The 144,179-nt window shown below is 47.2% G+C and overlaps 3 protein-coding genes across 4 annotated transcripts; 2 read left to right on the top strand and 1 right to left on the bottom strand.

Annotated features, from left to right (window-relative positions):
• Positions 1-58,276: 58,276 nt before the first annotated feature.
• Ptpn5 (protein tyrosine phosphatase non-receptor type 5) lies at positions 58,277-101,105 on the top strand. 2 transcript variants are annotated; one of them, XM_059253342.1, is made up of 14 exons: positions 58,277-58,296; positions 64,107-64,183; positions 87,256-87,449; positions 88,023-88,130; positions 88,366-88,449; positions 88,863-89,104; positions 90,171-90,360; positions 92,694-92,778; positions 95,652-95,731; positions 95,918-96,055; positions 96,887-96,997; positions 99,387-99,547; positions 99,641-99,754; positions 100,081-101,105. In XM_059253342.1, the coding sequence occupies exons 1-14, from the start codon at positions 58,277-58,279 to the stop codon at positions 100,172-100,174; spliced, it is 1,698 nt and encodes a 565-aa protein (XP_059109325.1). In that variant the 3' UTR covers positions 100,175-101,105. The 2 variants fall into 2 exon arrangements, with proteins under 2 accessions (XP_059109325.1, XP_059109326.1); XM_059253343.1 differs by lacking the exon at positions 88,023-88,130 and having other exon boundaries at positions 87,256-87,454; positions 88,359-88,449.
• A 1,623-nt stretch (positions 101,106-102,728) lies between these two features.
• Igsf22 (immunoglobulin superfamily member 22) lies at positions 102,729-117,759 on the top strand. Its single transcript, XM_059273529.1, is given in 18 exon segments — positions 102,729-102,750; positions 104,171-104,278; positions 106,484-106,515; positions 108,098-108,228; positions 108,487-108,574; positions 109,216-109,335; positions 110,574-110,719; positions 111,753-111,943; positions 112,475-112,529; positions 112,531-112,643; positions 113,859-113,932; positions 114,345-114,537; positions 115,458-115,563; positions 115,565-115,597; positions 115,599-115,648; positions 116,459-116,621; positions 116,623-116,678; positions 117,644-117,759. Coding segments are annotated over 18 exon segments (1,797 nt in total).
• Positions 117,760-119,973: 2,214 nt separating this feature from the next.
• On the bottom strand, positions 119,974-123,657 carry Tmem86a (transmembrane protein 86A). Its single transcript, XM_059273412.1, has 3 exons — positions 123,292-123,657; positions 120,976-121,240; positions 119,974-120,654 (listed from the first exon to the last, which is right to left on the bottom strand). Exons 1-3 carry the CDS (start codon positions 123,655-123,657, stop codon positions 120,218-120,220), a joined length of 1,068 nt encoding a protein of 355 aa, XP_059129395.1. The 3' UTR covers positions 119,974-120,217.
• Positions 123,658-144,179: the final 20,522 nt, after the last annotated feature.

Below are 144,179 nucleotides of genomic sequence, written 5' to 3'. Positions count from 1 at the left end.
GTTATTATAAGAAACTCAGAGCCAGATATTGGGGTGAAAGCTGAAAGATCAGAGAAGCAGAGCAAGCCACAGCCAACCTTACCTCACCAACTCCTCAGCCAATCCTGTTTCTGTGAATCCTCTGAGTACTGAAAGCCTCTGAGTCCTCACTCGAAAGGGTCTCAGCTGAACTGCTTTAATTTCTGTTTCTTCGAGCTTTATATACCTTTCTCCACTCTGCTGTCACTTCCTGGGATTAAAGGCAAGTGTGCCTCCCAGTACTGGGATTAAGAGTGTGTGCCAACACTGCCTGACCTCTATGTCTAATCTAGTGGATGGCTCTATCCTCTGGCAAGCTTTATTAGGGTACACAATATATCACCACACTGTGGTATGTGACTTTATTGTAATGTAATTGTGGCCTGATTATAAGAACCATACTGATTAAGAAAGACCCAGAAATGTTTCCTCACGTACACAAATGAGCACATATGCCTTGTACATGACTGACAGCTGACTGGAATTTGGAGAGACTGCTGTGACATGTTCTTTCTGAATGTAGAGATGGTACATGTCAGGCATCGATATTACCATGACTCCGTCGGCCATAAACATAGATGTGACTTTGTTCCTAGTCTCAGTTCCTGCTCCCAGCAGTGAAGAAGAGGTCTCCTTGCACAGATCTATCTTACAGATGCCACTGACTCTGAATCCATCCAGAATAAAATAGAGATGTGTCAACAGAGGAGAATATCTCATTTGTAACTATGCAATTGAAGTGGGTAAGCTGGAGATTTCCTGGGATGCTTGAAATCTAAACTGATGGTTCTACAATTTTAGCCACCACATAAAATTTTTGTGGCAGGGTGGGAAAATAAACAGTCTAGACACAATAAAATGGGAGAGGGAGAGAATTCATTGTGGCATTGTTAATAATAATAATTTAAAAACTTTAAGATTCTTCAAGGAGTGGTTATCAAGATCACACACACACACACACACACACACACACACACACACACACACACACACACACACATCTTTATTGTCCTGGGCTTCTGCCAGATAGTTGATCTTAGCTGCAACAAGGATCATAAGCTGGAGTGCCGTGAGCTCTGAGCAATGTCCATAATGGCCCTGAACAGACAGGTATTGGCATAGACTTGCAAAAGCAGCCAGAATCAACTCCAAAGTAATGTCACATCAGACAGAGCCATCAGCCCTGCGCTAGCCAAAAGGCAGCATCCTTTTGTCCCAACTCTCCTCCTGAGGACATCTCCTCCCCCTGCTGGTTCACAGGCTGCAGAATTAAAGAGAGAGATAAAAATAGAATGGGAGGAATTTAGGAAATATGGGGAACAAGCAGAATGTACCCACTTGCCCAGTACAGGCTTTTTTGAGAGTAAAGAGTTCTGGCCTCAGAGTAAATTTAGTGTTCCATTCCCTGACTAACCCTTAACTCTAAATGGATTATGGCTTGAAAGTTGATAATGACCTAACAGAAACCTCATATTTGAGAAAAAGTCACCTGAAGATCTTTGCAGGATATAGACTTTTTTCTTTGACAGTATAGTGAATGAGGACTCTGCAATGAGCTACCTCCCCAGCCTTCCACTACCTGGACATCCAGGCTAAACTCTTTGTAACCCCCTGCAACACTGTGACAGAACAGAGCAGATCGGCTTCAGAAGCTCTGAACCGAACAGTGGGAGAAAGGGGCGTGGTTTGGCAATGTTTATGCTCTCTCTATACATTTTCATTTATTTCCTTTCCAAAAGCGATTGGAAGAAAAAATATAAATTTACATGTTACTTAATTATCATAAATGCTTGAGACATCTTCCTGCCTAGGTGTCTAGGTTATAACATTTCTCCAGAAGACCAATGTCCTCATTAGTGGTGACTGATATTCAAATGGGTAGTCCAGCTACAAAGTACCCTGTCGGTTGTTTTATAACACTATATTCTAATGTACTTGTAGGTGTGTGTGGTATGTGTGCATGCATGTATGTGTGCATGCATATATGCATGTATGCATGTGTGCATGAGTGATATGTGCATGAGTGATGTGCGCTCATGAGTGTGTGTGTGCATGTATGCATGTGTGCACGAGTGGTGTGTGCATGCGTGTGTGTGTGTGTGTGTGTGTGTGTGTGTGTGTGTGTGTGTGTGTGGTGCTTTTTCACCTTTTGTTTGAGACACCATCACCCCCATTAGCTTGGTATTTCACCACACCGGCCAAGATGGTTAGCTACAAGTTTCCAGGGACCTTATCTCCCATACAGTCTCCTGTTTTGCAGCACAGATTACAGGCAGGCACCACCACACCCTGCCTTTTATATGGTGCATTAGTTACTTATCTTGTCATTGTGACAAGATATCTGATCAAAGCAGCTTGAGGAGGGAAGGGTCTGTATTGGCTCATAGTTCAAGGTGAGGGCTGTCATGACAAGGCAGTCACAGCAGCAGGAGCCTGAGCTGCTGTTTACATCACACCCACTGTCAGGAGGCAGAGAGCAATGAATGCTCCATGCTCATCTGGCTTTCTCCTTTTTATTCAGTCTTGGACCCCAGCCCGTGGAATGGCGACACCCACGTTCAGGGTGGGACTTCCTAGCTCACTTAACGTAATCTAGACAGTCCCTCACAGGCGTTCCCAGAGACTAACCTAACCCAGATAACCCTTGTCTTCTAGATGACTCTAGACCCTGTCAGACATGAATATTAACCATCACACATGGACGGGATTTGAACTAGGTCTTTAGGCTTGCAGACAATTGCCTTCCCGGCTGATCTATCTTCCCAGCACCACATGGATGGGATTTGAACTCAGGTCTTCAGGCTTGCAGACAAGTGCCTTCCCGGCTGAGCTATCTTCCCAGCACCATTTTAGCTCTCACTATTTCAGAAGTGTTGTGTGAATGGACTCACACACTAACTTTGAGTTTGTCCTTTTCCTCTCAGCACAATGTCCTTAGGAGTCCTCCAAGCTGTAGTGTGCACCAATAGGTCATTGCTGATTTTTTTTTCAGCGATAGAGCAAGATTCTACAACTGAGAAGGTATTTGGAGTGTTTCCTGACTAGCTGTCATAAATAAAGATGAGCTCAATGTGTTTGTACAGATTTTTAAGTGAACATCATTTTCCATTTCCTGGGATATGTGCCACAGTGGAATGTTGGGTAGAATAAGAAGTACATGTTTAATTTTCCAGGAAATGCAAAAGTACTTTCCATGGTGCTAAATTGCATTATGTTCCCATTGGCAGTGTGTGAAAACTCAGCTTTCTCCAGATCCTTGCCAGAGTAATTTAGACATTCTATGAGCTGTATGGTTTCTTAGGAGCCTTGTCTCCATAGTTTGTAAATGGGACCTTCTTCACATGGACCAACATCTGTCTCTCTGGCCTAATCACATCTTCTTTTTATTGTGCTTCTTATTTTATTCTTCCACAATTATTGTATAGCATTTTCCTAGAGATTCAAACATTCCGTCCTTCAGGGAAGCTCATTAAGAAAGAAAGTTGCCCAGCCTGGTGACAGAAACCTTTAATCCCAGCACTTTGGAGATAGAAGTAGATGGATTGCTGCGAGTTCAAGGCCAGCCTGGTCTATATAAAAAGTTCTTGGGCAGCCAGGGCTCCACAGAAAGGTCTGAAATCCCTGTCTCAAATCTTACCCCCAAAAGAAGAAAAGAAAGGAAGGAAGGAAGGAAGGAAGGAAGGAAGGAAGGAAGGAAGGAAGGAAGGGAAAATGATTTTTAAAAGAAGAAAGAAAGTAAACAATAGTTTCAAAATAGCTTTAGGAAGTCCTGGAAACTGATCAGATTCTCTAGGCCCCTCCTCCCCAAGAACATATAAAGAGTAAAGACTGTTGAGAAAGACTGTGAGACAAGTCAAGAGGCAAAGGAGCCTCTGAGACCAGACCAGCTGCCTGGAAGGGGCTCAGCCCACCTGGGGCACCTAGACACAACACTCTCCGGCCTGTGGAGATGCCTACAGATTGTGCAGTGAGTTCCAGGGTCCCAGGTTTTGTGAGCTGTGACCCATGCTGGGGTAGGTTTTGGAGATACAGCTGTCTTTGAGTCATTTCTGCTTCTGTAAGTGACCACTCATCTATATTCCTGTAGGTAACCCCAACAGAAGTCATTGGTTCACCGAGTTAGACTAGGTACTTTGGTGTTATCTGTACTTTGCTCTGCCATCTACTCCCTACCTGGAGGGAATAGATGTGTGTTTCATCTCCCCAGGAAAAACCTGTCACACAATTACAATTTCATGCATATATTGGACTTTAATTGTATCCACTTCTGTAGGCAGAGTTTTCCTGTCCAGTAGTCACTCTCAGATAAACACACTGAGGCTTATATTAATTACAAATGTCCGGCCAATAGCTCAGGCTTATTACTAACTAGCTCTTGCAACTTAAATTAACCCATTTCTATTCATCTGCGTGCTACCCCAAGGCTTGTGGCTTTTACCTCTATCCCATTTTGTGTGTCGGACTCATTCTCCGGGTGGCTGGCGACTCCTCTGACTCCGTCCTTCCTCATCCCAGCATTCTGTCTGTCTCAGGCTGTAATGCCCAATCTCTTCCTGCCCAGCTATCAGCCAATCAGCTTTTTGTTAACAATATTTTTATAAAACAATAGATATTTACAGTGTACAAAAGGATTATTCCACAGCACACTTCCCATCACCCTCTCTTATCCCCATCCCGCTCTGGATACAACTCTTACTGGATATGACCTCCCTAAATAGCCACAGTCTGAGATAAGGGGGACTGAGATTCCCGCAAACAACTACTGGAGGGACACGGTTAAGTCCATAACAAGGTCTTTATTGTGTATTTGCTGAATTCATCCCCTGAAGAAATGTTCTGAATGTGGTTTTTCATTTGTCAGATTTGTGTTGCTTGACACGGCCTCCTTAATGAAATAGAGATCTTCATTTAGATCATAATTCTGGAAACTAAAAGTTCAAACATCATTCAGGCTCTGGGGTGAGTCTTGCAGTGGATGTTTGCAGTGCACATGGAGGAGGGATCCCTTATGCAGCCAGAAATCCCTAAGACATGGGAAGGGATGGCCAGGCCTGCCTGCCCCTTCTACAACTGTGTCTCAAGAACTTCAGGGATTGCCTGAGAGTGGGACTCCCAGAGCACCTATGAATATCCCAGTAGGCTGCACTTCGTAAAGTTCCACAGAGCCTATCACCATGAGAACCAGGTGTGTAGCTGGAGTTTTCTCCAGTCCTGCCTGGCCCACGGTCAGGACAAATCTCTTTCACCCTCCAGTCCCACAGCCACTCAGACCCAACCAAGTAAAAACACAGAGACTTATATTGCTTACAAACTGTATGGCCGTGGCAGGCTTCTTGTTATCTAGTTCTTATATCTTAAATGAACCCAAATCTATTAGTCTATAAGTTGTCACGTGGCTCGTGGCTTACTGGTACCTTACATCTTGCTTTTCATGGTGGCTGCTGGCAGTGTCTCTCTGACCCAGCCTTCCTGTTCCCAGAAATCTCTTCTCTGCTTGTCCCGCCTACACTTCCTGCCTGGCTACTGGCAAATCAGCATTTTACTTATACAGAGTGATATCCACAACACCAAGTGCCAATCACATGAACTCTCAGAGGGGTAGGAGGATACAGTATCCAAAACTTAGCAATAATATTAGGCTACTTATAGCAGGAAGAACAAAAAGGTGAATCAAAGATTTAAAACTTTAAATATCTACATTACATGAAAATAAATATTACAAACTTTATCAAGTGAAAGAAGGAGAAAGAAGAATATGCTTTGTGTGCTTGAACCATTTATATTTCATAAGGGAATCAAACTGATCCTTTTATTCATAGTGATGAGTTAAAAACAAATAAAAGAGGCTAGTTAGATGTTTATTTCACACATGTGGGGTCCTGGGTTCAATTCCCAGAATCACAGGAATAAGTGAATAATAAAATAAATTTGGTCTTCAGAGCCAATAATAATAAGAGAAATAAGAATAGATGATGGTGCCGGGCGTGGTGGCGCACGCCTTTAATCCCAGCACTTGGGAGGCAGAGCCAGGCGGATTTCTGAGTTCGAGGTCAACCTGGTCTACATAACAAATTCCAGGCCAGCTAAGAATAAATAGTAAGACCCTGTACAAAAAAAAAAAAAAAGAATTACTGACAGTGGAAACAGTAGCAAGTAATGGTCTCTAGAGTGTGAGACTCGGGGAGTCTCCATCTGCATACATTTCTCTGTCATTAGGAACAAAAATGAATGCATTGCTGCCGAGACAAGATAAACCTTTACCTAGTAAACCTTCGATGGTTCAATTCTTTACTCATCACATAAAACTCCATAGTGCAAGCTCACCTCACTTGATGCTAAGGTGAGTTGGCAATTAAAGAGAAGAATCACAATAACTTTTGAGAAATAAAGCAAAATCAGGAGGCTTGTGTGTGAGTGGAATTAGGGCAGATGCCAAGAAACACCTCAGTGATGGATGGTGTCTTGGTTGACTCTGGTCTCTGATTTGCTCCCACATGGTGCACAAGAAATTGCATGAGCCATCCGGAGCACTGATAGGCTCCAGCTAGCCCCCATCTCTATTCCAGGCTTTCAAGGCATCTCACAATTTACAGAACCGGGCACTATCCTGTCACTCAAGCTGAGAATGGATCTTCCCTTCCAGAGAAGGTCAGCTCCCCACCCTTGACAGGAGAACGGAAAAGATAAGGGTGCATTCTAAAACTTTCAGGTGTCCTCTTGTGATGTTTCCTCTGGGTTCACGTCCCTGTGTCTCCACCACAGGGTGCGAGAAGCAGAAAGTCATGGAGCTTCCTCCAGGAGGAAGGCAGGACATAGACACTGCCTTCCAAGCACTGGGTGTTATCAGAACCTTTTGTGGTGTCCTAAATGGGCTTACCCAGACCCTCTCATGCAAGTCCCTCTGTCCTCTCCTCCATTCCTACCATTCAGATCTGTGGCCACAGAGATGGATGCCTCTTGCATTCTCTAAGAAGCAGAGTGATATGCAGCTATTGTTTTCCAGGATGTAAGGCTACAAAGAGGGTTTTATGGCCCTGCTGCCTTTTCAAACACTTTCTATTGTGTATTTCTCAAGGCTCCAGGATGAAACAGAAGAGGAATGCCTCAGAAGGGGACTATTTACAGGAACAGGCAGGCTGAAGAGAAATGTCAGTGCCCACAAAATCACCATAAGAAACAGTAGCCAGGCAGCACATGGACCATGGCTGTGAGGCATGGGGCAGAGCTGTCCCCAGTCAGTGGTCTACCTGTCTGTGGCTGCAGTAGCAAAAGAGAAAAACCAGGCCAATGGGGAAGCACCACCAGGACAATAGCCTGGTAGAAGAAAGGTAGAGAATAAGAAACCCAGATCCCTCTCCTCCTCCTCCTTTCCAGAGCCCTACAGTGTCACCAGTGGCTCAATCCAAACAGAAACAGTAGGGAAAGGATCTGAAGGCTGGGGTTCATAGTTCAAAGACAAACAACAAGAGAATCTCATGGCACATGAGATTATCCCTTAACATCTCCTGTCTTTGACTCTCTTGTTCCCTAGGGGTTTCATTGTCTTAAAAATGCACTTTTAAAGGTAAAGACATATTCATTATAATAATGACATTACTAGACCTGGATTAGAAACTCCAAAGCCTCAGACCCATGGACTTTCTCAAAACTGCTGCTCCTCAGTACTAGAGGAGCCAGCATCTTTGTGGTTCTCCGTGACTCTCAGCCCTGTCAACACATCATGGACTTAGGGGAAAGTAGAAAGGAATGGGGGAACTACATTTTCTTTGTTAGTCCCATGGCCCAGGACAACTCATCTCTTGTTGGTTATATCACTATACAGCTGCTCAGTGTTTCATTACATGGTAATGTCAACATCAAGGGAAAAAATGGGGACTAGGTATGGTGTTACATGCCTGTGATCCCAGCACTTAGGATGGAGGTAGGGGCAGGGACCAGTATCAGGGTTATCCATGGCCATGGGGGATCCACTTCTAACTTAAAACTCAAAAATATCACAATCAAAGAAGGCTAGAGTGCACCATTGAGATGGGGTAAAAGCAGTTTCTACCAAGCCTGACGACATAAGTTTGATCCCCAGAACCTCTGTGGCAGAAGGAAGAAACCAAATGACTCCCACAAGTTGCTCTATGGCCTCCACACAAGCACTATGGTATGTGGACACTCACAACAAAAGAAGGAGGAAATGGGGGATACAGAGATGCATTTGCAGTCTTCAGAGATGGTCTCTCCATTCTATGTTCACATAAAGTTTTTTTTTTTTTAAGTTCCCAAAACGGGGTAGGAGGAAATATGAGACAAGGCTCCAGCAGACAAGGAGCTGCAGTGGGATCGCTCTTGAAACCGATCCCAGGAAAGTCCTTTTGTCTCCTCGGGCCTCAAAGTCCTCCTGAGCAGGGTGAGGACATTGTAAGAGACATTCTCTAAGGAACATACTAAGCACTGGGATGCAGTAGTAGATAAAACAGGCGTGTCTTGGTCCTGAGAGGTCCGTGTTTGAGGAAAAGATTGTCTTCCTCAAATACATCACACCCTAAAAGCACATATTCCAGCTGGGAAGGGCTTTGAGCAGAGACAACACACAAATGATTTTCCTCCAGTTTCCCTGTCCCAGCCAACCAGAGCTGTGGGAGCTGGCCTCTGAGAGGACTCCTGGTGGGTGCATTCCCTGCGAGCTTCTTCTCTTCGCACTCCAAGGGAGATTTGCTCCCCTTTCACCTGAGGGCTTCCTGTCCTCAAGAGTCCTCTGCACTGAAAAGCTGTGAGTGCTTTGAGGGGCTATTGCTGTCTGTACCTGACTTCCACCTACCTCTTCTTCCCCATGTTATTGGTTTTGCTTCCCTCTGTTTCTGAACTCTGTCTACGCTATGTTTTATTTCATCCACAGTTTTTATCGTCCTCTTAGATACAATTTGGGAAATATCAGTCTGGTTTTCCCTCGACCACCTGTAATCAGCGCACAGTGGGAAGGAAGGACAAAGGACTGGCCAAAAGGATGGAACATGATGCTTTCAAATCCACACTGTGAGACCAGAAGCTAAACTCTCACCCCACACTCTGCAGGATGGAGACAGTATTAAACCTCACCCCCACCGGATCTTGAGGGGATTCAGGGAGAACAAGCCTGGCAAACAGCAGCCGCTGCAGTCACTTAGCTGTGCACTAATCCTCTTTCTTCTGTGGGAATGTGCATCAGTGAGCCTCTCTTTACCTTCCATTTTTCACATAGACCCTCCTCACAGAGACAGCTTCCATCAACGAAGAAAGCGCTGTGAGGGCTCCTCTGAGAGAGGGGGTGGAGTAGCCTTCTATTAGTCCACAACACAGAGCTTGGGACTCCTCTAGGGTGTTCCTAACCTTCAAATGTATCTTGTCGATGGCTCTCGGACCTCACCCTCCTTTATGCACAAAGTGCTTCACTCAGACGCAGGTCTTACTCACTGTGCACCTAAATGCTTCTAAGTGCGAACAACGCCGCCGTACTGAACCCTGACTTCGAAGCCATTTCCCTGATCAACATCAGTTACTTGAGTACTCATAAATAAGTCTAAATACCTGCAGAGCTATCTCACACAAAGAAAGAAAACTGACAAATTTATTCTCTTCCTCTCACTGTGTGTACTAATAATGTCTTTTATTCCATCTTCATTTTCCCTTTAACCTAAATTACCTAACACTGTGCTGTTCCTCACTCATGAATTTATTCACTAACAAAGATTGAGACCACCTGGGCCACACATCAAGCTAAGTGCTGCCAATATGAAGTTTTCTGTCTTCTCTCCCTGGTGTGTTAAACCATTTCTAGGCCAGCTCTTCTCTCCTTTGTCCTGGCAAGAGGTCACAATCTCCACACAGCCTTAAAACAAGGTCTTCTTTCTTGTTGGATGGAACCCTCTTAGCCAGGGCAATGCCATGATCACCTCCATATCTGCCTTGATACCAGTCCGTGGTCTGTCCCATCAAGTACAGGTGTTTGAATCTTAGTGTATTTCTGTGTCATTCAGAGGACCTGAAGTTTAGAACAGGAAGCTCAGGTTGTTGGGATAGGTACTTCGTTTTCACAAACTTTCCTAGAATTCTCAGTCTTGATAGGCTACATAGTCTCTACAGTCCCCTTTCCCTCCTCTTAAAAATGAAGACAGTTGTGTCCATCATGAAGGGTAATACTGAAAGTCAGGCATTCTACAGCAGATGCTCAGGTCTTATTTAGGATCTGGGGAAAATAAGTAGAGGATTACTGAGTACAGATCCAACCACTAAAGAGAAGAACGGAAGTCACATCAATGAATGAACGTTGCCTAGCCTTTCCTCTTTGATATAAAGATCAGGTCCTAGACATGCTGATCCTCATCACTGCCCGATGGCCTGGCAGGAACTGAGGTTATTCTCTGGCTCTTTGTCTTCTGCATGGACAGAATACCACCCTGGTTTATATCCTAAACCTGTTTGTAACCTCCTTCTTCCTCTGGTGCCACATCATTGGTTTCCTGCCAGGTGTCATCAGCTTTCTGTGACCCCCAAACCATATCTGCAAGAATGGGGCAGTTGTTCCTACATCATGACTCAGTGCCATTAACATTAAACATTGCCTACTTGTCCTGTGGCCCATCTGCTATCATTGCTACTGCCTGGGGTGCACATCAGCTGTCCTATGTGCCCTGCTCTGGGCCCTGTCAATGTTACTGACCCTCCTGGAATGATGCAACTGTTATATTCTAGCCAGGAATTTTGAAAATGATTGGCATTTTTTTAAATATTCAATTGTAATATAACTGTGTGGTTGATTGTTTTATTTGTGATTCTCTTGAGGACTAAAATAGAATAAGATAGAAAAGACTGATTATTAGATACTGACTTGTTGATTTATTTTTTAACTTCACTTGCTACCTAGAACAGAATGACTTGAAGAAATATCTAAAACAATGGGTCATTGCCTCTTAACAACCTGCTGACTGCCACACATGCCTCTATAAAATCTTGCTTGCTTGCCCACCCACCTTGTGGTTTTAGAGTATAAAATGAGAATACAGACTGGACGTGGCGTCAAAGCCTTTCAGGGGCTGTCCTGGCTTTAGTCCACCATGACATCCCTTCTCTTCCACTCTCATTGGTGTTGGAATATTCATAAGAGAAAGATTCCCACATTTCTGGATGCCTCCAAACAAGATCTCCTTCACCAGATTTCCAGTTAGTCCAGATAGGCTACCACTCCAGGGCCTCTCAACCCACTGAAGGTCTCTGAAATTTGGAAGCATGGGCCCCTGATGGGGTTCTGGAGTCCCTTCCAGTGGCCAGGGGGACTGTAAGACCCAGGACCAGAGTCTCAGAGTAGAAGAAAATGAGACTAGGCTGGACATTCAGTCCAGGTAAGGACCCATGAAGGATAAGCAGGAAGAGCAGGAACAGGCTTTACCACCCCACAGGAGATCAAGTCTGATGCCTTGATGGGATACTGATATGGTACTGGTCTCCAAGGAAAAAGTAGATTTGTCTCTGGAGAAACAGACAGACTGGGAATTTTAGATGGGAATGTATAATTTCCGAATGAATGGTGAATGAGTGTATGAGTCTACTCATCTCCCAGTACCAGGAGATGATCAAGCACAGGGATGTACATGTGGCTTTAAGGTAGGATCTCTTAAGTCACTGCAAGGTGGCTGGGCAGGCAGGCACTTGCTTGAGAGAGAAGCTGGTTTTTGCCCCCTGCACCCTATACACCACATGGGGCTAGGCACATACAAACTCCCCCAGCTCCTGGTTAGAGAACTCTTCTTGTCATGGTGGGTCCGCACAGTCCCAATGTGAGACCTGCACAGTCCTACAAACCATGCTTGACAACTTTAAAAGGACTTACCACTGACTACAGAATATAGATTAAGCCCTCCAAATTAAAGACTCTCTGTGAAATTGGCCAGACTTCCTTTGATGTCACTCTAGATTTGACTCTGATTAACAGGGTCTGAGAGGTCTGTATAGGACCACCTGGCCACCCAGACCAGTTCCCACGTGTTCATTCATGGTGTCTGTTGGCCCAAGACCCTCTGGGATGGCTTCACTACCAGAACTTTCTCAGCCCCAAGCCACATGAGCTGCAAAGACTGTTAAGCCTGAAGACACCAAGGAAGCATGCCCATTAGCTTCTCCAGAGGATGAAATTTTCCCATTATGCCTCCTCCATACCATCTCCAATTGCCAGTGCTACACAGCTCTGAGGAAGTGGCAAGACCTGCTGTGGGATGTTCTGTATGGCAAATGTGTTGCTAATTAGTCAATAAATAAAACACTGATTGGCCATTGGCTAGGCAGGAAGTGTAGGCGGGACAAGGAGGAGAATAAAGCTGGGAAGTGGAAGGCTGAGTCAGAGAGACACTGCCAGCCGCCACCGTGACAACCAGCATATGAAGATGCCAGTAAGCCACGAGCCATGTGGCAAGGTATAGATTTATAGAAATGGATTAATTTAAGCTGTAAGAACGGTTAGCAAGAAGCCTGCCATGGCCATACAGTTTGTAACCAATATAAGTCTCTGTGTTTACTTGGTCGGGTCTGAGGCTGTGGGACTGGCAGGTGATAGAGATTTGTCCTGACTGTGGGCCAGGCAGGAAAACTCTAGCTACAAAGACCTGATCCTGCCCCTCCAACCATACCCACCCTGACACCATGCTCATCAACCTCATTGGGTCGGCCAACTCTGCTAGACACTAGTTTGCTGTGCTCCAGTGATGAGCCTATTCCAATGGAATTCCACTGAGGGAAATGCCGGGCCCTCCCCTCACCCATAAAGATAGCAGCCACATACTTATCTAAAGAAGAGGTAGAGCCCCTCCATGATAGCAGAGAAATTTAAAAAGAGATTTTCTCCTCACAGCAGGACTTAAAGGGCAAGCCAGTCCCCAATCCAGATATGGAACCATTTATAGATGGGAACCAAAGCCTACAACAGGGGAAGTAGTCTCTTTCTTCAAGAGACTCAAAGCAACAATATATCAAGAAAGAAAATGGCTTACCTCAGGGGACAAAGAAATTAAAAACAAAGACCAAATCCTAAAGCTCCTAGAAGCTGTCTGGGAAGTCTGGCTGTAGCAGTGGCACACTGCCAGGCTCATACAAAGAGCCAAGGTCCATGAAGACACAGCCCAGCAGTCCTCTCCCATTACCCCCCTCCCCAAAGTATATCTTAATAACTGATGAAGAGGTCACTAAAAATCAGGAAGGCTGGCTGGTTACCATGGGTAGGAAAATTCCTGAGATGACAGCTCCCACCTAGTCCTCCAAAGCTCATGGAACAACACATCTGGAAAAACTGCCCTACAAGAATTGCTGCAAAGATGTATGGTGAACCTGAGGCTGCCAACACGGACCCACGTGAACAAACCCTAACTGCAGTGTGCTTGGAACAATCTCAAGCAGGGGCCCAAGGCCCCACGCTGACACAAAAACAGGGGTCCTATGCATTTGAACATCTGAGAGTGGACTTTACTAACATCAACCCAGGAGAAGGTGCCCGTGCATGCTGGTTGTGATGTGCGCTTTTCCAAACTGTGTAGAAGCTTTTCCTACACACAATTTACTTGGGACTTTCATACATATTACCTCCCCCAGTCATCAGACAGGTTGAGAGAATGAATAGGACTTTAAAACAGCACTGACCAAACATGGCCAAGAAACAGACCTCCCTTGGCAGAAATTCTACGACTCGTACTGTCTAGTGTGTATTGCTGCCCTTCAAATATGGTTACTCTCCATGTTTGACTATCCAGCTCTCCTTCTTCCCCGAGGACTCAAAGGACCTCCCAGAGTGTGGACACATCTACCTCCAATGACTCTTGAAAGATGCGGCTGACACTGCACAAAAACTGTTCACTCCCTCAGCTCTTACAGTTGCAAGTCTCAAGCAGTAGATAGATGCACCATACCCACACTAAGGCTGCTGTGGACCAAAGCCAGGAATGGACTATGACAGCTGACCCAGACCAGCCTCTGAAATTGAACAGCTCAAAACTACCTCAGAATGGAGACAGCCTATGGACAAGTGGTCAGAGGACAAAAGAATGATTATGGATTGTATGGTAACCTATTGGTCTTATCTTAAATACTAGTCATGTGTGGACTTCACCATGAATGGGGCCTGCAAGGGAGCTCTAAGAGAGGCAAGGAGTTAAGGCTGTAACAGACCTTTGGTAGGTGGGGTGGGGGAGACCAGAGAGGAATACTATGGGAACTGACCATTTTTAAAAGCCCTTCATCTGGAAAAGACATGTCTTAAAATGCTAGCTTTGGTAAATGCAGCCCTGAGCTCCATTACCCAGATCAGGATTTCTGGGTACATTTACATGCAAGCAGTTTACTTATATTGGAGTAGGAATAACTAACCAAAGCCTGACTAACAACACAAAAGGGGAGTGTTTTACTGGACCACCTGATCAGGTGTGGGAGATGAAAAGGGCTATCCCAGACTAGCAGTAGTTACTGGTAAAAAACAACAATAGCTCCTAACAGTACATGCATCTATCCCCCAAGGGTATTTATTTGTACATGCTACCCAGGACACAGCTGCAGAATTGCATTCTTGTCCCTGGACTTAGATGTGCTCCCAGAAAGTGAGGTCTAGCAATACTTACATCCGTTGGATTCAAAAAAAAAGAGAGAATGCCTGCATTTTTACCAGTCCTTCTCAGAATGGCCCTGACAGGGTCCATGACGGATGCCCCTTCAATAGGCATCCAACAAGTTCAACATAGTTGACTCTCTACTCAGACCAAGAAAAACTTAACTATAGTTTGGGAAAACATAGCCAACTTTCAGGGTGAAATAGATTCCTTGACAGCAATGGTCCTCCGAAATCCTAGAGGATTAGAATTGATGACTGCAGGAAAGGCTGACGCATCCATGGTTTTAAATGAGAAATGCTGGTTTCATGCTGATCAGTCAACAATAGTATGAGGAAAATGCCAGGAAGTTATTGAAAGGATTAAAGCTAAAAGTGCAAACAAGAGTCAGTGGGGTACAATGCAGATGTTACACCAGGAGCATCAACCCATTTCAAGACAGTTTCATGAGTGGTAATGGTGCATGCCTTTAGTCCCATCCCTAGGGGGACTGAGGGACAGAGGCAGGTGGATCTCTGTGAGTTTGAGACCAACCTGGTCCACAGAGTGAGTTCCAGGACAGCCAGGGCTACACAGTGAAACCCTCTCTGGAAGAAAAAAAAAAAAAAAAGGAAGAAGAAGGAGAAGGAGGTGGTGGTGGTGGTAGGTGGTGAAGAGGTGAAGAGGAGGGAGTGAAGTAAACTAAGTAGACCAATTATTAAATATGGATTTATTGATTTATTTAGCTCTTTACTTAATGCACTACTTGCACTGCCTACTTGCCAAACATGACTTCTCTTGCTCCCTGGAACAGAACGACCTGGAGAAATAGCTGAAACAATGGGTTGTTGCCCCTAACAACCTGCTGACCACCACTAACGCTGCGGTAAAATCTCGCTTGCTTGCCCAGCCCATATTGTGGTTTGAAGGTGTAAAATGAACCTAGCATCAAAGCCTTTCAGGAGCTGTTCTGGCTTCCAGCCACTGTAATGTCTCTCTTCCCCTCTCATTGGTGGTGGAGTGCTTATTGCAGGAAGGTTTTGGCAACAGACCAGCCTAGCCTGCTGGTCGGGATCCTCTGTGGCCCCCAGTGGATTCCATTCCCTGCAATGCTGGCCTCCCTCATCTGTGGCTTGCTTTTGACATTTGCTGGTTAGCACTGCACTAGCTTTAATGTCTTGCCAACAGCTCTATCCAATCACATTCTGTGCAATTAACAGCGGCATGAAGCCCAGAATTCACTTCCTTGTTGCTTCCTTTAGGAGTGGCAACAGGCAGACCTTCCAGGCAGTTCCCCAGAGGGCTCAACAGGACACTCCTGGGGTGGATGACCTTGGAGAGAGTCATCATTGGGGAACTAGGGAAACATCAAGAAGCAGACTGGAGCAGTGAAGAGCCTCTACCCTTCCCCGTTGGATATGTCCTTAACAGTCAACACCATGATATTTGTCTCTCTGTGTCTGGCTTATTTTGCTTAACTAATGACTTTCAGCTCCATCTCTTTTCCTGAAAATGTCATGATTTCGTTCTTCTTCACAAATGAATAAAATTCAGTGGTGTGTGTATGAAAGCAGAAGGGTTGTGGATTAGGAAGGAAGAGGGAACCCAGAACCACAGGAGAGGGTATATTCACAACCTTGCAGGGAAAGCTACAGCTTTAAATCATTAAGAAGCACAAAAGGACATAAAAGCAGTAATGTAAGGCAGATACAGCTGTGTATCCTAGCACTTAGAAGGCAGAGGCTGGAGAACATGAGTTCAAGTCCAGCCTGGGCTAGGTGGTGAACCTTCCTAAAGTGGGTAAGCAATGAAACAATGTTAACAGTAAGTAGTGAGCAAACTGAGACCGTTTTAAAGCAATTCTACCTGAAAGGAAAGAAATTATTCGCCGGGCGGTGGTGGCGCACGCCTTTAATCCCAGCACTCGGGAGGCAGAGCCAGGCGGATCTCTGTGAGTTCGAGGCCAGCCTGGGCTACCAAGTGAGTTCCAGGAGAGGCGCAAAGCTACACAGAGAAACCCTGTTTTGAAAAACCAAAAAAAAAAAAAAAAAAAGAAAAAGAAATTATTCAGGCAACAACACAAGTCTATGAACTAAGAACAGATACACAGAAAACCAAGCTAAACAATTTTAAGTGTCAATAAAACTGATAAACATGACTAAATAATGGAGGAATGGTAGAAAGAAGACCCACCTTATCACAGTAAGAATGAAATATGGATCACTGGGAATGATCAACCCCAGAAACACAAACAACAGTGGAAGATATGGTGAGCAGACCAAGGCCAATAAAAAGAAATTGGATTGAAAACTATCATAACTCCAATCCCAGAGGATCTGGAATGTTCTTCTACACAGGCACACACCAGGCATGCACAGACATACATGCACACAGAACATGTAATACATAAAATAAATACATAAATACTTTTTAAAAACAGCAAAACAAACAAATTTTTTAAACCCTAACAGTCATGAGGTTCTGCAGATGTACAGCTTGCCTGCCCTGGAATATTTTTCTTTTGGTTTTTTTCTTTGTTTTTGTTTTTAAGATGCAATTCCTTTTTTCTTTTCTTTTTTTTTTTTTTTTTTTTTTTTTGGTTTTTCGAGACAGGGTTTCTCTGTGTAGCTTTACGCCTTTCCTGGAACTTGCTTTGGAGACCAGGCTGGCCTCGAACTCAGAGATCCACCTGCCTCTGCCTCCCGAGTGCTGGGATTAAAGGCGTGCGCCGCCGCCGCCGCCGCCGCCGCCGCCGCCACCACCACCTGGCTTAAGATGCAATTTCTAAGGAGTTCTTGATGACACCTGTGACTTAATGAAGTTGCAAATGTCACCCATTAAGATGTCCTGAGCAGACACTCTCTCCTTTTTCTCCCTTCAAAGATCTTGATCAGCATAACTCTGATCTCCCAGTCTTAAAATAAAAGTCTACTTTTCTGAGGGCTGGAGAGACAACTCAGCAGATAAGAGCATTGGCTGCAGAGGACCAAGGCTCAATTCCTAGCACCCATATGGCAGCTCACAACCATCTTTAACTTCAGTCCCAGGGGATCTGCTGCCTCGTCTGGCCTCTTGGGGCACTGTACCTGTGAAGTACACAGACATACATCCAAGCAAAAACATCCACACACATAAGATTTGAAAAATAACCTGCTGAGATCATTTAGTGGTATTTGGGGCTGATCACTTCGGGAGCTCATCCCCAGAGAAGACTGACTCTTCCTCTCTCAGCAGCCATTGATTACGTACTTCTCATCTAGGAGTAGGGCCCGGTGAGGTGTCCCCTGTGTATGATGTCTTAAACCTAAGGTTGGCCTCCACATGTACACACACATATTCACAACACACACACACACACACACACACACACACACACACACACACACACAAATAAAAGGAAAAAGCAAATGAAAATGCTAGAAACAAAACAGAGACATCAAAAGTAAAGAATTCCTGTGACAGGCTCATCAGTAGATTTGACACACGGCAAGAATGAAGCAGTCCATTTTAAAAGAGATCAATAGAATTTACCCAAAAATACCATTAAGAGACTGAAGAGTAGGGGGGAGAAAAGACAGGCCACCTAAAAGGTGAGAGATATAATCTAGGTGTACCTGGAGTCCCATAAGACGTGAAGGAGAATAATTAAAATAAATAATGCTTGAGAATGTTCCAAAAATAGTTAGAGGTGTCAAAGGAAACATCTAAGAACATCCAAACCTCCCAACACTCAAATTAGGATAAATGTATTTTAAAACATCTATGATTTCTTCTGGTCTTAGTCAACAAGTCTGCCAAACAAAATATCACAGATTTAGCAGCTTTGACAAGAGAGATTTCCTTCTCATACTTCTGGGGGCCGGGAAGTCCACTGTCAATGTGCCAGCTTGTGGACAGCAAGGCCTTTCTTTGTACACAAGTCAGAAAAAGAGCTAGCTCCTTCATATTCTCCCGTGATGACACCAATCCTACCCTTAGGACACCATTCAGCCTGAAGAGTGACCTAAAAGCTTTATTTCCAAAAACATTCCCATTGAGGATTAAGGTTTCCATGTGTACATTTGGGGAACATAAGAGTCACTTCTCTACATATTCTGTACTGAAAAATCAGAGAGAAAGCCTTAAGGCAGCCAGAGAATCCACAATGATTGTGCAGAGAAACAAAAGCAAAAAAGCTATAGAGATAATGGCAATGGGGTATATTTTAAAGAGAAGGGAGAAAAAGGCCAATTCAGCTCTACAGTCTAAGAATATAATTCAAAGAAGATGATTAATTGCAACCAAGCATAATCTGTTATGGTTCACTGCCCACAGATTACCTCTGCAAGAAAAGGAGAGTGAAGGGTCCATAGGGACGAGATGGAACTATATCTGGGTTAGGTGGGGGCCACACAAATCTATGCATGAGTTCCAACTGCATAGAGATTTGTGAAACTGGGAAACACTGAAGAACAATGTTAATTCCAATTCCTGCTTTGCATGTTGTACTGCATGTGTGTAAAACGTCATTGTGGTAAACAACTGATGATGAATGCATGGATCATTTTTAAATGTCTGGCAGCTTCCTATGAACCTACAATTACATAGCACTAAAAGGATTTTTGGTACCATGCACAAATGTTTCAAAATCCTGAAATCATGATAAATTTAGCAAAGTATAGCTAATATCTGTAAGGCATTAATGAAATAAAGAAAACCTCCATAGCTTGGGAGATATACTTGTGGGATTCAGAGACTCATTATCTCTAGAGAGTCTGTGGTCCCCAACTATATCTAAAGACTCAATGAAACAAGAAAATCAAACCCCAATTCATATTTTGTTTTGTTTTGTTTAAGGCAAGGTTTCTCTGTACAGCCCTGGCTGTCCTGGAACTCACTCTGTAGACCAGGCTGGTCTCAAACTCACAGAGATCCTCCTGCCTCTGCCTCCCAAGTGCTGGGATTAAAGGCGTGTGCCACCACCACCCAGCCCAACTTATGTTTTTGTAGAAACTATAGGGAGTCTAAAAATTACATGGAAACTTAGAGGGGAAAGGAAACTTATTTAAGAATAAGTTCAAACTGCAGAATCAGTTCTAAGAATAGACCTATGGAACAAGACATAGCCTAGAATAAGCCTATACATTGCTTTGATTGGTAACAAGGTGTCAAAGTAATTCAAGTAAGAACTATGTTTATAAAAACAGGGGGAAAAGATTAAAGAGCATAATCCTGATGTTGAGAAGAAGGATCTTGATCCTTATCTCACACGACACACAAACATTGACATGAGAAGAACATGTGAAAGGAAAAATTGTAATTTTCTGAATGACAATATTTGCACCTTTAGGTAGGTCAGTGAACAGAAAGCATGTCCTCCCCACACCCCCATTCATAGGCTGAAGCCCTACCTTCACTATGATGGTATCTGGATGTGGGCACTTTTAAAAGTCATTAGGGTTAAATGAGGGTGTGGGTCCCATGGTGTAGTTAATGCAAGTGGACAGGAGCTTTCTTATATGTGGTTTTTCTTACTTTCTAACTCAATCATCTTTGAGGAGCATATTCTAGTCTCCACAGGAACACTCAACAGTGCAGGGGTTTCCTCTCATACTAGCAACAGTTCATGAGTGGAGTCTATGGCGAGTTTCCTCCAGACGAGTTCTCAAGCACTAGCCAGCCTAAGTGTGATGAGGTTCTGGGATCCATTAACCATGTCTACCATAGTTAGGGTTTTGGAGGATGGTGCCGTGAAGTAGGAGAAAGGTGGAAATAATACAAAAGGGTGGGAAAGTGAGTAGAAGCCATGCTGTTAGATGTCAGGGCCTACAACACTGGTTAGACATTGGGTGCTCTAGTTGACAGGGGTGTATAAAGGAACCACTCCCACTCATTTGTGATATCCCAAACTGTGCAACCTGTTTCCATATGCCCAACAATTGAACATGAAAACTCAGTGTTAATTTTATTACCACTCACACTGCTAGCTCCCATTTCTAGATAATCTGAGGTTCTCATCACAGCAGATGATCTGTGAAAATGACAATAGTTGTTCCATGGTTGGATGAGGACCACAGCCACACGCAGGATGCCTCTTCCCATTGTTTGAATCTCTGTCAGGTTCTCTCTATGACAGACTCATTCCTCATTGTTGATTCTCAAACGAGACTGAGAAGGATTTACAGCATCCTCAATTGGTTGTCATCTGGATACAGTGTCATTACTTTGTCAGTGCCAAGAGTTGTGACAGTCACCAAGAAGACCAAGAGAAGCCAAACAGCTCCACAGTGTTCACTTTGATTTTTGAAGGCTGCAATGTGGTTATTCTTCACAAATCCAGAGGTTTTTCAGCACCATAAAGAGGAGATACTGGATAACAATGACGGAAAACACACCTACATTAAGATAACTATGGAACAAAAGCTTTTTGGAGAAGAACTTCATGTTTTGAACCAAATTTATGGAAATTATTGTCTTAGATAATAATGACTTGCTTCTACTGGACTCAAGAAGAAGGTTTAAGATATGAGTGCCATGTTCTCTTTGCTTTCCAATTGTGCAACCCAGAGCACAAAAGACACCCTCCTATAATGCAGGAAACCCATAAGCAACTTCTAGATGGGGGCTGCCATCCTGTTCTCCTTTATTGGAGGCTAAATAAAGGGTAATGTGGCGTGTGACACAGAAAATGCATTGCTGTAGGAAGGAATCCTGAACCTTGAAATGACAGTGGCAGCCATCTTTTCTTTTCCCATGATATATGTTGGGCCAATGGAATTCCAGTGGTATTCAGAGTAAGGTGAGTGGCAGGAGCCAAATTTTAACATTGTTGGACAAGACCGTAAGAGTGTGCCTCATCCAGAAACAAGGAAGGATTTCTATGAGTCAACCCTTGGTACCAAAGTGACGACACAGCAGTCACCTGATCACCTTGCAATCAGTTCCCTTTTGCATTGTAACATACAACAAGAAAAGGAACATGTGGACAGCTGTGACCCTGAATACTGTGGAGACTTTAAACTGATTCCGGGAACTCGCATATGCAAACTTGCTTGTGAAGGCGAGAAGCTTCCTGAGGGCTCCACAGCTCTCACCAGACACCACTAACGGAGTACTACAGGTCCTTGAGAAAGCCGAGGCTGCTAAGCAGTCACTCCTGACATGCCACTGAGTGGCAGAGGGGACCTCACTGTCACTGTTGGCATGGGGGGGGGTGTCTGTCATACACCCTTCCTACTTTTATCAGTTTGAGTCTGGTTTTTTGTTTGTTTGCTTGTTTTGTTTGGGTTTTTTTAATTTAAAGAAATTTATTCATTTCTCATTTATTTATTTATTTATTCATTTATAAAATAATAAAATAATTCATTTATTCAATTCTCCTGTATTATTAGAGGGTCTAGTCCGGTCCCAGGAAGGTTCCACAGCTGTTCCTATGAGCTTGGTTCAGTTGTCTCTGTAGATTTTCTCATCATGATCTTGACCCCCTTGTTCATATAATCCCTCTACTCTCCCTTTGACTGGACTCCTGGAGCTCAGCCTGGTGCATGGTTGTGGATCTCTGCATCTGCTTCCATCAGTTGCTGGATGAAGGCTCTCTGACAACAGGGTATTCACTGATCTGATTACCAGGGTCTGTTTTGAAACAACGTAACAAACAACTGGTCTGGTTGCATGTTTTCCGTTTACTCTAGTTAATATTGTCATCGTACAGGGCTGCAGAGATGACTCAGCAATTAAGAGCATCAGCTGCTCTTCCAGAGGACCCTGGTTTAGTTCCCAACACGCACATATTGGCTTACAACCTCTGTAACTCTGGTCTCACGGGATCTGACATTTTCTGGCCTCCACAGGCATTACACACACTTGGTGCACAAACACACATTCAAACACTTATACACATAAAATAAAAATAAATAAAACCTCCAAAAGTTTTTAATATTCTTATGTTTTAAAAATCTTATCTTTTATACTGTATTTATGCTTCTAAATATCGTTTTCAAGTGGTTATATTAGTTGTGACCAGTAATCTAGACATTAGATTTCGCTTTTAATCCATAGGGGGAAAATTACTAAAAATTAAATTTGGCTAGATCTTATTTTGTGAATTTTAGGACATATTTGTAACAATGAAGATGTTTCTCTTCATTGAAAATGTAAATTACTTCCTCCCTTCCAACCAGCTATTTATCTTTCATTTCTTATAATCTGGTGTACTCTTATGGTCTGTGTAAGCACTGAATGAACTTCTTGGCTGCTTTTTTTAAAAAGATGACACATGATGTTCTGGTTTCGTTTTTCTTGCTAACATAAAATATTCTGACAAAAAGCAACTTAGGAGAGAAAGGGTCTATTCAACTTAAAACTCTAGGTCAGAGACCATCACTGCACAACAGTCACAGCAACAGGAGCCTGTGACAGGTGTATTACATCCACAGTCCAGAGCAGAGAGAAATGAATGCCTTTCTGCCAGCCCACTCACCTGCCTGCCTGCCTGCCCGCTCACCTGCTCACCTCCCTCCACGTGCTCAGATAAATTTTTCCACTCACACGTAGTTCAGGACCCCCTACTTTATAAATGGTGCTGCCCACAGTGGGCTGGGTCAATTAATTAATAAGACACTCTCCAACAGACATGTCCACAGGCCAACCCGATGTGAACAATCCATCATTGAGACTCTCTTCCCAGGTGATTCTGGGTTGTATCAAGTTGACAGTTAAAGCTATCCATCATACGTTGTTTCTTTCAGATTTAATAAAAATGTTCCAAAATTAGATTATGGGCTAGGGAAATGGCTCCGTTGGCAAAGTGCTTGCCCCACTCACTAAACAAAATCCTGGCTCAGCGGCACACATATGTAACTCCAGCACTGGGGAGGTGCTGACAAACAGATTCCTAAAGCTCTCTGGCCAGACGGCTCAGACAAATTGGAAAACTCTGGATTTAGTAAGAGACCCAGTCTCAAAAAAATAACATGAAGAGCGATCAAGTAAGACATCCAGGGTTGACTAGGTCTCTGTGTATGCGTGTGCGCACGCACTCGCGCTTGCACACACACACACACACACACACACGTGCATACACACATATGAACATATACATGTGCCAAACAAAAAATTAGAAATTAAATAATCAATTTAATTAGATTGTTAAGATGTTTGCCCAACTGATGATAGTACAAATCTTCTCTGTTTGCATGTATTACACACCGATGTCCACTAGAGGGCACACACTGCAAATTAAAGAAGGCTTGAAATGTGACTAAGACCCAATCCAAGCTAAGTTTCCCAGCCTGTATATGTGACAACTCTAATACTGGTACAGTAAGATCACGCAGAAACAGCTGTAATGGCAGAAATTAAAGTTATGCACAGACCTACAGCAGTCTCACCCCAACCAAGCTTAGTCTGGCTTCTGGACTGCTGTCCTGTGTCTGAATATCCCTAATGTCCCCCAAAAGGTCCATATCCTAAGAGACCTGTCTCAGGGATATTTAATTGGAAGGTGTGGGAACTGTGAGAGGTGAGGTCTAGTAGGATATCATTGGTCTTTAAAGGTGTGACCTTGAAAAAAAATTGCTCTGTGTGTGTATGTGTGTGTGTGTTCAGTATGTCAGTATTTTGCTCCTACACACACTTTACTAGATGCCAAACAAATGACATCATCTGATCACACACTTGAACCTCCAAAACTGTTTAATTGTTCTTCATAAAGTTATCAGTCTCCCCGGTATTTCATTGTATTAATGCAAAACTAACTAATCAACATACAAATTGTAAACAATGAAGACCAACATTGAGGTCCCCTGTTATGGGCACCATCCCTCAAAGATACCAATAACCCTGGGTAATAACGGGAACCTTGTGTCCAGAAAACAGCATCAGTTCATCCTGACTAAAACTGATAGACCCTTGATATAACTACTTGTCGCTTCTGCCCAGAATGCCTTCGCTAGCACCATGGGCCAAAGGTTCAAAGTCAGGGTCAAAAATAAAATGAGACAAATAAGACATGTGGGGTGCAAATATTAAATTTTCTTAGCATTAACATCCAAGGCACCTCTCTCCTCACCCTAGTCCCACCCCTGCTTGATAAATATGATTCACTTCCACGAAACCACATATGGCATCATGTTGGACCACGGAGCCTTTGAGGAACTAAAGAACAAAACACCAGGCACATTGTGGACTTCACTGATCAAATCATGTGCCACACCATGTGATACTGATAGCTGCAATGAAGTCACCTATACCAGCTGAGGATCCAGGCATCCTCAAGCCAAGGACGACTCTAGTGGAAAGTCCTCGATGAGTGAAATACTTGCTCAAGAACTACAAGATAGAATCAGGCTTGGCCCCACTCAACATCACTCTCTGAAGCACCAGGAACATTTTGGCTTCCCACACCTGCAAATCTAGATCACAGGTATCACATGATGCTTATGCTGGGGTACAAAATAAGAGTTTCTCTGGCCCTGAACAAGATGGTTGCCCCCATTCCCCTGTTCGCATGCTAACAGACCATCAGAGAAAGGCATAGGAGTGGCAGATGCTCGTCACCATATGAAGGATGGTTGCTACAGAGTGGGACGATGTGAGGTGTGTCCACAACCCACTTCTCTTCTCATTTTCATCCCAGTTTTAACTGTAAATGGTAAAATATAGCCACGATGGCCTGCCAAGGAGACAACAAAACGGAATTAAGACTCTCAGGAATGAGTGTTTCCTCATTCTGCCAGACCAGCCAAGACCCTGGATAAAATGCAAAGAGTCCACAATGAGCTACTTAGAGAAATGTGGTGGCAAACCTCTGACAAGGTGGAGTCAAGTCATTTCAGAGGACTCTAGGCTGTGCCAAGTTGACAACTAAAGCTAACTAGGACACTCCATAATCCAAACTCCAGAACCTTGGGAGCCTGATTTAAAGGGTCCCCTGGTCTCTCTGGTCACCATGAGCTTGGAAACCACTGGTCTAGACCACTCTCTTGTAGTGAATGATTTAGATATATATCTGTATGAGCTTTGTGTGATCTCAAAATGAAATTTCAAGATCTCTCCCAGTATCACAAATCTAACATCCTGCTAATTACTCATTACAAACTAGTAGCCACTTTTTTTAAATCATAGAATGACTATTCATTGCCAGGGGAATTTACTGTACCCATTTCTGAAGGTAACACATTTTCTGAATATGACACATGCTTTATTGACTATGCTTCATGAGATGCTGAGGGCTCTTTCTACTGTGTGAATGTAACTACAGTAGTCAGAATAGACACGGTGAGGCTATGACAACAGACACCAAAATCTGTGACTCAATACAAGAGTCAGTTACAAAGTCATCTCTCCAGACAGGTCCTCCAACTCAGCAGAGCAGAAGTTTCCTCCTGAGACCCCCCCCCCCCCCAGCTCAACACTCAGCCTAGACTTCACTACTGCAGGACACTCTCTAGAATCAGCTGTATTATGCCACATAAGAAGAAGAAGTCACTGAAGGCCAGTCCTACTGTATGTTCAGAATGGGGGCCCTAACTGCACATTAGGGAGACCAGCAGTGACTACCATAGTTAAATAAAATGTATAGTATATGGGAAGCTGGGAAAGAAAATATAATTCCATGTACGTGTGTGCATATATTTGCATACACTGGGTTTTGCTTGTTTCTTTAAATCATTGAGGATACAAGTTATTTTGAATAATTTAAATTATTTTACATTTAGTTTGCATCCTTATATCAATACAAAAACTCTCAATCTCACATCTGAAAGGTAACCATGTGTATTCTTAATCAAAGCTGGAATCACTGTTTGCATTTATTCCATGTGTTTATTCTGTTTATCAATGAGATTTCATTTGATCACTAATAATTTTGGTTCTAGTTTCAGGCAAGTCATTTCTCTCTGGGTCTCCATTATTCCATCTCTAAATTGAAGACATTTGAAGAAACTGCCTCTAAGATGCCCTTCAGCTGAGGATGTGCAAGTGCACCACCCTATGATATCTATTCTTTTCCTACTTTTTCCTCCACAACTGCACCCAGGACCATTCATACCTGGCAGAACAGACTTTGAGCCAGCCTCCCTAAGTCTACTTCCAGGGCCCAGAGCAGCTTGCAGTGCTCAGGCATCCTGATAGTGCCATCTGTAATTGCTTCCATCGTGATGTACAAGCACCATTATAGCCCTAAGGCCCTGGCCAAGAGCACAGAATGCTTGGAATTCTGACTTTGGTTAGAAAACAACACTGGAAGTTACTTCCCCTGGTATATTCCAAAAGTTTTAGGATTTTTTTTATTTTTATTGTATTTATTCATTTAACATTATGTATGTTTTACTTGTGTGTGTATGTGCAATTTGTGTGTGGGGTGTGTGTGTGTGTGTGTGTGTGTGTGTGTGTGTGTGTGTGTACATGTTTGGTGCCCACAGAGGTCAGAAGAGGGTATCAGATACTCTAGATTCTGGAATTACAGATGGTTGTGAACCTCCGTGTGGGTGCTGGGAATTGAACTCAGCAAGTGCTCTTAAATGCTTAACCATCGCCTCAGCCCCCAGGCTTTTTTGCTTACAACTGTACACCCTGTTACTTAGGACAGCTCCTGGAATGTAGTTACAGACTCAGTATTTTCCATTTCAGTAAGTGAGTCTAACCTCACCTCCACCCCCGTTTTAGAGCATGCTTAGGAACTCACCATCTGCTTCTCTAGCAACAGAGATATTATTACCTAATGAGATACTCCAGTCCACTGTTTCACCCAGAGACGGGCATACCTGGAGAACGATGGTGTTGAATTCTACTCAAACTGTTAACACAGCAACTGAGGGGCAGAAAGATGGACAGTCAAGAAAGTAAACATCAGCTCTGAGACAGGAAACACAAGCTCCAATGACAACCACCCTCTAAAATGTAAGCTGTGTTTCGCTTGTCCAGATATTTATGACTATTTTTAAAATCCTGACTTGAACATTAGGCAAGGACAAGATTTTCTGAATTCAGTGTTTAATGTCTAAGGTTTTCAGCACAGAAGCCAGCAGGGGGCGTACATGCTGCTTGATCAGCACATCTTGCAGAAACTGAGGCTGATTCTGCACTTGAATAAACACTGAGACATATTAAAGCTCTGTCACTGTCTCTTTTGACAATATAGAGACTGTTCTATAATGTATATCCCCAACTAAGAAACGAACTTGGCAGCAAATGGTATGTAGTGAGAACAGTGTGTCTAAATCCTTCCTTTACCACTGTTAGACAGAAGAGTCCCAGAAGCAAGCCTAAGACCTAAGTAAGAATTGCTACTGTAAGCCCAAAGGGTAAGCCTTGTTCACCCTGAACTAGAGCCCTTCAAAAGTTACCTATTGATGAATACTTTACACTCTGTCTTCATTAGGATTACTAATGCTGTAATGAAACACCATAACCAAAGAAATCTGGGAGGAAAGGGTTTATTTGACTTACCCTTCCACATCACTGTTCATCAGTGAAGGAAGTCAGGACAGGAACTCAGGCAGGGCATGATCCTAGAGGCAGGAGCTGATGCAGAAACCATGGAGAAGTGCTGCTTCCTGGCTTGCTCAGCCTGCTTTCTTATAGAACCCAGGACCACCAGCCCAGGGATGGCCCCACTCACAATGGGCCTTCCCCCGTCAATCACTAATTAAGAAAATGCTCTACAGTGGTAACTTATGGAGGCCTTTTCTCAATTGGGATTCCCTCCTTTCAGATGACTCTACTTTATGTCATGTTGACATGAAACTCTCCAGCACACAATCTAACCCTCTGGCATTCTTCTTGTAAATGGTAAGGCTGGAAAACACTGCAGAGACATCAGGCAATATGGATCTACTGCCTCTGAAATAATTGACATCGTCCCTCTTGGTTGAAGAAGGTGGTGGTTTGGGTGGGATGTCCCATATAGTCTCAGGAGTTTGAATACTTGGTCCCCAGTTGGTGCTACTGGAGGAGGCTTACAAGGTGTGGCCTTGCTGGAGAAGGCATGGCACTGGGGGTATGCTTTGAGAGTTAAAGACTCATACCATTTCTAATTCACTCTCTCTACTTCCTGCTTGTAGTTCGAGGTGTGAACCCTCAGCTTCTGCTCCAGCCAACATGTCTGCTGCCTGCTGCTTCTGCTCCTCCATCATGGACTCTAAACCTCAGGGACTATAAGTCCAAATAAGCTCTCTCTTCTATGAGTTGCCTACGTCATGGTTTTTCATCACAACAACAGAAAAGTAACTAATTCACAGAGTCTGACTTAAATCCAGGAGGTTATTTTAATAAGCCTTTGACTGGATGTAGGAGATGATCTTTAAAAAAACAATTCATTGGGGCATGATACAGTTTCAAATTCCAGCTCTTAGAAGATGGAAACAAGAAGATCAGAAGTTAAAAGGCAGACTTACCTACATGAAACCCTGTCCTAAAAATAATAATCATAATTATCATAGGACAATCTAAACTCTTGGTGTCTAAAACTAGCCTTTATGAAAGGGTCATTGTGATACTTTTGCTCAAAACGTGAGAGAAGGGGAAGAGGAAAAGAGTGGAGGCAGAGGTCTGTAGAAGAAAGAAGAAAGGGAGGAAGGGAGGAGGGGGAAGGAAGAAGGAGATGGAGAGAGGATTGGGGATTTTTGAATGAAGATTCCCATGGCCTGTCTCCAGGCAGCCTCTGTGGCTGTTCACTTTCCTAGCAACTGAAGCTATGCTACGGTGTTTGAAGTGTTCTTTTTGCTCCAAATCAAAGATGAAGGATGGACTCCCAAGACAAAAGGCATTTTCCTCACAGGGCTCAGATAAATCAGAATTCAAGGACAGGAGAGTCAAGGGTGAGCAATCCCTCAAAAACCATCTGCAGAACAATTAAGCATTGTCAATAGCACCGCTCACTTCTGAAGGGCAGGCTTGGAGAACCTCAGCTTCAGGAAACCAGGCAGGCCCTGGGAACTGGCACAGTCAAGCATTTCACTTTGCCGATGAAGATTTAGTCCCGAGAGGAAAAAAGAAGTCACGAATAGAGTGCTTGCAGATGCCAGGGAAATGGAAAGCTGAGGTGGGTAAGACACAGGAACTTTCTCTCTTAAGAATAGAAACAGAGGAAATGGATTGATGGGTGATAAGTAACATTTGTCCTCAATAATGAGGATAAGAATAAGGGCTTTGGTAAACTGGATGCATCCTATCTCTAAACACCATTTGCTACCCAGTTCCATTTGGTCACTGCCATAGATGGATGGAACATGACTGTTGCCAAATTTTCTGGGGTTTTTAATATGGACTTGGGACTGAGGACATATCTCAGTATGTGCCTACTATGCACAAAGCCCTCAGTTCATCCTCAGTACCACATAAACAGGAATGGTGGTGCATACCTATAATCCCAGAACCCAGGGGTGGATACAGGAGAATCGGGAGTTCAAGGTCAGCCTTGGCTATATAGCAAGCTCAAGGCCAACCTTGAATGCAAAGGACCCATATAGATAGATAGATAGATAGATAGATAGATAGATAGATAGATAGATAGACAGATAGATACTTCACACACACACACACACACACACACACACACACACACGAGAGAGAGAGAGAGAGAGAGAGAGAGAGAGAGAGAGAGAGAGAGAGGCAGACAGACAGACAGAGACAGAAAGACAGAGACAGACAGAGACAGAGACAGAGAGAGAGAAAGAGAGAGAGAGGCAGACAGACAGACAGACAGACAGAGACAGAAAGACAGAGACAGACAGAGACAGAGAAAGAGAGAGAGAGACTGCGTGGGGGAAGAGAGCACTGAGAGAATTAAAATGCCCAATTTTTTTTTTTTTTTATGATGGCAACTAATTAAATACAAACCCTTCTGGAGTCTGGATCCAGCCCCTTGTTTTTTTTTTACCCTCTGGTCCGGAGCACCATACTTAGTGAGGAAGAGTTCTCCTGGAAAGCCACGAGCTCCAGTTTTCACCCAGATGTCCCCTTACTTTATGATCTCACAAAAGACACTTTCCTCCACTTTGTTTCTCATCTATAATGGGAGGAGGAGGGGGAGGAAGAGGAGGAGGAAAGGAAGGAACCTACAAAATCTCATTACAGTCTCTGAGTTTCTGTGTCTGTACAGAAGGAAATTAGCAAGGCATCATGGGACAATGGTGATCTCTGGAGGCCAAGTGTCCAGCAAACTCCTGTATCTCCTCCCCTGACTTCTGTCCCACTGGACTGTCAAACTTGTCCCCACTGAGCACAAACTGTCGACCCTCCCTGCCAACCTTCTCCCCAGCAGATGGTACCACCTCTAACCCAACTGCCCACGTTTTCAAAACTCTAGCCCTCATCCTAAACTCCTCCCTCCCCCTCTCCCCTCATCCAACCACAAACCCTGTCTATTTATTTTTTTCATCTCTTAGCTCTGTTCACTTCTTTCTGTCGAAGGCACCTTCCTTCTAGTCTAGACAGCCATGACCTTCACCCACATTACATCTGCCTCCTTTCTCCCTCTCTTTGTTCTCAGCTCTCTTCAGTCCATCCTTCATAAGCCTAGCCAGAGTTTCCTTCATAAAACACAAGCGCCCAGCTTAAAACCCTGTGGGTATCAGAGGCCCAGTCCACAGGAAGGAACACAACCTGGCCAAAGGCTATGAGCAGGGAGGTCTTGGGCTCATGGGAGAATCCTCTATTGATGCCAAGCATGTTTTGATGATGGAATCATATTTAAACTGCCTCTGGCTGCTTGTGTTGATTCCCACAGACTGGTGTAGCTCTTGGCCTGGGTTGGAGGAACCTCTGTCAGCCGTGGGCATAGGTCAAATCAGAGACTGCTTACTCACAAAAAAAAAAAAAAAAAAAAAAACCTGAGACTAAGGGATTGCAGTGTTCTCCACTGCAAAAGAGAAATCTACATCGCTCACTCCAAAGCCCTGGAAACCTCTCAGAAGAGGAGTGGAAGGACAGGAAGAGCCGGAGAGTGGAGAGGAGCGTTATAAAATGCTGTTCTCTGAACATGACACGGCTGTTGTGTAATTGTGAACACTCAGAAGCTGTGACACCTGCAAAAGACACACACAAAGAAGAGATAGGAAAGTAGGAACAGGCTAAGAAGAAGGGAGTCAGCAGGTGTGGGAGGAGGAGAGTGGTGGTGATAGGGGAGAATGTGATCACTGTGGAATGTATTCATATAGAAACCTGTCAAAATCTTAGTGCGTTTGCCCTCATGGTAAACATCCAGACCCCCTGTATTATTTGCCTTGGCTTCTCTGTGACAGAGAGCCTGACAGAACATTTTGGCTCACAGCTTCAGAGGAGTTTGTCTCTGACAATGGGCAAGGCATGATGATGGTGTTCATAATAATGGGAGTGTGTGATGGAGGTACCACACTCCATGGTGCACCAGAAAGCTGTAAGAGCCACATCGAGCCAGGAGTTGGGCTATCTCTTTCCAGGGCGTGTCCCTGGTGACCTACCTCAGCCATCTAGGTCTCACTTCCTAAAGGGAAGTAAATGTTTAAACCATGAGCCAGTGGGGAGCACTGAAACCATAACACTCTTTAACCCAAGACCCAGCATGCGCGGGCATGGAACCATTGGCCCTTCTTTCTGCCTCTCAGGACTCAGTGTCCCAGAAGAGTTAAGTGTGCAGCTGACTGAAATCTGAAGTTTAGTTGTGGGCTTGCCCCCACTGGCTTGTGACAAGTCCACTTTAATAGTCCCAGCAGGACTTTACACAGACCTCCTCTACAAGAGAGGTATCGGGGCCTTTGGTCTGTCTAGCCATAAATCCTGCTGTGGCGTTCTCATAGTCTACCCTGAAGATAAGAAGTCAGCCTGTTCACGAGTGAGCCCCTGTCACCTTGCATTGCTTGGTCCTAACAGCCAGTGCACTGTTTGATGAATGAATGGGTAACTGGATGGATGAATGAATGCAAGAATCACCCAAGGACTCTGCCAGCCACTTTCCAGCTGTGTGTCTCCAGTGAGCCTGCTCTAGCTTCCTGCACCTGTCCTTACAGGTGGTTGTGAGGAGAAGTTAAACAAGAGGTGTAAATGTGTCTTAGGACCTATAAAATCTGAATCTCGACATCGGCTGCTACACACCTTCTCTGTGCTTCAGTTTCCTGGCCTGGTTCCTACTCCTTAGCCTTAAAGTATGAGTTAAGTGAGTTTAGCATATGCAATGTGCTTTAAATGGTACTTTACACATTGCAAGTATTATCAGATGAGTGTGGAGTAACAACAATGACTGAGCTTTGCAGCCCTCTGGGATGCTGGGTGTGGTGAACGTCTGCTCATTTTGGATGAGGTCTTGATAGAATTGTTATTTGGGGCGAGCCCTTCCCTAGTCAGTGGAAGCCTACAGCAGAGTTCCGTCAACTAGGCACTTACGCTCCTGGAACTTTGAGTCCAGAGAAGTAGAAAGAAGGGTAAATGGTTCGATGTTCGTGCATCCTAGGGGATTTTATTAAGTCTACCAACCTCTGGAGCGGCCCAGCTTCCACCTTTCCAAGCTAGGATCTTCAGCCTCCCTCCACCTGTGAGCTTCCTCGAAACCTTCCTGGGCACTGGCCATTTCTTTGACCCACTGCCAGGGACTCTGCACTTTTCCAGACCCCAGAGCCAGTCAAACCATAATCATTGTGGGATGTCACGCAAGGTATTTCTCTTCCCTGTGCCTCAGTTTTCCCCTTCAAAGTGGAGGACTCTGAGTAGGGTGCTTGTCCCCAACCCTGGATAATCAGCAGAACCTCTAGAAGCCGTCTTTATCATCAAGCCTCACTCAGTCTCAAGCTGTCCATGGGGTAGGGGTCCCTCAGAATAACTATATGTTTCACAGTTGCCCCAGAAGACCTGGAGACACAGTCATTTGGGAAGCTCTGGCCTGCATGGCCTCTGAGGAACCTTTCAAATCAAGAAGGCCCGGATCCAGAGTGTACATGATGCTACTGCCCTATAGAAACCCAGTTTGGGTTCACATCCCATTATTCTCCACATCTAGGGGAAAACTCCGTGTGTTAATTATTTTCCTGTCACTGAGGTAGAACACAATGGCCAAGGCAACTTACCAACAAGAGCTATTCTGGCTTACAGTTCCAGCAGGGTAAGAGTCCGTCGTGGTGGGAAGACATGGCAGCCGGAGCAGGAAGCTAACCCTCAGCCACAAGCACCAAGCAGAGCAAGCTGGAAATCTCAAAGCCTATTCTCAGTGACATACTTTCTCCAGCAAGGCCATAACTCCTTAACCTCCCCCAAACGGTGCTACCAACTGGGGACCAAGCATTCAAACATCTGGGCCTACGCAGGACTTTTTTTTTTTTTTCTATTCAAACCACTACCTTCTAGTAGCTTCCACAGAGTAGAATAAAATTCAAATATTTTCCAATATCCCTACACATTTTAGCTCATGCATTCCTCTCCTCCCTCGTGTCTCATCTTTATTCCTGGTCGAAAAAGGTCTGTCCTTTGCCCTCGGAATGGCTGCTTCCTCCTGCAGCTCAGATGAGCTCTCCTCCTCAGTGACTCTTCTCTGGAAATCTAGTTGAGAGCTGTTCCTCTCCACCTCCAGCCTCCAACATCTCATGGCCAGCCTCTTTTCTCTCTCTACCTTGTGCTTGCCGTAGTCTGAATTAGCCTTATTCGTTGTTTTATTTTATCCTGGTTCATTGCCAGTGTGTCCCCTCCACTGGAAGGTAAGTTGTGTGAAAGCAGGTAACCTGGCTGTTCTTTAATGCATGCCAGGCCTGTGGGTGCTCAGAGCAGACCCACATTAAAGCATCTAGTAATTCCTATAGTTCGCAAGAAACCCCAAACAATAAACGTAAGACAAACAGAGCTTCAATTCTCACTTACCCGAGCAAGTTTTTGTTTTTATTTTACTTTTTTAAAACTTTCTTGGTTTTCGACAGGGTCTCACATAGCCCATGTTAGCCTAGAGTGTGCTATGTAACCAAGGCTGGCCTTGAATTCCCTATGTCCTTACCTCTACTGCCAGGGTGCTAGGATTACCACGCCTAGATGTGAGTAAGTTTTTCTGGTATTACATCCTGAGATCAGGAGCCAAGTCACCTTAACCCTCACTTTGAGCTGACAGGCTGGTGCCTGCCATTCCCAAAGACTTGGCCTAATCTGTAGTGACCAGGGGCAGGGGAATCACATCACACACTCCAATTATATACAGTATGATGATCTATCCTCAGCTAAGATTCTCCTCTGAGCAAGCTTGAGAATGACCTTGGTCATCTTTTTACCCTTCAGGCTCGCAGCCAAGAAATATAACTCCGGGAGTGATCTCCTGTCCCTGGAGACCAATTGATTCACGTAAAAGCTGTGCTTTTTATTTTCCTATCTCCGCTGTCACATTGTCAAATCTAACCCCAAGTCCTGAAGATTATAGCATCAGGGCATTTTTAGCCCCCTCAAAGAGTCACCTTTGTTGGTTTTAATGTCCAGATAACACCTAAACTTTTATTGAAAGATCCCATCAAAATGAGGTTCTTGAATTTCACTCACCCGTTTGCTTTGTAGGAGCTTTAAACAGTGACCTACTTGATAATGATGCTAAGGTCACTGGATACACAAACCCTCAAGAGTCAGCCTTCAGAAAGCTCCTGAAACTCTGTTCTCAGGCCTGAGAGCTGGAGCTACCTCAAATTCTTTACAGAAGTAAGTAAGTAACGAGGAACAGAAAGAAAGTGTGAGCTACAAAAGCAGTACCCTACATCTATTCTCCAATGCCACTCAACAAAAATTCAGAGTACCTTGTGTATGTCAGACAGCCAGACACCTAGAGTATAACAATGATACGAACAGATAGAGAGGTCTGCCCATGTGAATCACTGGAATCAGTGAGAGAAGACAGACATTAAATAGGGACTTTATTGGGGACTGGAGAGATATCTCAGCAGTTAAGGGTGTGTGCTGCTCTTACAGAGAACTTGAGTTCAGTTCCAAGCACCCCTATCAGGCAGCTCACAAGGCAACCCTAGTGGGATCCAACACCTCTGGCCTCTTCAGGTCCTAGGGCACAGGTCCACATACCCACACACAGACACACACACACACACACACACACAAGTACACATAATTAAAATAATAAAAATTACAAAATTTAATAGTGGCTATTAAATAAATTATCTCATTTGTAATTCATAAATTTATTCATATAGAATCTCATAAGAAAAACATATAAGATGTACACAATTATAATATAGTTTATAAACAAGTTCCACAGTGTGTTAGAAGGTAAAATAAACCAACATAAAAGAAAAATTAAAGGCAGATCAGAACAGCCAAAGGGAGCAGGAAGGGCTCACTAGAGAGAGCAGTCATGGAGGGTCACCTCACTGAGAGACTGATACTTCAGCAGCTCTAAGAAGGTGATCTGTACCTACACAGAGACTGTTCTCCTTTCTTTTCAGCTTCCAACGTGCTCAGACCCAAATCTGACCCTCATGACAGCATCCTAGAAGTCCCTGGGGATGAACTCAAGGTTCTTTGTCCCTTGGAGAAGTATAGTGACTAAGGGCAAGGATCCCAGTACCAAACTGTCTTCAAACACTGACTCTACCACTTTCAGGGTACATGGTTTTGTGGGTGGTGTTCCGTTCCTCTGAGCCTCAGTTCCCTGCTTCAAACTGAAGATATTAATAGTACCTACGTCACTGGGCTCTTTTCAGGATTTAGTGAGATAACACAGGTGAATTCCTTTGCACACAGGAAGAATTCAATAAAATCAGCTGTAATTATTGAGCCTCGCTCTGGTCTCTCAACATTTATTTACATTTTCCTTGGTCCTGGTTCTTTATCTTTATCGATATTTTAACATTGTTTATGGTTCCTGCTCCTGTGGTAAGCCACCTCAGATCCTTTGTGGATTGGGGTAGTTTATAAATAAGTAAACAAATAAAAATCTGGACAGGAGAACATTTACAAAGAAGCAAAACATTTCATTACCAACAGACTGAACTTCAAGTGAGGCCAAAAGCAAAAAATATTGATTCTGATTCCTAAGAGCCCATCAAAAGCCACCAAAAGACATCCTGGTTTCTCTCCAACTACCTTCCCCCCTTCTCTCCCCCCTCCTTCCTCTCCTCCCCCCCCCCAACCCTTCTTCCTCCCTCAAGAGAGGGTAAGTGAGTCACACAAAATGACTCAATAACCCCCTAGATCCTCCAGCCTCCTGGCAGCTTCAGTGTCGTGGGCCTCAGAGAACTGCCCTTCCTCCCCATCAGGAAAGAGAGAGGAAACAGATGAGGTCACTTTCCATGTTGATGAAGTCACAGGGGGGAATGCCAGCTCTGTGAACTGTCAGACACAGGCTAGACTCTTTCCTGTCATGAGTGACTGAGCTCTGTGGTGACGTGAAAGTCCCTGAACCCCTCAGTGCCTCTAATTCCTGATTGACAGTAACAGCACCTCCCAAGGTGCTTGTGTAGATGAAAGCATAGAATTCAGGACAGCAACACATTATTTTCAAAGTCTTCCACGAATGTTGACTGTACCAAAGTAACCCTTAGAGAGCCATGGAAATCCGAAGTCTTCATAGGGATGGATATGGCAGGCACAAGGTGAATAAGCTACTTGATAAAGACCCCAGCAAGAAACAAAGGAGAAAGATCATTTGAGCCCCGATTACTTTTTTATTTTTATTTTATTTTTAATTATATGTATGTCTGTGTGAAGGTATGTCATGTGAGTGTAGATGCCTGTGGAAGCCAGAAGATGGAGTTGGATCTCCTGAGGCTGGAGTTACAGGTGGCTTTGGAACTGGCTAGAGCTTCGTTTGAAGGCCACACCTCTTAAGTGATATTAAGTTACTTATACTTTCTAGTTCCTTCGAATTATTGGCTTATCAAAAAAATGTCCACCACTCACCTAAGTAGCCACAAAGATTAAACAAAGCAATACACTGGGAATATACAAAGCACTGCCCCATACACATAGGCACTCGACAGCTGATAGTCACATTGATGATGTCTGGAGAAGCTCGACCTGACAGTCCACCATGGTGCTGATACACTCAGGGTAGGCCAGAAGGTCCTTATGCACCCCACCCACATACCCAGGCAGCTGGGGAGTATGACCTGGAGTATTGTCTGACACTGATTCCTTCTTCCCACCCCCACTTCCTGGAAAGGAAATTCTGAGAGAGTGCACAGGAGGCCTAGCTTGTCTCTCTGTCCCTCATAGGCAAAAGAAAAAAAGGTCAATCGAGGCCCAGCATATGGCCTCCTGATCAATATTCTTGACCTTCAGACACAGGTGTCTGATGGGCCTTTCTGTGTGGGAATCAGGAGAGCAAAGTCGGAAAGTCTAGAGTGCATCTAGGGGGAAAGATGAGAAGACTCCATCACCCCAGACAGAAAGTAATGGGGGCTGAGTGTCCCTGGAAACACCACTTTAGTTATCCCTTGGATGAAATGAAGAGCCACTGTAGGCATTCGGATAAAGGACTCAGATTGCCACCTGAAGAATGACCTGAAGGTGGCCAGAGAGGGTCCAAGTTCCAAGGAGGAGGTGATACGTAATGTTGAAAATTGAGCAAAGCACGGAACGGGGGTGGGGTGGGGTGGGGGGAATTACAGGCCAAAGCACAGCATGGTCAATGGCCTAGAGATGGGAAAACAGCAGCTGGGTGACAGTGGCGAACTGCAGGGCTGCAGTAAAGTGGCAGTTGGCATAAGAAACTGGAGTGCCTCCGGGTACACAAAAATAAAGGTTTTTAACTGCTGTAGTAAAATACGAGGAGCAGGCCTGCAATCCTAAGTAGGATAATCACAAAGACCTCATTGAAGTAGCACATTAAACAGGTAAAGGAGAAAGAAACACACGTGGTTTTCTGGAGGAGAAAGACTAACAATTCAAAGGTCCTGGGGCCTGCCTGGCTGCCATCTTGGTCATGGCCACTGATTGGGAGGAAGGAGCGAAGGGCAGGAAGTGAAGTTAGACCATGAAAAGGACGCCTGCTCATGAAGACCCTCCCTGGCTGCAGTATGCGCTTTAGCTTTCCCTTGGATGCCATGGGCAGCCACTGTGAGAGTTCCGACAAAGGACAGATGCAGCCTGGTGAACGTTTCAAAAGGATCGCTCTGACTGCCCTGTAAAGAACCGGCTGCAGGTGGCCAAGGATGGAAGACTAGTAAGGAGGCTACAGCGAAAATTCCAGCTACAGAGAACGGTGACTGGAACCATTCTCCTCAGTACCCGCATGCTGCTTCTCATTTTCGCCATGTAAAACTGCTGCGCGTGCAGTCCACTGCCTCACAGAGCCTCCAGTGGGGTGAGATGTCCGGAACCAGCCCCGGAGAAGGTAAGACTGGGAATATGCTGCACCAGAGCAGCCCTCAGAACCCTGGTACCCACATGAAAGCAAAACAGATGGTGCCTGCCCCGCTGCCTAAGTCAGGAGCTCTAACCCTGGTGGAGAAAGAGGTATCCACCTGCTCTTGCTCTATAAAGACAGAAAAGGAAGGAGTGGGAAGTCAGGCGCCTCCTCCGAGTCCTGGAACAGGTCCTGAGCGCCCGGGTATGCGGTGTCTCCATGGGTGCAGGTGCCAGCCTGCAGGAAGCGCTACAGCACCCCCTCTGTGCACGCACACCCCCACCCCAGTTCTGACCCCCTTTGTCTAGCTTGTCTCTATCCTCATCTATCTGTCTGTCCATCCTGCTCCAGATTCAATGTGCACAACCCTAGTGGGGTCCCTCTGGCGGTTGCCGTAGTCGCGCAGCCCCGACCCGGGGCTCCCAGGAGAAGAAAATCATGAATGAAATGGATGCGGCGCTCCCACTCCCCCGCCCTCTCAGTCCAGACAACCTTGGCATGGGGGCGGCGCCTGTGGGGACTCCGCGCACAGTTGCTGCGGGTGAGGGGGCGCCGGAGATGGGATCCGAGGTTAAGGGTCTGTGGTGCGCCCCCCTACAGCCTTAGGCGATGCCAGAGCTCCCCGCCCCCACCCCGCCAAGCGGGCGAGCCCTGCGCAATTCCCGGGGAGCGGCGCAAGCCCGTCCGGGGGCGGGGCGGAGCTGGGTCTGGGGGTGCCAAGCAGACCCGGCAGCTGCGCCCGCGACTCCGCAGCCCAGGCGCATTTGATGGGGCGATTGGACAGGGAGCGCGCAAGGAGCGCGGGACTGAGGGCTCCGCGGACAGACCGACAGACGGACGCCCCCGCACACGCAGACGCACCGAGCTCCGCACGGCCCCTGTCACATACAGACAGGGACACACGCAGACACGCACACTCGCGCGCGCGCATCCTCCCGCCAGCCTGCCTGTCCGCTCGCCGGCGCCTGGAGCCCGTTCTGGCCGGTAAGTGAGGCGCCTCGGTGGGCGCCTTTGTGTGAGAAGCCCGGAGGCACTGGTATGGGGTCCCCTCTGGGGCGGCAGCAAAACTAACACCTCCTCCAACCTCGGGACCCAGAAGCCCGCTCCCGCCCCCGCCACGCCCCCCGTGGGGCGCCCTGGAGACTGGAAGTGGGGTCCCCACGTAAGGGAGGGAGCTTGGCGCTGGGGACCACGGAGGGAGCGGCCGCCACTCCCCGCGCTCTTGCGTGGTTCCAGGGAGGGATCGAGATAGTGGTTCAGGTCCGAGCCTCTGCGGCCCAACCTGGTGTGCAGCTCTAGACTGTAGCGCCTCTCCAGAGTCTGAACCCCCAGAGGGGATATGGAGATGGGAGCTGGCCTACTGATCTCCAAACTGTGCCTTCCCCCCGACTCTTTAGCCATCCGCCACCCGTTTCCAAAATAGAATCCCGGTGCATTCCCTTCCCCCGACATATTGCTTTTTTCCCCCCCGGAGGAGGCCCGGCCTCCTGAAAAGCTCAGGTCACAATTCTCATCATAGATCAATTTAGAGAGAGGGGTAGGATCTTAGGGCCCAAGGAATTCATTTGACAGCTTCTTTTTACAGACGGGGAAACTGAGGTCCGATGAGGTGGTGTGGCCAAGGTCACCAGAGAGTTAGTAGCAAAGCCTGCATCAGAATCTGGAGTGCTTGGTTTTTATATTCATTTTCCTCCCCTACACAATCAGACCCTATCCCTATGAAGCCCCCGAGCCCAGACATCCACGTGAGTATGCCAGGTGAATCTTGGCAATGCTGGCCCTTCCCCCAACTGAAGGTAAAGATTCCATTCATTTCCTGCTATCCGTACTGTTTTTTAAAAAAATGAGAGGGGATGCTTTAATTTGTCTCATTACACCTCAAAGAGGGCTCTGTTTTGTAAGCACTCCATGGTTTGGAATGTAATTTAGGAGAATGAAGCAGAAATTGGATTCCAGGGTGTTAGTCCCAGCCCTTCCAGAAGTCACTAAGCCTGAGGGTCCTCAATTGAACTAAGTGATGTGGCATTCCAGGCTTCATCTTCTTACCCAACTTCAGGCTGACTGCATGCCCTCCCACTCAGTCACTCTGCCCTCATCCTTAAGCACCCACCTTTTCTCATCCAACCAGGCCTTTGTGGCGGTCCCCAGGCCCCCACTCCTTTTTCTTGCTGCTCATTAAGTGTGACCTCTTGATGTTGCTGAGAAAACTTCTGGGGAAGCTTGAGTTACAGCTACACTGAGCTCCCTCAAGGGCAGCTGGTTGTCCTCACCCAGAGTGGGCAGTCTGGTGACAGAGGATGCCCTAAGAGGTGGGTACAAGCACAACTGGAGGGAGAAAGGATGAGGTCGGTCACCTTGGAGAGTTCGAATGGGATAGGAGAACCAAGTTCAGTCTCTAGGGGCATGAGGTTATCTCAAGTTCAAGCTTCCTTGAGTGAGGTAAGCAGGGCAAAGATGGCTATGAAGCAGCTCCAGGAGCCACTGTAGTCTGTGTAGGTGACATCCTGCTCCTAACAGGCACCATTTGTACGAACTTATAAAGAGCTACGGCCCATAGGTTTGGGGTAAGCAGGAGCTCCCACCCTGAGACTGGGAGATCTCTGTCCCATGTCCCACTCCTCACAACCGTGCAGTTCCAAAGCTCCTTACACCCTCCCTGCAGTGCTTTCTCCTCGAGGAGAATCCTCTGATGCTCAGGACAGCTTTCAGGTCTGAACTATTTGTTGGGGAGAACTGTGGGGGGAGGGGAAAACACTTTTTTTATGTAACTACTCTGGGCCTGGTTTCCTCTCCTTTTACTGTGTGAGGGAACGTTTCCTGACTTAAAGAGATAATGCATACAGGCTACTGAGCAGAGTTCCCAGGACAGAGGGAGAATTCAAGAATTGACTGATACTAACAACATTAGTACCTTCGCTTTACAGATATGCCCCCTACCTGTTCCCACCTTGAGATCATTGGAAGAATTCTAGGTCGCCACAGTCTTCCTCCCTGTAAAGCTAGTCCTCTTCCTGCTGACCTATGCCTTGGTTCAGTGCTCAGCCGTGTAAGACACCCGTGTCAACACCCCGGTGGAGCAGTTCTTTAGTTCACCGGTTAGTTTGCAGTTATTTAGCTTGAGTGATTTAACAATTAATGTTTATACGATGTCAGACTTTTCTTACCCCTGGTCACTTGGGTTTACTCTACACAGCACAACGGTGATGCTGACAGCATCGTCAACTCCATTAAGCAGGTGGGGAAGTTAAGGCTGAAGAATGCAAAGACTCCAGGGGACAGGCAAGACAAATAACCCACGGGAAGGGTTTAGAAGAAGGCAGATTTCTTCTGCTGCTTCTTCTCCTTCTCCTTCTTCTTCAGAATCAAGGTAGTTTCATGAAGCTAGGCAGCACCTGAGCTAGGTCTGAATGACCTATATTAGAAGACAGATGGGGTGTTTCCAAGAGATGGAAACAGTCTGAGCAGAGGGCAGACAGATTCAAGGACTTAGAACATGGTCAGAAACTGGAAAGCAATCCATCCCCCACTGAAGCCAAGAGTTAAAACCAATTCATGATGAGGAAGGCTTGGTGAAGGCAGGTACTGGGGCCTGAGTGGCAAGCCAAGAAATTGGGCTTTCACTGTTGAGTCGAGGAGAGACGTAATCAATCTTGCTACATGGAGGACAAGCTGAATAGAGACAGCCTGTTGACAGGGAGCTCAAGTAGGAAAAGATGGCAGTGGCCTAGGTGAGAGATATCAAGGATCTGGATTGGTGGTGGTTGCAAGAATGGATAGAAAAGGGATCTGGCATCAGCAAGGGGCCAAATTGTCACCCAAACCTGTAAGTGACCAGATGTGGGCATTTCAGAGAAAGAGTAAGCCACAGCAAGGCTTTGAGGTTGAATGGAGGGAGAAGGAGACTTGGGAAGGGCAGGAGTGACTGATGGGAGCTTTGATGACTCCTGATGCAAAGCTTGGCTTGCCAACCCCCTGATACTGTCAAGAGCTAGCTCATCCATTCATCCTCTGATGCATAGAAACATCCGTGATGTGCTGGCTTATTGCAGGTTCCAGGAATGTGTTGCTGCAAAAGACAAACTTCCTACATCAGCCCAGGAGAGACAGAAAATAAAACCTAAACAAAGATAAAATACTTGAGGTGCTAGCAGTGCTCTGGAAAAGGATAAAGCAGGATGAGGGGTAAGTGGAGGTGAGGTGGAGGAAGAGATGCCCCTTAAACAAAACTGCCTTTGGGGAGTTGATATGCAAACAGAGCCTTGAAGGAAGTGAGGAGGAGACTTGACAGAGCAGTAATCTCTAGAAGAGGTTACATGTGCAAGAACCCTGGGATAAGGATAAATGGGTATTTCCAAGGAGCTCCATGTTGCTATAAGAGATAGGCAAGGGAGAATTCTGGCAAAGAAACATGTGCAAAAGTGGGCAGGGCCCATCATGCGGCTGCTTATAGGTCTGAGGAATGAGACCTATAACACATTGGTGTTAATGAGTCCAAGAGGACCTGAGTCCTATTTGTGTATTCTTAGTGTCCAGCAAAACAACCCTAGTGCTATACACAGTGGCTCACTAAATATGGTCATTGAAGGGATAAATGTTGGACCTGGACATTCATGCATCAGATTTCATATCTTAGACTTAGATGAATCAATAAATATTTTGTGTTGAAGTAAGGATACAGTGAACTTGTAGGATGGTCACATTCATAAAACTTAGAGGACTTGAATGCCTGTGTTGTAACTTGAGTTAAACACTGGTATTTGGGGCAGCAAGATGGCTCAAGAGATAAATTACTTGCCATGCAAGCCTAACATCCTTGGTTTGATCCCTGGAACCCATGCAAAGATGGAGAGAAATGACTCCACAAAGTTGTCCTCTGATCTCTATATATAGACCATGGTACTCATGCACCCACACACAAACATCTTTTAAAATCTTGTATCTTTTTCAGTCTGCCTGGATGTTGTAAACACTGCTCATGACTGAAACCAAGTAGAAAAAACATACCTAAAATGACTGCAAAAAACAATTAAAAAGGTAACATTCAAGGTCTTTGTTCTTACTTCTAGTACAAAGGAACATTCTTCTGTTCATTTCCCATTTACTCCTGTTTAACTCCGGTACCCTCCACCATTTTTCTAACAGACATTCTGAAGACACTAATTTCTTGCACAAAGGCACAGATTTTCAGGACAGGGCATTATCATCACCAGTAAAATGACAGATCCCAAAAAGGCAGAGAGAGCAACAAGACATAGAAATTATTTAAACAAGTATGAATACTTTAGGTACCTAATTAGTTATTTAAATGAATCTACAAGTGTCAAGGGTAAGACTCTAGAAGGTAGCCAGCCATATATAGCTCTTGTGCATTAAACTAAACAAGGCGTGTATGGATAATTTAAATTATATAGGACTTTATGCCAAAAACAAAAGGTCACCAAAAATTACCCAAGCACTCGTATAGACTGGCACAACTGTGGATGTGTGTCTGTGTTCTTACCCTAAACTTACTCATAGCTGAGTGACCTGGGTAAGGTTCTTTCTGTCTCCCAAACTTAGTTTCCTATTTCTAGTGGGGTGGGATTTGGATTTCCAGGATACTGAAACACTAAGCCCTTCTAGTCTGTGTAGTTGACATTGCTGCTGTGGCCCTCAGATGAGTTTTGAGTGTGAGGCAGACAGGTAATATGTTGGCCTGCTGCCAACATGAGCTGTTACCGGGAACAGGAGATAAGCTGTAAGGTGGCACCTAGTGGGGAATAAGTTGACAGGTGGTCTTGGTCTTAGAATCAAAGACTGTCTGAACCTCCTGGTCCAAACCCCATCTGAATCTAGCAGATGCTTTGGCTCCATATCCTAGAATAGGAAGCAACATGGGACACAAGAGCTGGATCCTGGAGAAAACAGAGAGAGACACGTGATCAAGGAGTTCTAGGAGAGGGTATGCTTAAGCCCTGCTTTTAGTTCTTTGGGCTGTGTACCTACATGTGAAATTGCTGGCTTATATGGTAATTCTATGTTTAACTTTTTGAGAAGCAATGGGGTTCTTTTATTTTTTTAAGAGAGAGAGAGAGAGAGAGAGAGAGAGAGAGAGAGAGAGAGAGAGAGAGAGAGATTTTTGTTTGCCTAGCATGAAGAAGACCTCCCATGGACATCTTAGGAACGAAGAGTGGAGGAAGAAGCCATTAATTTAAAACAAGTAAATTTTGTGTGAGCTCTGCATGATCTTGGTGGTAATAGAGAAGAAGAAAGGGGAACAGATTACAAATGAGTGCAACCTCCATTTCTGAAGAATTATTGTGATCTAAAGGCACTGTGGGTGGAAAAAGAATGTTCTCAGGAGAGATCGTAGTGGGTGGAATTCATTCAAGCATGCAGGTATTTACTGCATTGGGCATCAAGGTGGACATGGGAGCCTCGGCAATCAGCATGACCTGGAGGGCCTTGCCCTTGAATCACTCTGCTCTAGTAGGGGCCAGAAAAGCAATCTAGCAACAGTGATCCATATCAATGTGTGTCTTGTGAATAAGACATGAGAACTTTCAGACAGACCTGGTGGTTTATCTGAAAAAGACCAGTTTGCAAGCCTCACTACTCAGGAAGCTAAGGCAGGAGAATCGTGAGTTCAGTGCTAGTCTGAGTAACCTAGTGAGACTCTATTCAGAATTAAAAAAAGAGTAGTGGAGATAGAGATGTAGTTCAGTCAGTAGAGTGCTTGTCTGGTGTATATGAAGCCCTGGGTTCAGTTCTCAGCAGTGCATAAACTGGGTGTGTAGTACATACCAGTAATCCCAACACTTGGGAAATATAGGGAAGGGGAGCTAAAGTTCTAGGTCATCCTTTAGCAACATAGTAAGTTCAAAGCCAACCTGAGATACATGAAACCCTATATTTACCTTATCTTTATTAAAGATTGCTCACATATAATTTTAAGGTATATTTTATATTCAGATGCACAACGGTCGACTGAGTCTTTATAATCCTGTGAGCTTGTACGCTTTAAGGATGCTATTCATGTGTTACATGCATAATGTATAGCTGCTTTTATGGTTTTATTTTTATGGAATCAGAAAAGTAAATTTCTTCACATGTCTAAAAAATAAAAAGGTATAGATGTGAAATGCTTCATTAACCTCCAGCTTTCAGAGACAGTAGCTATTCCCATTTCTATTATTATGGGAGGGTTTTATCTCTTTTGGATCTTCATGTAAGTAGAATCATGTCATGGGTGGTATTTTATATTAGGAAGCAGTTTTTGAGGGCCATCCATGTAATTGGACCCACACAAATGGATTCAGTGACATTGATTTGGGTTTTGATTTCTAAATGCCAACTAGAATAGTAACATCTGCCTTACACCCCCGGAGGGGCGGGAAGTGGCCTTTGGGCTCAAATCAGTGTCTTGTTCTTCTGCCCAGCCTCCAGCCACACTGAGTGGCCCCTCCTTGCCCACTTACCTCACCAAGCCTTTGTGTCCTGCTTCCTCCCACCCCAATCATCTTCCCTGCTCTCTAGGAACTCCTTGTCTTTCAGCTCTGGTCTGTGCAACCTCCCAGACTCCAGTTACACACACCCATAAGGCATCCTCAGCTTTCACTTTGCACATATTGGCACCACTCACTAGATTGCAGGCTAGTGGAGGGCAGAGACCAGCTCTGTGTCTCTGGAATGAGCTATGTAGATGTGGATATTATTATACTGTGTTTCGTCAATTAGTTCAGATACAAACAGAATTTAAGATGGGAGCCGATGCAGAGACCCATAGCCAAACACCAGGCTGAGCCAGGGGAATCCTGCAGAACTGGGGGGTGGAGGGATTGCAGGAGCCAGAGAGGTTGAGGACACCACAGGAACACAGCCCACAGATCAACTAAGAAGGGCTTATAGGGGCTCACAGAGACTGAAGTGACAACCACAGGCCCTGTATAGGTCTGAGCTTGGTCCTCTGCACATATGTTATGGTTGTGTAGCTGGGAGTTCTTGTGGGACTAACAATAGGAGTATGGGGTGTATGCCGGCTCTTAGGACTCTTTTCCTCCTACTGGGTTGCCTCATCCAGCCTTGATATGAGGGTTTGTGTCTAGTCTTATTGTAACTTGTTATGCCATGTTCGGTTGATATCCCTAGGAAGTCTGCTCTTTTTTTTTTTTTTAGGGAAACAGGAGGAGTGGAGATGGGCGGTGCCAGAGTGGAATGGGGAGAGGGGAGACCAGGAGGAGAGGAGGGAGGGGAAACTGCAGTCAGGATGCAATATATGAGAGAAGAATGAAAGAAAGGAGAAAAAAATGACAAGTATGCAAGCCAAGTGTGGTGGCCACGCCTTTAATCCCAGCACTTGGAGGCAGAGGCAAGTAGATCTCAATGAGTTCAAGGCCAGCCTGGTCTACAAAGTGAGTTCCAGGATAGCCAAGGCTGTTACACAGAGAAACTGTGTCTCAAAAAAGAAAACAACAACAAAAAAGTATGCAGCAGCTGAAGAGATGGCTCAGTGGTTGAGAGCACTGGCTGCTCTTACAGAGGACCCAGGTTTGATTCCCAGCACCCACATGGCAACTTATAACATCTTCAGGGGTTCCAGCCCCACCTTCTAGCTTCCATGGGCACCATACATGCATTCAGTGCACATTAATACAAAACATTCCTACACATAAAATAAAAATAAGCATTTTATGTATATATATGTGTGTGTGTGCATGCGCGCGCGCACGCTGAGCTGGGGATTATCTAAGTGGTAGGTACTTGAATAGCATCTAAGAGGCCCTGGATTCAATCTTCAGGACCACAAAAATAAATAAACATAAAAACACAAATGTAAGAATAACAATGGGAGGGAAACAGTGAGGTGACTCAGTGAGTAAAAGTGCTTGCAGACAAGCTTTGACCTGAGTTCTGTACCTGGAATCCATATGACTCCAAAAGTTTTCCTCTGACCTCTGCAAGCATACCATGGTATGTATGCACGTGCGCGCGCATGCACACATGCACACACAATAGATAGATAGATAGATAGATAGATAGATAGATAGATAGATAGATATGTGTAAATTTTTTTAATAAAATAACTGCAAATATCTCAGGCCATTCTCTGAAGCTGATTTAAAAAAAAGTGTTGAAAAGAAGTCTGTAATTTCTGAGCACAGACGAGAATCATAGCCTAGGACTTATGGCCAAAGAAGAGCTGTGCAGCTCAGGGAGCCACAGGGAAGCAGAGACCAGTCAGGCAAAGCTGCCTGGAGGAGGTAAACTTCAAAGGTGGAGCCCAGGATTATGTAATCAGAGGATAATCCACAGAAAACCTGAAAGCATGATCTGTCCAATGGTGCCGAATGCTGAGTCTCAAAAAGCCATCCTTCCCTCTTCTTTCTCTCCTTCATCTTCTCTCACGTCTTTCCTTCCGGTCTCCTTCTGAATGTGATGCACAGGGAAGGACTGAAGGCTCATTGTATTGCCTTTCGTCTCTTCTCTGCGTTGTCTCCCTACACTGGATGAAAGCTGCCCCTTACTCCTTCTTTGCCTGGACAGCTCCTAGAAGCCATAGTCACAGACAGAAGAACCAGGGAACAGCCCTAGCAGGGGGTGTGGTTCATTACCAGGTCCTAGACCACCAAAGCACTGGAGAAAGAATTCAGTTAGAGCTCAGGTTGCACGCAGCAGCCTCCCTGAAGAGACCTCCTGGAGGAGGCACACAATAAGGTGAGCCTTGGAAGAGAGGGCAGGAGGCCACAGCTTGGAGAGCCTATCCAAACAGGAAGCGTGGGAGACAGAGGCTGAGAAGCAGGAGAGAACATGGCTGGGGGGGGGGACCTGTTTCGTCATGGAAGAGGACTTGGAGAATCCAATTATTTTACCTGCTCCTCCCCGGGGCTCTGGGTCTGATTGAGGATCTGGAAACAGCCAGCGCTCTCCAGAGGGGAGAGGAGGAGTTTGGCTGGGAACCCTTCTCACCCTGCAAATCTCTTCAGCTGCAGGGACACCTGGCAGGGCCTGAGGCAATGGGAAGGCTGACTTTTGTAGCTGATGGTAACGGCAAAAAGCAAGAGGTCTCCCCTGGCTGGGAGGGAGCCTGGAGAGGAAGCTTTGAGCTGTGTCAATGGAACAACAGTGAGGATGTCTACCTCAGGATTACCTAGCATTTTCTGTTACACGCTTACTAGTCTTCACCACAGCCCTGCAGCGCCCATCACATCTGCTGAGCCTCAGAGAAATTAAGACACCAGCCCAGGGCTCTATAGGGGAAAGGTAGGACACAGTATTTCAGCATCTAAATCCATCCTTTTCCCAAAGAACTGTGATTGACTTAAGATGGGTGACCGCAGGATTGCTAGTGTGTCATGTTTTGAGAGAGTCAACTCATGATTGAGATGTCTGTTGAAGGCCACCCAGGGCCCCAGGAATGCAGCTGTTTCCAAAACACAGCAATAAAAGAATCCACTGTCCAGAGCACAGGGCCAGGCTTCATCCTGTCTTCTCTACTGGCCAGAGTGACCACCTTGTCAGATCCTAAATCTCCCTAATTTCTTTTAACTTCTACAAATAGATGCTGGTGTCTCCCTCTGTGGTGGTTTGAATGAGAATGTCCCCCCTACCCACTACCCCATAGGCTCATATATTTGCATGCTTAACCCCCAGTTCAGGAACTGTTTTGGAAGGATTAGGAGGTGTGCCTTTGTTGGAGGAGGTTTGCTGCTGGGGGTGGACTTTGAGGTTTCAAAAGCCCACAGCAGGCCCAGTCTCCACACCCCCAATCTCACCCCCACCCCACCCCCCACCCCGCGCATGCCTGCTGCCTGTAGATCAGTATATTAAGCTCTCAGATACTGTGACAGCCTCTGACTCTTTGTATCTGACTCCTCCATCAAACCCTGAAGTGCCCCCATCTTCCTCACAAGTACTGATGAAGCCTAGCCAAGCCTGACCCCAGAAGGGCTACTCAGAGGCTGGAGTGGGACCATAATGGGAACTAGAGCCAATGTGGAAGTGGCAGTAGCTAGGACTCCCTAGCTACAGGAGAAGGCAGACTTCAAGGTGGGCCTCAGCCTTCCCCTCTCTAAGTGCATCCAAGCCTCGTGAGAAGGAACCCAGAAGATTCCAGGAGCAATCATCACAGCTTCTCCATAGCAAGTCACAACAACACTGATAGGCAGTGAGCAGCAGCATCAGGAAAGTCTGGGTGAAGCCAGAGGCAGGTAGAGACCAAAAGCACAAAACAGTGTGGTGAGGTGACGTCTAAATCCTGGAGGACAGCAAAGAGCTGCAAAAGAGGCAAGGCCTCAGTTCTAGAAGACAGGAACTCTGCTGCCAGGGCACAAGACAGAAGGCCAAGTGTGGGGCCGGGGTCTCTGTTAAAGCCAGAGAAACTATGCTAAACATGGGTTCCCCCTTAACAGAACTGATGGCTAACACTTAGGGTACTGTGTGCTCTTCTAAGATCTTTTTAAGTTTACTTAGCACAGATATCTCTGTTGGTCCAGTTTACCAGATTTGCCAGGTCCAGTTTTCTCACCAGATAAGGAAACTGAGGCACAGAGAAATTGAACAAAGCTCTGGACTTCTTCCAAGACTGACAGCAAAAACCTTCACAGTCACAGCTTGAAATCAACCATTGTTTTAGGCAGGGTTCTCTAGAGTCGCAGAATTTATGGCGTGTGTTTGTGTGTGTGTGTGTGTGTGTGTGTGTATGTGTGTGTGTGTGTGTGTGTGTGAGAGAGAGAGAGAGAGAGAGAGAGAGAGAGAGAGAGAGAGAGAGAGATTTATTGGAATGACTTAAAGGCTATAGTCCAGCTAATCCAACAATGGCTAGCTATTCATGGTAAGTCCAAGAATCTAGTAGTTGCTCAGTCCCACAACTTGTCTCAACTTGTCTTCTGTATATACTGGAATCCCAAAGAAGTAGGCTCCAATGCCGGTAAAGGAATGTTTGTGCTAGCAAGACAAGGACAAACAGGCAAAGAGCAAAAGCTTCCTTCTTATATGTCCTTATAGAGACTTCAGCAGAAGATATGGCCTGAATTAAAGGCCTATGTCTTCCAGCCTTAAAATCTGGGTCAAAGGCTTATGTTTGTCTTCCCACCTCAAGACCCAGATCAAAAATGTGTGTCTTCTTACCTCAAAGGTCCAGAGTAGAAGTGGATTCACCCACTTCAAACCATGCAGAAAATCTCTCACAGGTATGGGTTGTAGTTAATTACAGACACAGTCAAGTTGACAACCAAGAATAGCCATCACGGCATAGTAGCAGCATTTACACCATGGAAATTGGCAAATGTTACAACACAGCAGAGCTTTGTCATTGAAACCTTTCGGTGTACATGATTCAGGACTCACCTTGAATCTCCACAGCACTGGTATGGGAGGAAAGGGGCTGTAGTCATTAGAGAACACCCCAGAGCCTCACACAAAAGAATAACAATGGGCATTCCCCCCTTTAAAAATCAGCATATATCTGTACAGATCAATGAATGTGATTATGACATTTCCATCATATGTGTGCACAATATATTTTAATCCTGTTCAACCCCCTTCCATGCTCTTGCCCCCCTCTGCCCTCCTGATGTTCCTCCTCTTCCCACTTAATGTCACTTCTATTTTCATGCCTCTCTTTGTTTGTTTGCTTATGTTTTGTTTATTCAGACAGGGCTTCTTTGTATAGTCCTGGCTGTCCTGGAACTCTCTCTGTAGACCAGGCTCCCTCTGTAGACCAGGCTCCCTCTGTAGACCAGGCTGGCCTCAAACTCAGAGATCAGCTGCCTCTGCCTCCCAAGTGCTGTGATTAAAGATGTGTGCCACCAGCTCCCAGCTGCCTTTTTTTTTAAATCTATATTCTACCTATTAGAGAAAATGTGATATTTGTCTTTCTAAGTCTGGCTTATTTTGTTTAACATGATATTCTCTGGTTCTATCCTTTTTCTAGCAAATGACATAAATTCATTCATTACAGCCAAATAAAACTCCATGGTGTGCATACAGCATATTTTCTTTATCCATTCAGCTTCTGGTGGACATCTAGGTTGATTCCATAACTGGGTATTGTGAACAGTGCCACCATAACTTGAGTGTGCAGCTGTCTCTATCCTCTGTTGACTTAGACTCCTTTGGGTAAATACCTAGAAGTGCTGTAGCTGAATCCTATGGAACCTCTATTTTTAGCTTTTTGAAGAACCTCCATACTGACCTCTGAAGCAGCCACACCAACTTTACATTCCCAACAACAGTATCTAAGAGTTCCTTTTCCCAGCATCCTCTCTGGAGTATGATGTTTGGTTTCCTGAGGATAGCCATTCTGATTAGAGTGAAGTGGAACCTCTAGTTTAATTTGCATTTCCCTGTTGGCCAAGGATGTAGACATTGTTTTACATTGTTTGTTGGTCATTTATACAATTGCCTTTGAAAAGGCCTTGTTCAACAGCTGGAGTCTTTAGGAGCTTATGGGATCACATCCTGAACATTTTACGTACATCTCGTACAAAAACCTTGTATAGGACCCAAAATTCACTTTATCTTCCTAACAGCCCTCTGAATCTAAAGTGTGTACTGGGTGAGGAAATGGAGACCTAGGAATCTGGTATCTTGGCAAAAATCAGGTAGGCAGTTGGGAGCCCTAATTTGTAGAGCAATATCAGGGGCTCACGTTTGCTTCTTTTGTGATGATTAAAATCATTCATCAACACTCAAAATCTAGCCCACTTTGACTTATTTACTTTTTTAGAACTACTTTTTGAATGATTGCCTGGATAAAGATTAAGTGTAAGAAAAGGAACACTCATATCTGAGACTATAAAGCAAGCAGTTCAAATAGAACCTGGCTGGGGTTGGAACAGTTTAAAGCCTGCCTCTGCTGTTTGCCAAGTGTGCTTTTGAACAAATAATAATCCTCTCTCTCTCTCTCTCTCTCTCTCTCTCTCTCTCTCTCTCTCTCTCTCTCTCTCTCTCTCTCTCCAGTCCTACATGCACATGTGTAGAAGGAGCATGTTGTTTCCTACCTGGGGTTAGAGCAAGAAAGGAAAGGAGAAAGGAGGTGATGTGCTTGGTGTGGGATCCAGCACACAGTAAACCCCAGTCAAAGGGAGGCCATGATGACCATACCATAGTCCTGGGTGCAAATCTTCCCAGTGAAGCAGGACCCTGGGCATTGATCACAGAACAGAGGGACAAGAACAGGAAAGTGGATACCAGGCTCCCTGAGGAGTCAGCAGGAACTCTTAAGGCGGTGACATTTGAATAGAGTCTAATTTTTTTTCTTTTGTTTTGTTTTGTTTTTTCAAGACAGGGTTTCTCTGTGTAGATTTTGGTGCCTGTCCTGGATCTCGCTCTGTAGACCAGGCTGGCCTTGAACTCACAGAGATCTGCCTGGATTTGCCTCCGGATTAAAGGTGTGAGCCACCACCGCCTGGCTTCAGGTCTTTAATTTTTATTAGCACAGAGTAGTGGGTTTCATTACGGTGTTTTTATAAACAGACATCATTTATTTTATTCTTATTCCCCACTACCCTCCCCTATCTCCCCCCCACACACTCACCTCTTTCTTCCCTCTAAATAGTCCCCACTTCTCTTAAAAGGAAAATTAGTGTTTTCCAGGCTGACAGTTAAAGGGATTTTTCCAGTGGAGAGGAACGTACATTTCCAAGGCATTAGAGATAGGGTGAGAGTCTAAGTAGAGAAAGCATCGGCACCCCCACAGAAGGTGTGATCAGCATCAGCACCCCACAGGAGGTGTGATCACACCTTCCCATTTGTGATTGCCTGTTTTCTCCTCGCAAATTAAACTGTGTACCTGGAGAGGGGGAGCAGAATGGAATGTTTTCAGGGTTGTAGAAAACACAGGTAGACCAGATGGCCTTTGAACCGTCAAGACCTTCAATTGTCCTGTGAGTCCCTGCCTGACACACTGTTCATAATCAACATAGACCCATCCAGCTGTGTGGAAGATCACACTAAAATAGGCCCATCCAGCTGTGTGGATAATCACACTGTCCAATAATCACATCAGGATTCAGATTCCACCAACAGCTGGCTCAGCTTGGGCCACCCTCTACACTTGGTCAGCAGCCTTTACCCAGCCTCCCTGGACCTAGCCTGACTTCCCTGGTGTTGAGAGTGTCCTCTGCTGAGCCATTGCCACTCTGCCACTGCCCCTTTTAACCTTGACAACCACAAAGTTGAAACCTGGGGGATAGGCCCATTCACTAAACATCTCTTTTCAGGAGTAGGGTGTGTTGTTGTTTTACATCTTCATTTTTATTACAGGCTATTAAGATTCAGATCATATCACATCTGTGTCTATAACCAAGAATGAGTAGGTTCTAGACCTGTAAGTGCATCTGTCTATTCTCTGGTGGGACATGGTTGCCATTATTCACTCTCCTCATACTGCCTCCCAAGGCAGGCTTATGCTTCCTGGGAAACTGGTGCTCATCCACCAGTCCTTCTGCTCCTACAGAGGACATCAGGGAGCTCCCCCCACCAGGACCTGGGTGCAGGAGTCTCTCTCTAGCTCCTTCATTGACTCACACTATGAACCCAGAAGAACCACTGTAGCCCCAAGCCTTAGTATCTTCTTCTGTAAAATGGGAAGCATCATATGCTTCCCCATCTGTCTGTGGGAAGGACTTGCTTTTTTTCTTTCTTTTTTTTGGGGGGGAGATATTTTGTTTTGTTTTTACATCCCAATCAAAGTTTCCCCTCCTGCCTTCTTCCCAGTTCCTCCCCGCTTCCCTGCTCCACCCACCCACCCTGTCCACTTCTCCTCCACTGTTTCTGTTTGGATACAGGCAGGCCTCCTATGAATATCAACCAGCCATGGCATACACGTTGCATCGAGACTAGCCACCTCCTCTTCTATTAAGGCTGGATGAGGCAATCCGGTAGGAGGAAATGGCCCCCAAAGCAGACAACAGGGTCAGAGACAGCCCCTGCTTTCACTGTTAGGCATCTCACATGAAGATCAAGTTACACAACTGTAACATATACACAGAGAGCCTAGGTCAGTCCCAGGAAGGCTCCCTGGTTGTTGGTTCAGTCTCTGCGAGCCCCTGTGAGCCCAGGTTAGTTGGGTTCTATGGGTTTTCTTGTGGTACCCTTGACACCACTGGCTCCTACAATCCTTCCTCCCTCTCTTCAGCAGGGTTCCCTGAGTTCCACCTAATGTTTGACTGTGGGTCCCTGCATATGTTTGCAGCAGTTGCTGAGTAAAGCCTCTCTGATGACAGTTGGACTAGGCATCCATCTAAGAGTATAGCAGAATATTATTAGGAAGCATTTCATTGGCTTTTTCTTTTTTTATTTGTGTTTGGTTCTATCCTAGGTCTCTGGGGGTATCCCACTTCTGGGTCCTGGCGTTCAGGGGTGAGCTCCCTCTCAGGGTATGGGAGCTCCCTCTCTCGCTGTGCCAGTCATCAGTTGGTCACTCCCCCAATTTCAGCACCAACTTTACCCCAGCACATCTTATAGGTAGGACAAGTTGTAGGTTGAAGAATTCGTGGCTGGATTAGCATCCCAGTCCCTCTCCTGGAAGTCCTGCCTGATTACAGGATTTGACTGGTCAGGCTCTGTATCCCCTATTGCTAGAAGTCTAGGGTCACCCTTATAGATTCATGAGAGTTTCCATTGCTCTAAGTTTCTAGCTCATCCCAGAGATGCCCCCCCAATTCCAGTTATCTTTCCCAGTACTCTCTCCCTCCATCCTCCCACACACACACCTGGGGAAGGGCTTTCTTAAAGAACATCCAGCACCTGCTAGAATGTGCCATCTTCCTATCTCTGATATAGTTTATACCCAGGGCTAGAACATGGAAGAGAAAGGTCCAGAATGGGGATAATAGGGCTAGATATGTAACCGTGAGTGGCCTTGGGCAGGTCACTTCACTTGGTAGAATCTCTATTTTCTTCTCTAGAAAAGTAAAGTAACAGTGTATTCCTTCTAGGCTGTTGTGAGGGCCAAATGCTTCACACAGCGCTCAGGAAAGGGCCTTCGTCAATGTCGCCATTGTCCATTCCCTCTTCAGGCATGGAGAATGGAAAAACAAGCCTGATTCTGCCTGCTTCCCTCACTCCTCTGGGCAACTCCTCCTCCTCCTCCTCCTCCTCCTGATTTCCATCTTCATCAACCTACCATGAGAAACAGACGATAGAGATTTGGAAGATCAAGAGTGGCCCAGGGAAGGAATGGACAGTGTCCACAGAGCCTGAGCTGGGTCACAGTGATGCTTATGGATCCTCACCCTAAAGATGGAGTCAGGACAAGATGCCTTAGCCACATGCCTGAGGCTCTGATGTCTCTTCATGTTCCTTGCACCGTTGGCCCCTGCTTCTCAGTCCCTGTGTAATATCCAAGGCCAACAGAGAACCTCTGTATGTCTGCTGTTCCTGACTAACAAAGTAGGGGTTTGGGTGTCTCTTTGCAGGCCCTGAGCCTCAGATTACTGTGGAAATAAGAAGATAGAGTTCAGGCTGAGCCATTGGACCAAACCACAGACACCAACAGGCTTAACAATACTCTCCCATTGTCTCCACGGATGGGTACAGTCCTTGGATATCTCATTTGTCCCGAAGCTACCCCAGGCAGCTGGGCAACATTCAGGGCCTTGGGCCCTTTAAGAAGCATGCCCTGGCCCTTGCCGTGAAGTAGCATTGTCTACACAATTGCCTTCACCACCACCAGCGCTTCCTCCCTCTGTTGTATCTTTGTTGGTCACCTGCAGGGTTTCTGGGCATCCGCTGTTTTACCAGGCTGTATGATAGCCCCTGGGGAACTAAAGAATAAGCTAGAACTTAGGGGCCAATGATACCTAACAAACAAGGACACTTGCTGCCAAGCCCAATGACCTGAGTTTGATACATAGAACCCACACGTTAGAAGGAAAGAACAGATTCCCACAGTGCACGTGTGCACACGCATGCACAGGGTTGAGGGTGGCTACGTCATCTTTCTTGGAGTGAAGACAGCTCTCCACATCCTCAGCACCCACCTCCTTGTCCAGAAGATTCCACCTTCCTCAAAACACAAAACCATAAAGGACAGCTTCTCGGGAACATGGCTTTGGGAATCTACAACCAAACCTGTCTCAAAGTAGCTAGGACGGGTCTGTCTTGCCTCTCTGGAAGCAAGAGTGAGGAGAAGGAAAATGAGGAGAAAAACAGTACCAATAGGTATCTCCGCAAATCATCCCGTCCCACGCCACCTTCCCTTCCCACACTTGCCTTGTCAGGCTGATGTTCTTTCCTTCGAGAATATGCCCTGCTTTCTCTCAACCCCACATGACCTCCTCTGCTTGGACACCACTCCCATCCCACAGCCATGCCCACTCCTCCATCAATCTGATGACTCCTCTGCCTTGTTTGGGGCCTCGATGGTACCACAGGGAGCCCTAAACATTTCCTATCAGGCATCGACATGGGCCTGGCTTTTTTCCTACGTTGCTTGTGTTCATTGTGTTTGTATGGTTTGCACACAGTAGTTGTTTGTAGTAAGCACACACTGAGGAAATGGATGGGCCAGTCCCTGTGTTAGACTCACCCAAAAGACAGAAAGCCAAGTTGCCAAACCCCTTAGGTGGGCCTATCCAGGCCATTCCATCCTCCCTTCCTTGGGTCTCAGGAAGTCCCATGCTTCATAATGCCACTCACAGAGTGAGGATGAAAGGGAAGTCATTCATTTAAGTACACCTCAGTCAGAGAACACTCAGGCCCCTTCTTTGGGATCCAGAGTACTCCTATCCAGGTCATTCCATCCTCCCTTCTTTGGGTCTCAAGAAGTCCCATGCTTCATAATGCCACTCACAGAGTGAGGATGAAAGGGAAGTCATTCATTTAAGTACACCTCAGTCAGAGAACACTCAGGCCCCTTCTTTCGGATCCAGAGCACTCCTAAGTCTGTGGTCTGCTCAGACGAGGGCACAGATGGCTGGACAGTGGACAGATGGGCCAGGAGGGTAGGCAGCTTGCTGGGATGGAAATAGCATGAACTAGGCATTGGGAGTCCTGGGCGCAGAGCCTGTCTGTTCCCTGAGATTGCTGCACGCATCATTCTGGGCTCTTTGGCTGGCGACAACAGAAACACTTAGTAACCCAGACGGCAAAGATACTTATTAGAAGCCTTGGAACATGACACAGACATGATGGGCAACTGAGCTCTGCTTCAAGGATCCTTCCTGTTACAAGGGGCATACAGGGCACTGGGTGAGAGGGTAGGTAACTCCTGACAAGAATTCAGGATTTGGTAAACTACCTGAAAACAATTGTTTACACCATGTGACCTGAGTTACTTCTCTGTGCCTCAGTTTCTCCGTCTGGATGTTCTGAAGCTGGCCTCTTTCTCTTTACATAGACAGTTTGCTTTTTAGCTGAGGAAAATTCCTGGCCCTGGCCCCAGATGGCACTTTTTTCCTACCTGGATACCTTGGGAATGAAGTTTGAGGGAGCTAGGTGAGTGATCACTTGTGTGTGGTCCCTGGAGGGCACTGAACCTTCCACCTGCATATTCTGTGACTAGTGGCTCATTTGCGTGATGTGATCACCCTGATCATTTCTTTTCCATCAAGCCAGCACATGCCTCTGCATGCTAAACTTGCCGATAACAAACCTGGATAGGGTTCTACCTGGCCATCTTCTCTATGCTGAGAAGCTTCTACCTGAATCCAGTCTGTCCTCTCAGAGACCCCAAAGCCACCAACCCTGAGAACCTGACACAACCCTTTGTTTGACCTTTAACATGTCCATCAAAGGCTCAGGAGTTGGACTGGATGCCTGGGATGCATCAGGGGTGGAGGGGAAAGGATGCTCCCACATCACTGAAGTGGGTGGGAGAGGCAGGTGCATCAACAGCTAAGAAGCATTGGAACAAAGTAAGCAACAGGAGAAACGTGAGCCAGGTGTTGGAGAGCCTTGAGGGGAGGGGGGGGGAGGTACTGATTCTTCCCTTGAAATTAGGAAATGCTTCATGAAAGAGGTGATGGCTGAGAAGAGATACGGAGGAGTAGGATGTGGAAGAAGTTGGAAAGAACATTGCAGGTTGAGGAACAGAGAGAACCAAGGTTGAAAGTGAGAGAGGTTCCGTTTGGCAAATAGAGATAGGGGATAAGATCTTGGAGAGAAAGTGATCTTGAGGAGAGCTTTGTGGTGACAGAGAGGCATGCTGGGAGGGCTGATTGTGGGCAGAAAGTTCATGGTAGGGGGCAAGTCTATCTGGATTGTCCCAGCTTCATTCCCAGGAATCACAGTCCCTCCCAGCTAAGCTTCCTTTTCCCATCCCCCCCTTACCTCCTAGGATGAGCACCTGCTCAGGCTCCTCTGCCTGCCACACCAAGTCTGTCACCTTTCTCTTCATAAACACTGCACAAAGCTAGCATCTGTTCCCGATGCCCCCCAATAGCACCCACTCACCTACTTCTAGGCAAAGAAGTGGTACCCACCACGTACCCCCCATTGTCCTTGAACAAGCCCCTGCTGGAATTCCCCCAACTCATGGCATCTATTTGTAGTAGCACCACCAGCCATGAGGTCCTAGAAGTTGGGTGGGTGGTCCAGGCTGAGTCTGTAACTATAGAGTAATATTATGTCCACAGACAAAAAGGGACAGTTAAACATAATGGCGATGATATCCATGCTGCAAGGAGCTTGGGATGTGACTACTTTATTTACAGATGAGGACTCAGGCCCACGGCAGGGAAGGGATGGCCCAAAATCATAAGGTTATGGGAATCATAATAGCAGTTGACAACACCATTCACAAAAACCAAAAGGCAGAGCCAATCTGCAAGTCCACCAGCTGACAAGTGGACAAATGCAATGTAGTCTGTCCATACAGTGGGAAATTACTCACCCATAAAAAATAATGTACTGGCTGGTAATGTTTACCAGCTTAATAAACCCTGAAGACATTGTGCTAAATGAAAGAAACCAGACATAAAAGTTTTCGTGTACGATTCTACTTCCATGAAATATCCAGAACTGGCCATAGAAACAGGTATAAAATCAGAGATTGCCAGGGGCTTGGAGGATGGAAGATGGAGTATGGCTCCTTAATAGGTGTATATGGGGTTTCCTTTGGGGAGGTAAAAACATGTTGTAACTAGATAATGGTAGTACTGGACATCATAAGTGTATTCAGTGCACAGTGATAGGCTTCATCCAGGCATGATAGTCCCAGCATTAAGGAAGCAAAGGTAGGAAGATTAGGAGTTCAAAACCAACCTGGCCTGCACTACGACACTGTCTCAACAAATAAGTAAATAAATAAACAGTAGATTTTATGCTATGCAGACTTTATGACCAGATGCCCCCTGCTGAATCCAATGTCCCTTCCTTCCGTCTGTGCTGCTAGCCCTCTACCTCCCTCCTGCTGCAGACCTCCCAAGCCCATGTTGGCACTGGGAGGCTCGTGCCACCCCTCAGTACAGGGAAGCCACACAGCCAAGCACAAAAAGGCCACCCCCATCGAAAAGTCAGGGCTCATGACTTGTGGGAGATGTTTTGCTCTAGTGCCTCTGGTGAAGCTTAAGTCTCACCTGCTTTCCCATTCCTCTGTCCAGCCTACTTCCAGGTGGTGCCCCAAGTGTAACACTTGTGCTGCCCAAGTCCTCACTCTGGCAACCCATCATCTACTAGAAACATCCTTGGAGAAGTAGCTCCTGCCTTCCCTTTGGAGGACACTTCCTCCTCCCACAGACTTGAGTGGAACTCTCCACCATATACAGACATCAGTCAAAGGAGATGCCACGGCACAATCATGTTAGCACCTCCAGCTTTTTGGTCAGATGAGAAGGGTCCTGGCTTGCTCAGGACTTGTATTATCAGGACTGCCATAGCTCTTGCTCACAGGAGGTGCTTGGCAAATGCAGGCTGAAGGCACCCATCATTTCTGAGGCTCTCTGCTTCTTTTTTTTTTTTTTTTTGGTTTTTCGAGACAGGGTTTCTCTGTGTAGCTTTGCGCCTTTCCTGGGACTCACTTGGTAGCCCAAGCTGGCCTCGAACTCACAGAGATCCGCCTGGCTCTGCCTCCCGAGGCTGGGATTAAAGGCGTGCGCCACCACCGCCCGGCCCTTTTTTTTTCTTTTTTTTTTTTTCTTTTTTTTTCTTTTTTTTTTTTTTTTTTTGGCTCTCTGCTTCTAAGAGCAGCAGTTGCTGTCTGTTGACACGGGAGAGTTTTAGCAAATGTTGTCCAGGTGACAGAGGTGGAGGAGGAGAGGGTTGCCCACAGCATTCCATTCCAAGCTGCTCTTTGTGCTCCTGGTGGCCAAAAAGGAGGGCGATACCCAGAATCAGGGCTTCTCTGTGCTGTGTGAATGGACCATCTCTCTCTCTCTCTCTCTCTCTCTCTCTCTCTCTCTCTCTCTCTCTCTCTCTCAAATCTGGTCAAACTCCTGACACAGCCTAGACACACAGCTATGAGAAGGAGTCGGGGCTGGAGTCCACAGCAGGGCAGAACCACATCTTGCTCCATTTTCCTCCACAGTGCTGGGGTGCTACTCTTTCTGCTCTTCTGATTATGAAATTAGTCATTTTCTAGGAAGCTTATTTATAGAGTCCACTGCACACATGCAGCGCTGAGCTATTCTGAATGTGGCTGGGGTGTGAAAAGCAGGTGTGAGTCACATGTGGGTCTCCTTCCAGATACCTTGATTACCTTTCTGCCCTACATCACGGGCCGCTGTCTTGGGGTATCCTCCATCAAGGGGTGCTCTTATAGTAAAGCAAGTTCAGGATTGAGAGACTGTTCTCAAACCCAGTCCGTATGGCTCCCATTTTTAATTCAACCTGCTTCAGTGCCCTCTTCTGCGGAATGAAAGGTCTTAGAGACCCATGATTCCCTGGCTGCTGTTGAGGACGGTTCCAGGTGGCTCAAAAAGACCCACCCATAAAGTGGCTCCGATGGTGGCTGCTTGAGGTAGCTGATGTTTTCTGAAGCACATTGCAATGGCACTCACTTATTCTAAAGTTCTTTATCTATTGAGCCTCCTTTTTTTTTTTTTTTTTTTTTTTTTTGGTTTTTCGAGACAGGGTTTCTCTGTGTAGCTTTGCGTCTTTCCTGGATCTCGCTCTGTAGACCAGGCTGGCCTCGAACTCACAAAGATCCGTGTGCCTCTGCCTCCCGAGTGCTGGGATTAAAGGCGTGTGCCGCCACCACCGCCCGGCTTGAGCCTCCTTCTATGGGCCAGGCACTGGGCCGTACCTTGAAGATGCAAGCTAAAGTTATAGAATTAAAAGCGTGGTCATTGACCTTTTGCAGCCTACACCCTAACGGCTGACAATGATGTTGGTCCAGCAATGGCCTCAATTAAAATGGGCTTCCTAACTGTGTTGAGTGCTGAATAAAAAGTCCCAGCAAGTGGAGATGAATGTCCTATCCAGGCAAAGAAATGTGAGTGCAGAGGCATTTAAAGGAAAGAGCCTGTCCAAAGCAACCCGAGTAGCGGTCAGGGCAGGAGGGACAGAAGGCAATGCTGAAGGAGAAATAATCTAGTTAACTGCATTAAGGGATGTTTGTCTCTGTTCTTAGTGACTTGGGATGCTGTGGAGTATTTTTCCACAGCAAGTTATGTGGTGAATTTGAATTTTGAAGAGCTGGTTCTAGCTCAAGGCTGCCCCATACTGTGTGCAGTTTGGAAACTTCACAACCTATGTAAGTGATAGACTTTGGCACTGTGTTGGGGAGTGTTTTTGATGGTCTTGGGCATCCATTCAAGTCGGCCTGAATGGATGCCCAAAACCATTAGGTAAAGAGCACACTTACAGGCAGGGATACCTTGAAGGTAGTGTCCCTCTGTTTCTGAGACATCTGGTCCCTAGAACTGGGATTCTCAGAAATGCTGCCAGTTAGAGTGAGGGGGGAAAATAAAACAAGACAATGCAAGTTGAGAGTGGAAAACACCAGAATGGGAAGAGTCAGCCTTATCCTGGCCTATCTGCCCTTATTATTGAAATCTGTAATGGTCCTAAAACAGGCTGTAGGATGGATGAGGGTCCGCGTTGCAGGACTGGTGAGCAGAGGCTACTGACCTTCTGGACTTCGAGTTTGTGCTAGTGAGTCTGCATTAAAGGTTGTTCAGCTGCCACTTCTACTGGCTAAACTAAGATGTGGGGACCTAGTGAGAAAACCTTGGCCGTCTCACAGTCTTAATGGATGCGCTCTCCATCAAGAGACTTAGCACAGAAAGGGCTAAGGAGCTCTGAGGCTCCAGTCCTCTGCAATCCTTCTCTCAGGGCATGGCCACAGCCATGAATCAACCATGGAAGCACAGATCCCAGAGTCCTAGAATGCACAGTAGACATGAAGGGATGATCTCTGATAGGCACAGCCTGGCTTGCGTGTTCAGCCCTGATCCAGCCCACAACTGCCAAGAGTCAGGCATGAAGGAGAGCCAGGACCATTGGGCCTCACACCTGCATTGCAGGCCATTGGCAGAGCAGGGGATCCTGTGAGCATCATGGTGTTCTGCCCTCCAGGTTTGTTGAGTCTGAAGATACTTTCTGGGATCTAATTGATTTCCAGCAAGCTTATTCCAATTCACTGTGTGAAGAAAGAAAACTAGACCATAGGGCAGTCTATTATGTACCCTGATGGGCTAGAAAGAGGGTTTTCTGGGTGTTGGGTAGGTAGCTTGGTAGTTAAGAGCACTTGTTGTTCTTGCAGAGAACCAGGTTTCAATTCTCAGCACCCACATAGTGACTCACAACCACCCGGAACTCCAGTTCCTCTCTATAGCACAAACCCGCACATATATACATCATCATTATCATCATCATCACTAACAAAGGAACTAGAAAACAGAATGGCATAGCAATAAGAACATTAGCTTGGAGTTCTCCAGAGTAACTTCAAACCCAGCTTCACTCTGATGAGACCTTGGACAAGTCACATAAACCTCCTAAGCCTTGTTTAACAAGCCCCATTTCATGGGGTCATGGTGAGGACTCTGTTTCAGAGTCTCAAGAAGGTGAGCCAGTCTTTCGTCATGGAGGTGGAGGTGGTGGTGGTGGTGGTGGTGATGGTGGTGGTGGTGGTGGTGGTGGTGGTGGTGGTGGTGGTGATGGTAGTGATGATATATGGAAAACACCTACAAAACCCTGCCTCTCCTCTGCAGCTTGATGCCATAAGAGGCTGCTCTTTCCCTTGGGTCCCTTGATGAGGTGGAGCTAATTCAAGGAATACTGAGGGAGACAGCTTTTCGTCTTTGCTGGGGCTCTTGATCCTAGACCACTAGCATCCCCTGACAAAAATTTCTCTCCCACTGCAGGAGTGAGAGAGAGAACCAGGCTGCTGATGACTCCGAGGGAGGGGCCCTGGACATGTGCTGCAGTGAGAGGCTGTTGGGTAAGTGTCCTCAGCACTCCTAAGACCCAAGAACTCAGATTGGAGAAAGAGGGTACCCATTGACACAGAACTAGAAGTCTGGTTGCCTGTGAACTCGCTGTTCTGAGGTCTGTCTCTCTGTCTAGTTGGGGATTGGTTTCTCAAACCCTCGGTGTCTTTCTGTCCCAGGGTCATTTAGGGCAGTTCTGTCTGCTCTGGGAGGAAGAGCAGACATCTGAAGGTGTGCTTGGAGGCAGAGAGGAAGAAAGCAGACAAGGGAGCTTAGCATGGAGAGAGAGCAGCTGACCGGGAATGTGTCAGTGCAAGCCTCGGAAGCAACAGAGGAAATCTAAACCAGGTGATATGGTCGGAGCTGAGGGTGGCCAAGCAGCATGCAGAGTGGCCTGTCAGTCCTGCAGAGAAGCCTGGCTGAGAGTCAGAACATGCAGCTGGAGTCCAGGTGACCACAGATGTGGGAGTCTGCCTGCCTGAACCCCTGCCATGGCTGTCACCATGGAGACGGCCAGGGCACTGTGCCCACAGAGTGGCAGCATGGCCCACCAGTTGGAGCCCATGATCCTGGTCAAAACAAGCTGCACTAAAAGGAATAGAGTGGAGAAGACAGTGAAAGGGGTTTTATCTTCTTTTTATATGTTTTAATTATTTTTCTTATAGCGAGTGTCCATGGCAGCAATATTACAAAATAAAGGCAGGTAAAACATTTGAGAATTTGCCATACCTTTGTAGCATAGCCTACGTTTTCATATCCCCCACCCAAATGTTTGTTTTAAAAATAGCCTTTTGAATTCTAACTTCGAAGCCTCAAACCTGTAGTGTCTGAGAAACCTTGCCATCATGCTAGGTAAGAAGCTTTGAAAGTGCCGTCTCCATGTGACATTTAAGATTGGCATTGAAAACAAATAGATGCGGCTCTGAAGCAGTGACTTCAAAATAAGCAATTACAGCATCCACTGCCCACCCTTCCCCAGCTCCCTGGCTCCTCCAGCAGCCTGAGCCCTTGGTGCAGTTCTCTCTTGTCCACTAGGGGCACCATTGCACACCGTGATCCCCTGGTTTTGCTGGTGGGGGGATGAATGCAACTCATAGGAGGCAGCCTGGCAGGGACCACAAGCAGCTAGTTGGAAAGAAGGAATTCTCCAAAGGTTATGAAAGCTGAGTATCTGAAGGACCCCTGTATGCTGGGGCACAGCAGATCTATCCTGCATATTCTATCCTGCATATTTTAGGAGTATGACGTAAGCCCGACACATAGACATAAAGACCTGGGCCCACGGGATGAAGAACTTACTTTCTGACTCTCACAGTGGTCCAGTCATAGAACTGATGATTCCAGAGGAGGGAAATGAGTGTTCCATCACTGGAGGCATTCAAGTATTGGAAGAGAAGCAATGGAGAGGAAATTTCCACAGTGGGTGGGAGGGTCTCAGTGACATCAAAGTCTCTTTCAACTATTAAACACTTCTGTGATTCAGATATGAGTCATAGAATTCGGAGATGATTCTACAATCAGAGATGGCCCCACCGGCTAGAAAATATCCACAGAAAGTAGGACATAATGTATAGGAACCCAGGGAGGAGCATGGTGTGGAGGAAAGAGCATGGGGCTTGGCATTTGAGTCTGACTGTGCTATTTCCAGGCTGTGTGTTTATGGGCAAGTCATTTACCCTTGCTAGACCTGTCTCCAGTCCATCATCTGAAAAGGGAAATAACAGCAACATGAATATTCATCTTCACAAAGGTCCTGGGGAAGTAAATAAATGTAACCAATCATTTGTTCAGCAAGTCCATTTATTGAGTACCTACCATGTCTCAGATACTGTACTGGGTGCTGGGGATATAGTGGTAGATGGAACATAGTCCCTACCTTAGTTGAAGGTTCACAGACAAGCTCTGAGCTGAGCCAATTCTGGAAAATGGGACAAAGCCACAGCAGAGAGGTTACAGTAAGAAGCACAATATGTTTAATTCTAACTCTCCTCCCCCAGAGCCAGCAGACAATGTCGAATGGAAGAGGAGATTAGTCATCTCCATTGAAGCTTGGCACATTGCCTGCCTTATGCAATACTCAGGAAGTTGGTATCATTTACTGCCCCCATCTTACAGATGACAGGACCAAGGCCCAGGGAAGTTGAACTTCCTTCCCAAATTCCCTTAGCTGGATGATGTTAGGCAAGGGAAGGCCTGGCCCAGCCACTCCTGAGCCGGTGACCTCACCACCACCCTGTTCTTACCTCCATTGTCTCCATAGAGTCAGTGTTGTCTGTAGAGGGAGAAAGAGTGAAGGTGTGTTTGTCCTCAGAGAGGAGCCGGGCAATGTCACTGTGCCTGTCTCCCTCTGTGTCCTGCTTCTTCTGGAAAGCCCTGTCCGCCAAGGGCCAAGAGGATATATGCCCCCTAGACACCCATGATGCCAGGCAGATATGGTATTGCAATAATTATTTATTTTGTGACCATGAGCTCTTTAAGGCAAGCCCCTCTCTGTCTCACTTCTGTGTCCTCCATGCCCACCATTTATTTGGCCATGTCTTCGTTATTCACCATTAACTGAGCACCTACATGTGACTGACACTGTTGTAGGTTCAAGAGATCCACTAGAAAACCAAACTGAGAGAGTGCCTACCCCACAGCACTATATTATGTATTAAGAGTGGGTTTTCAAGCCTGGAGAGATGGCTCACCTTGTAAGAGCATGGGCTGTTCTTCCAGGGGGTCCAGGTTCAATTCTCAGCACCCATAAATCGTCTGTAACTCCAGTTGCTCCATGAATATTGCATGCATGTGGTGCATAGACATATATGCAAACAAACACCCATACACATTAAATTAATTTAAAGAGAAAAAAAAGTGGGGCCTCGAGGCTTAGCCTGACTCAGTCACTAATCAGTGAGATGCTGATTTCACCTCCCTGGATCTGCTATCTATAAAGTGTCAAGATTAGTCTTCAGCGCCATACATAATGGAGAGCTGAGAGCAGAGCTTAGCACACAGTAGTGCTACATAAGCATTCACTGTGAAGGGAAGACAGGCAACAAATGAGGAGGGGGCGTCATTTGGCAAACCGCAGGGAAGACCATAGAAAAAGATGAAAGCAAAGCAGAGGGAGGTGGGGAAGGACTGGAAGGTAGTTTCGTATTGTGACTGTGTGGCCCTGAGCTTGGTGTGCAGCAGATTGCCACCAAGACTGGTCATCCAGATCTGCTGACCTAAATGGAAACTTGGACATAAAACAAATGGATGTATAGAGGCCAAGAGCACTGGGGTGCTGGGCCTCTAGAAGAGCCCATAGACACTGTGAGCAATTGCATAATGATAATAATGGTATAAGAATACAGCCCTAAGTAGTTTCTCTCCCTCCCTACTGTCTTCCCTGCTGGGCAAGACACAGGCAGAACGAGGGCCAGCCATGCCAGGATGACTCATTCATTCCCACACAAACTTCAGAGTAGATTGACATGGCCAACACTCAAAGACTCGGTCACCCGGACCTGAGCCAGCATCAGGCAGGTCATATAGACCTCTTAGATAATGCTTCCTAGAGTGAAGATGTCTTTAGACATCACCAGTAACCCAGGAAGCCCGCAGCTGCCTTCAAAGCGGGTAGGCTGCTCACACCCTCCAGGGTACTCCCACGTTTGCTCACACACTTGTGTTTGTTCTCATTTGACACAGCCGCATGCTCACGTACACACATGCACATGCCCACACAGTCACCCAAGCACGTGGCCTGCCTCAGACTCACAGGGCCCTGTGGGGGTGGACACGCACCACCAGAGGACACACACCTGCATGTCTTCTTCCTCTTGCATGCTCAGCTCGCTCGGCTCTGCAGCTCCATCAGCCTTCATCCACCATACAAGCTCTCTGGCAACTAAAAGACACACCAGCTCTCTTACTCTCTTTAGGTCTTTCCTGGGACTGCACCCTGATCTCATACACATGCACAAACATTAGAAAGCACCCTTCCTTCCTTCTACATTCCCTGTCCTTTCACTGGCACTTAGCCACTCTTGGTTTCAGGAACCAATGGTAGGCACTTGGTGTAGACTTGGATGCCTTCTCCGCTCCATGCATATGCAGACTTCTTTTCTTTCCCCTCATTCACACATTCCTTTTCACGTGGTCACTCTCTTTTTTTCCACTCCCCTTGCATGCTCACTTTACTTGCTTTGCAATCATCCAAACACATCGGCACATTCAAATCCACACTCCCTGCTCTTTGGAGCGTAGGTGTTCACATTTGCATGAAAGCAAAGAACACTGCTAGGGCCTCTGTTCCTTCCCCCAGCTAGCAGTGGTATGGGCCTCGCCTCAAATCCAAGAGCTTCCTTAGAATACACGGAAGGTAGAGAACACTGGTGCCAGTGATGGCCAGGCCGTGCAATAGAGTGACATCGTTAAGTCTTGCTTTCAGTGTCTCCAATGGGCAGACTCATGGGCAGGCTGCCTCCTGAGATGTGCAGGAACTGGGGCCAGATCATCAGTGAGGACTTTAATGGAATACCACCTCATGTTTAATCTTGTACTGCAAGGACCCTTGCATGTGTGCATGTGGGCACATCACTCTGTATAATCAGTCATGGTCCACAGTTCACCCCAATCTGTATGTAACCTCAGAAAGATGCTCCTGGGGGAAAAACCTTGCAGGCATCATGTTGTGGTAAAAGGGAATTCTGAAGTCGTCATTATTAGAGTACTGCTTGAGAAGAGAGCATGGACACCAGGTGGGTGCATGGGCACCTCTCCTGGGCCTTGTGAATTATTGCCCTATAAGAATGGTGGGGCTAAATGAGAGGAAATGCAAGTCCATGTCTAGGAATGCCAATGCTCTGGAGACCGGGGTACTCCAGAGGCCCTTTATAGCTGACTAGAGTCATGATAGTCCTGGGAACCCTGAGGGTTAAGTGTGTGATGTTCAACTGGATTCATACAAGGTTTCAAGTGTGCACTGAAGGCCTAGAACTTGTCCTTTTGGTAAGAACAGAGATGACTTCTTGGGCTAATGGCTCTGAACCCTACTTCCATCTTCAATTTTGATATGTTGAAGGCAGGTCCCAGCCCAGCACTAGATACAGTGCTCTGTATGTAGGCTCACTAGTGTTCAGTGGATTCTCCTGAGCCAGGCATGAGGTCTCAGTCTCAACAAGAAGCAATTGCTTATCCTGGATGCTGCTTTATGGAATAAAGGAGATAGATGCAGGCCTGTACTAATGAAGGCTTGGTTATCCTAAGCCTGCATTGACCCCCCTGTGATCAGCAGAAGGCGTCATAGCTTTCACTGCATTTCCATCATGCCACTTAAGAGGCTTTGTGCTAGAAGCCAATGGACTGTTGAAAATGCCCTTTGATCAACTCAAATTTACAGAGCATCCACTCCATCCCGACATGTCCCAGATTAGTGATATAGTGCTAAGCAAAGCAGATGTACTCCCTCTGCTCTCAGAGAACACAGGACACTAGGGAAGGCCTATATACAGCCCTAACTTCAAGAATCAGGAAAGGCTCCTGCAAGCATCCTAAAGGATGAGTAGGTCCCCCACTCATGTCTTCAGGCTCTCTATCAAGCGTTGTAAGGAGAGAGGTAACCTCAAAAGGAAACTTAGCTTCTATCTGCTAAACCCTGTCCTCGCTGAGCATCCAAGTCTGGTGCCTAGTACTGGTTCTAACTGGCCTGGGAGCAGGTACAGGAGCCCAAGTGGACAAGCAGAGAGGAGGCAGACTAGATGTGTCATATGGCTGAGGTGCTATTATGTCTGTTCACAAGCACAGCACACATTCTGAATGTCTTTCTCTTTTCCTGGGGCTAGAACTCACAGTGTATGTGCACACTTGGCAAGCACTGAGCTATAGCCCCCATTCTACTGGGTTTTATTTCTTTACTAGATTGATGCTTCTGTTTTCATTTAGGACTACTAATGCATTTAGAGATGTTTACACTGACTAATGATTTGAGTCTTTAGACCATTATAGAGTGACAAAACACTATTAGGATGTGCTAAGACACTAATAGAGTAACATTTTGGGAAGAGGCCTTGGTCAGGTATCCACTAGTCAGCAATGGTAGAATTTAACTAGTCTCTGACACCATGACAGAAATGCGATCAGAAACCCCATGTAGCTGGGCCTAGAAGCAGTGGGGAGGTAGATAGACCTGGGTTCATGTTTCAGCTCTGTCACTAACTGGCACCATGGCCTCAGGTAAATCATCTGTTTTGACCTCAAAATTCTATTCTTTAAACTATAGATCATGATGTAAGATCTTCACAGAGGCCATGATAATGAGCTAATAGATTGAAAGTGTTTATTGCACCGTGCTCAGTCAGTGGTAGCTGATAATGACGGTGGTCATTCCAGAGTATGGAGAAATTCTTGCATTTTTATGAGCCTGCTCCAGGGCTCAGGTGTCAAGTTCTGGCCAGTTCTTCAGCAATGTAGCTTTATCTCTTCCATGCTCTCCACCACAGGCCCGAGATCTCACAGAGCTAACCCAGCCTCAGACAGGAGTATTGTCTGCTTACAAAGTCAGGTAGGAAAGGGGCCAGCTGGTGGGAAGAGAATCTCTGTCCATTTTCCTTCACTGAGGTGGACACAGCTGTGACAGTATAGGGAGGTGTCTGGATGTCCAGGGACACTAAAGAGAGAGTCTCTGCAGCTCCTGCCTCTATAAAGGTTGATGCCAAAGCCCATTGAGAGAGATGAGAACTCATCACATCCCCAAGATATGTGGGGACAGATGATCCCCTTTTCCTTTGTTCTGTCCAGTGTCAAGCCACCCTAGCTCTCAATATGTTCTTTATGACCTTCTTAAAATGTGTCCCTTTAACATCCTCCTTTACTCTAGCTCATTCATTCTTCTCAGATCTCAGTGTCTGTTTTAGTTAGCTATTACTTCCTTATAAACTGTCTCAAAACTCAGTGGCTTCAAACAGGGACTGTCTTACCTGCTCATGAACTACAGGATCAGGCAGGGTGTTCTTCTGTTCTGTGTCAGCTGAGATCATCCACCAGGCTGTGTTGACCTGTTTAAAGGCCTGGGAAACAATGGCCATGAGAGCTTTTCTTATGCATCTGGTGCCTCAGTCCCTGCCGTGTGGCTCTGCTCTCTCTTTAGTTAGCCTGGGCTACCTCACAGCATGGTAGTCATAAGTATGTTAGACTTCTCATGTAGCAACTGACTCCTGACCTTCTAAGAGGTGGAAACAGAAGCTTCAGATTTCCTAAGCCTCAGAAAAGGAACTATAGTATTATTTTGATTTATTGATCAAAGCTAGCCACAGTCTCAGCCCAGATTCAAGAAGAGGAAGAAACATGGCACCTCTTCATGGGACACTAGGAATCTACACCACTCTCATCTACTATAACATCCTTTATCAGCTTCTCTGCTCCTCTTATATGCATTCCTTTCCCAAATATCTATTCCTTTCTCCCATTTCATGTCCCACTGTTTTTCCAAGCCTTTCCTTATTTCAGCTACTCACCTGTACATATCTTAAGTCTTTGGCTCTTCTCCCTACTTGCAAAGAGCATGGCTGTGTGCAGGCTCCTCCCCAACATTTGCAAGGCCACTGTATACTACATCAAAAGAGTTTAAAGTTGGAAATAGAGCCAATGAATTTTGAAATTAGGTATGTTCTGTCCTTCTACATGGACAAATATTCATCTATAAGGAGTATGAAAACCAGGTTCATACTTATTAGTTAAGCCAGGCTAGAATTGTGACTCCTTGGCATTCTGCATCAAGATACAAAGTTTGGAGAAAGCCAGTACTAGTCTATCAGGCTCCATCCACTGCAAGGATTTTCACATGCACTTATGTGCAGGGGCACTCTGACCCACACATCTGATCTCTTCTGCAAACTAGAAATGCACACAGCGCTGTGTTGGGCATCAGAAAACAAGAAAAGAGAACATCATTCTGAACAACCAGGCTCAGGCCAGTCGGCACAGAGAACCTTTGGATTTGTGTATAAACTGAGAATCGTCTTCATGGCTCTATCTGTTCCTCACCTCTGAGAAGGATGCCTAGTGAAAGAGTAGGTAAGAGCCCTTCAAATACGAATCCAGACCAAGAGCCGTTTTCCTGGTGCAACGACAGTGCTGAGCACGTGTGCCTGGTGGTGAGCATCACTCTCGTGGCTAGACTAGGACAAGCCCCCATGCTATTCCAGCCCTCAGGTCACTCTCCTGCACTGGGAGACGGGGAATTAGTCTTCACATAGCAGTTGTGAGGCCACAGTAAGCTGGTATGTGCATGGAGCTTGTAAACTAGAGTCTATTCATTTGTCTATTTATTTTCTAATTGTTGGATTCGGGCCTGGATATGAATCTGAGCTCTTCCTTTTAAAGTCTGGGATCCTGAATAATCATTGCACAACTCTAAGTGTCTGTCAGCCCCGCTCAGGCTGTTGCTGCCTGTGACTGTTAAGAAAGATGGTCTTTTTGCCAAATTCCAGTCAACTATCACCTTGCTTAATACAGACCATTTTTGGGCCAGCAAGATAGATTGTCAGATAAAGATGCCTGTTGCCAAATCTCATGACCTAAGTACAATCTCTGGGAACTACATGGTAGAAAGAGAGACCCACTCTGCAAGGTGGTGTCCTCTGACTTCCACACACATGCCATGACAAACATACACTCAAAAAAATTAATTTAAAAAATAATTTTTAAAAGACGACTTCTCCACCACAAACAAGGCCATTTGGAACGTGCTCCGTATGTCCACCCAATGCAGGTCCACCTTCTGCCAACATGCGCAGCCCACACCCAGCAGGAAGGCCCACCGTAGGCATGCCCAGCCTCTCAAGCCTACCATAATAAATGTGAGTCCAGCCTGTTGTGGGGTCTGTTGTCTGAGAAAGGAATAAAGCTGCTCGTGTTAGACAAGTTCTGTTGCACAGTTAGTTACCAAAAGCTTTATAGCTTCAGACGTTTGTTAACGTACTGTGTTTTTAATTCAGGAGCCCAGGGCTTACAGTTCTGGCCCAGCCTCTCAGAACATCTCAAAATGTTGGCCGTTGTACGAAAATCTCGAAACTTGCCTAAGGCTGAACATCTACTTTATCGAAGTTCACCCACAGGTTGTTAACATGCCCCATATCCCTGCAGCCTGTTTGTCTCAGTTCCTCTCCAAGCAGACCTCTCCACAGCTACCCAGTCAGGAAGCTGCTTCCCCCAGTGTGAGTGACTCCAGAGAGGAGGAGGCTCCCCAGATGAAGTTACAGTCCCTTCTAACCTAATCTTAGAAGCGATATGCCTTCACTTCTGGTGTGTGCTTTTGGCCACAGAGCCTCCCATGGCTGCCATGTGGGAGAGACTGCAAAAGGTTGTGAGTACCAGGAGGCAGGATCATTGAGGGCCACCTTGGGGGATGTCTACTGTATTGCTTAAAAGTTGAATAATTAAATTTAAAAAGCTTTTAATAACGCTTAGCATAGCTATCACCCTCCATCCAGCTTGCTTTTCAACACACTAGGCTATTTCAGTGTGCTTTCCTCTTAGCATCTTTCAATGCTCAACTTGTAAGTTAAGTTCTATGTAGTTGGAAATAAGGGCTGGTGTATCATCAGTCTTAAAATTTTAATATAAAATGTCTGTCTTTTAACATAGTTAAATCCTCATAATCCAAAGAGACATAGTCTTAGGATGTGCTAAGGAACTGTAGGGGGGAAAGCCCATTTACTAAAAGAGAAAGACAGGACAAGTAGGACATCAATATGAAACCAGTGCCTTCCTCGAGCGGTGGACTGTGAAAGACTTGGTTTTTCTTTATTCTCTTATGGAAATCGGACTCTCTGCACTTTCTAAAGGCATTTTTACACAAAAGGATGGTGCATTCCAAAATACTAATTAAACAGCAACTGTAGGTAGTGGGGACACTCTTCCCCCTGCTTGCTCTGTTGGCAGACCCCAAACCTGGGATTGACCCAAACCCACGAATCCTAATGAGAGCTGATTAGTCCTGTGGGGACCTCTGTAGAGACAGATGACCACAAAACATGGAAAATGACTCAGAGGTCACATTGGTGAGCCCACTCAGGGAAGGGGAGGTTCAAAGGCTCCTTGACAATCAGCTATGCCACAACTGAAGCCATGAGTCTTTCCTACTGGGAGATGCCGATTCCCAAGCAGAGTGCTCTCCAGCTCTTTCAGGAGCAAGAACAAAGGGCCCTAGACTTCTGTTCTGTCTTTCTCTTCAGACACTGGACAAATTTCTAGTTCAGTGGTTTGGTTTCTGGTGTCCTTAGAAGCCAAGAGGGTATTGTCACTGTCGGCCACACTTCTCGGTGTCTGCCGTCAGTGCATCTTCAGTGGCCCACATGAGGCCCCAGGCTGGCTTCTTGAACTTGCTTCCTGTTCTCTCTGCTGTGCCCCTCTATACATAATTTGTGTGTTTAATGCTCATTCTTGTCCCTGCCCTTACTGAATAATGTCAATATTTCATATTCTATATTTTAGTGGTGTATATTTTATAGGTGGTCCCTGACTTACAATGATTGGAATTAAAAGTTTGGGGTTTTTTTTACTTGAAGGTGAAGGTGAGGCAGTAGAAACAGAACTTCAAATTTTGATCTTCTCTCATGCTAGCAACATAAAGTATGCTACTCCAACAGCGAACCAAGTCAGTCAGATCACCAAGGGTAAATAACTGAGTTTGCCTTACTGCTAAGCCTGCTGTTCAGTAGGTTAGGGGGAGTAAATGCCTATCTACTTAGGGTATTTTCAACTCGTAGTGAGTTTCTCAGGCAGTAACTCCATCCTAAGTCAAGTACTCATCTCGGTTTTGGTACTCGGTATTCTAAGTGAGTCTAAGCTCCACCACCATGATGCCATATGTATCTTGATATTTTGCTCCTAATGGATGCAAATGCTCTCTTTATGTCCCTGAACATTTGACCTTTCTCCTCCCTTGGCAATGGGCATGCAGCTGTACCTCCTCCCATCAATAAAACAGGAGAGAAATATGGGCTTACTCCTCCCTCAGTAAGATGGTAAGATTTTTTTTTGTCAACTTGACACAAGCTCAGGGTCATCTGAGAAGAGGAAACCTCAGTTGAAAGATTGCCTCCATCAGATTGCCCGTAGGCAAGTCTGTAGGGCAGTTTGATCAATGACTATTGTGGGAGGGCCCAGCCCACCAGGGGTGGTGCCACCCCAAGGCAGGTGGTCCTAGCTGCATAAAAATGCAAAGAGAGTGAGCCACAGGAGCAAGCCAATAAGAAGCAATAAGCCAGTGTCTGTCGGTCAGAATGACCCCACACAATGCCTGAAAAACCTGCCTCAGCTTCTGCCTCCAGGTTCCTGCCTTGGCTTCCCTCCATAAAGGACTGCAAGCTGTGAGATGAAATAAGCCCTTTCCTCCTCAGGTTGCTTTGGGGCGTGGTGTTTATCGCAGCGGTAGAAAGCAAACTGGAATACTCATGGACTGTGTCAAAATTTCCTTGAGCTTTGCACCTCGGAGCACACCCTCTGGTTTCAAAGCAGTTCCAGCAGAGAACCTGGAGGCAGGAGTCCCGGTAGAGCCTAAGGAGATGTGCAGGAGCCAGAGCCTACTGGACCTTCCCTACTGGCCGTGGCCAGGACTTTTGTTCTTTATCCTAAGATCAAAGAGAAGCCATTGAATTAAGCTAAGCAGCAGGCTCAGGATTCCTTTTTAAGCGGAAGGGTCTTAAAAGCTAGACAGGCCCTTAAAGACCTGCTCTTTAAATTCGAGGAAGGCCTAGAGAGGCAATGGAACACCCAGGGTCACAAGCCTGACACAGAGCCCTCAGGACCTACCACCTGGAGAATGTGGAAAATGAGTCTGCCATCTGATGGTGGCGGTTCCTGGGGATTTGTCAACCCAGCTGTCTGGGGTGGGGGAGGGGTGCAGCTTGGATTGCTCTTATTCCTCTCCTGCCATCTGGGCTGTCTTCGACTTCTGAGGTCATTTAGCAGAAACTGCTAAAGAATTTCAAGCTAGGACTTGGCTTGCCACTGCCTTGGGCCTAGGCCCCAGTAGGATACCCCCCATACAATGTTTGTGAAGCCTCTTTGCTGGCTCATTCATGAGAGGGAGCTAATGAGAAAATTTAGGGAGGAACCTCTACACCAGGGTGTCTCGGTGCACACCTGTAATCCCAGCACCCAGGAGATAAAGACTGGAGGATCAGGAGATCAAGGTCATTCTCAGCAGTATATTGAGTTCAAGGCCAGCCTTAGGCTATCAGGGACCCTGTCTCAAAAATAAAACAAAAAGACTCTTATTGTCTGGATCTCCATTTCCTTGTCAGAGAAACAAGAAGGTGAAAGGAGAAACTCTCATTCTCTGTGTGTCTTTGTGCTTAGGTCTGAGGCACTGAGGGCTCCTGAGGGTCTCTGATGTCTGTTCCTTTGGTTCTCAGTGTGGTGGCTGGGCCAGAGGATGCACCCATAGAGTCTCCTTGACGCTTTTCACCCTCGCACTTTGGAGCTTCCACTGCAGAGAAGCACAGAGTGCTCAGCCTTTGTGAGCAGCTGCAAGGCTGTCTGCAGTTTCTCACAGAACCGTTCCATTATATCCCGTCCAAAGCGTACTTGAGTTGCATTTTGTTTTGAAAGCGTGTTAGCATTCTGGATTTAATTAACTGACAGAACAAAGCCTCACTGTTTCCTCACCCTCAGTCCATGCCCATTCTACCTACCCACTGACCCCAGTTCTCAGCCAGCAGTCTCGAAGCCCCAGCCCACATCCAGGTGGGGTGCTCATTGTCCTCCTGGAAGCTCAGCTGGCACATGAAAAGGAGGTTCTTACCGCTGCCTGCCTCCCCACCCCACCTCTCGCCCACCTCATCTCTTACCTCTGGCTACCGTTTATTGAGCATTCATGATCTACTAGGCACCGGGCTAAGCATTTATGTGATTTTAGCTCATGGTATTCTAAAAGTCCTATGAGACAGTATTTACTCATCTGTTTTATAGAAGAGAACTGGGTTCATTCAGATTGTCACTTAGCCACAGTGTTTATCCAGGGTCACATGTAGTAAATGGCAAAGCTAGACCTCAAACCTCAATCTGTAGGACTCTACATCTTTGGACTTCTGGCCACTACAAAAAGCTGCCTGCCCAGAAGACAGACTGGTCCTTAGTACTACTTCAAGTTCTCTGGAGGTCTGCCTACCTTGAGTTTCCATGCAATCTCCAATCAGGCCCCCTTCCAGAGAGTAGACTCTCCAGTGTCTGTGAGCAGTAGTCAGCTCAATGCCCACTATAGACTAAGCAGTGGGTGCCCTTGACTGCCAAAGCCCTCCCCACTGCCTTGGCTCTAGTGCTACTTTCAGAGTCTCCCTAACCAGAAAACCCACCCACTGAGTGTGGTCGACTGTGCTTAGCTGCAGGGGCCTGGCCCCACCCTGCCCTCTGTGTCATGGAGAGGAGGCAAAAGCAGCAGCGGCAGTCTAGGATAGGTAACAGAGACAGGATGAGGGGACAGATGTTGGCACCAGGCCTCCTGAGGCTGTGTCCTGACCCTTCAACCCATGGTGATAGCTTTGGACAAGTCATTTTTCTCTCGAATGTCTTTCTGTTTTCCAAACTGTAAAAGAACGGTCCTGTCACCTCCATCATGCAGTCATTCAAGGACTGACTGAGTCAGTGCTTGTAAAGAGGTCACTGAAGTCTCTCTCCACCAGGAAGCCAAATCTCACACAAGAAGCCAGCAAACATTACGTGGGCTTCCCTTTCCCAGCCTGGCAATCCTGTATGTGACATCCCTTCTGCCTGGGATGGGGGCACAGACTCCACCTATTGACAAAAGGACTGTTGAGGGATTTACTCTAGTTCAAACAACCACAGAGAGGTTTCACACCTTACCCAAGTCACTGGGGCTGAGAATGGTGAGCACCTGCATCCTTGTCCAGAACCTTCTCGTGCCAAAACCAGCTTTCTTATGCTACTGCATCCTCCTGAAGAAGTAGGAAGATGAATAAGCTGTGGGTGTTGGGGCTGAGAAGATGGCTCACTCAGGGAAGTGTTTGTCATGTAAGGACAGAGACCTGAGTTGGGATCCCGAGCATCCACAAAAACAAATTTAAGAAGTATAGCATCACGAGCTTGTAATCCACCACCACCCTCTCCTAGGAGACGGAGACAGGAGGATTCACAGAGCCAGCCAGTCTAGACTAATCTGTGAGACTGTGCCTCAAAAAACAAAGTAGACAGTGAGTACCTGAGAGACACCCCAGGTCGACCTCTGGCCTCTGTGTGCAATGCACACACACACAAGATGCAGGTCACATCATCAGCCAGCTGTCCGGGATTGACTTGTTCCTTCCCCAGGCTCTGGTCATTCTGCTGAACCTTCTGTGGATCTCTCCATCTTGGTGTTCACTGGCTAGCAGGACTGATGGGGTAGAGGTGTGGTGGGGAGCCAGTTCACATTCCCAGAAAGCTACATCTACTGCCCATTGCCTTTGCAGAGAAGAGCCAGAATTTTTTTTTCACCAGGATTCCTGGTGTTCCTAGAACCCTGCTGGCCTACTGGCATATGTGAGAGCATACATACACACACACACACACACACACACACACACACACACACACACACACACATGCACGCATGCACACATGCGTGAGTGACTCCATCTCCTGGGTTGTTAGGAGGGTTAAGAATCGATACTCACAAAGCTCTGGAATTGGGGGCAGGAAGGTCAGGAGTTGAAGATCTTCCTTGGCTACATGAAGAGTTCAAGGCCAGCATGGACTGACTATAAGAGATGCTGTCTTGGGGGTGAGGGGAGGGGGATCTGTTTGCTCGTAATGCTTGGGATAGCAGCCAACCCCCATGCTCTGACACTGGCTACCTGTTGACCTTGGGCAAGCCTTGTTCCCACGTTGTCCCTCAGTCTTTTTAAAGAAATCATCAGGCTGAGCCGATATCCTTACCTCAAATTCTCAGTCTCTGACAGTCAATGGCTTTGGAAGCCTGGACAGGACTAAGTGCCATGCTCAGGTGGGCATGGTCTCCTGTGACTGGTAGACTTAGCTGGGAGGTCACTCTTGGCCACTCTTGAGAAAGAAGAAAAGCTGAATGGGACAGTCTCCCTCCTCACATAAACAGGAACAGGCTGAGCCAGGCTTCAGCTCCAGTTATGGTGGGCTGATGCTGAGAGCAGGCGGATGAGTCACTGGGGAGCCTCTGTGGTTCTGGAGCTCCAACCAGCCCCCAGGCAGAGGAACTGCAAGGCTGAATGGTGTGATTTGAGAGCTGGGGTACAAGAGAGGAATCAGCGTGTCCTCACATGCTCCAGATGACTTCTGAAGACTGTTTGCTTCCACGCTTTACCCAGAATCTCAGGAGTTTTGGCCTAGGTTACTGATCCCGGCTCTCAGTCACTCTTCCTCTCCCTCACCACCACTCAACATCCCAGGATCCATCTGCCAGATGTCAGGTGCAAAAGCTGCACCAACAGCCCAGGACAGCTGTTTAGAGCTCAAGGTTCCCACATACATATCACTCCCTCTTCAGTCTCCAGGGTTTCCCTATCCTTCCTGCCTGTGCTATAGCAACCCTTTCCTAAGAAATCATACAGCAAAAAAGAAACCATCCCTTGGTGTCAGGAAGCCCAGGATTCAAATCTCAGGTCTGCATTTACTTGGGAAAAGATGTGTTTAGCTTCTTGAAGCCTACATTTCCTCACCTGGAAAAAATCCCTTACACCTCACTCAAGAGGCAAGCCTAGCAAGAGCCTCCAATGAAATCGATTGTAAGCAAGCAGCCTCTGTGCGGGGAAGTGGGGGGTGGCAGGGGGTGTTCATGCGTGGCAAAGCAGCTACCTTACTGTGAACTACTGAAGAGCTAACCCTCGATACAAGTATCTGCCTCTCACCAACAAATGGGTCTAAGGATGACGCTGCCGTAGAGAGGCCAACGCAACTACTTTGGGAATTGTACAGCCAGCAGCCCAGTGAGAACATGACAGTGAGTGAAAGGCAGGTTAAGGCAAAAATAAGAGGCATCATTAGCTGGGTGGTGGCGCACACCTTTGATCCCAGCACTTTGGAGGCAGAGGCAGGCGGATCTCTGTGATTTCAAGGCCTGTCTGATCTACAAAGTGAGTTTTGGGACAGCCAGAACTACACAGAGAAACCTGTCTCAGGAAATAAATAAATAAATAAATAAATAAATAAGTAAATAAATAAATAAATAAATAAATAAATAAATAAATAAATAAATAAAAAGAAGTGGCATCATCTCTAAAAGAAGGACCAAAGGTAAGAGGACTAATGGTTCAGGACTCTGGCACCTTCACAGGCTGGATTGCTTGTTCACTGCTCAATTCCCAGAGCCTGGCCGAGTGCTTGGCAAAGTACGCTCACACAAATCCTTACTGAACGGCAGGGAAGCAAATCCTTGTAATCCCAGTGCTCGTTGTGTACTTGGCGGTAAATAAACGTACACTAGAGTCACACACACAAGTGAGCAGAGGCTAAAGTCAGGCATGTGATCCCGGCACAGTTCTCCCTGTGTGTGATTCCTACCACTTCCTATCGGAGATCCCCACTGCCCAGCCCTGGAGATCAGGGCTTCTTAACTGGAGGTCCACAGAAGCCCCTCCAGATTATATGAATAATATGGTGTGTGTTTGACAGTGTCTCTAACCTGATTTTAAAAAATCCCTAATTTCTGTCTAGAAAATAATTTTTTAAGATTTATTTATTTTATTTTATTTTATTTATATGGATATTTTGCCTGCATGCACAGATATATGCACCACATGTATGCCTGGTACGATGGATCCTTGGAACTGGATCCATCTGGACAGTTGTGAGCACTATGTGGGTGCTGGGAGTTAAACCCAGGTCCTCTAGAGAAGTAGCCAGTGCTCTTAACTGCTGAGCCATCTCTCCAGCTCCCATTAATCTAGTTTTTAATTATAAAAAGTTTCTGGGTTTTTGTTTTGTTTTTGCTTTTTGTTTGGTTTTGGTTTTGGTTTTGGTTTTTCAAGAAAGGGTTTCTCTGTATAACAGGTCTGGCTGTCCTGGAATTTGCTTTGTAGACCACCAGACTCGCCTTGAACTCATAGAGATCCACCTGCTTTTGCCTCCTAAGTGCTGGGATTAAAGATGTGTGCCACCATTGCCTGAATAAGATTTTATTTTTTATTTTATGCGCGTGTGCATGTGTGTGTGTGTGTGTGTGTGTGTGTGTGTGTGTATTAACATTCATTCATATGGTGCCTGCAGAGGCCAGAAGTAGGTATCAGATCCCCCTGCAGCTAGAATTAAAGGTAGTTGTGAGCCTCCTAATGCAGGTGCTGGGAACTGGACTCTGGTCCTCTTGAAAGAGTAGCAAGTGCTCTTAGTCACTGAGCCATCTTTCTGTATAACTGTAATTAATGAGGCAGTTCCACATAATTTATCGGGTAATCAAGAGAGGTTTATTTCTGGGATAACTTACAGCCAATAGGGGTTGTTTACAGGATCCGAGAGAAATGAGGTACCATCCAGCTTCCAGGACTATGAGGTATCCAGAAGGGGCAAGCATGTACACACCTCGAGTCTTTAAGGGGCTCCCTCTCAGCCACGCCCCAGGGGCAGGTCATAGGCAGGTGTGGCAGTCACCTAGGGGCAGTGTTTCAAGGCCAAAGCTGGAACAGCTGCCCACTACATTTCTGGTCCCCAATTTTTTAAATTTTCATATTATCATTATTATCATTAGTGTGTGTGTGTGTGTGTGTGTGTGTGTGTGTGTGTGTGTGTGTGTGATATTGAGAGGGTCACACATGCTATGGCACATGTGGAGATCAGAGGACAACTTTATCAAATTGATGCTCTTCTTCCACCTTTATGTGGGTTCCAGGGATCAAATTCGGGTCACCAGAATTATTATGTGTCAAAGACCTTAACCCACTGAGTCATCTAGCTGGCCTCAGAAAATGATTTTAAATAAACTCAGCTCTTAAAGGTGTATATCTGCCTGGCATCTGATAAATTCCATCATTTGGTTCATGAGAACCTCAGAGATTTTTTCTTTAAATGCAGTGCCTTGGGCTAGAGCTATATAGCTCAGTTGTCAGAAGGCCTGCCTAGAGTGTGCACAAAGACCTGGGCTTGGTCCCTGTCACCATATAAAATCAGGTGCAGGGGTGCACGTCTATCATCCCAGCACTCAGAAGTTCAAGTTTATCCTCAGCTACATGGTAAGTTTGCAGGCAGTCTGTAATACAGGAGACCCCATCTCAAAAAAAAATTGTGTAAAGTACCCACCTTTGTCTCTGAGACCTTGATTCAGGGCCCTGTCAGCCTGTGCTCCCCTCTCACCCCCATCATATCCATGCAGCTCATCTGTCATCTCTCATATGCAAGCACAGGGTCTCGGAGGGGCTGGCTTGCCTTCTGAGTGGCTGTTATGCTGGGCCACTCTCACAGCACTGTCAACCTCTATATCTTAGGCCCCTAAGTGTGACAGGTGGAGTCAGGGCCAGAAACTTGAGAGTACCAACCAGGATTCATAACACATGAACTCAGAGCTTTTATCTCTTTTTAAGAATATCTTTATTGATATATATATATATATAACAAGTATATATAGTGAATATATGTATATATAATATATTACAGGGAACTTAAGATATATAAATAAAATCACCTCTCCTCTCACCATCCCTCCCCACCATGACTGACATGGTGGCACATGGCTTTAATCTAAGCACTTGGGAGACAGAGGCAAATGAATCTCTGTGAGTTCAAGGCCAGCCTAGTCTACTTAGAGAGTTCTAGGCCAGCAGGGTTGTACAGTGATACCCTTTCTCAATAAATAAATAAAAGCTGTTGTTAACACCTGACTTGTTTTCTTTCCGTTTAGCACACACATTTATTAAACACTTACTGTGTGTCAGATCACCACGCTACCAGCTTGTTTATACTACCATGTCATCTTTATCTTTACCATGCTCCATCTTCTCCTCAGCACATTTCTATCTTTCTTAAATGTTAGAGCCAATAAGCTCATACTGTGCCATAACCTTGCCTTTCACACTCCAAATTTCTAAACTTTCTTTCCATGTTATTAAATATTCATCCACAGAATCACAATACAATGGTTGCATGATACTTTATTGCAGGCAAGCTTCATCCTTCTCAGACTGGAGCACATGTAACCCTGAGGGCAAAGCCACAGGATAAATGTCACCCATCTTCCTGAAGCACAAATTTGATTCAAAACTTTGGGAGGGGAAAAATATTCAGTATCAAAATGAGTACAGATAAGCCACAGTGTAGGTTAGACACAACCTATAATTTTCAAAAGAAAGCAACAAAATCCCAATCTACGTGAGCTCAACAGATTACCTACTGAGTTTACCTTCTGAGGCTAGAAGCAGACAAGAACAAAATTCCAGTTCGAGTCCCTGTGTGTATACATAAGGAGATGCCCAGGGAAGAGAAGAAGTGGCTGGAGATCTGCAGCTGACACTGAGGCAGAGGAGCCAGTGGCCCTGGCCTGCATCCTTCCACCCATCCCTACATGATGTCACCTGTCAATGTGTGCAGGGGGGCCTTACCCCTGAGAAATCCACACCCCTACACAGGTGCAAACTGGCTTCCTACACAGTCCAGCTTCTAGCGGCAGCTTTTCCTCTCACCCAGCATCAAGCTGAACTTAGTGCTCACTAGCTGTGTGCCTGCCATGGTGACCCGCCCTCCTCCTTCCTTTTAAGACAGTACCTCACCTGTGCAAGCAAGATCAGACGCCTGCGAAGTGTCAGGAATCATACAGGGTTTTATCTGCAGTATCTAAAGTCTTCATAGCATCTTTGCAAAGTACATATCTTCCCCATCACTGTTGAATAAAAGAAGAGGAGGAGGAGGAGCCAGGCAGGGTGGCACACGCCTTTAATCCCAGCACTTGAGAGACAGAGGCAGGCAGATCTCTGAGTTCGAGGTCAGCCAAAGCTACACTTGTCTCAAACATACAAATAAACCAAAGGAACAGGGTAAAATAGTATCATTTGTCCATCAGGCACTCGCCCAGTCAATATGTATCAAAACCTACATACCAACAAACATGTGCTGCACGCTATAGACAATCACAGAAATCGCACTGATACCAATCCGCCTTCCGGGACTAATGGGTGAATTGAGACAGTGACATTCTACAAACCACAGTGAGTGTAGTATATCCAGAGGCCCATGAGACTGCCTCAGACTGAACCCACCTCTTCCACTTACCAAGTAGGCCACCTTGGGGGCAAAAAAAACACAACCTCTTAGCCTTCTGCCCCTCATCTCCCCTTTGTAAAATGGGGGGAGTGATGGCAGTGCCAGCTTTCTGGGGATACTGTGAACAACAAGTGAATTAGCGTATGCCAGCATTCAGAACAGAGCCATGTCGGGGTATCTTGCTGTGGATGGAAGCATGAAGGAGTGACATGAGGAATGGGGAAGAACCTAGTTCCAGTGACGTGAGACTGACAACGGCAAGATGAATAGGGGTTTCCTCGGTGATATATACAGAGGTGGGTGGGGCAGGGTGTTGGAGGGATGTTTGAGGTAGAGGGAATAATAGGCAAAGTACAGCATCGGCTCACCTGGGGAGCTACAGGGATGTGGCTAAAACACATCATCAGGGGACTATCTGCCCCACACACACACACACACCGCAGCAGTCAGCAAGGGGGCTGTGGTTTTTGACAAGGCTTCTCCAAGACCCAGGCTTCTTGCATAACGGTGCCAATCTAAGCCTGGTGTGAGGCTCAGTAAATGTTGAGTGAGTGACTGAACATGTGTACAGCTGTGTTGGCCTCACCTGCTTCTGTTATCACCCAACCAGAAAGCAAGTCCACAGCCCCACATGCATAGTGATGCGTGGACAGCCCCTTCCCAACTGTCCTGTCCAGCGATACACATCCATTTGGTCAGGCTCTTTCTTTTTGGTGGTATACTGAGCTGATTTTGGGTGGAAATCTCTAACATCTGGAATCAGCTGTTCCTGGTTCCCCACACCGTAACAAGAGGCTCAGAGCTAAGCCAGCACATTAGAGGTGGGAACTGCTTCTGGATAGTCTCAAGGGAATCAGGACTGGGACACTGGAGGCACAGGCAGAGGCACTCGGAGTACTCGGTGACAGCCTGTGCTGCACCTGACAGGATGTAGGGGCTCTGTAAAGCTCAGTCAAGAAACCAGGGGTGGGCTGAAGATGTAGCTCAATTGGTAAAGCGGTCGTCTTGCTTGCACGGGGCTTGATCCCCAGCACCACACAAACTAAGTATGACGGTGCTCACCTGTAATCACAGCACTCCAGATTGGGGGTGGTGCACAGAAGGAAAGAAAGAAAAAGAAAATGGAGCCAAAAGGGTGAGTGTGAGCCTGGCAGCCCGAGTTCAAATCCCAGAACCCACATAGAAAAGCTGAATGTGGTATCTCGCATATGTAATCCCGGCATTTCTAAGGGGAGGTGCGAGAAAGAAACAGGAAAAAGAACCAGCTGGTAACAGCTGCAGCACAGCAATGGAAACAAGAGAGACTCTGCCTGGGAAGTCAGCCTTTGGCCAGGGCACTCGCACAGGGCCCACTCTCAACAAATAATGTTTCTTTTAAAGAAGAGAAAGACTGGGGGGGAGGGGGCAATGGCTCTGTGGTTAAGATTACTTGCTGCTCTTGCAGAGGACTCAGGTTTAGTTCCCAGCACCCAGGTCAAGCAGCTCACACCTGTTGTGCCCTGGGTGCGAGACCCCCAAAGAGACCACCAGAGACACGAACTCACCGAAATGCAAAAGCAAGGTTTATTGAAGCAGTTCAAGCTGTGCGGCAGGGCCCTTGTCAAGCCATCCAACGCAGTGGAGGCTGGAGGAAGTACCCACCCCTCTGCAAGCTCAGGTTTTAAAGGCAAAAACCATAAGGTTATATCATTTAGGGGCGCTAGTACAGGTACAATTGTAATTGACTCAAGTTTCAGGGGCTTTTCAGAATTTCTATGTTATCTTACTTTGTAGTTTTAACTGGCTGTTTGTCAAACTTTACAGACTACCCCCGGCATTGGGGCATTCTGTGATTAATCGATTGCTACCAGATAGTACTTCAAACATCCTGACTTAGTACTTTTGACCATCTCCGGCATTGGGGCATTCTATGGTTAATCAGTTGTTACCAGGTGGCTCTTCAAACATCCTGACTTTGTCCTGGGACCTATGTCAGCAGCTCTGAGAATTTTGAAACTCAGGCCTGTTTCAAGCTGGGGTGAGGGGCTTGCTTGAAATGGTGGTGCTTTGGTTCTTCAACAACCATCTGTAACTCTAGCTCCAGGGGATCCAATGCCTCTGGCTTCCTTGGGCACCTGCACTCACACGCATATACCCACATTTAGACACATACAACTATGCATAATTAAAAATAGTCATTTTCTTACAAGGGAAAGAAATATGTTGAACCCAACCCCCATTTCTAAGATGGGGAAACTGATGTGCAAAGAACAAGTGCCCTAGGTCACGACAATGGCAGTCTTACTAGAACCAGACCCCAGGTAGTCATTATCTATTCTTCTTACCAAAATTTCCTTCCATACTGTCCTGATTTCTCTTTCCCAGTTGGTGTGGGGGTCTCAACGTGGGGAAGATGCATAGCCATAATCACCCCCGGCATTTCAGTCTTCCAGCCCCACTTGGAGCACACATCACAAAAGACGAAAATCTGGAGAGCAGGCGTGGGTGGGTTGTTCAGGGTCATGGCCTGCTTATGCCATATTCTTTATTTTTTTCTCCCTTGCTTTTTTAATTGAGTTTGAGGTAGTTGTTTTTGTTTCCTTAAGAAATGGAAAAGAATGAAGCTGCGTAAATACAACGGTATTAACTCTGAAAACCCCCTGCCATTTTAACTCCCTTACTGCAGAAATAAAAGAGAAATAATTTGTCCACCCACACGTAGCTCTTTCTGACGAAGGTAGGTGAATATTGCTTTGCTAATCGAGGGTGACTGCTGGAAGTGGAGCCTCGCTGACTGAGCCAGGATTGAGAGGAAGCCACAGCAACCCTGAAAGGGACCAGACCTCCAGAGGTTGGCAGAGTCCTGTGCTCAGGCAGAGCCCAGAGTTCCCAACCCCTCCCGTCCCATCTTCCGCAGGTCTCCCCCAGCCAGTAGAGATGGAAGCACTGGACGAGGCTGAAGGGCTCCCCAGCAAGCAGAGGGAGATGCCACCACCCCCGCCACCCTCACCGCCCTCTGAGCCAGCTCAGAAGCTGCCACCTCAAGGCTCCGGGAACCACTCCCTCACTGTCAGAAGCAGCCTGTGCCTGTTCGTTGCCTCTCAGTTCCTGGTAAGGATATCACAGGCCTCACTAGGGCCTGAAGAGAGGGTGGGTTGAGGGACAGCCTTCTACTTCTTCCTAAGATAGCTACCTGGGGAGGCTGAGGGATGAGGGTCTTTCTGGTGGCCCTCAGTTACTCCAAGTCTCCAGACCGGAGTGAAGGGAAGGCGGAAGTTCTGAGCTACAGCCTCAGGAATGAAGCTCCTCATATCCTGCTAACCCTTATTCCCTAGCTAAGAAGACAGGATCCCCAGTCCCTGAGCCCCTGGTCCTACAGAGTTCCCTCTGAGGACTTCCTGTCTAAGGAGGCCTTTCTGGAAGACTTCTCTTCTGTGTGTGCTTGTGGGGTCTCCTGTGGGGTCTCCCATGGGAAGGGTTCTGTCTCAGCCACCTGTGATTAGCTTTTCTCCCGAAGAGTGCTGGGGCCTCCTCTAGGTACATGGCCCTTCCCTCCGATGCCCAGTCTGAGAGACTCAGGAGCTTCCTGGGGGCCCAGGTTGGGGCTGAAAGTGAGCTCTGCAGGGCAATATAGGGGCAAAGGGCTGCAGCTATACGCTCAGTCTGCTCCCCTGACTGCCCCAGCTCGCCTGTGGGGTGCTCTGGCTCAGTGGCCATGGCCACTCCTGGCTGCAGAATACCACAGACCTCATCTCCTCCTCGTTCACACTGTTGAACCACCTGGGACCTGTGGTGAGTAAACTCTGGGGCCCCCCAGGAAGGTGGGATGGAGTGGGATAAGCTGGGGTTTCCCATCCCTCTCCCCCTCACAACACCTGGTTGGGGCATCTCTAAGTTCAAGAGATGTTTCCAAGAACCCAAAGGCCATCAGACCCAGGATGGGTTTTCTTGTTACTTTTGAAGTAGATAAGACCATTTCCCTTTCCCACTCCTCAGAATACTGACCAGTTTGTCTGATGTTCCCCAGGCCTGGCTGGGTTCTGGGACCTGGGGGATCCCGAGTCTGCTGCTAGTCTCTCTAACTGTGGGCCTGGTCATCATCACCACCCTGGTAAGCTGCCTCCTTGTCCTCAGCCTCAGGGCAGTCCTTCCCTCTCTAAAAAGCCCCACTTCCTACTAGATCCGTCTGATCCCTGACCTGGGTTCTGAATAGGGCAAAGATAGACTTGTCTCCTTCAGCTGCATGCCTACTTAAAGCAAGAGTCTCCTTTCTAGAAGTGATCGGGGCTGAGAGAAAGGGCTGAGGCAGAAAGAACCCCCAGGCCCCACCAAGAAGGATTAAATCCACTAGAAACTGAGGACAGAGAAGGGAGAGTCGGGGTGGAGTCTGACATCTAAGAGCCAGGAGAATATGGTTACTCTAGACCTTATAGCATCAGACAACTCAGTCCCACAGGGTACCCCATGAACCCAGCAGGCAGCAAACGTGATCCCAGGTCCATGATGCTGTGTGCTCCCAACCAGGTGTGGCACCTCCTCAAGGCACCCACAGAGCCACCCGCCCCACTGCCCCCAGAGGACAGGCGCCAATCAGTGAGCCGCCAACCCTCCTTTACCTATTCGGAGTGGATGGAGGAGAAGATAGAAGATGACTTCCTGGACCTGGACGCGGTGCCTGAGACACCTGTGTTTGACTGTGTGATGGACATCAAGCCTGAGACTGATCCCACCTCATTGACTGTCAAGTCCATGGGTCTGCAGGAGAGGTGGGAGGGTAGAGGAGGGGTGACTGGGGATCACAAATTCCCAAGTCCCGTTAGAAGGGTAGATGCCTAGCTCCTGGTTTAGAGTACAGGGTGAGCCTCATAGCTTAGCATGTGCAGACAAGTGCTTTTCCCGTAGTGCATGTCGATTGGGGTACTTCGAGATGAATGCCCAAGAAGAGTACAGTTCCTTCCCATGCACACACAGGCATGTGCAGGAGTGCACACGTGCACAGCCATACTATCCTTGGCTTGAGGAAGTCAGGGTTGGTTTCCTCACATAGGGCTTGTTGGGGCCTTTAGCTCAACTGTGTTCCTTGTAACTTGACAAAGGGACAATAGGTAGCATTTCCCAAAACCTCTACTTCCCTAGAGTTCCCCATGGGATGCAATGAGCAAATTTTGGGAGGTAGTGACACCCTGAGTTTAGGGCTGGGTAAGCCAGCTCACACACGGCTTGAATTACCCACAGGATGTCATGGAAAGTGCTGGTGGAGGGCTCAGAAAACCTAGACAATATTTTTTTGGCTCTGCCACTTCCTCATAGTCAAAGCCTGGACAGTGCTAGTGCCCTCTTGAAACTCAGTGTCCCTTTTTATATAATGAGGATGCCCTCCTTTGCTGAGGCTTTAGACACTGGGCATGGTGGAGTTGGCCCAGTATAGATACTTTGCTGCTACTGGCTGCCTTTGCGCTCCCTGCTTCCCTGAACGCAGAGGGCCCTGGCCTCTTCTAGCTGCGATGCACTTAACGCCATGACAGCCTCATTCTAGGACTGTGATGCTAGGGTCTGAAGCTGTGCTCTTGGGCTGGAGGATCACCTTAGCATGCGTCTTCCCTGTGGGCCTCCTTTCAAGGGGCCATTAGGGATTGCTTGGGGTTGAGCTTTCAGAACTGGAGCTTCCACTCCACTATGGGAAGGAGCCGACCAGGGTGTAGACAGAACCATGTGCTCCTTAGGACAAGCTCTTGTCACATCCCTCTTCCTGGAGCCATCCTGCTCTCGTCCACCCACCTTCCTCCTTTCTTTCATGCCTAAGGGTTTTATCTTCTTCTATGACTCTTGCAGGAGAGGCTCCAATGTCTCCTTGACCCTGGACATGTGTACCCCTGGCTGCAATGAGGAGGGCTTTGGCTACCTGGTGTCCCCACGAGAGGAGTCAGCCCATGAGTACCTGCTCAGTGCCTCCCGCGTCCTCCGGGCAGAAGAGCTGCACGAAAAGGCCCTGGATCCTTTCCTGCTGCAGGCAGAATTCTTTGTGAGTCCCTTGAAGTGACCACCCACCCTTGCACTCATAAAAGGCCACCACTCGGCAGTCAGTACTCCAGAGTATACAGACCCATCCGTGGAACAGACTAGCAACCCCTTGTCATCTCTCCCAGCATCCTGGGCAAGCTCTTACCCTCTGAGACCTGATGTCCTCATCCGGAAAGTCAGACAAACGACAGGGTCTTTTTGGGACAGGCGGACAGTGGTACTTCTGGATCTATTGGGAGAACTGTGCTCTGGAAGCCGTAGAGAGCATCCCCTGGTGGTGTAGTTCAGTGGTAGAACAGGTGCCTGGTAGCATACACAAAGCTGGGTCAAAGAAAGCTGGAAAAAGAAAGCCTCATCTACTCATTCTCCTGTCTTCCCGCCCTCCTCTGCCTGGTATCATCAAGGATGTTTAGCCCATGCTCCTGGGTTCCCCCCTTTTCTCCTCTGGGTTTCAAGCTTAGGCCCTAAGTCCTTTCCCAACCTCTGACTGACATGTGCTGGATTCGGAAGGGTCCAATAAGTAACAGTCCTGATCTCCTGCCAAGAGTGCTTAGCCAGATAAAAGCTCAGCCATAAGAACGTGTGGCCCTTATCGTCACCAATACGAAGTGAGACTCGGCAGTGTGAGACTTGATACCGGTCCTCAGAAACGGCAAACTCCACTGCCACGGGGGTCTTGGCCTTTCCCCAGGGGTTTGCACCCATAGTTAAGAAAAGAACCCCAAAAGGGGAAAGGGAGGAACTGAAGCCCAACAACCCACTTTCCCTCAAACTCGCCAGTCGGGTAGCTCACCCACTGTGCTGCTTGGGCTCCGTGCTCCATAGGCTGACTGCTCTCGTGGGGACACTCAGATCTCCAGAACTTGTCTCCACCTGCAGAAAACCCAAAGTGGTGGGACCCAACCTTCTTCTCCAGCCGTGTGCTCCACCCCCATACCTGCAGGAACTGTCCACTTCTGGGTGACTGGCACCTTCCTCACAATGCCCACCTCAGTGTCTCTAGAAAGCCTTCCTCCACCACCCCAGCTCCCACTCTCAGCTCCCACCATCATCGTCTCCCCGTGAAAACAGTCCTGCCCATCCCTTCCTGCTCAGTAGATACCATAGATTTGGCCAGGCAGGAAGGAACACAGCCTGCTAACCCACTCCATGGGCAGTTCTGTACATGTGTGTGGTGGGTTTTTTAATTATTATTTCTTTTGATTCTCACAAGAGCCCTAGAAGGTGTCACTGTCTACACTGGGCAAAGACCATCTAGTATATCCAGACACAGTGAACAGTATGACCAGGGGCTAAAGTGTGCAGACATATTAGACAGAGTGCATAGGGAGGCATCCCAGAGGCCATGGGTGGGGGAACGGAGCTGAGGGGAACCTAAGAGTTAGAGCCAATTTGGAGGTGCAGGGCTGAAATTAGTAGTACTCTCAGCCAGCATAGCGCCGTGAACGCAGAGCCCCATGGGCCTGGGCAGAGGAGGGAGGCAAAACTGAGGCCTGAGAATGGCAAAACAAAGAAAGCCAAGCCAGGAAGAACAAAAGTTCAAGGCCCGCCTGGGCCACATAGTGAGTTCAAGGTTGGTGAGCAACTTACCAAGACTGTCTTAGAATTTAAGGGAGGAGCTGGCATTTTAGCTCAGTGGTTGGGTACTTGCCCAGCATGCACAGGCTCTAGGCCCAACCTCCAATATAAGGGGGGCATGGGGACAGGGACAAGAGAAGCAAACCCAACTGCAGATAAAGGGAAGCCGGGTCCAAAGAGACCTCACACGCCAGGGAACCCATCAGACGTGGAGCTGCTTCTAAGGGACAAACAGCCTTACGGGATGAAAAGCAGGTTCCCTTTTTACTGGGCAATCAGGGAAGGTCCTTAGAGGAAGTGACCTCAGATAGACAAGATGTGTAGAAAAGATGAGGGTCATTCAAGTCTTACCAAAAGGAGAACATCACAAACAAAAGTCCAAGGTGGGGATGACCACAGCAGGAACACACATCCCCAGAGCTTCCTGGCTGGCTCCTGCACAGAGAACAGGGAAGGAGGGGGTGACTGGCAAGGTCTTGTTCAGTTTTGCTTGGCGTTTTATTGAATGTCTATCTCAAACCAAGCTGGCCCTCAACGGACAATTGCTGTGCTATTTATTTTATGCACTTGGCATATGCCAGTAACTATTCTAAATGCATATGTGTACTAACTCACTCAGTAGTAAATGCTTGTCGAATGAATGCATGAACTCGAGACAGCCCCTGCACTGGCAGTTGGAGGCAAGCAGCGCCTGAATTTGGAATTCTGGGAAGACCAGCCTGAAGCTGCTCACAGCCCCGTGTCTTCCTCATGTAGGAAATCCCCATGAACTTCGTGGATCCAAAAGAATATGACATCCCAGGGCTGGTTCGGAAGAATCGGTACAGAACCATCCTTCCCAGTGAGTACCTGCTGCCCCAGGGTGGGGAGGGGAGCGGGTCCTGTCATCTGGGAAGGCCTCAAGTCCGGAGATGGACCTCCAGAGATGATGGACAGTCATCACAGTAGATGGTATGAAGACCGGGCCAATCAAGGAGAAGGGAATGAGAGCAGACACTGGCTCCCTTTCTGGCCCTGAACCCTTCCTGGCTAGTGGCATTGAGCTCTGTAGAAGCATTGGGAGGAAGGGTAGCTCTGAGGCGGTGAACAGTGGCTGAAGTTATTGGCATGGCCTTTCTCTTCTGAGTGGGTTTATTTTAAGAAGAAAACAGTAAAGGCTCACAGAAGGTAAGTGACTTATCCACAGCCACACAGCTAGTAAACAAAGATCTTCCCTAAACCTGGGACTCTGTGACCCCAGCATCAGGCTCTTTTGTCTACCTGTGTTCTGTGTGACCTGACTATCAGTCCTCTAGCAGGCAGAGCCACCCAGAGGGAATGAGGTACCTCCATCCTGTAGTGATCTGTCTACCATGGGGTGTGTCCAAATGAGGCTAAGTCCTGAGCAGGGCTTGTCTCCTTTGGAGACGGTTATACCAGGTGACCTACTATTCCCATTCCATCCCATGGTGTCATGGTCAGGTCGTTTTGATCAAGGCCCTCTGGGGGCTAGCTCGGAAGGAGAGGGGTGACATGTTGAAAGTGAATCCCCAAAAACCTACTCCAACCAGTTCGTGGAGTAGCAAGCCCTTAAAAAGCAGTTTGCCATCAGCATCTCCACCAGCATGGAAGATGTCATGACTTATTTTTAACTTTTAAAATATCGACTTGTGGTTGCTATGGTTACACAGTCTCTAGGTAGTTACGTTTAAACAAAGCACCATTTAAGGCCAGGATGCCTTAGTTGGGCTGCTCACCTCTTCTCTCAACTTATCCTCCCTGCCCCTGTTCTTCCTGCAGGCAGGGGCCTGGCTACCCCAGAACCTAGGGTTTTGCTGGCTCCTTAGAATGGCCACTGGACTCAGTCATAATCCATGTGGTCCTCCTGGACTGTTGACAGGCTCCCATCTCCTCCAACCATGCCCCGAACATCCAAGCCCCCAAACCCAACATAGAACGTTGTACAGTGAGGCAGAGCTGACCCTGAACCTTAAGAGACTGGACTGGGGGGACAAAGGTCATGGACAAAGGTCAGCAGAGGCAGCCTCTGGGATCAGGATGGGGCTGGAGACTCCCTGAGATTTGTTCTATCATTGATCGAACACCTTTCCTGAGCCCCATCCCAGGGACTGAAGATTTGGATTCTGCACACAGAGCTGTCAAGCAAAAGAAAAAACTCTGTGGACAGTCCCAGGGTGAGCACTGACCTAGCAGGAGCACTAGATTCAAGGGCACAGTGGCTGTCCCATTCACACAGTACCTCCACCTCCTAAAGAATGCGGAGCAACTGGGAGACCGTCTGGACCTTCTTGGATGAATGAGTGGATGAATCTCTCAGATCTGACCCCCCTCCCTTCCAGCCTTACTACCAAATGACTTTGTGGGGGTTCAGCCTTCCATGTTGCCCAGTTCTAATGAGCACCATTGACATATGGTACACTGGCACAAATGTCCCTGGGCGAGGTGCCAGGGAGGGCAGCCTGTGACCTTGACACTTGTTACTGGACTGTGGCAGTCATACCCTGACTGCTTTTTCTCCTTCCTGCCCCTCTCTCACAGTGGGCACAACAGAAACATAATCATGTCACCTCCCTCCTTAAACACAGTGAACGTCACCCTTTCTAAGCGTGGTATGTGAGACTGTGGCTCCTCTCCAGCTCCCATCTCTCGCCAGTCTCAGCCTTGACCTGTGCACCTGGTCAGACAGTGTTCCCTGTTTCTCCTCCTGGTCCTTTAACCCCTGAAAAGTGCCACATCTTCCAGGAAGCGCAGCCACCCTAGCCCAATCACAGCCCCCTCTGTCCCTCCAGCCCCAGAGCTCTCAGGCCATGCACCACTTGTCTCCCTGCCCAACACTATGTCCTCTTTGTGGCAGGGACCATGCGTGTCTTGTTGATCTAGAAGGCTCTTCTCACAAGCATAGCACAGAGCCAGCATGGACCTGGGGCTATAGAATGCAATCATTACCATCACCACAGTGACTCCGTGATCGCAAAGCTCTACTATCTGGCCAGAGAGGGCAGTGCCCACAACTGTCCTTCCAGCACCTAACCTGGATAGGCGAAACCAAGAGGTCCAGGCAGAGGTGCCTGCTTAAGCACTCTCTTCTGCTGGTGTTGCCGAAGCCCCTCCTACCTACTCTTACCCCTCCCTACCCCTGCACTACTTCTATACCCTCTCTATAAGAAACATCCACCCCCATATCACCTACCATGACCCAGGCAGAGACGGGGGCTAGCAGAGGCATGGAGATGAGGAGCATATGCCTGTCACCCCTAGGTTTTTCTCCATTCCCACTGTCTGCCGGAACTCACGACAACAGCAACTGCTTGTTATACAGCATTTGTCATAAGTTACTGTGTGCTGCTTCAGGGGCTCTGCTTTTTCCTGTTAACTCTTTTTTTTAATATTATTTATTTATTTATTTATTGTCTATACACATGAGATTCAGTTCTCCCCTCCAGCGTATGGGTCCCAGGAATGCAATTTGTTGTCAGCCTTGGCAGCAAGTGTCGTTACCCTCTGAGCCATCTTACCGCCCCCTGTCAACTCTTTAGGTCTTTATAAGATAAAGGAGGTCGTCAGGTAATGACTCTTAGTAACACCCCTGCATTGCCTGTGAGGGCATACGCTGGCTATGACCCCAGAGGAAATGTGGGTACTGTGGAGTAGGACAGAGAAGTTCGCCCTATGCCAGAAGGCCCAGCTCACAGACTCACCTGTCTCCCACCTCAGATCCTCACAGCAGAGTGTGCCTGACTTCACCAGACCCTGAAGATCCTCTGAGTTCCTACATCAATGCCAACTACATCCGGGTATGTAGCTCCATCCCAAGAGCCTTCCACTAAAGGAGAGGCCTGAGCTGGTGGGATCTATCCTCTAGACTTGTCCCCAAGCTGGTGTGGCTCCTACAAGCCCCAAAACGAGCCTAAGTGTGGGAGGGGGCGCTGGGAGTGCCGCCTCTGACCCCGACCTGACAGGCTGGACTTGGCTGGCTGCAGGGCTACAGTGGGAAGGAGAAAGTGTACATCGCCACACAGGGACCCATCGTCAGCACTGTGGCGGACTTCTGGCGCATGGTGTGGCAGGAGCACACACCCATCATTGTCATGATCACCAACATCGAGGAGATGAACGAGGTAGGGACCCTGTGCCATGGCTCAGTGCTCCCTGCTTCCTGTCCCACATGAAGCATCTCACTTGCATATTAATTTTTATGAGGCTCTTGTGAGCCTGGTGTGCACTCAACTGTCAACACAAGGAAATGGGAGGTGTCGAGAGGTAAGGTATGCACTCAGGGCCACATAGAGCAGAGCAGAGCCTGGAGCTGGCTTCTCCCTCCCCATCCAATGGTCATGCTGTCAACCATGATAGTTTGCTGCTTCCCAGTATGACACTGGTGTGGAAATTCATGATGAACAGCTCATTTAATTGAATCTCCATAAAAAAATCCTTCTGAGGGAGGCTGGAGAGATAGCTCAGTTGAAGATCTGAGTTTTAACCCCAGGACCCATGTAAATAACAGGCATGGCGTATGCATCTGTACCCCACCCCCAGTGCTGGGGAAGCTGAGAGGCAGATCTAGGGCTCACTGGCCAGCCAGTCTCTTACTTGATGAGTTCCAGGCCAACAAGAGATCCTGTCCCGAAAAACCGAGGTGGACGTGAGAAACAACACTTGAGGTTAAACTCTGGCCTACACACACACACACACACACACACACACACACACACACACACACACCACACACACACAGAGTCCTATAAAGGGTACCATTTTCATTTTTCAAATGGGGGAACTGAAACTCAGGAATGAGGAGGAGGTCATGGGTTATGAAGCCAAGGTTTCAATACAATCCTCTAATAACAAAGCCTGTTGTCCTTGTGTGACCGTCTGTTGGCCCCAGCAGAGCAAGCGGGAACGTGGGAGGAGAATAGCAGTGTAACACAGCCTGATCTTGGTCCTTGCAGAAGTGCACGGAATACTGGCCAGAAGAGCAGGTAGTCCACGACGGCGTGGAGATCACCATACAGAAAGTCATCCACACTGAGGACTATCGACTGCGACTCATCTCCCTCAGGGTGAGGCCTGGGGCTAGACAGGGCAGGGCTGGCTGCAAAGCTTAATTGGGACCACCAACTGAAAAAAGTACTCAGAGGCCTACTATAGGTGATGCCTAGGCCTATGTCACACCCAGGATTCACTGGTAAGCAGGGTGAATAGGCTTGGACACTAGGGTCAAGACGGAGCCCCGGCTGCGTTTTCCAAACCTTATTTTCATGTACCATCAAACTCTTCTGTGCACTGCTGCTTATAACAGTTCTATCTCATTCTCCACAACCTCTCAAGGCCAGGACTGTCCTGGTGAGGAGGCTTCAAGTGCTTCTATCATTGTCCTTATCATAACAGAAGGTTCTTTATGACTTTGAGTGCCAGTAATGTCCCTTCCATTAGGGTTCTGTCTTCTGGTCTGATGCACCCTGTATGTCCACCACCAGAGGGCAGGCACTCCTTGCTACTTTAGGGCACACAATTATGCTTACAAGAAATGGCAGGAAAAGGGAAAACACACAAAATACGAGCAACACAGAGCAGCCCAGAAGAGAGGGGGAAGATGCCCTCCCACCCAAAAGTTGCACTTCTCCCAGGATAAGCAGAAGAGAGACTGCTCCTTTGGTTTGGAGAAGTGATAAGGGGTGTGTGTGTGTGTGTGTGTGTGTGTGTGTGTGTGTGTGTGTGTTGGAAGGTGATCACCAGAAAGGTGGAGAAGTTCAGCGGGGCACCAGGAAGCTGATGCCCTGTTCAGAAACAGCCTAGAAAAGTCACTGATGCTGACGGCCACGGGGTTCAGCCACAGAAAGGAGCTCAGGGCCTGACATTTGTCCCTCTGAGCTGCCCTGTTTTCTGCCAGATGCAGAACTGGGCAAGATACCAGGGTGCCTGAGCCCCCAGAGGCCAGTGTCCATATGAGCATCTAACACCAAGACTTACTGGAAACACTGAAGGCCAGGAAGTAACAGGCAGGTGCTGCGGTCACCGTCACAGCCATGTAACCAAGAACACGAGGAACCAGCTTCCAAGTAGAAAGAGGCTGGGGTGTGGGGCTGCTCATCTCAGTGCTATGGGAGCAGCTAGGGAAGAGCGAGGGTGTCTTGGGGTTTGAGGGTGTTCACAAGCACCAGCTGTGGGTGTGGTTCTGGCCTGGGTATGGGGGACAGAGCGGTGTTCTGGACTCTTTCTTCAAGGAGCACCCATAAGATGGTAAATACCAACTAGTGACAGGCAAGGATACTGAAGGGCACCCTGCCATATGGAATGCTCTGGGAATGCTTACCGGAAGGGCTGTATGGGATCTTGGAGGATTGGTAAGGGATGAGCAGGAGCAAACAAGTGGGAAGGCTTTCCCAGCGTGCAGAAGGAGCAGCTGTGTGTGCAAGCACACGTGTGTGCCCACTTTCTATATCATGTCCTCCCACAGCAGAAAGGATGATGGAGTGAGGAATCTCTCCAGGGTCTCTAATCTAAGGGCATGGATCACGTTTGAAGGTGTGCACTCCTGACCCACAGGCCATAACCTTCAGATTCCCACCCAGTGGAAATGAGCTTTCAACATATGAAGCTGGGGGACAGGAAACCATACTTTCAGTCCGTAGTGAAGGGTTTCTTGGTTTGGTGTAGGGTTAGGTTTCCAGTACTAGAGATTTAACCCAGGTTCTCACACTAGGCCAGAACTCTCTCACTGAGCTACATCCCCGGCCCTTTTTATTGTTTTGAGACCGCCTCACTAAGTTTCCCAGACTGGCCTGGACCTACTCTGTAGATCATGCAGGCCTTGATCTTCCTGCTTCAGGCTTCCAGGTAGCTGGGATTACAGGCCTGCATCATCAGGCCCAGCCAGCAAAAGGTCTTAAACACAGTGCAGTGTATCCAGATTTATGCTAGGGAGAGACCATTTTGATGCTATGGGTCTTTGATAGTTGGAGAGGAATAGGGTAGGGTCATCCCAAAATGGGACGGTAGAGCAGAGAGGAGACTGGCAGCACATACTGAGGGCAGCAGGATGGGCAGGCAGAGCCTGTGCTCTGGGCCGTGTGACTAAGGGGTGCCTGGAACATCTGTCCGAATAAGGAATTTCCAGATAGCAATGAATTGGAGAAAAGGCTCTTTGCCTTTCTTGGATGATTTTAGAGTTCAGAGGCCAATGTCTCTCTCTCTCACTCACTCACTCTCACGCACGCACGCATGCACGCACACCAAGCTAACTCTGATCTGTTTTGTGCTGTTAGGCAATATGGTAGATGGGGACTAAGAATCCCTACACTCTCTGCGCCCCTCTCTTTCCTCCCTTCCCATCTCGATCTTTGGATGAATTAGGTCTGGGAACATTCACATGTATCTGGGGGGGTGGAAGGACTCTCTCTCTCTCTCTCTCTCTCTCTCTCTCTCTCTCTCTCTCTCTCTCCTGGGCAGAGAGGGACTGAAGAGCGAGGCTTGAAGCATTACTGGTTCACATCCTGGCCTGACCAGAAGACCCCGGACAGGGCACCCCCACTCCTGCACCTGGTACGGGAGGTGGAGGAGGCAGCCCAACAAGAGGGACCCCACTGTTCCCCAATCATCGTTCACTGCAGGTGGGTTTTCCTGTCCACCCGCTGGGGTGGGGCCACCCCCATCCCTGGGCTACTGTGCGCCTCACCCCATCTATCCTCTCGACCGGCCCTCAGTGCAGGGATTGGGAGGACTGGCTGCTTCATTGCCACCAGCATCTGCTGCCAGCAGCTGCGACGGGAGGGCATCGTGGACATCCTAAAGACCACATGCCAGCTCCGTCAGGACAGGTCAGCCCCTGGTCAGGGGAGGGGAGGGTGGCAGTGTGATGTGTGCATGAATCAAGGGACGGTGGATAAACCAGACATAGTCTGTAAGGCAGATGGGGAGCAGAAAGAAACAAATGGGAGAGAGCAGAATCCAGGAAGCTCTCCGGAGGAAGACAGAAGACAAGCAGCTGGGGGAAAGGACAGGGGCTGAGAACAAGGGTGCGTCCCTGAAATGAAGGGGCAGAGGGCAATGGCTGGGAAGAGTTGCTGTCTCTGAGCTACAGAACAGCTGGTGCCCCTAGCATTTGAGGACCCCTCCCGCAGCTCACTGCATCTCTACTGGCCAGGGGTGGCATGATCCAGACATGCGAACAGTACCAGTTCGTGCACCACGTCATGAGCCTCTATGAGAAGCAGCTGTCCCACCAGTCCTCAGAGTGACCACGCTCTTCCTCTGAGCTCCTCTGGGCACTGCCCAGCCTGAGTCTGGGCCTTCACCCCAACAACCCAAGATCTGGCCTTGGGTCCTGGGCCTGCTCCCTGTCCCTTCCCCTCACCCTTCCTTCTCTTCAGTCTGCTCCCCCTCTGTTGTCCTGGCCTGGTCCCTACCCCCAGCCTAGCTCTTCTACTGGACATACTGCAGAGTTGGGGAGGGCAGGGGAGGAATTGCCAGGCCAGGCCTGGGGCCCCTGGGCCTGACCCACACCGTACAGACCTGGGGCCTCAGTTTTAACCATGGTTCCACTGCTACTTGGTCCAAAATGTTTCCATGCCACACCCTAAGTGTCCTGCCACTACGTGCTCTGTCTGTCCATCCATCTCTGCTATCTGTACCAGACACTGTGTCCCCTCAGGCAGGAAAGGAACACTGAACTGAGCTCTAGTCCCTCAGCCCCCCATCCCCCAAGGCAGAGGTACCTGCCTCTAGCCCCACCAGCTCCTCTGAAAAGGCAGATTGCATTTTGCCACCAGGATGTGGATGGCAGGAACAGGATCCAGAGACCAGGCAGTGGAGCACGTGATGGTTAACAGAGAGATCCCAGCTAAGGAAGAAGGTTCCTGGGCAAGGGTGGGCATTATTCTAGATGCCTTCTGAGTGTTTGATACTCTCAGGAGGCAATGACCAGCCTGTGAGGCACTGGAGAGGAAGAGGACAGATGCAGGTGGGGAACCCCAAAGAGCCGGGCCCTGAGGGGGTCCTCCAAGAGTAGGATGGGGACTCGACTACAGACCTGTAAGACATCTTTCTGTGTCACCACGGGAAAGCCCAAAAGTCTCGCTGCGTGTTGCTCTGTGTGTGTTCCCTGTGTCCATGTACGTGTTGAGAGCCCATGAGCAGGGCGTGCATGACTCTTTGGCAACATGTGTTATCTTGGAGCCACGTGTTTTTATTGCTGACTTTAAATATTTATTCCACGGCAGAGACATTTGGTGTCTTTTTATAATTCGCTCGTGGTCATTGATTAGAGCAATAAAGAGAGCATTTGGAGCAAAACTAAGTCTTCTGGGTCTGTCATTGCCAGTTCCTTCCATCCCCATCCTCCTTGCAACCCAGGGTTTTGTGCCTCTCCTCTGCCCGTGCGCACAAAGTTGGCCCTCTTGCTCACTGGCGCCCCTTGTGGAGACTGGGAATATATGTGAAGCCGGATTTGAAAAGCCGAAGTCTATTAATACCTGAGGATTCCAATTCAGCCTTCAGCCCCGGCCCACAGAACTCCACTGCACCACAGGGAAGCTCACAGGTGGAAGGCAAAGCAGCTAGTAGGCCACCAGGTAGAGAGCTGCTCCAGGGAGGCCAAGGGTGGGGCAAGGGGACATTCCCATCATACCCCAGGCCCCTCTCTGATTGGATAGTATCCTTCTGTTCTCTGGGGCCCCCATCTGAGCTTCAGACACCTTTATCTTCTCTTATTGTCTGTGCCATCCCCTCCATGGTTGAATCTTTGAAGGCCCTGCTGGCTGGCCAGCAGCCTGCCCTGGGGTGACCTCCATTTTTACCATCAGTGGCTGACAGCTTCATCTTAGGGCCAGGGGAGAAGAACAGAGCAGAAGTGTCCCAGATGGCTTAGAATCTAGTTCCCTGGGGCCCTTCGGGAGGGGCTACCCTCAGTCCAGGCCTTCCAAGGGAAACTACTGGGTTGCAACTGCTACTGGGCCCCACAGGGCCAACAGGAGGTAAGTGGACTGGTCCAACAGGTCCAAGGCAGGGCTGCCAGCTCACAGAGATCTCCCTCCCAGAGGATGGGCCCTTCCACCGAGATTTCAGAGACTGGACTGAGGAACAGGAAGGAGCAGAGTTAATGTCATTCCCCTACCCCATAAGGCCATATAATGCAGAACAAATGGTATTCCCAGGATTTGTGCAGGCTGGCACATCCACAGGACTCACCCAATGTGCCTCGTCCAGTCCTGGGAAGACAAAGGCCTTTGGCTTCCCCCCCAACCCTGTCGGGCTGCATGTGCTCATGTGTCCAAGCATGAACAGCAACCCCGGCCTCCTCAGCTCAGAGAAGCCCCACCCTGCAGCAGGCACAGGAAATAGACTCCTGGCCTGCCACCTCAGCTTCCCTCAGGCCTAGTCCCCAGCATTCCGTCCATTCCTGCATCCAGCTTGCTTCCTTCCCCCAACTCCCACGGCTAAGCTGTGTGCCACCAAGCTGAAATAAGAGCCTAAGAAAGGGGTTCTCCTCCCCTCCAAAAAAAAAAGAAAAAAGAAAGGGGTCTCCCAATCACGGGTGCAGCATCTAAGGACTAGTGACAACCAATGCCTGCTGTTGGAAAAAAGGAGACTGACCACCCTGCTTGGCCAGGGCAGCAGCTGAGCCTCCAAGCCACAGGCACAGCATTGAAGGATTAGAAGCCTCAGGTTAGTAAAGGGGAGGCTTCCTGCCATTTCCTCTGGAAAGAGACATAAACTGGTACTTTCTGAGCCAGAGGGGGAGGTGGAGAGAGGCAGAATATGGAATGCTCTCAGAATCCAGAAACAGAAGCAAAGATGTACGAGGTAGAAATCGGGAGTTAGTCTCAGACCACCTGCTCAGAAGAAGGCTTTGAATTCTCTGGAGAACACTGAACTAGGCAGGGCTGGAGAAGCAAGAAGCTCAGATTCTGTTCTCGGCGACAATTTGGATAGGTCACTTGAATCAGACATGTTTCCTCATATGCAAAATAGGTTCTTAAAAACCACCACGCAGGTTAACTAAGAGGCAGGTGCGTCCATTCACCTGAAATACTAGTGCCGTCGTCAAGAACAAGAAAATGCCTTGTAAACTGGTATACGGAGATCTCCAAGGCACAGAGAGAAAGCAGGGGCAGAACTGTGTATGACAGGCCACCTGACATGTACAATGCCAAGGCCACATACCCCTATCCGTGTCTGAATGGAAGGGCTTCAGTGGGAACCCCAGATTGCATCTGGAGAGCTGGGAGGTGGGAAGTGCTGTGGGATGGTCTATATGTCAAGTGATTGGCCAGTGGCCAGGCAGGAAGTATAGGCGGGACAAGGAGGAGGAGAATAAAACTGGGAAGTGGAAGGCTGAGTCAGAGAGACACTGCCAGCCGCCACGATGAGAAACAGCATGTGAAGATGCCAGTAAGCCACGAGCCACGTGGCAAGGTATAGATTAATGGAAATGGATTAATTTAAGCTGTAAGAACAGTTAGCAAGAAGCCTGCCATGGCTGTACAGTTTGTAACCAATATGTCTCTGTGTTTACTTGGTTGGGTCTGAGCGGCTGTGGGACTGTCAGGTGAGAGAGATTTGCCCTGACCATGGGCCAGGCAGGAAAACTCTAGCTACAGGAAGTAAATGTTCATGGCATCTGAAGTTGTTAATATCTTAAACTACTGGTTTAAAAAAAAAGTATAAGAAATAAAAGCTAAGCTTCTGCCTTTGTCCTGTGACAAATGAAAACAGAGCTGTGGAAACACAGTCACCTGTCTCACCATTCCAAATACTGCAAGTCCCTAGGACCCAGAAAAAAAAATGCTAATCAGCTTCCTTGAAAGGCCTACCTCAGAATAGCATAGTCAGAAATCCCTCCTTTGGCTTGACTTCATTCCCTCCTGATGAAACGCCCAGCACTGTCCTCTCCCACACACCTCTCAACAGGTATCCTAGCTCCCTGTGAGCCCTACTCGGTTGTCCGGGTAAGTTTAAGCCCCAGATCCTCCCTCTCCAGGAACCTGGGACTGTTTGTGTTGCTGGGTGAAGGAACAGGCCCGCTAGTCCTTGTAACCATTCAGGGAAAAGAAAATGGGGTGTAAAGAAAAGAGAGGCCAAAGAGGAAAGGTCCATTGCCTGACTGCTCTTCTCGGCTGCGCATTCCCACCTCTTGTGTCTATGGACACAGCCCATGCACACGCACCACCTCTGAATATCCCTCCTACCCCCTTATCTTCAGTGGCCTCACCCCCTCCGTGGTCTACACAGGTGAGTGCCCACGACCACTTACCACCAGCAGACGGCACAGGAATATGTGTCCGTGGTGTTCCCCAGCTCCACCACCCACGTGTAGACCTCTCAAACAGCCAAGATGGTGGGAGGCAGTGGAATGGCTGAGGGAGTATGAAGGGAGGTCAGGAAAGCCTTTCTTCTTCTATACCTACCCATGGGTGGCCTCAGTCTTTGCCATGAGTTGGCCCTTCAAGAGACCCCAATACCAGCAGCAACCTCCTCCCAACCTGTGCTTCTAATCCAAGGCTTGAGCTGGATGGCCAGATCTCTGGGGAAAGAGATTAGGAAAAAACATGAATCCCACAGATGTGTGTAAAAGGTTGATAAACTCTTGAACTGATTAAGACACTCAGAGCCAGGGGCAAACGGGTTGCATGAATGCCACTCTTATAGGAAGGTAGATACTTTATCTACATTGAGCAATGCTAATCCTGGTCCACTTAAGAAATGGGAGACCTGGCCACAGGCAGAGGTAAGACAAGCACATAAACAAATGCCCTGAGCAATCAGGCTCTGAATCCTTGGAGGCCGGACTTGAAGGAGACAGCAACAGCGATGGAAAGCTGAGAAGGGGTCTGAGAGCAGGACAGACTGTTTCAGCTGAGTCTCTGGTGGGAGCTGTTAAAAGACGCCTGGAGGCCAAGGTATTGAATATCTTTCCCCACAGCCATTATAACTACCTTCAAGGTCCCAGAAGGACAGAGTCTCTAAGTCGTCTGTGTACAAGGTCATGAGATAAACAAACACCATACCACTCTGGCCAGTGAGACAAAGCCTTGAAGTAAAGCAGCCAGGACTCAAGGTCTACAGTCTAGACCCAAAAATTGCAAAATGGTTTACAGTCATGATTCTCAGCCCTAGCTGTGAATTAGAGTCATCTCGACACAGGAGTGGGGCTGGAAAAGTTAGCCATGCCCGAGTCTCTCCCAGACCATTAAATTGGGAATGTTTTTTAAGCTCCTCAGGGATTCTGGTGTGCAGCCAGGGGTTGACAGGACTGACCAGCAGAGTTCAGGCAGGGAATGGGGAAACACGAATGTGGGGGTAAAGTGGGGGAATGCTTGAGAGGACACCCTTCTAAAGAGACAGCTGTGGTTTACCTCCCACTAACTAGCAATCAAAATTCACACGTGACATCTTTCCTTTTTCATGGACGGCTACTTTGTTTACACATCGTGGAGGTCAAAAGAAAAAAAAGACATCTGCAGGCAAAGTACAGCCTCCACACCGCCTGTTTAGACCTCTAGTTGCTATTTAAAATCAAGCCGTGAGAGTTTCTTAACCAAATGTTTTCCATCTCAGCCGGAGTGCAGATAGCAAAAGCACCTACTTCACTGGCTGCCCTGAGGATTAGCACAATCACCTATGATATGTGCCTCCCACCGCCCAGGGCACAGGGGAAGGGCTTCGTAAGGCAGAGCAATTATTATTCATTGATAACTCATCAGCCATGAGGACCTTCTGTAGTTATACCACAGTGACAGGATAGAGCACTGGCCTAGCAGACACAAGGCCCTGGGTTCACTCCCCATCATCACAAGAAAACAAACAAGAAGAGGATGAAGTGGGATGTGCTCCTTCAGTTCAAATGAAATCCACACACAGCCCCTCTGCGTTGGCAATGTATCCTGTCCCTCACCCAGGAATCACTACTTCCAAGAAAACTAATGCTGAGCCCACAGACTGGCTGAGAAAATCTAGGACAGAGTTCAGCTAAGCTACAGCCCTCCCACGGAGAAGCAGGCCCAAGTACCTTATGGTAGGGAACCAGAACTCCCAGGAGAGAAGCTCAAGAGAAGATAGATAGATAGATAGATAGATAGATAGATAGATAGATAGATAGATAGATAGATAGATAGATAGATAGATAGATTGATAGATGATAGATAGATAGATAGACAGACAGATACATAAATAGATCGATAGATTAGATAGATTAGAGATGGATAGTCAGACAGACAGATAGATAGGTTAGACAGACAGACAGGCAGGCAGGCAGGCAGGCAGACAGACAGATATCCTAAAAGGGAAGTCTCCTTTTATACATCTGTATAAGATTCAAGGTGGCCCTACAAAGGTCCTTGACCACTGAGTGGTGGAGAGGTATTAGCTCCCCCTAGTGGCTGAAATTGGGCAGAATTTGATAACGATCAACTCCAGCCACGGATGGTTTCCTGTTCTCTCTGTCCCTCACCGCCCTTGCTTTCCAGGCTCCACCCACGCAAGCAAATGTGACCCTCAATCCCTGGATGAACTCCCACCTAGAGCCTTTCCAGACCTCTCGCTTAGCCTACAGGAAGTAGTGACAAGGAAGTCGTCCAGCACAGTGTCGTTCTCCACTGGACCTGGAATTCCAGCACCCTGCCTGGGGAAGTGTCCCTGAGTTCATGAGAAACCTTATCCCATCATCTCTCCTGAGAGTATGCCTCTCCCTGTGTCTCCCCTAGTTCTCTTTTTTCTCCAGCCTCTTCCATGGTGTCCCCCAATACACAAGCAGAGTATTGTATTCCTCCCTGCTCCAGACTGGACCCTAGCTCTCCAGGAGGAGGCAAGGACTAGACAGTGCTTCCAACCTACAGGCGGTGAAGTAAAACATGGCACATTTCCACCACAGGGAATAAAGCAGTGTTCAGGGAGCCCTGGTGCAGGGAAACCTCAAACTCACCATGTCCTGAAGAGGGGAAGGGGAAATAGCTAAGATCTTCTATGACAAAATCTACAAGGAACACATGCTAAAGACGAGGCTGGACACCGAGGAGGTAGAGGCCTAGACACGTCCCACCCATCACGCACCCCTCCTGACCCCCTGCCAGGGCAGACTACAGGCCTCAGCCACCATGCAACCCAAAAATGTGGTGGTAGAAGGGACACCACAGGATGGGAAAGGCCTTGGGTACTGAGATGTTTCTAGAGCAAGCAGGGGTCCAAAATTATCTGCAGGGCAAGGAGACAACTAGGGCCAAGCCAGAAGGCAGGGTTACCCCAGCAGAGGAAGGCCGAAGGAGTAGCTGATCAAACTGGGGACTCAGGAAGCAGATAGCTACATAGTGAGGACAGCAAAGAGGGACCATAATGGATGCAGTGAGACCATGCTGGGGGACATAGGGTTAGGGGTGAGGCCCGGAGGCCCTGGGCCCTCCAGAAGAGCCTTATCAGGGACCATCATCCTTAAAGTATCACTCTGGATCACTTCCAGAAAAAGCGCTGCCCAGCTGCAATTTCTGGCTTCCAGAGGCTGATGTAAAGCAGAGATGGGTCACTGGGAGACCCTATAATGACTAAGGTCCTTCCCCCACTTCCCACTGTGAAAGGCAAAGTTCTGCCTCCCTCCCTCAAAAGAAGTTCGTTTCTCTTCCCAAAGGCCTGGTCTTTGGATCTTCTGCCCACACACAAGCTGTCCCCGAGTCTCCTCCCGGGTACCCCTCGCACATGGCCAGCCATTCAGCAAGCTCTCTGGAAGCCCGCCTCATGGTGAATATGATGCAAACAAGAACCAGGATGGTTTTTATTCACTCCTATTCCCTCAAGAGTCCAGGCTAGTGCCTGAGGTGAACAAATAAATTGCATTAAATGAAAGTGCATTAAATTTCCCACTGCAGGAAAATGGAATATAATTTCCAACTCAGGAGGTCCATGCCCTTTAGGAGCTCATAGCCAAGGGAGGGTCTGATGGAGAAGCTGACAATGTTGCTATAGAATTGGGCAGTTGATGCCCATATCCATGCTGCTTGCCCAGTTTTTCACACATAACCTCAACACTCAAGCTCCCTTTCCTCTCCTCTAAAAACTCTCTTTTCCCATCTCATAGAAAATCTCTTGCCCCCCTCAACACACACACACACACACACACACACACACACACACACACACACACACACACTGGTCTGACTCTGATCCATCTGGAGCAGCTGACCTCAGATGATTCAGACAAGAACAGGTGTGTTGCAAGCAATGAGCACACAGATGCCATTACACCATCCCTGCTGGTAACAGAGGGCGAGCCTGTCTCCTCCTCCTGGCTTTTTCTCCTAGGAACCAGGTATCTGACTGTCTGGCTGTGCCCTCTTTCTGTCCTCAGGTCAAGAAAAACTAGGTCAAGAAGCTGTGGAAGAAGATGGAAGCTTAAGGGGAAGGGGTTCCCTGCCCAGGATGCAGTCTCCTCCCCATCCAACTGAAGCCTCTCAAAGGTTGTGTAAGAGTCCTGAGTTCAAGAACCCACAGAGTGTGGAGGGGTATCTCAAGGTTGGTGCAGAGGGAGACAGTGAGTAACAATCTTCGTCCCCCTCCAACAATCTAGGGCTCCCTGACCCCCCCCCCAAAAAAAATAGAAGCAGAAGGTGGCAGAAGAGAAGGATGCTGGGAGTTTGGCCGAGGTACCAGAGACAGACTGAAGTAAGTTTTCCCTGACTTGAGAGAGCTGCTCAAAAAGCTCAAAGGCATAAAGGAAAGTGGAATTGGGGAGTGAGGGAGGTCAGTGCCCAGCAGAGAGCAGGGGCTTGGGCCTCAGACCTGGCATGCGCACACACACACACACACACACATACACTCAAAGGTAGGCTGTCTACCACAAATGCAGAGAGAGAACCTGTCACCCTCCTACCTTTACTCACTTCACCTCCCCAGTTGCATGCATGTGTATTCGGACAGACCTAGGTTCGAATCTCACTTCTGCTGTCTTAGGTATCTCTCCAAGTTTCAGTTTCTACATCAGCAAAAATTATATTTCTCTCTTGTATTTGTTTTTCGGTTGTCATTTATTTGCTCATTTGGCAAACTCTTGCTAAGCACTGACCATATAATTATAGAGTCTGTCCTTGGCCCAGGCACATAATGACTATTCTGTGATTGGCAGTTCCTTCCTGATCTCCTACAATCCTACTCTTCTATCTTCCAGTTGATCAGTGAACTTGGTGAGGCACTGGGTGTTACCGAATGAGCGTGGACCTTAAGGGGTTGCCTCCAGGATAGTGGGCACAGCCTAGACAAATGCCTCTGATCCTTGCACTTTGTTGAAACAATCTCTCAGGTCATTAGGATTCTAAAGGCACCAGAAGACATAGAGACCAAAGTTGACACCACCGCGGTCTTTGACCGCATTGTGGAGCTGAAGGACCCCAACACTGAAATGATATGGGACAAGTTGGGGATCACCTAGCCAGGTACCACCCTGGCTCCACCATGGCTGCTGCACCTTCTGCCTTCTCAGACCCTCTCATTAGCTATAAGCCAGGTCCTCTCTTCTAGCCAATGAAGAGGACACCTTCTGAGAACATTGAAAGAGGCTGGTTCCTAGACTTTGTTTCTAGTTATGCTACCATTTCCATTTTGATGTGAAACGGTCACTTTCCTCTTTCCATGACAGTCTACCCACCTTCAAACAGAATCTAGCCTGAAATAAATAACCCTGAAGGTCACTGAAATCCTGCTCCTAGGAAAAAGTATCTAATGGGTTCATACACATTAAGAATGTGGGCCTTAGCCGGGCGGTGGTGGCACACTCCTTTAATCCCAGCACTCGGGAGGCAGAGCCAGGCGGATCTCTGTGAGTTCGAGGCCAGCCTGGGCTACAGAGCGAGATCCAGGAAAGGCGCAAAGCTACACAGAGAAACCCTGTCTCGAAAAAAAAAAAAAAAAAAGAATGTGGGCCTTCCTCTACATACATGTGACAGTTGTGTAGCTTGGTCTATTTGTGGGTCTCCTAACAATGGGAGCAGGGACTGTCCCTAATACTTTGGTTGGCTCTTGGGAACCTATTCCTCATATTGGATTGTCTTGCCCAGCCTAAATACAAGGGAAAGTGCTTAGACTTATGGTAACTTGGTTTGCTGATACCCCATGGAAAGCATGCCCCTTTCTGAACAGAAACAGAAGAGGAGTAGATTGAGGGGGAGGAGGGCAGAGGGGAGGGAATAAGAGAGGAGGGAGGGGAAACTGCGGTCGAATGTAAAATAAATAAATAAATTCTAGGGCTGGAGAGATGGCTCAGTGGTTAAGAGCACTGACTATTCTTCCAGAGGTCCTGAGTTCAATTCCCAGTAACCACATGGTGGCTCACAACCACCTGCAATTAGATCTGGTGCCCTCTTCTGGCCTGCAAAGACACATGCAGGCAGAACACTGTATACACAATAAATAAATAAATCTTTTAAAAATTTAAATTAAATTAAATTAATTAATTCTAAAAAGAATGTGAGCCTTATGGGAAGACTTTGGGTCTCACCAAGCTGGATGATGAAGCTAGAGAGATTTATGGGGTCTGGGTATGTTTAGAGAGATGAGCATGCACTCTCCAGAGTCAGTCATGCTGACTCCAGGGAATGAGGAGCTCAGAGGTCTCTTCCTAAACCCTTCATTGCCTTCTCCACCTGTTCTACGAAGCAGGACACTGAGCTTTTCAGGATCCAGTATTCCCTGGGAAAGGAGCATGTGAGGAAGGTGGGCACCAAGTACATGCTGGTTATTACCAACATAAACATGAGCAATGCCAGTTTCTACAGCCTGACTGTGGGAGACAACTGGATGAGTGCTGTGCTAGCTTGAGAATGAGAATGCCACCCCCATAGGCCCATATATTTGAATACTTGGTCCCGAGTTAGCAGAACTGTTTGGGAAGGATTAGGAGATGTGGTCTTATTGGAGGAGGTGTGTCACTGGTGACAGACTGAAGTTTCAGAAGCCCATGTCATCTCCAGTAAGCTCTCTCTGACTTGTAGTTATGTCTCAAGATGTGAGGTTTCAGCTACTGCTCCAGTGCCATGCTTCCTGCCATGAAACTGTAAGTCCCAAATAAGTACTTTCTTTCATAAGCCATAGAAAAGTGACTAAGATAAGTGCACAGTTCACCATGCTGGAAAGTAGGCATATGAAAGTAAGCATCTAGGCCCAAAAGGCCTGTCAGGGTGAGGAATGGCCTTGAAGGGTCTATGGCCATATTGGAGAGAGGACTGTGGTCTATGCATGAAAGGACTACATGGGGATGGGTGTTAGTATAAAAAGGAAACATGAACTATAAGGTATAGATATTCCTTAAAGATTGTGAAATAGTGTCATGGGACAGTGTGGCATAGTGGTTAAAAGGACAGACTCTGGAGTTAGACGACTGGGGTCCATGTGCCAGCTTCTGCTACTTATGGATGTGTGATTTACAGCAAGTTGTCTTATTTCTTTGCCCTAGTTTCTCTCTGTGTGAAATGGAAGAATCATAATAGAACCTACCTAGATGAGAATTAAGTTAATCAATATGTGAAAACTAGCTACAATAGTGCCCATCAGATCTCTAATACTACATAAGTTTTTTAATGCTGTTAATGTTCCTGGAGGAGAGACCATGTGAATATCACAAGATGAGACTCCAGAGCAGACGGAGGTTCGCGAGTGGAATGAAAGGAAGGGTGTTTCCCCAGCTGTGGGCCACAGGAGGTCAGTGACCCCTGTGTCTGCTTTCTTCTTCTCGGTCCACCTCCCTGCTCTCTGCTACGGATGAGCCACTGAAGTTCACGGAAGAAGTGAAACTAGAGATGGGGACAATGACAGACAGTGGTGTGGGAGACCCACCACGCCCAGAAAGAGACTTGATTTTGTGCGGAAGTTCAACAGGAATGAGCTGAAGAGGGGTGACAAGTGGGAGATCTCAGGCCGTGAGGGTGGTCTGACCTAGACACTTAAGATCAAAGATGCCAGACTCGGCAACAGTGCCAAGTTCTCTGCCCGAGCAGGAGCTTCATACAGAGGCTCATATCACTATGAGTGGTTCAGTGAGAGCTGGAGGGGTGGGATTCATGTCACGGCAGCCCCCATGTGTCCATCTATCCATCCATCCATCCATCTGCTCTTGGCAAGGCTCTGTGATGGGTACTGAAAAGAGAACGATCTTCTTGTAGGGGAGGCAAGTATGAAAATGAAATTATAATAGTTACTAACCTGAAGTCAACACACACTGGGGTCATATTATCAGCTGGGTAACCATGGACCAAAAAATTGCTAGCTTTTAGCTGTGTGACATTCTCTGTGAAAATATGAATCCACATCTGTTCACCCCCAGATAAGCTCAAGTATCCATTGCAAAAAGGCCCTCTGAAAATAGAAAGGCTCAAAGATGCTGGGCCAGCCCATATGCTCATAGCCCCCACCCCATTTCCACCAGTTCCTCTCCATCCCCTGATGCCTTGCCCTGTAGATCTCCTTCTATTGACTCATCCATCTGGAAACACTAGCTGCCCTGTGACCATGAAAGTGGACTATATGGCTTACAAGCAAGGCTATTGCCCAAAGTGACCTGATACAAGATGTTATGTAAGTGACCAAGAAGGAGCATGTGTCCATGGAGCACAGAGAAGACCAGGATCACCATCTCCAATTGTGTACATAAAGACATCAACTTGGTCCTGCTCAAGCTCAAGAATGACAGTCACACAGCAACTGCTACTGGTGTGCACCTCAATGTGCTAGGGGAGGGCACAGTCACCAGGTTGTCTGAGAGCACCAGCTGGCCAGTAATCAGAGTGGGTGACTAGGAAGGAGGCCCTAGACATTGTTTGAGTTTTGACTAGGAATGGGATTGGATACTGGCTTTGTGACCAGAAGCTGACTGCCTAATTTCTTTTTTTGTTGTTGCTGTTTGTTTGTTTGTTGTTTGTTTGTTTGTTTGTTTGAGACAGGGTTTCTCTGTGTAGTTTTGGTGCCTGTCCTGGATCTCGCTCTGTAGACCAGGCTGGCCTCGAACTCACAGAGATCCACCTGCCTCTGCCTCCCAAGTGCTGGGGTTAAAGGCGTGTGCCAACACCGCCCGGCCTGCCTAATTTCTTAAGTGGCCTTGGTCAAGTAGACCTCTCTAAGCCTCAGTTTCCCACCAAGAGCAGGGTAGAGCTTTACCCTAGCATCTATTTCTAATGCTTCTCAAATGCACAGCCAAGTGCACAGCACATAACACATCTTCCAGTGGTCACTTGAGTGTTGCTGTGGACTAAACAATGATGCGGTTGGAGGTAAGGAGATGAGGTGAAAAGGAGATGGGACTGAGGAGCAGAGGTTAGGCTGGTTGCAAAGAGCACTGAGGTGAGAAGTAAAACAATGAGATGGAAGGGCAGAGGGTTGGGATAAAATGAGAATAGAAAGCTGGAGTTGGGGTAGGAAGGGGATTTTAGATTGGTTTGAACATGATGAGAAGCTGGCCTTGTGACCTTCAATATCCATCACACACACACCATCATGCCACAAAACTGGGGCATGGGAAGGTTTGCATTTTCATTCAGTTTACCACCCCTGTGTTCTTGGTGTTGGGGACACATGATGCAGTATACCGAAACAAGTAAAACTAGTAGACAGATAAGTAACTGTAACCCAAGACAACAGTAACACTAGAAAGCAGGGGTATTCTGGAGCCTCAGGAAAGGGAGAGAACTTGTCTGGGAGAGGGTTGTGGTGTGAATGGCAGCTAAACAGGGGTTGCCAGGGGCTGCAGAGCACTGATTTCTAGGTGGGCAGGAGGTTCAGAGAGGGAAGTATCAAACTCCCTAGGCATATCTTAGGAGTGCTGGACACAGGATAAGGGAGAAACCAGAAAATTCAGAGTTGAGTTACGCCCCAGGCTAGCCAGACCTCTGGTTAGTGAGATGCCCTTCTGTCCCTTTGTTCCAAAACCCCATTTGTGAAGCTGTTGTCTGTCTCTAGACTGTCCGAAGCCTTGCCAAGGCCAAGTGCAGTTCCTGGAGCTCTTGGTTAACTGTGTGCACAGGAAATGGAAGGCCCACCTGTAAAACAGTTCATAGTAGAAGTACTGGATTAAGACAAGAGAGATGGATAACCAAGTGGCCAACTTCACCACCCAAGCAAAAGAGGAGAAAACTCTACACACTCTGTATTCTGTTCAGAGGGTGACAATAACCCAACTGAGACTGAGAAAGTCAACAAGGACCCCATCCAGGGTGAGGTGCTCGGAACAGAGGTTCTAAGTCAGGAGGGGGTGGGACAAAGAAAGTCTTGTGAATAAGCATACTCCCTCCTCAAGCTCCTTGAGGAGTTTCAACATCCCATTATCTCCTCTTCTGTAGAGTCCCACTCTGTGGTCTCTTACCTCATAGATGCCCCTAGCCTCATGACCCCTCATCTTCCCACTCTCCCCGGTGACTGACTATACTGTCTCCTGTTACCACCCAGGGCTCACCACTACCTGCTGTGACCTGGCAGAGAGACAGCATTACTATCAAGGGCTGGAAAACCACCACCAAGGTCAAAAACTGTCCCCAGTTCCTCGTTAGCAGCACCAAGTGTTCCGACTAAGGAGTGTGTCGGACCTTGCTCCAGAATAAGTTTGGAGGCGCACACTATGGTGTCTACGTGCTAGTGGTAGGTAGAGTAAGAGGCCTGGGGGGCTGCCGTCCTTACATATCATCACATGCATGTGGTACGTGCAGGCAGTGGGCAGCGGCCTCTGGGAGGTATCATCGCATACTTCCCGTGTGCTTGGTTGGGGTAGGTACAGGTGGTGGCAGAGGCCTTCTGCAGCTATCCTTGCGCACTCCACCAAATGTAACTCCCCACTGCTACTTAATAACCTAAGACACAACCTTTGCCAGCGAGTGGGCAGGGAGGCCTACTCTGACACCACAAACCAAGGCTTTATCAGCCTTTGACTGGTAGAGAGGTTTTTTGGTTTTGGTTTGGTTTGGTTTTACCCTTTTATCTCAGTGTCCTGGAGCCCAGGAGACATTGACCTAGGGCACAGCCCTTGTTTCAGATTCTGTGGCTGGTCATATCTGATGAGATATGAAGCATAAACAGAGCATAATCTGCAAGGAAAGAAGTAGAGAAGGGGTGAAGGGCAAGAGCTACCAACGCAGAGAAATCTACTAAAAATTGGGAGTGACCGCTGAGGTCTGAACAGCCCAGAAACAGAAAAAGATGGACCTTTATTGACTATTAACTACATGGTGGCCACCTTATCCCTTAATCCTGTAAAATAAGCAGCCATTGTTAGTCTCTAATAATGAGGCAATGGGTATCATAAAAGACATGTAACTTGCCAAAGGTCATAAGCTATTAAATGGCAAGATGATACTTCACAAACAGGTTTTTCTGACTCCGGGACATCTGCTGCCTACCACTCACAGAAGGAAAGTGTGTGGTTCCATCTTCCAACAGGCTGGGCAGGTGGGTGGGGAGGCTGGGGTGAAGGCACAACTTCTATCCCCAGGGTAGCTAACAGACTTCCAATTCTTCGGGATTTCTCCAGACCTCCTGCAAACCTGTGGCCATTTGCCCACAGGTGAGTGACTCTCTGGATCCACAATCCTGATGTCCAGGAAGACAGTGATGACCACTATGTCACCTGCTGGTTCACTGCAGCCAAGCGTGTCTTCAGCAACAAGTGCATGGTGACCAGGCAGGAAATGCTACTTCAGATTGGTAGTTCATGGGTGACAGCAACCCACTACACTCCAAGGATACCTGGCTTTTCAATAAGGACTAGAGTGAATACAGGACTGGAGGCCTGATCGTGAAGAGGGCATAGGGTCACTAAAGGGTAGTGTTAAGGTCAGAGAGCCATGAGATCGGTTATCACTTAGAGGCCTTTGAGAAACTCAGCAGAGATGTTATCTGGTGGGTGCTTTCAGTGATGTGACTGATACGGAGATGGGAAGGTGCCCTTAGTTAGGGTCCCAGACAATTGTGAGGGAGAGGAAGATTACAGAGCCAATCTGAAGCCTGCTATAGAGGGACAGTTAAGGGTGAGGGCTGGGACTCTGGAAAACAGTGGTAACGTCTGAAGAGATAACATCAGGAAGCTGGAAATGAGGGTTCAATGGGGCAAAGAGGACAACCTAAACGCTGACTGGACATAGGGGAAGTCTGGAGGAAGATTTCCATGCCAGGGAAAGAGCTGAGAATACCAGGATCCAAGAAGTAGGTATGGAGAAGGCATCTAGATTCCCCCAGTCTAGGAAAGCATAAAAACCTGTGAGACTGCTTCAGCTAGTCAAACCCTGGAGTGGGGAGGGGCATTGAGAGTGTACAAAAGTCCTTAAGAACTGTGTATATGCGATAGCACACACCTTTAGTCCCAGCACTTGGGAGACAGAGGCAGGTGGATTTCTGAGTTTGAGGACAGCCTGGTCTACAAAAGCTCCAGGTCAGGCTGTATAGTGAGACTCTCTCAAGGAAGGAAGGAAGGGGGGGAGGGAGGAGGGAAGACCTGAGCACCATGCTGAAACTGTATCAGCAGGACTGGCACTATGCACCCCACTTTCCAATCCACTGTGATCTGTGACCAGGACTACACCATCACTGGCAGTTCCTTGGGAAACCATGGTTCATGTTGACTATCTACAAGGGTGATGTCAACATCACTGTCAATTCCAAGTTCTGGCATAACTTCAGCAGCACTGTATGTACCCTGGTCATCCCCACCTGCATACTGAAGGACAGTCATGAATACTGCACTGAAGAATGAGGTAGGCAAGGACCATAGCAGCTGCGTGGTCACTGTCTATGGTGAGAACACCACCAGGCATGGCCTGGGGGTAGGACACATCCATCTTGTCGAAGGGCAGGGGCCCAATCCATTCATCACTCTCTTCAATTGGCTAGGGCTGTTTTTCATTTGATCTGCTTTCAAGTGGTACAAATATTCTCCCATCTTATCAATGCCTTATATAATGTTCCTGGCCTCTACAGATATGGAGAGTTCATAATCCCTTGCTAAACTGTGACAGCATATACTGCTGGACTGAGACCCACCTTTTAAAAAGATACTGGTCGTCAGGTTTAAACCAGACTGACCCACCACAATTTATCTAGTAGGGTTCTGGAAGAAATCTGTATGTTTGCAAATTATCGCGAGTAGCTCTGATATGCATTGATGTTGAAAATCACTGGTCTAGGGTAAGGGCAGAAAAGAGGCCCAAAGACTGGGAACTGTGAAGCAGACTGCTCCTCTCACATACGCCTGCTTGCTTTTGCTTGTGATGAACATGTCTGAGGCAATACTTTACTCCTTGTCACCCAATCTACTGTCTTCATGGCTACAGGGCTAGCAGTGTGGCCCCTCCAGTGCGAAGCCAACCTGCCATGCTTTGTTGTTCAAGTTCCTCCCAGCTTCTCCCAATCCTCGTGTTAATATCCTAGCAGGCCAGGCACCCCATTTCCTATCTCCCCAGCTTCACGCTCTATCACTCCCTCAAATTCTCTGGGGTGATGCCCCTCCATGGTTGTGGTCTCCATAGCTACAGATCTTTATTCAGCCAGTTAGAGATGTCTTTCCTTAGGGGGAGAGATGGTGTCCCGTTGCTCTGTCTCCCAAGTGCTCAACTAAGTGTCTGGCCCTAAGAAGACAATGCTTCCAGAACAGCTGCTAAACTGTGTCAGGACTAAGCCAGGAGGGCACGGTGATGGAGGTGGGGGATCCAGCTTCCACTCCACAACCAGACGTCCCTGACAGTCACTCCCATTGGTTTTAGGAACACGGATTGGAGCCCTGGTGCCACCACTGTCTAGTCACCTCTCTTGTTTACTCACCTACTGGGTGATGAGGAAGCGCCTAACACAATTCCTGGAAAATACCAAGTATGACTAGATGGCAGCTTTTGATCCCACACACGGCTAATCCAGCTTGGGAGACACAGGGACCAGTTCTCAGTTCCTATGAAGCGACTCTAAATCCAGCAATTTCAGATCTTTGCTGTGACCTTTCAAAGATGGCAGGTCAAGCCTAGCATCGATCACTGAGAATCTTCAGAAGGTGGCGGGCCTCACGCGAGCTGGAAACATCAGCACCAGCTGTGGTGATGTGGGGCTTTTCGGCCAGTCTGCCTTCCAGGACGTGCGTCACTGTGCACAGTGAAGGTGTGGAACAAGAAACTCACGGAGCTCACCCTCCCTGCTCCTGAGAGTGGAGTGCAATAGGAACCCTGGGGATGGACACAGCCAACCCAAGCACATGGAGTCACCTTGGGGCTTCCCTTCCTTCTTCATCCCCACACTCACTCTCACCTTCCCCTCAGCAAGAAAGACAAATTCTGCTAACTTTCTCCTTCCCATCCTGCTCCCTTCCATTTCTTCACATCATAGAGGTCTGTGTTCAGCATTCTAGAGTTTAAATGGGTCAGGACCCTACCCCCTTAGTATCCAGCTAAAGCAGGACAGAACTGCTCATGTAGTTTACTAGTTTTAAACATGTTTTACAGTAGAATACTTCCTTGAAGGATTTTAAACTAGAGGCTTGAAATGATGGAACCCTGCGTCCTGCTCTCTGTGTCCCCCCACCCCCATATTTCTTTGCTCTCTATCCCCATGAGAGGTGTCTGTAAAAACTTTAGTTTGGGTCTAGCTTAACAGCTCATAGTATTACACAACTCAACAGTAGAGCACGATTTTAGCATGTGCAATGCCTTGGGTTTGATCCCCAGCACCAAAAACAAAGTTTGGAAAGTCATCGATTCATTCAACACCCATGAGGTTTGAATCTCCTATATTACATTCCCCGCAAAGGTACAGCAGAAATATCAATGGCATATTCACCACTGACCCTTTCTACTCCAGGACTAGGCACTGCCTGTTAAAATCCAAATGCCTCTGGGGTAAGGCAGACAATAGTCTGCTGAGGCTTCAGGTCTAAAGTAAGAATCAGCTAATCTAATTCCATTCCTCCAGGCTGCTCAACTAAACCCAGAGTCCAAGGAGGAAAGGCTAGAATAGAAGTCTGCATCATTTAGAGAAGCAGCAGGTCTGGGCTGGGGACAGGGGAGGGTAACGCAGCAACTGCATAAAGGATTACCAAGACTGCTAAGCACCTATACACAGGGGACTATGCCCAGGACAAATGCAGACAATGGCAAGTCACTACCCACCCACGCCCACCCTCCTGAATTATAACCACACACACACACACACACACACACACACACACACACACACACACACACAGTGACCAGGGAAGTGAGACCCACTGAAGTGTCAGCACAGCCAGGGAGCCAGCTAGGTGCCAAGAGGCCTGAGCCAAGACAACTGTGACCCAGGCTGTGAGGACAACCAGGGCTCCTGGCACCATGCCTCCACTCCGGGTCCAGGACAGGCACGTGCCACACAGGCAGACAAGTTAGGAAGCCAATGACCCTTGGGTTTTTATTCTATTTTATTTTTTCACATGGGTAGTAGAGGGTGGAGTTACCCCATCCTTACTCCCCTTGCATTGACTGTGCCTCAGGTCTTAAGACCCCAAAGTGTCGTTCAGAACTCACTCCCAGGGCAGGTAGAAAGCACTGTTGTTGGTGTGCCAGGGGAGGGCCCCCAGCTCTGAGCCAGGTTAAGCACCCCTCAAGAGCTCTCTGAGGCCCACCCCTTTAAGTCCTTTACAGACAGCAAGAAAAAGACATATAGCTGGAGACCAGCCCCTTCCTTTGGCATGGTTCACCCTAGCCCTGGGGATAGTCTGAAGGTGATGGTATGAGGCCTGAGCTCTGGGCTGGCCTGTGAAACAGGACCAACCTGAAAGCTTGGCCCCCTTAAGCTTCCAAACCAAGGAAGTTCCCTCTATTACTTCTCATAGACAGACGGACATTCACCACTTGAAGACTGAGATTGTGGAAGTAACAAGGCTAGATAAAGGAAAACAAGACTACCTTCAACCAATCTTCCCAACAGGGAGCCTGGGGAAGGAGCTTCAAGCCCTGGTCCTGGGTCATCTTGGGAGAGAAAAGGTGGGAAAAGATGAGCCTGGCATTGCAATTGGTCCTAGGCATAAGAGATAGTCACACTCTTCCATCTAGCCAAAAAAAAAAAAAGAGGCGTCAAAAAGCACCATCGTCTTCCAGGAGGGTTTTGACAGTCCTGCTGGGATGCGGACAGGTCTACTCTGACTTAGGCAAGGGATGTGAGGCTGCCTCTTTGAGCTCTCAGCTTTCCTGGGAGCTCCTCCTCCCGCTGACCCCTTCAAGCCTGCCACTTTCCCAGGAGGTGCCTGGTGATCCAGCTCCTGCACACTCCCAAAGTCTGGGCCCCAGCCCCAGGAGAAAGGTGAGCAGACCCCAGTCCCTTCAGTTGGCCTTGCTCAGTCTATAGTCTTCCACCGGCTCTCGGCTCTCGACAGCCGACAGGGCAATGAGCATCTGAGCAGCATAGTACGTGGACATGATGAGCGCCCGAGAGTAGGGCACAGGAAAGCAGAACTTGTTGACAGCGATGGTCAGGTCTGAGATGATGAAAAGCAGTGCACCACTGCCGGCTGCCAGCTCCGTCCATCGCCAGGCTGCCCCAACCAGCCGCAACCCTGCCATAGCTCGCCAGCCCATGAAGCTGATAAGGGCCACATAGACTCCTACCAAGTAGGTGAAGGCACCTGACAGCCCTGGGTAGAGTAGAGCATAGCACAGGCCTGACAGCACTCCAATCACCAGACCTGTCCGGAGAGCCAGTGGCCGCATGCCAAAGGCCGAGGCATACAGTATGTGTGTCACAGCAAACATCAGGAGACCTGGAAGTGAGAGGGGACAAAGAATGCTAAAGGCAGGCTTGGTGACTAATGAGTACTTGTGTGCAAGGGGACAGGACTGGGGATAACCCAGCAGCTTTTGCTCTGGGACTAGGAGGGGTGGGAAGATCTACAGTTTTAAACTCATCCTCTCACACTCTCCCTTAGAGAACCGGTCCTCCTCCAACAGAAGACCAAAGTCCCCAGCCTCAGAAACCCTCCAACTCCCTGTCCCTTCTTCCAAAGCCTTCCCCTATCCCAACCCCAGGCCCCTCTTTCCTCCAGCCCCAGGCCCCCTCCCAGGCAACTCCTACAACTACTGACCATGCTCAAAGTAGCCGTGGTCCTGCCAGATGAGGAAGGCATCACCCACAGCAGAGAAGACGAGCCCCACAAAGATGAGGGAGGCACTGGGGTGGGCCAGCAGGAACCTGAAGCCATGGGCCAGAAGGAAAAGCCAGAGGCAGAAGATGGGCAGGCACTTGATAAGGGCACTGACCCACGATGGGCTGGACGAGGGCAGCCAGAGCACAAAATACACGCAGGTGGCCTTAAAGAAGGGCACCAGTTTGGGTCCCTCACTCTTCACCTGGAAGAGACAGGATAAGGGCAGCACTCAGAGGTTGGGGGCACAGAAGCCCACAGTGGATAGAAAACCCAGTACCTTTCCCCAAGGCTACAGTGCATACACTAGCCCTCTACCACTCAGAACAAGGAGGACTGACAGAGAAACCTAGCCTGTCCCGCTCCAACCAGCCAGCAGGATGTGAACAAAGCCATTATCACCCGGAGGCTCAATTTACCAGGACAGGCAAGGGTCCCACTGTCCTGTCACTCTTGTCCACTCTTAGCCCTGGGACTAGGCCAGAACAGTCATTCACTGGACCAACAGTAAATATTAGGATATTCCCTTCTGCAACTTAGTGCTGGTCCCTTCTGGCTTCCTCCCTTCCCCCTCCTCGAGGGATCCCGTAGCACCTCTGCCTGTCAGTGTCAGCTCCCAGCTGTCTGGAACTGGAGTAATGTCAGAGGAAAACCACAGAAACACACTGACTGACCAACTCATGATGCCAGCTTGAGAGCCAGGACTCGGCTTAGAGCCCCAGCAACACCAGGTGAGTGCCAGGAATGTAGAAAGTGGCAGGACCTCAACCCTACAGGCTTTCGGTCCTGCCCATCCTGATCCTCAGCTCCCACTCTACCTGTGTTAGACTAAAGGTAGCCTCAAGGACAAAGAGAGGTGCTAGGGATGCTGGGAAGAGAAACAGATTTGTGTTGGGAGCAATAAACAGTGCTTGAAACACCAAAGATTTCCAGGGCTGGGGAAAGGGGGTGTTGGCCATTTCTTTTCCCAGAGAACAAGAGCAGCTTGAGGCACCAGAGACAGGAAGGGGGGTGGGGAGGGCTTCTTGTCCCAGCTTCTGATCTGGAGCCAGCAGACAGGCTGGGAGGCCATGGGGAACTGAGAGGGGGAAGTTGGCGCAGCTGACTGGGTCTCAGCTGGATTAGGGGGGGAGGGCAGCTAAAGAAAGGTTTTACTCAAGGCCACTGCAGGCACAGTCCGAGATGGGGGAGGAGAGTCTGCAGATGTTCTTCGGTCTCCTGAAGCTCCTTCTCTTGGGTTGCTAGTTCACAGTTTCTGAGGGTGAATTGGAGCAGTTAGGGTTCCCTATAGACTCCAAACTCCACCTAAAGTGCTCTGGCTGGGTGAGCAAGCTGTTCCACAGAGGACTCTGAGGACACCCTCAGAGTCCCAGGCTAACAGGTCCCTGATGCCACTGGGGAAGGGTAGAGAAGAGACATATAGTGGGTCCAGAGATAAGCCTGCTCTTGCTCTGCCCGAGGTGAGAGATGAGAGCAGAGTTGACACTCCCTTCCCATGGAAACTCCCTTATCAGGGATAGTCAGGGTGAGGGCATGGTCAAGGGAGGAGACCCGAGGGGATGACCAGCTCCACCTGCCAGCCCTCTGAAACATCAACTTCGCTCTCCCCTCATCCCCCAGGCCCATATTTTCTAGAAGAAACTGGCAGTAGGTGGTGAAATCATGACAGAGAAGTCAGCCTGATAAGGGTGGGGAGACAAGCCAAAGGTTAGAGTTGAAAGTCTGAAAAGGAGGTCAAGCCAATAGAGAGCGGTCCACTGTCACCTAGCGCCTTAACAGCGCTGCTTAGACTGAGACATCGCCTCCTGTGCCGCCGACAAGATGACGAGGAAACCAACTTGGGGCAGGATTCCCAAGAGGTCTCACACTCACACACACACACACACACACACACACACACACACACACACACACACACACACACACACACACACACACACACACGAACGCTTCTCTGAGGTCCCACCACGCAGAACCCTGAGGCCTGCTGCGTCCACCCCCAGGCCAAGACCCGCAGACCCGCTCCAGACACACATGGATCAACAAAGTCACGCTTCCGAGTCACGTGCACAATGTTTTCCTCCCTCCTGCGGGCAGACTGGGGGCGCGCGGGGGAGGGGTGCTGCGTGAGTGAGGAGCAAGGAACCGTGACAGCCGCCGCTTCCACGGCTCCCACGGCGGCCCGGCTTGCCGCTGCCTCGTCCCAGGCCCGGAGGGAGGGGGCTCCGGCCGCGGCTCGCGCGCTCGCGCACTCACCACAGTGACCGGGGACACCATGGCGGCGGCGGCGGCGGCTGCTGGCACCCGCTCCGGGTTGCACGGCCAGGACGCACCTAGGGCCAGGTGAGCAGACGATGGAACAAAGCCGGGGAGAAGTACAATACCTCCCGCGCGCCGGGCGCTCGGAGTACTGTCTGTGAACCTCACGACGTCACCACGGATCCAGCCAATGAGCGGGCCGGAGCCTCGGATGGGCGGAGTCCGGCTGGCGGCGCCGGCCAGGCTCTCACTGTTTCTGCGCTGAAAAGGAGGTCCTCCCACCCCGGGCGCGGGCGGGGCCTCAAGGCCACGCCCTTTCGGGAGGCGTGCCAGGGCATCCCGGAACGTGACCGGGACCCCCATGGTTGAGGAGCCAGCCTGGCTAGGAGACAAGCACATCGCTGCCCCGGGAGCACTGTGAGACGCATCTTTTCTTTATTCTCGAACAAAAAAAAAAGCAAAGACAGATTCTCGTCAGCCTTTAAACATGCAATCTAGGCGAATGCAAGTCCAATAAGACACGGCTTTAACAGTGTAGTCACCCGTTCCAGTAGACATGGGAGGGTCAGCAGACACTCAACCTTCAGCACGAGAAGAGATACGTATCCACACAGTGTACATAAACTATACAGAATCATAGTTGCATTAAGCAAGCGCGCGTGGACACTTGTGCACTGAACAAATATAGCTGTGGACGGGAACTGGGGCTTGACAACCATCCTTCACCGTACTGCTGAAAGCGGCAAATGAAAGCAAGCAGCAAACCTGTGTGTGGACCCCATGACCGCCACAGGTAAACAAATTACAGGTACTAGATTGCCTTAGTCACACACCTCTCACAGCTGGAACAGTGACACACAGACCAGAGCAAAACAGGAATGGTAAGCAAACCCAAGCATGATTAAGGAACCAAAGGAATGTTAACTGACTGCCAGAAGTCCAATGTAAATGGTTATAATACTGGTGGGCTGGAGCGTGTTTAGAAGTATGTGTTCAAAACTGGATGGACTGGCAGGGAGTCGAATGGACTGCTGTGCTAAAGCTCCCGTGGCCTTTGCCCTCTCTAGCCTAGATTTCCTTATCTGTAAGTGTGCGGTGACCTCTTAAGGTTCTACCCAATCCAGACCTGTTGCATAGGATGAGGAAGGGGAAAGGTCGCTGGCTTCAGGAAATGCAAGTCTATCCAGCAGACTTCATGGAAATGGGGGTTTCCAGATGACACAGGATAGGTATGTGGTCTGTGATATATACACAGAGCTTTAGCTGTGGTGTCAGCTGTTGGAAAGGAGAGGAACACTGACCTCTTCCTGAGATGGGGATACCAGGCCCTATGCTGGACCCCAGCCTGGTGCTGGCCAGGAAGAGACACAAGCTGAACTCTCCAGTGAGCCCTTCCCACGGTGACTCTCTTCATTTGTCCTCCAGCCCTTCCCCAGGTATCCCTAAGTCCTAAACTACTGACCTGACACCCCTCAGAGAAGAACAGCCCTCTTCCAGTGACAGTATTGAGAACCTGAAATTCCAAATAGGGTCTAAGAAGGCAAGGTTGGGGAAGGGGAGTCGATCACCTCCTCTCTAGGCAAATTCAGGGTCTGGTTTTTTTCAGTCAGGAGCTTCGAGGAGACCACCTACCTTATCAGAGTGAGAAATGAGAACAGCTGTCCCCAAGGCTTTGTCATGAACACCATTACCGAATGTGTTCCTGGGAAAGAACACCAAACTGAAAGCAGCATGGCTGTGGTCCCTCCTTTCCCGGGACTCACTGGTGTTGTAATTGGTCATCTGCCACTCTGTCTTTGGAGCCTCAATTCCCCATCAACAAGTTACAAAATACATTCCAGCTTCAAGCCAAATCCTCCCCCTGTCACCTAAGGGAGTTGTCAAGTCAGGGCATTTTTGTTTCTCTGGATCCCAGTTTGCCAAACTATAAAGATGAAAATGTGAGCTTTTAAAACGATTCTTCAGGGTGGCTGGCGTGTAGTTGAGGTCAGAGTTGTCGGGACTCCCTGGAGGTGGTATTACAGGCGTCTGTGAGTTGTCTGAAATGGATGTTGGGAACAGAACTCTCCAAGAGCAGTATGTGCTTTTCTACCTACTGAGCCGTCTCTCCAGCCCCCAAGAATGTAAACTTCATGAATGGGTCTCAAAAACTGGGGCCAACAAGAATTACTTGGAAGTCTTTTAAAAACTTATCATTTTCCTACCTTATCCCTACTAATTCACCAATTTTCATAAGCTTCATATATAAATACCCAAATATACAAAAAAAAAAACCACACACACACACACACACACACACACACACACACACACACACACATAAGGTCTAGAAATGTCATTCACAGGATACGACTACCAGTGAGCAAAGTAATGTCATAAATAGTTGGCTCACAGAACCATGGCATCTCTCCTCCGTGCCGCTTCTCAGTCTGCCCTCCTACCAGTCAGAGCTGTTTGTTTTGTTTTGTTTTGTTTTGTTTTGTTGTTTTGAGACAGAGGTTTCACTGTATAGCTCTGGCTGACCTGGAACTCTGTGTAGACCAGGCTGGACTTGAACTCACAGAGACCTGCTACCCAGATCCATTCTTGGTCCTCCTTTCTGCCCTGGGAGTCCAAGCCTTAGACTTAAGTACAGTGCTCACCAGGAATACCACTTGCAGTTGAGAGTCAGAGGCCTGTCCGAGTGGGAGGAAAGCATGGACAAGGTCCACTTGACCAGGCTGAGAGTCTGGCATTTCTAGAAGCTGTGCTCCTCCCTGCCTAACTCAGACTCTCTTCCTCAAACCTCGGGCCTTTGGCAGTGTGCCTCTGGACCAATGACTGGTTATGTTACCTAATCCTTGTCTCACTCTGCCTACTTGAACTAACGAAATGTCTGCCCTGCCCTAATCTTATCTTTGAAGACAGGATGCTTGGTGGCCAGAAGTCCCTCTTCAGGTGGCTAACTAAAACCAGTCCGATCTAAGATGTATTCTAGAGTGACTGCCCCATGACTTCTAACTTCCTTAAGATCCTGACTACGTGCTGAATGACACCTCTCAGCATCATCCAGAAAGAACCATAGAAGGAACAAAAATAAGGGCATCTGGATTCCTGGAAAATCTCTATCCACCCCCCAGAAAGACAGGGTTCATCCTGTCCTTCATTAGCTTTTCCTGCCCTTGTTTCTTTCACCTGATGGCTATCACCTCCTGGCCCGAGCCGTTGGAGTAACCACTTTGCAAATTTATCTTCCATTCCTATTCATCACCAAAATTAAAAATTTCCTTCACTGTTCAGTGAGCATTTTATTGTGGATTCTATAACTCCAAGAGGGACAAAGGAACCAGATATTAGCAACAGTTTGGCTTATCTGCCCAAGTCTCTACAAGTAGTAATTGATTCTCTTCCATTCAGTACTATAGATGTTGAGTCTTCATGGACAGGGATACTAAAAATTTTGCTTTCTCTCAAAGAAACAACTTATTCTAATTTTATTCATTCCATTCATTGATTCACTCCACCAACAAATATATAAAGTGTACCTGCATATGTGCTGGCTATCATGTTAGGTGCCGGAGTTATAAATATTGAGTCAAAAACAGCCTGAGCTCATGGAGTTCACAGTTGACTGCAAGCAGGCAAGTAAACAAACAGGTAGTGTGGCAACTAAAGTAATTGAGATATGAAGCTGGGTGTGGTGTCACATACCTGTAGTCCCAGATGCTCAGGAGGCTGATGCGCAAGTGTGCCTTGAGCTCACAAAGTCAAGACCAGTACGGTCAACATAGCCTCAAGAAAAAAATGAATGTATGTCACAAGTGACGTACAGAAGACATCAGAATGATTCATTGTACCTGTCACAGTAAAGGAAGGTAGGGTTTAATCTAGAAGAATAAGTTAGCCTTCACTGAGCAAACACCAGTGAGTACAACTCTCTAGGAAGATGGAGTCAGATGTGTACGGAACAGCACAAGAGACATGCTGAATTACGGACAGACCTGGAGCCCTGGAGCTGGGAGTGGGAGGCTGATACCTGGGATCTAGAGAAACTGGAGAAGAAATAAGAGAAGCCAAGTCAGGATGGATCATGAAGGTTCTAATAAACTTGGACTTGGCCCAGTAGATGCCAATTGTTTTCTGTCCTTAACTTCTCTGGTTAGTTCTGGCTCTGTAGGTCTGGCCCAGACTCCCTAGAGCACACCTAACCAGCTTTAAGAATCTTCACTCCAGCCCAGTGATGGTGGTGCTCACCTTTAATCCCAGCACTCGGGACAGATACAGGCAGAGCTCTATGAGTTCCAGGCCTGCCTGGTCTACAGAGCGAGTTCCAGAACAGCCTAGGCAGGCTACAGAGAAACTCTGTCTCAGAAAAAAACAAACAAACAAAAAATAGAACTTCCATTTAACCTGCAGGTCTGGAGAAGAAATGTTAGAAATGTCACAAGGGAGCTACATAAAACTGTGATGAACGTATGTGAGAGTAGGTTGATAAGGCTGTTGGCGGGGTTGGTTGTTTGTTTGCTTTGTTTGTTTTTGAGACAAGGCCTTACTCTGTAGCTTAGGCTGGCCAGGAACTCACTGTATAGACTACACTGGCTTCCAAAGATCCACCTGTCTCTACTTCCCTAGTACTGGGACTCAAGGTTTATATCATCATGCCTGGCCCAAGTGATAAGTTTTTTAAAGAGATGAATGTGTATCAGCCAAAGGGGAGTGTTTGGAAAGCACTAGATACAGATCTAGAGCTCTGACCAGAAGTAAAGACTGAGTATAGACTTGCAAATCACAGCCAACTGTTTCTTGGGCTTTTGTCTAAGATCAAGTGCATAAGTAATAGCCATACTGACAGCTATATGGATGTGACTAACCAGTGAAGGGTCTTGATAGAGTAGGAAAGAAGTACCAAGCCAAGCTCTGAGGGACAATGACATTGAGAGGACTGGCATACAAAGGGAAATCTGTAAAGATTCAAACACAGGTAGACATATACTGAAGATGTGGCTGATAAGCTCTGACATACTCAGCTACAAATGCACTCACAAGGAAAGAGACAGGCACACTCAGGATCTGCCCCCCACCCCGAGATAATGTGGCTTTGTGGTTTGGTTAACTCCATCCAGAAAAGGTGATGTATGGTGACTCTACTTCTCCTTTGTGGTGTGGCAGAAGCTCCAAAGATGTGAACAACAACCCATCGCCATTCCTAACTATGTTCCATGCCCCAAGTCTATGTGAGACTCTGCATGCACAAGTGAGTGTACACATACACACACACATACACACATACACACACACACACACACACACATACACACATACACACACACACACACACACACACACACACACACACACACACACACACTGCTTCCCTCTCTATTTTCAGGAGCTGACCTAGGAATGCCAAATCATCTGAGAACATCCATTCCAGAATGCCTGTGTCATGGAGGCAGGGAGGTGAGCCCTAGAGTTGACAATGTAATCCATGGTTCAGGATCAAAGAACCTGGCAGAACGCCTTTCTGAACCCTCATTGAGGGCTGAATTTTGATACTGTTGGAGATAATATGTGAGATCAGGGGTGATCTCAGTAAAGATGTTCTGGGCTCTGTGATTTGACTCTGGGTTTGGGGCTGGTTTAAGTCCAGGCTCTTCATATTCTGTGTGCCCTTGTCAAATCGTTTGGCCTCTCTCAGTTTCTTTTTCTAAATAATGCCAACCTGGCAGAGGTATTGTGAACAAAAGTTTGTTAGTATATGTTCCATATCCAGCTGCCAGAAGGTGTATGCTTTCTCTTGTTCATTGACAAGGGCATCATTGGGCCTTAAGATCCAAGTGGATTATCATAACTAAAATTTGTCAACCGAAGGGTCTTCTGGGAATGTTCAGTACAGGAATGCCCCAGGAGGGACTCCCTCCCTTCCAGAGGAATATGTGGGATTAGATGACCACCAGCACTGAAGCTTCCAGAATTCCAGGTTCTCTGAAATGTTTTTTGTTATATTTATTTTAGTGTGTGTGTGTGTGTGTGTGTGTGTGTGTGTGTGTGTGTGTGTGTAGGCCATAACACACATATAGAAGTTAGAGGACAAGTTCTAGAAGTCAATTCTTTCCTCCCTTCGTCTCCGCTTCCGTCATGTGAATCCTGGGCTTTGAACGCAGGTCTTCAGACTTGGCAGCAAGCAACTTTATCCCCTGAGCAGCCCCCAGGTATTTTAGTCATCCCAGCCCCCTCAATCTCACACACCCTGTTAGATCCTACAGTGTTTAAGGCTGGCTTTGGGCTTCTTCCTTCCCCAAGGAGGACAAAGAAAGTAGTGTCTCAAGAGTTGAATGAGAAGGTGGCCTTAGCGGGGAAACACGAAATCCCACTCATTACGCCCTGGGAGTCTAAATTAGTAATTGTCTCCCCGATGCCAGCATCTGAGGGCCAGTCTTAGGATAACAGGGAAGAACAGAGTGCCCAAAGTCTCTCCCAGGCACAGACCACTGCTCTAGGTATCCTCATTCCGGTATGGCTATTCCTTTTCAGTCAGGCGTACAAATGGCACTCACTGGTCACTTACACCACAGCAGGCTGCATCTGAAATACAGACACGAACACAGCAGAGCTCCTCTGCCATCATGGAGCCCCCAGTCCAGCTGGGAAGGCTGACGCAGTAACTTCTTTCTCCTGAGATCTGACTAGAAAAGTGGACTGGGACAGTGAGGCTGGGGGTGGGGCAACGCTGTGCAGGGGTCAGGGAGTTATTTATATTACCCCAGCTCTCCCAAAACCCTTTCCTATTCCAGCCCAGCTTCCTGTGTCCCATCCGGAGGAGTACAGGCCTTGGAAGCATGTCAGACTCGTGTGTTACAATAGGGTTGAAATTCCAAAGGAGGAAGTGCTGGAGTTCTGCCCATAAGCCCCTCTTTGCTCTAACTGGGAAGAAGAGGGCAGCAGTTAATTAAGGTGGGGGCTTCAGCCCTGTCTCCCTATCCCTCTATCTTCCAGAACTGAAAATTTAACCCTTTTTTTTCTTTTTTAAGTTTTACAGTGAAGTTTATTTTGGAAGGCTGTGTTTAATTCTCCCCTCCTTTTCTTTCTTGTGACTTTCCAGGTTTTTTAATACATTTCAAATAAAGAGGACTGGTTCATTTCTGCTCCTGCACTGCCTAAGGGACCACTATAGTGTCTCTGCCTTCTCCTTGTCTGTGGTAACCAAAACGTAAAGGTTTCAGGTGCATTGAACTTTGAGCCTCACACTACCCTTGTTCTTGGTCTTGACTGACTTGGCATCCTTTTTCCTGGCCATCATAAGAGAGTCCTTGACATCCTCAATTTTCTGAGGTATGATGATGAAAAAAATAGCATCTATCTTATCTTTTCACACTTTTCCTAGGCCTGTCAAAACCCTACCAAGGCCAGCATCAGTATGCTGTGGGTACTTGAGGACAGTGGGAAACTAGACACAAATAAGAGACATTAGTTACGGCAGGTGTGGGAAGGCAGGCCAGTGTCATAGGGACAGTGTCAAAGGACAGAAGTTCCTGGCTGGATTTCCAGCACCAGCCATTCCTCCTGGACAAGTGCCTAACTCTGGCCTCAGTTTCCTTTGATATGGGGAGGCAAATAGTTTCCATGCACAGTTCTTATAGGAACCACATGAAAGCAGTGCATACGGCATTGAAATAGGAAATTCCTCAAACAGTATTTTATAATGTTGCTTTTCTTCTTTTAAGGGGGCTGAAATTCAGGGCGGGCTTCTGTCTGCCTGGAATGATGTGAGGATGATCTCTTCTGAAGAGCAGGTGGAATTTCTCAATATTCACAATCCAGGACACATCAGAAGCATTAGGAAGCTCGTTAAACACATGGGTGCCCACACTTTGCCCACAAGCTTCTGATTCAAAGGCTTCAGGGTGGAGCTCTAACCTCTGCATTTTAACAAGTTCCCTGGAGTTATTCGTGTGCACATGCAGCTTGAGGTGCATCATGTCAGATAACGCACTGCCCTGTTCATCCAGCAAGCATGTGCCAGGGACTGGCCGAAAGCAATGAACTCTGGGAGAAACTCTTGCCTCATGCAGGGTCTGACATACTGTGAGCCCTAATTAAATGGCTGCCCCCCCAAAAAAGAGCCTTCAAGAAGATGTATCGTCTAGGGACAACAGACATAAATCTATAGATAAATTGCTAGTAAAAGAAAGGGTCAGCTCGAAGGAGCTGTGATTACCTACACAAGACCTGCACAAGAACAAGCCAGTAAACATTCTAGCATGGGTAAGGAAGGGGTTCATGAGCCCCTACCCCTGACTGGGGAACTGTGGACAGTTGATGGCTTGGAGCAGGAAGAGTGTGGCTCCACCTTCATCCAGTAATTACTGATGGAAGCAGATGCAGAGATCCACAGCCAAGCACCAGGCTGAGCTCCGGGAATCCAGTCGAAGAGAAGGAAGAGGGATTATATGGGGGGGGGGGGGGGGGCAGGTTGCGGGGTCAAGATCATGATGGGGAAATCTACAGAGACAACTAAACCAAGCTCGTAGGAACTTACAAACGTTAGACCAACAACCGTGGAATCTGCATGGGACTGGACTAGGCCCTCTGCATACAGGAGACAGTTATATAGCTTGGTCTGTTTGAGGGGCCCCAGGCAATGGGATCAGGATTTATTCCTGGTGTGTGAGCTGGCTTTCTGGAGCCCATTACCTTTGGTGGGATGCCTTGCTCAGCCTTGATGTATTGGGGAGGGGCTTGGTCCTGCCTCAACTGAATGTTACAGGCTTTTCTGACTCCCTTACAGCCTTACCCTTTTGGAGGAGGGGATGGGGGATGGGTTGGTGGGGTGACTCTGGGGGGAGGAGTGGGAGGAGGGATGAGAGGGGGATCTGTGGTTGGTATGTAAAAATGAATTTAAAAAGTCTTTAAATAAAATAAAATAAAATTCTAAGAGAAATTTTTTCAAAAAAAAGTGTGGCTCCAATGGATGGCCCCACACTCAGGCAGCACAAACTGGAGTCCATGGCTTATTAAAAAGAGATGGTGAACTTGAGGAGGTAGGAAGGTGGGGGATGGATCTGGGAGGAGTCAGGGAAAGGAGTGGGGGTGAATATGGTCAAAATACATGGCATGAAATTTTCAAGTAACTAATAAACGTTCTTTTAAGAAAATGCTTGCCAAGGAAAGATATGAGACAAGACTTCCTAGGAGAAAGAGTGTCTGTGGTTTAAAGGGTAACGTTTACCAGCCTCAGTTGTAGATGTGTGCTGACAGCTAGGGGTGTGGCAGAGTGACAAGGTACGTCTGCATCTTGGGGTACCAGGGAATGTGGTGGGAAGCGCAGCTGGAAGCGGTCTGTGGGTTTGAGAATTGGATTGCAACAGGTTTATTCAGACACAGAGCTGGAATGAAGTCCATCGGGTAACACGGGCCATGACAGCAGGCAAAGAGAACCATTAAGAAGCTGTTACTGGAGAAGACCCATTTGGAGTAATGTCGGTAGGTTGTGGAGGGATCAGTTCCAAAGACTGTTAAGTAACTCCTTCCCCTGATGGAGTTAGGATTATCATTGCTGTGAGGAAACACCATGTTCAAAAGTAACTTGGGGAGGAAAGGGTTTGTTTGGCTTACGCTTCCACGTTGCTGTTCATCACCAAAGGAAGTCAGGACAGGAACTCAAATCAGGGCAGAAACCTGGAGGCAGGAGATGATTCAGAAGCCATGGAGGAGTGCTGCTTACTGGCTTGCTTCTCTTAGCTTGCTCAGCCTGCTTTCTTATAGAACCCAGGACCACTAGCCCAGGGATGGCACCATCACAATGGACTGGACCCTTTCACATCAATCACTTCTTAAGAAAATGCTCCACAGCCAGATCTTATGAAAGCATTTTCTCAATTTAGGTTCCCTCCTTTCAGACTCTAGCTTGGGTCAAGTTGATATAAAACTGTCCAGGACATGGAGCTCCAAAAATGTCAAGTGGTATCTTGATTGTCTCCCGCTGAAATCAATTAGAAACTATAGCTACAGGGCCATTTACGCTGTCTTTTCTTACATGCGGTAAGCCAGGAAGATTCTTTTGAGAGGAAAGTCCCTCTCATTCCAAGATGGAAAATGCCTTTGGTCATCAGAGTCTGGTAACTGGGGCCTCAGGGAAACTGAATAAACAAATGCTTTAAATTACCCTTATTTTCCACTACCTTTAACCCCCTCTTGTCCTGTGTATTTATTTACTGGAAACACCCCCAGAATTTACTACCCAAGTCCAGATATCCGTTTGTTTTGTTATTTCTTCACAAATTTATAATTCTTTGGGGTTTTTTTTTTTTGTTGCTGTTGTTTATTTGTTTGTTTTGGTTTTGGGTTTTTCAAGACAGTGTTTCTCTGTGTGTAGTCTTGGCTGTCCTGGAACTCACTCTGTAGACCAGGATGGCCTCAAACTCATAGAGATCCACCTGCCTCTGCCTCCCAAGTGCTGGGATTAAAAGCATGTGCCACCACTGACCTGGCATAACTCTTTCTTTTAAAGGTATAAGGGCATCATCCTTGACCATTTCCTTGGGTTCCACTGTGGTGAAGATCTCTAAATACTTGTAAAATTAATTTTTAAAAACTTTTTTTCTGTCTGGATTTGTTGGTGCACACATTTAATCCCAGCACTCAGAGGTAGATAACTGAGTTCAGGGCCAAACTGGTCTACATAGAGAGTTCCAGGCCAGCCAGGTCTGCATAGTAAGACCCTGTCTTTAGGAAAAATAAAATAAAATAAATCACTGGAGAGATCAGTGCTTAAGAGCGCTTGCTGATCTTCTAGAGGGCCTGAGTTTAGTTCCCAGCCAGGTGGCTCATAACCAAACCACCTGTAACTCTAAAGCCTCTTCTGGCCTTCTACCCAGGCTCTCACCATCCCCCCCCCCCACACACACACACATGCACATACATACATACATACATACATAGCATTAATGTTTAAAAAAAAAAAAAAGCTCTTTGCTGCATCTACTTTGGGAATGAAGATCATTCTGAGCAATCAGACTGTTGACTTTCCAGAAAATGTCAGCACCTCTCTGAAAGGACACACAGTTATGACGGGCCTCAGAAGAACTTCCATCCATTGATGGAGAGCTGAGTCTCCCTGGAGGGAAAAAGACAAGGTACCAGGTTGACACATGCTCCCTTTCCCATCAACATTGTTAGTTAGTCAGAAAAATGGGTCTCTAAATTGTCTCAATTGAAAACTGAAATTGCGGGGAAGGGGGGTGAAAATACATCCACAGGGTTCAGATGAGGACAGGTATTGCTTGTTCTGTCTCTCACAAAGGAATTAATCCTTAAAAATGATATTGGACTTGTTTCAAATTCAAGGGATTTGAGCCAACAAGTCAGAAAAGCTAAAACAAGGACATCAGAAAGTTTTGGCATCTGTGTTTCTGAAAAAGGAACAGAGTAGCAATCTAGTGAGTGAGATCTGAGCTACTCATCTCGGGAAACAAGACTCTGGATGAGATGAACAACCAGGGATGGGTTTCAGGATAATAAAAGCCTTCTGTTGATTTGGGGAGCTCTCTCTTGCTAACCAGTTCTGATATCAAGAAAGATGGCTCTTATCTGTTATCCACTTGAAGTGGAGGAGGGGGCCTAAGGGCTCAAAGTCACCATCAAATACATAGCAAGTTCTAAACCAGCCTGAGCTTAAAACCCTGTCTCAAAAAAACAAAATCAAGTCAGATGTGGTGGTGCCAGGCCAGCCAGGGCTACATAGTGAGACTCTGTTAGGAAAAAATCCAGCACTCAGGAGGCAGAGGCAAGAGGATCTCTGTGAATTCTAGGCCAGCCTGGTCTACATAGTGAGTTCTAGGCCAGCTAGGACTACATAGTAAGACCCTGTCTCAAAAAGTAAACAAATAAAATCAGTTCTTGTATTTATTGGGTTCCTAGATTCAACCAAAAGACCCACACAAGAACTAAGGAGCTAAAGCTGGGTAGTGATAGCACACACCTCTAATTCCAGGGCTCAGGAGGCAGAGGCAGGTGGATGAATCTCTATGAGTCTGAGGCCAGCCTGATCTACAGAGTAAGTTCCAGGACTGTTATACAGAGAAACACTGTCAAACACTGTCAAAAAAAAGAAAGAAAAGAAAAGAAAGCTAAAATTTTAGCTATGAGATTCAAAATAAAAAATAAACATAAGACTAAAACTTGAATAAGAAAAAAATTACTAAGGAATTCAAAAACCTTTAAAAATTAAAATTAAGGGCTGGATAGATGGCTCCAAGCATAAAATACTTGTCACCAAGCCTAATGACCTGCATTTGATCCCCCAGAACCCACGTGGTAGAGAAAACCAACTCTTCCCAAGTTGTCCTCTGACCTCCACACATGCCTGTGGCATACACGCACTTGTACAAATAAATAACAAAATTATTTACATTTTTTAAACAGAGGGTTTGAATTGAGGTGCCAAGCATAAGTGAACAGCGTTACTTCCAAGCAGCCATAAGGTTATTAAATGAAAATCCCAGTTCCAAAAGTGGGCTACCTTGCTGCAAGTTGTTGGCCGGGGAAGCCTCTAAGGACCAGTCCCTCAAACAACACAGGCTACTGCCACTGCGGTTGATTGCCCACCGAAACTGGCTGGCGTGGTGATACTTTATTTGTGCTGAAATGTGATTTTATTTGTATGTTAATAAATAAAGTTGCCCGGAGATCAGAGGTAAAAGCCAGCCATTAAGCAGAAGTCTGGCGGTCATAGCCCGTGCCCTTAATCCAATCACATGGCAGGCAGAGTCTCTGTGTGGTCAAGGACACAGCCAAGTGTGGTGACACGAACCTTTAATCCCAGTACCAACCATAGAGACCTGGAGGTCTGTATAGACAGGCAGTGACGAGGAAGTCATGTGGTTGGGCTTAGAGCCAATGAGAAGGCTGCTGTGGGATGTATGGCAAATGTGTTGCTAATTAATCAATAAAACACTGATTGGCTGTTGGCTAGGCAGGAAGTATAGGCGGGGCAAGGAGGAGAATAAAGCTGGGAAGTGGAAGGCTGAGTGAGAGAGACACTGCCAGCCGCCACGATGAGAAACAGCTTGTGAAGATGCCGGTAAGCCACGAGTCACGTGGCAAGGCATAGATTAATGGAAATGGATTAATTTAAGCTATAAGAACAGTTAGCAAGAAGCCTGCCACGGCCATACAGTTTGAAAGCAACATAAGTCTCTGTGTTTACTTGGTCGGGTCTGAGAGGCTGTGGGACTGGCAGGTGAAAGAGATTTGCCCTGACTGTGGGCCAGGCAGGAAAACTCTAGCTACAGAAGGCAGAACAGAAAGGCAATAAAAACACAAGTCAGGCAGGAAGAAACTCTCCTCCGGGGAAGCAACGGCGGTGAGGTGGTAAGATAAGGTGGTCGTGGCTCTCTGATCTCTTTGGCTGTTTACCTCTGTATTTGGCTCTGTGTTTCTTATTTACTAAGACTGTTTAGAATTTCGTCTACAGGCTGGTAAGGCCTTTTTGCTGAAGACACCATACTGCAGGACAGACACATCAAGTTAGAACTGAGCTGGAAGCTTCCTCCCCTGTGACTAACATTCACGGTGCTGGAAGGTGTTGTACAGGCTGCTAAGGGACACTTGTCCACAGTCCTTCTTAGCAGTGAGTTATGTCTGTAAAAATACTGCACAGGCAGGGAAGACACCCCCACTGGTGCAATAGTGGCATGACTGTCACGGGGGTAACCAAGTGCTCTCTGATTGGGTTTGAAGCCCCGTCCGCAGGAGGACAGTCACACCTAGGGATGTGACCCAGCTGAAAGCCCGTGGCTGGTGAGTCTGGTGATCCAAGGAAGCTATTGCTACTTTTTGCCAAATGGACATGATATGAGTGTCAAACTATCTTCTAAATGTCTGTGCTTGTTCCCACAATTAGTGCTGTTGTCAGCTTTAGTCTGGGTACTGAAGAGATTAACTGGCCAAAGTGCTGAGAATAAGTAACATTGGACGTTCATCCTTAAATGGGAACATCTCTTTCACCCTCTCCAAGGCGCTGTAAACATTAGAAAGAGGGTAAGAAAGATGGCATGGCCTTTGTGCTCTTGGACTCTAAGCAACTGTGATAACCTGAGTAAGACCGGGATCATCGACATTCCATCACTGAGCAGTAAGGGTCTCACAAGGCTCCACCCCTCCCTGTGGATCTATAGGCAGTCAATGATTACTGGGGGAGGGAAAGATGTTGTGTTCAATGGTGTAGCCACTGCTGAATTGATACCCTAATTAAACACATTGGTTCACCAAACAAAAATAAAAGGCATGGAAATAGAAGGAGGGTTAGCTGGGTTGTGGGAGGGAGACAAGAAACAATGATATAGGGAAAATATGATGCAAATGCATTGTAGACATGTATGGAAATGCCATAATGAAATCCACTATCCTGTATAATTAGTACATGTTAATAAATTTTTATAAAGAACTGAGAAGGTTAGAAGGGATGCAGATCCACTACACCAGTGGTATCTCTGTGAGACCCTTTCAACAGCTTACTGGAAACAGTTTTCTCTCTGCTGTTAATTAACTCTGCTTGTAAATATAACACATTTACCTGAAAACTTTGAAAAATAGAGAAAAGCCTAAATAATATATTAAGGTCACCCTCTAATGCCACAGTCCAGTGATAATCACATTGGAATGAGTTAGCATATTTCTTCCAATGGTTTTACACATGAATATCAGGCTTTAAAATGCAAATTTATGATAGCTTATTTAATATAGCCATATCTGTGGATATGCAAGTTGTTTTCCTATTATAAAAAGGCAACAATAAACACCACATACATCAGTCCTTGTCTTTATTGTTTTCTTTCCTCCTTTTTCATTTTACGCCACCACCACCACCACACCCACCACCACCACCACCACCACCACCACCACCACCACACCCACCCACACCACACCCACACCCACCCCCAGCTGACCTCAAATTTGTCATCCTCCTGCCTCATTTTCCTTCGTGCTGGAATTACAGACATGTGCCACTATGCCTGGGGTATTTTTTGTTTTGTTTTGTTCTTAGTACAGATCTTTGGAAGTAAGATGAATACAGAATTGTTATATTTGTGAATCATAAATTACTCTCCAGATAAACTGCCAAATTACTCTCTAAAAATAGTTTATGCTTTTGTGACAGCTTTGAAGAATCTTAATTCATCTGATTAATGACTGAAAGCTTTACTTAAACATAATATTTTTAAATTTATGTGTGTGCTTGTATGAGTATACATACTTTCATGCATGTACCAGAAGAGGCCATTGGAGGCCAATAGAGGGCATCAGATCCCCTGGAGCTGAAGGTAGCTACTGGTAGTTGTGAGTCACCAGCTTAGGTTCTGGGAACTAAACTCAGGTCCTCTGCAAGAGCAGGACACGCTCTTAACTGCTAATCAAGCTCTCCAGCCCCATTAAGCATTTAAATATTACATTCCCTTTTCAATTAGTTTTCTGCAAGCTTTACTTCCTGTATCAATAACAGCAAATATTTCCTCGTGTGTGCTATATGCCAGACAGCATGCCGTTTGATTTGCTTACATTTTCCCTTTGAATTTTCACAATACTTTTATGACATAGGGTCTATTATTACTATCATTTTACAGATGAGGAACTGAAGCCTTAAAACGAGAAGCCAGCTAAGAGATTTGCCCTTGGTCACAAATAAAGAAACAGAAAGTCAAAGATGCCAAATAATTCTGTAATCAGCCTTTTTCAGAAAGTTCCTCCTTTAATGAGGAACTGTGAAAAAGAAAGCAGTAGACAAGGTGCCGGCTGGCAGTGCATCCTGGACAAATAATGAGAAGAATTAAGAGTGTATGTTGGATAGCTCACATTATCAGTAACTTCTGCTCCACAGAACTAGATACCTTCTTCTGGCCTCTGCAAGTACTACACTTCCATGCACCTACCTGAAAGCTCACACACTGTGTGTGTGTGTGTGTGTGTGTGTGTGTGTGTGTGTGTATGTGTATGTGTGTGCACTGTAAGCTGTCATAATGTTGAGTTTCTGTTATGGACTGAATGTTTATGTCTCTCCCAAAATGCCTTGTAAAAGCTTTAACCCCCATTGTGATAGTACTCAGAGATGGTGCCCTTGGGAGATAATTGGGTTTTAATCAAGTCATGATATGGTTGGATCCCCAAGATGAGCTCGGTACCTTAAAAGAAAAGATCAAAGTTGGTCTTCTTCACCATGAGAGAATGCAGGCCAGGATGGAGACCCTCACCAGAACCTGACCATGCCAGCTAGGCTTCCAACCTCCAAAGCTGGGAGAAAATAGCAGTTTCCACACAGTCTAAAATTTGTTACAGCAGCTAAGACAGTGTCTAAGATTTTCAGTAATAATGGCAAAGGACTTCCCTGTAATAATTCAACTTGACTTTAACAGTTTCTGATGTTATTGAATCCTGACAGTCTTAGGTTACAATTTTATGTGTATAATTCTGGGGTTTGAATACAGGACCTGTATATTGCTATCCAAGTGTTCAATACCACTCAGCTATAGCTCTAGTCCTTTGCTATTTTTGCTCTGAGACAGTACCCCCATCAAGTTGCCTTGAACTCCCTATGTTAACACAAACAGACCTCACACTTGGGATTCTACTGCCTCAGCCTCTTAAGTAGCTCTACTCAAGATTCCATAAATATTTTCATAGGAAATTACTTTTATTAAAGTGTTTGGGGCTGGGGCTGGAGAGATGGCTCAGAGGTTAAGAGCACTGGCTGCTCTTCCAGAGGTCCTGAGTTCAATTCCCAGCAACCACATGGTGGCTCACAACCATCTGTAATGAGATCTGGTGCCCTCTTCTGGCCTGTAGACATACATGCAGGCAGAACATTGTATACATAATAAATAAATAAATCTTTAAAAAAAAAAAAAAGAAGTAAAGTGTTTGGGGCTGGGGTGGTTCGCGCTCAGTCGGTAAAGTGCTTGCTGCACAAGTGTAGGAGCTGGGTGTCATCCCATAAAACTTACATAAAATGCCAGGCATGCTGCCTTGCACTTATAATCTCAGCACTGGGCATGCAGAGACAGGTGGATCCCTGGGTCTCACTGACCAACCAGCCTACCTTAACCGTTGTGCTCCAGGGCTCAGTGACAGACTCTTTCTCAAAAAGCAAGGTGAAGGGGCTAGGAGGGTAGCTCAGCAGTTAAGAGCACTTGCTGCTCTTGCAGAGGACCAGGGTTTGGTTTCTGGCACTTACAACTGGCCGTAACTCCAGTCCAGGGGATCCAGAGCCATATTCTGGCTTTCAGCAGCAACAGGCAAGCACACAGTTCACCGCTGTACACTCAGCAAAACACTTATCCATATATACAAAAATGCACAAATCGTTTAAAAAAAAGGGGGGTGGACAACTCCTGAGGCATGACACCCAGGCTAACTTCTGGCCTCTATATGTACATGTATGTACACAAAGATGAACACACACAAAAATACAGAGAGGGAGGGAGGGAGACAGAGACAGAAAAAGAAAAGCTAGTGTTTCCCAGGATGGATTAATTTCAAAAAATAACAAAATGTTTGTGTTTGTTGGGGGTAGAGATGTAACTGAATTGCTAAGTTGCTTTCTTAGCATATATAAATCCCTGAGTTTGACCTCCAGCACCACATAACCCTGTCATGGTGGCACACACTTGCAATTCCAGCACTGGCCAGATGGAGGCAGGAGAATCCAGATGGTCAGGGTTGCCCTCAGCTACATTGTGAGTTTGCAGCCAGCCTGGGCTGAAAGAGACCCCAACTGGTGGGGAAATGTTTATTGCGGAAAACTGAACTGTTTGCTGAAGGTCATACATTTTATTTATCAGAAGAGTTTGAACTCATCCATGAATGTACGGTAACTAACTCTCTATGACTCTCAATGACTTCCTTAAGTCACCTTACTAGTGACTTCACTTGTTTTGGGACAGCATCATGACCACTGCCTTCAATACATCACCTCATAATAGCTATGTCATCTTGTTCTTTTGGAGATGTCGTCTCAAGTTGTAATTCTAAGCTAAATTAATTATGTTATTTTATTATCTGCTCTCAAATTAACCAATAGGCTCCATATGGATGAGAATAATCGATGGTGGCCCATGCCTATAATCCTGGCACTTGGGAGGTTGGGATAGGAGGAGAGACAGTTCAAGGTCAGCCTGGGCTGTGTAGAGAGACCCTGTGTAAGAAATAATTGGAAGGCTGGAGAGATGGCTCAGAGGTGAAGAGCACTGACAGTTCTTCCAGAGGTCCTGAGTTCAATCCCCAGCAACCACATGGTGGCTCACAACCATCTGTAATGAGATCTGGCACCCTCTTCTGTATACATAATAAATAAATAAATCTTAAAGAAATAATTGGAAGCTGGTTATGGCTCAGTCTTTTAATCCCAGCACTCAGGAGGCAGAGGCAGAGGCAGGTGGGTCTTTGTGGGTTCAAGGCCAGCCTAGCCTACCTAGTGAGTTCCAGGACTGCCAGCCAGAGCTACAAAGTGATGTTGTGGGGTGCGATGAGACCCTGTCTTGGGGAGGATGGTTGAGGATGAGGGGAGGGTCACCAGTGCATCACTGACATTTAATATAGAGCCTGGTACACAGTATTCTTCCCAAATGACATTATTTCATATTTATTGCGGGTTTTTTTTTTCCAGAATAACCCTCCACACCTAAAAGCTCTCAAAGATAAGGAACTTTGTCTTGTTCAACACAGAATTCCCATGCCCTGGGCCAGGCGTGATGGCACACACCTATAATCACAGCATTCCTGAGGCTAATGCTACAGATCACCTATTTCAAGTTCAGCCTGATCCTACACGCTGAGACTGTCTCAAGCCTCACTCCAAAAATCATTGTTGGGGTAGGGGTCAGTAATGTTTTAGTACATACCTAATTGAATTAATTAAAATAAAGAGCTGAGCTGGGCTATGGTGGCATACACCTTTAATCCCAGCACTCGGGAGGCAAAGCCAGGTGGATCTCTGTGAGTTCAAGGCCAGCCTAGTCTACAGAGGGAGATCCAGGACAGGCACCAAAGCTATATAGAGAAACCCTGTCTCGAAAATAAATAAATAAATAAATAAATAAATAATAAATCAATAAATAGATAGATAGATAAATAGATAAATAAATAAATAAATTGAAGAGCTGAAGTACGGAGAGGCAAAGTTACGAGACCAAAGTCATTCAGCACATGACTGGAAGAACCAAGATATACTGGAAGGCTGGAAGAATCAGATGCTCTTCCCAGAGCAGCCCAGGCAACAAGCACTACTGGGAAGAGGGGGCTTTAGATCAGACCCTCTAACTCAGTGGTTCTCAACCCTCCTAATGCTGTGACTCTTTAATTCCTCATGTTGTGGTGACCCCCAACCATAAAATGATTTTTGTTGCTACGTCATAACTGTAAACTTTCTACTGTTATAAATCATAATGTAAGTGTCTGATATGCAGGGTATCTGATATGAGACCCCCGTGAAAGGGTCATTCCACCCTCTGCAGGGGTCGTGACCCACCGGCTGAGAATCATTGCTCTAACTGCCTTTCTCTCTTTCCCAGAAATTAGGCCACGCCTGCCTGCAGCTGACAGGCCCTTACCATAAAAGTGAGAGCATTCAGATGTAGGAGGGTCAAACCCAGCCCCTCTCGCTGGCAACTACAAGGTCACTTTATAGTCCATATAGGTGAAGCCATCCTAAACTGCATGGTGTGAAACTTCCCACCACTCCCTGAAAATCTATGAAAGTCCCTTTTTCCAGGGGATTTCTCTGCAGACTCTAATCTTCAGGACCCCCATCACTGTACATGCGAGCCGTCTCTCCTGAAGAGCTCCTCTCCAGATTCTTGAGGGGAAGGCTCTCCCTTTGAGGTTCCATCGTTCCTCTGATATACACTGTCCCTTCCTATTGTTCTCCCACTTCCAACCATGCCTCCCACACACCGTGGCCCGGAAGATCTTTCTTACAGCAAAGCTCCTCTCTGAAGGGTAAGCGGCCTCAGCTTCCTTCTCCATAAACCTGCAACTATTTGCTGTGACAGTGGGGTGTGTACATCCAGCTCTATGAGCTCGAGCTTCTGCCCCCTCCCCCAGAGTCAAGTGACAGGGTGTCAAATCAACACTGCTGTCTCTGGAAGCTTCAGAAGTAGCAAGCAGCGCCACCGCACACCAACATGGCTGCCATGCATGACCTCACAAAGTGGAGAAAGCCACAAGCTGAAGCGGTGGCCCTGGCCCAGAACTCCAGAGGCCCAGAAGCCTAGAAATCCAGAGGATCAGGAGTTTAGAGGCCTAGACGCCAGGAACCCAGACTCAAGTGGTCTAGAGACCCAGAAGACTCTAAGTCCGGAGGCCCAAGCAAGGATCCTGGCTCAGCGAGTTGACTAACCACTGTGGGAACATCCAGAGCTTTTAAACTCATGTAACCTTTCTTCTTCCTTTTTTCTCATTTGTGCCGGCGGCATGATTTTATCACCACAGACTAGTAAACAACCCATTAAAAAATAAAATAAAAAAGGAGCCTGCCACAGCCCCAGCTGTCAGAAAGGCTTCCTGGGCCTAATTATGGCTAAATTTTAAATGTCATTTTTGACAGGAAGTTTCCAAAATTTAAGCGGCAAATGCTGTGGCCAATGGCCAAGTAGTCCAATTACTCAGTACATTTGGGAGTGCATTTTTTTCAAAAAGACATAAGACGGTTCTTTCAGCTGGGTGGAGTGGTACATGACTGTAATTCCAGCATTTGGAAAGCGGAAAGCGGATGTACGTCGTCCACAACTACGTAGCAAATCTGAGACCAGCCTGGGTTACATTAAAAAAGAAAAATGGTGGGGCTGGAGAGATGGCTCAGAGGTTAAGAGCACTGGCTGCTCTTCCAGAGGTCCTGACTTCAATTCCCAGCAACC

The sequence above is a fragment of the Peromyscus eremicus genome, chromosome 1, assembly GCF_949786415.1.
Source record: "Peromyscus eremicus chromosome 1, PerEre_H2_v1, whole genome shotgun sequence".
In the NCBI taxonomy this organism is placed as follows: Eukaryota; Metazoa; Chordata; class Mammalia; order Rodentia; family Cricetidae; genus Peromyscus; species Peromyscus eremicus.
The sequence above is the reverse complement of the archived record's forward strand: the minus strand, read 5'-3'. Positions and strand labels throughout refer to the sequence as shown.

Bases quoted from the DNA above. Each gene is read 5' to 3' on its own strand.
- Tmem86a (XM_059273412.1), bottom strand. From the start codon at position 123,657: ATGGGGGTCCCGGTCACGTTCCGGGATGCCCTGGCACGCCTCCCGAAA. The intron at 121,241-123,291 runs GTGAGTGCGCGA...TGTCTCTTCCAG, and splicing joins TGGTGTCCCCGGTCACTGTG to GTGAAGAGTGAGGGACCCAA. The intron at 120,655-120,975 runs GTCAGTAGTTGT...TCTCACTTCCAG, and splicing joins CCACGGCTACTTTGAGCATG to GTCTCCTGATGTTTGCTGTG.
- Ptpn5 (XM_059253342.1), top strand. From the start codon at position 58,277: ATGAAGTTTGAGGGAGCTAG. The intron at 64,184-87,255 runs GTAAGTGTCCTC...CATCTTCCGCAG, and splicing joins CTGCAGTGAGAGGCTGTTGG to GTCTCCCCCAGCCAGTAGAG. The intron at 89,105-90,170 runs GTGGGAGGGTAG...TGACTCTTGCAG, and splicing joins TCCATGGGTCTGCAGGAGAG to GAGAGGCTCCAATGTCTCCT.